Below are 144,179 nucleotides of genomic sequence, written 5' to 3' on the forward strand. Positions count from 1 at the left end.
GATATTGGTCATAAAAATAATGCACTTGTAATGAGAAATTTCAATGTAAAACAGTATAACTTATTTTTTAAATATTTTTATTCAAAATGGGATTTTAAGTCACTCAAAGAACGACAAAAACACCACCCTTTCGAAAATTTATGCTTCAGACCTAAGAAAGGGCACTTCTTTTTCCTTTACTAATATTTCATTACTATAAAATTAACTATTCAACTAGCCTGAGGGAGGTCGCTTCATTCCAATTATATGGTATCCTTAAATTTAATTCCTTCTCTTAAATTTAGTAACAAATTTGTTTCAAACTTTTTCTGGGATCTTATTCTAAAAGCATTTACATCACCCAACAACAGACTTATAAACTTGACTTAACCTTGTAGTAGGTATAACAAGTTTATTACCTGGTATACTTTGGCTTAAGTTAACATTACATAAGACAATATATATAGTAACAAATTTTATAATTTAAGTGAAATTACCTTTAAGTCTATACACTTTAATATTTGGTCTGTAAAATGACTTGAAAATGATGGTAAAATGAAAAACCGTTCTAAGCCATTCTATTCAATGAAATTTTTATATTAATAACGAAGAACCTTAAAATTGTGGTTAAAGTATAAAAAACGAATAAGTAGATTCACAGTACACTATTGTGATTAGAGATTAGTGTACTTCAGTAATTTTCACAGCATCATGTCGTACGGTATTTTACTGTGGGGTCATGCTGCTGACATTGATATAGTGTTTGCTCTGCAATAAAGAGCTTTTCGTGCTATATATCAGCTTTGTTATAGACAGTCTCTCAAACAAAAATTTAAGGAAATTAATATTATGACTGTTCATTGCCAGTACATTTATGAAATTATATTACACGTTCAAATATCACGTCACCTTTTTGCTCTTAATAGTGATTTTCATTATTATAACACTATAATTTAGGGATTGCTTGTAAGTAATTCTACTAGGCTTGATAAGATACATAATAGCTTTAAGCGTAAATGTTTACACTTTTATAATATATAATATACTAGCTGACCCGACAGACGTTGATCTGTATAATATAATCCGAAATCCTTGATGATCGATATGTGGTTTACAGAAGGGATCGCGAAACTTGTGCCTTAGCGAAACATAAAAAGTCGGGTGGAGGAGTTCTCATAGCTGTATCTAAACTGCTCCAGTCTCAACGGCAGCTTGAATGGGAAAGTAATAATGAGGATTTATGGGTCTCAGTCCATACTGACTCCTATACAGGAGGAATAAAAAAACTTAATTTATGTGGCATTTATCTTCCACCAGCAAGACAACAATTGAAGCATTTATTGAAAATGTCAATATGGTTCTAGATTCCCTTCCCGAATCGTATGAAGACTCCACCTTAATACTAGGCGATTTAAATTTGAAATCAATCACGTGGTTTTCCGAAGACGGTAGCACAAATATTGCCAACAATGGAAACTCTGCCATTAATAGGTTATTTATTGATTTTCTCCAAGTGAGTGGTTTCACTCAATGTAATGGTGTGCTAAACTTTAAGGGCAATTCTCTCGACCTCGTATTGGGCAATGAACATACAGTAACAGTAACTGAATGCGTATCTCCATTGCGGGATGTAGACCCATATCACCCTCCGCTTCATATTAATATCCGTACTAGCTTACCAAAATACAACAGTTTCATGAAATCTCGATACAGATACAATTTCTTCAAATCTAACTTTACAAATATTATAAATAACCTCAACCAAGTGAATTGGCTTGAAGAACTGAACAAATGCAAGAATGTTAATATAATGATTGAAAAATTTTATATAATTCTAGAATCTGTAATTGAAAAGCACGTGCCTAAAACCAAATCACGCAGCTGTAAATATCCTGTTTGGTTTCCACCTAATCTCATACGCCTGCTTAGGCTGAAAAATAAATCTCACAAAAGATTAAAAAAATACAATAACCCAATCGATAGAATTGAATTCCAATATTTAAGAAAAGATTGTGACCACTTAATAACTACCTCGTACAATAATTACATTTGCTCAATCGAACAAAAAATAGCTAATAATCCCAAATACTTCTGGACTCATATTAAGAACTTGCGTAGGAGCACTAATAACTATCCCTCCACAATGAATTTAGGTACAATTACAGCCTCTAACACTCAAAATATCACTGATCTTTTTGCATCTCATTTTTCTTCCGTCTACGACAATAGCTCAAATTTAAATAATAGAATAACCCTAACTAACAGTGAACCTAAGACATATGTTGGAAATATATATCTTACTGCTGGTGACGTCTCTAAAAAACTAAAAAGACTTGATTGTTCCAAAGGTAGCGGTCTGGACAATATCCCTCCACTCTTCTTTAATAGGTGTTCTGAAGTTCTCTCGGTTCCGCTAGCAATCATTTATAATTACTCCTTGAGCACCGGTACTTTTCCAGACAAATGGAAAGAAGCAAAAGTTGTGCCTATATTTAAAAAAGGGTCCAATAACTCCGTGTCTAATTATCGACCAATTTCAATTTTAAGCGTAGCGTCAAAAGTTTTCGAAAGCCTAGTAGATGAGCATATCACTACAGCTATTAAAAACAACTTTACTCCTCATCAACATGGTTTTATCAAAGGTAAATCAACGAATACTAATTTATTTAGCTTCACCAATGAAGTAATTAATGCACTAGACAACAATCAGCAGGCAGATGCAATATACACAGACTTTTCAAAGGCTTTTGATAAAGTTAACCACAACTTGCTACTAACACATTTAAAGAATTTTGGGATAACAGACACCCTGTTAAACTGGTGTGAAACTTATCTTTGTAAGCGACCCAACACTGTTGTTATTAATGGATTTAGTTCAAAACCTTACCTTGCAACATCTGGAGTTCCTCAGGGATCAGTGCTCGGACCGTTATTTTTCAATGTCTTTATTAACAGCATAAGTAACATATTTCAATTTTCAAAGGTATATTTATTTGCCGATGATCTCAAACTATTACGAGTGATTAGAAACCCTGCAGATGCTCAGCTACTACAAAGTGATATCGATCGTTTAATTCAGTGGTGCATTATCAACAACATGCAGCTCAATGCAACCAAATGCTTTCATATATCATTCACGCGCAAGATCAATCCAATAATTAGTCAATACAGTATCCTAAATGAAAGAATCACTAAAGTCCATAGCATACGCGATTTGGGAGTAACACTTGATTCCAAACTTAATTTTATTGAGCATGTTGACAACATCCTTGCATCAGCCTCTAAGTCTCTAGGATTTGTAATGAGAAACGCCAAAGATTTTAGAAAAATATCCACAATAAGAGTCCTTTTTAATAGCTTTGTGAGATCTTAGTTGGAATACTGTTCCCAAGTATGGTGCCCTGACTATAATATCCACAGTGACAGGATTGAAAGGCTTCAAAAGAAAATAATCCGCTACCTCACCTACCGTACGCCTGACGTACGAGACTTGATCTCGTATAACGATCGTTTGCGTCATTTTCAAACCCTTTCATTAAAATCCCGCCGTTTATACTTAGATATGACTTTTCTGTACAAAATAATAAACAGTAAAATTGAGTGTCCTGCTCTATTGAGTTTGTTTGACATCAATATTCCCCATCGACCTCCTCGTAAGGCAACTGCATTGTTTAAAATCCCACTCCGCAGAACGAGGCTTGGAGCCAATTCAACTTTAGTAAGGCTTTCGCGGTCATACAATTATCTATCTTCAAGGATTGAGGGTTTAGACATTAACCATAATTCTGAAAATGAATTTAGGCGTAGGCTTTGTAATTTTTTAAATACTAATTTAATATAAATTTGTTCTTTAAGTGTACTTTTCTTTTTATTTGTGTAGAAATAGTTGTAGAATATGTTTTAGATTTATATAATACGTTATTAGTATCTAGCCGACAATTAACGTCAAAAAGTATGTGTTTTTTTATTTACTAATTTAATTTAAATATGTTCTTATATATTTTTCTTCTTATATGTGTAGAAGTAAACATAAAATATTTGTTAGATTTATATAATTTGTTATTATTTTATAGCCGACAAACAATCGTCATAAAATTATGTTTCATGCATGTCCGATTGCCTGTAAGTAGAATCGCAATTATCAGTTTTTTAAGTATGCTGTAATTATAGTGGAATGTATGTTGTAGTTTCTGTAGGTAATCTTAAATAAATAAATAAATAAATAAATAAATAAATAAATAATAAATGTTTTTTATGAATTTGTGAATAATATATCATAACATCAAGAATTATTTCGTAAAATATGCACCCTCTTGTTGTAATGAAATTATTTCACAGCAGAACTGTCAAACCGTGCGTCAATAAATTCTCTCATAGAAAATATGTACATACAAAACAATTAATATTGGAAATAAGAATGCCTATTTGCTTTAGATTGTAAATTTTCTCCCACAATGACAACAGCCGCTTCATCAATGGTGGGTGAGTTCAACCTCCTTGTGTGTTCACTGGCACTGTCAGTTTGAATGACAAATTATGGCTGTTTGATGTAAACGAACTCGTTGCATTCTAAGCCTATGTACTTCATTGTCACTCAATAAAGACACAATTCTGACATAGCTATACGACTTTTTTTTACCAACTTAAAAAAGGAGGAGGTTCTCAATTCGTCGGTATTTTTTTTATGCTTGTTACCTCAAAACTTTCGACTGGGTGAACCGATTTTGATAATTCTTTTTTTATTTGAAAGTTGGTGCTTCCCATGTGATCCTATTTGGTTCCATCCAGTTCTGACAATGGCATCCATGAGAAAACCATAAAAGTCTTAAATTTGCTATACATACGTACAGCAAAGTGGATGATATATTTACGAATAACTAAATATCGCGCCAACCGATTTCGATGATTCTTTTTTTTATTGGAAACTATTCAAAGATAGTTTTGTGAGACTTTGGTTAGGTTGTGATTACGGGCATCCATGGCAAAGTAACGGAACTCTTCAATTAAGCGCTTACGTTCATTGCTGCATTGAAAAATTTAGTATATCTTCACATATTTAGACAAATTCTTAGTTAGTATATTACAAATTCACTAAAAATAAATAATAAAAAAAAATTTTACAAAAAAATACCGAATTCATAAACAATATTCCAAAACAATAGATATAATTTGCACTAAAAAGTATTTAAATAATTGCGTCTTTTTATACAATCTAATTAATAAATCTAATTCTAGTTACGATTATTGTAATTTTTGGAGTCGGTGTGATCCAAGATAGGTTTCACTCATATTTATAGGTGAGATGTGCTTGTGTCGTGAGAAGGAGAGAGCCGACAGTGGGTCGCGGCGGAAGGTAGGAAGAATTAGATTTATTAATTAGATTGTATAAAAATACGCACTTATTTAAATACTTTTTAATGCATAATATTATATATATTGTTTTGGAATAGTGTTTTTGAAGTCGGTTGTTTTTTGTTAAAAAAATATTTTCTTGATCTGTCTCTCTCTGGTCATCATTGCGCTTAGCAGGTGAGGTTGCTCTTACACGTTCGATTGACTGCGGCTACCTAAGTCAGGTCGCTTTCTGCCCGGCATCATTAATTATAATTAATCAAAGTGAGAAAAGTTCTCGTGCACTAAGCAGTAAAGTCTCACTATCACAAATAATCAGAAAAATTAAAGTTTCTCGTTGGTATTCGAAAATTGCCTAATATTAGAAAAATATTTTTTTTTTACTTTTTATGGAATAGGAGGACAAACGAGCGTACGGGTCACCTGGTGTTAAGTGATCACCGCCGCCCACATTCTCTTGCAACACCAGAGGAATCACAAGAGCGTTGCCGGCCTTTAAGGAAGGTGTACGCGCTTTTTTTGAAGGTACCCATGTCGTATCGTCCCGGAAACACCGCACAAGGAAGCTCATTCCACAGCTTTGTAGTACGAGGGAGAAAGCTCCTTGAAAACTGCACTGTTTAGGACCGCCGCACATCCAGATGGTGGGGATGATATCTTAACTTGTGGCGTGTCGTGCGAAGGTGGAATTCGGCGGCAGGTTAAAAGGCTCTTCGGAACACTCCCCGTGATAAATGCGGTAGAAGACACACAATGAAGCGACGTCTCTACGCAACGCCAAGTGATCCAGCCGTTCACAGAGCACTGAGTCCCCGACAATTCGAGCTGTTCTACGTAGCACGCGGTCAAATGGATCGAGCAGATACTGGGGTGCGCCAGACCAGAGATGGCAGCAATACACCATGTGTGGCCAGACCTGCGCTTTGTAGAGCGCTAGAATGTGGGCCGGCTTGAAGTATTGCCGTGCTCTATTGATGACGCCCAGCTTCTTCAAAGCCAATTTGGCTTTGCCCTCCAGATGGAAACGGAATTGGCAATCGCTCGAAATATCGAGACCCAGTATTCCGATACTAGGCGCGGCTTTAAGAGAAGTGTTCTCAAAGAGCGGTGATACGACAAATGGGGTTTTTTTAGTGGTAAACGCGCAAATTTGAGTCTTCTGGGGGTTAAATTGGACAATGTTCAATTTACCCCATTCCACGACCTTCTCGAGAGAGGACTCGATAGAAGACACAAGTTTCTCCCGGCACTGGTCGACGAATTCCCGAGAGAGACCTGCATGGCCCGTGTATACGGCATCACCAGTGCTGTCAACTGCATAGCAATGCATGTTGGAGGTGTCCAACATATAATTGATATGCAGAAGAAACAGCGTAGGAGATAGCCTTGGGGCACTCCAGCATTCATGGGCTTCGGGTTCGAGCAATATCCGTCGACAACGACCTGTAGGCTACTCCCAGTGAGGAAGCTGGAGGTCCACTTGCATAAGCTCTCGGGAAGCCCAAATGATGGAAGTTTGGCGAGGAGCGCCTTGTACCATACACGATCAAAGGCCTTCGCTATATCCAGGCTAACTGCGCTAACTGAGGCCTTCCCTCTTGCTTTCAATAGCCGCCGCCCATGTATGTGTTAGGTATACCAGAAGATCACCTGCCGACCGTCCAATGCGAAAGCCGTACTGTCGGTCGTTGATCAACTGGTGACCCTCTAGGTATACTAAAAGCTGGCGGCGGTAGCAATAGGCCTGTAGTTCACCGGATCCGAACTGTCTCCTTTTTTTTTGGATCGGATGGACAAGGGCTGACTTCCATGAGTCAGTGACTACGCCTTTGGAATAAGAGTGCCGGAATAAACGCGTTAGCACTGGCGTCAACTCAGGGGCACTCGTTCTAAGCACGATTGGAGAAATGCCATCCGGCCCGCTCGACTTTCTGACGTCCAACGAAAACAGAGCTCGCCTAACAGGTTTCTGTCTGAGCTGTACTTCAGGCATAGAGCTCTGACACCGCGGGATGTTCGGCGGTGTTTTTCCGTTGTCGTCAAGAGTCGAGTTGGAGGCGAAAAGCGCGCACAGGAGCTCGGCTTTCTCTTGGAAGGAATGGCCTCCGATCCTCGACACTAACCTATGCGAAACATAGCGGCACTAGGCCGCTACTTCACGCCGGTATTCTGTGCGAGTGTGGTAATTAACCCGGACGACTCTGGCCCGATTGTGCTGACGTCATAAGACGGCAGCGTGACTCTCCCACTTCTAAAAAGCCCTTAGTCGCCTCTTACGACACCCATGGGCCTGGGACTCCCCTATTCATTTTAAACTATTCTTTCAATTTGATTTCTTAACGACGGGGGACACATCAAAGGATAAACAAAATTATTGAATTCCGAGCATTTACATATTTATTCACCTTTTAAACCTTCTCTGGACTTCCACAAAAACAATTCAAGACCAAAATTAGCCAAATCGGTCCAGCCGTTCTCGAGTTTTAGCGAGACTTACGAACAGCAATTCATTTATATAGATATATAGATGTAATTTGTAAGCATTACTACTGAAGCCGCCAAGGTTGGCGGCGTAGCTAGTGAAGTTACTGAGCAAATGAGATAAGTCAGTTTATTGAGTATTGATTCCTAAGCTAAGAGCTTTAACCAATTCGACACGTGTTTCACCTTCATGGGGCACGTGGGGCATCCTCAGGAGATCTTGACTCGCTGACACTGGCACGAGACATAGTCTCTTGATCTTTGCGGAAATAACCCTTACAAAAAGTCATTGCAATTGGATTTACAAATTTTTTAAACTTAATTTATTTAACCTTTAAAATAATCTTCATGACATTAGAGGTGAGTTTAATAAATGATTTTACTTCTAATTATAATTTTACGGCGAACATCTTAAGACTAATTAAAAATGTGTCATAAGCAGATAGACGTCAATTTTCAAACTAGTTAATAATTTTAGATTTTTATAATATTACCGATCCAGTAAACGTTGTATTGCCAATTAAGGTATAAAAAAAAGTATTAAAATTTTTGGGGTATAAAGAATAGACAACGACCGATTTTCAGACCTACCAAACATATCGTACTACAATAATTATTGTATTCGATTGCCATCTTATTAATAGGGTTGTATTGCAGATCTGTGGGTGGAACAGAATAATAATAAAAAAGTGATTAAAAAACAGGAGTTAATCGCAAAAAGGTGAAAATTTGAAGATGTATGTATTTTTCTATGCTGCATAATAATAAAATAAAAATAAAAAAAATATATCAAAAATAAACATAGTATTTAGTATGAAAAATATGTGTTGGGTGATTCTCAGACCTATCCGAAAGGCACTCAAAATTTTATATGAATAAAAAAAAGTTCAGCTGTTTCGGAGGAGTTTGGTAACAAATACCATTTCTAATCATCTTTAGAAGACCTTCTTATTTGACTGACGGTGGGACTCTGTTAATGGTAGGGGATCCCATCTCCTTTACACCGTGGTTATCAGCCTGTACCATGTGATCGAATACAACATACAGCTGTTAGAGTTGTCGGGGATCCAATAGAATGAATGGCTCAATCTCCTCGAGTTGAGACGTTTTATCATGTAAACTCTTGTATAGCTCCTGTAATGTGTCCCGAATTTCTTGGACCTAATTCCCTCTGAGGACAGTTATATACATATGTGATTCTCCCATACTCCCTTGTAGCACTAGAGGATTTACAAGAAAGTTTTTGTTCTTACAATAGCGTCAGATAAAGGTAAATAACAATTCGAAAAACAAGTTGGTACGTGGCAGGCGAGCATCGAACCTATTTCACGCTTATGCCACTCATGTTTCGTCACTATTCGTCATTCCATTATTAACCAAATAATTACAAAATTATTAAAAAACAATTGCGTGAATCTTGTAACAGTCATGTCATGAACCTCTGAACTGCATATGATGTCCTGGTACACGTCGCTAGGATGACACATGATTTCAATATATGAAAGACATTATTAGTAAAAGACACACTTTTGCAGCACTGTAAGTTAGCAAATACTTTTGGATCATATAAAAAGAAATATTTAATTCAGTTTGCCATCTTTTTTTTAGCATATGAAAATTTTTTCTAATCAAGTAGCAGTATTAAAAATAATGTACACGTCGAAGATAAAAGCATATTAATAAAATTGAATTTCTAATTTAATTTTTGACAATAAGAGACGAGACTAGCAGGACATTCAGCTGATGGTAATTGGAACGCACCATTACAATGCAGTGCCGCTCAGGATTCTTGAATAACCCAAAAATTCTGAGCGCCTAAGGTAAGATGTCAAGTCTCATTTGCCCAGTAATATCACTAGCTACGGCGCCCTTCAGACCAAAACACAATAATACTTACACATTACTGCTTCACGGCAGAAATAGGCGCCGTTGGGTATCCATAATGTAGCCGGCATCCTGTGCAAAGGAGCCTCTGGTAAAAAAGTACCTTCCAGAGTATTTACCTCAAACTCACATGAATCCTGTAACTGCTCTTATAGATTATTAAATCCTTAATATCCTTAATAGATGAGTATATTATCTAAAGAATATGTTAATACAGGATTGCAAGTGTTAGCGATCCAAAACCGTCATAAGTGGTTCCCGACTCTTCTGTGATTCAAGTTGTGGGAACCGTTTGTTGGAAACTTTGTTGTCGATTTAACAATCATTTCATGTTATGTTGGTTTATTTTTTCATGTAACGATCTTGTGATAAATTGTAGCAAAGTTTAATTAACTACTTCTTTTTTACTTCTAAGCATGTTTTGAATGATGTTATGACTAGCAGTATAGCTTTTTACTTAAATCTTAGGTTTTGGCACAAAAAATCAGAAGTGCGATATGTTTGTGATATTTTATTTTATTTATTTATTAAGATAACTTACAGCTATTTATAACCTTAGAATTAAAATTAGTTTAGAACGTTAGTAGGCCCAAGCGAAATGAAGCAGTTTCAATGTGGTCTTTCATGACCACATACGTTTCCCGCCGCGTCAGTGTCATTCTGTCAACTTCCAGGACAATCAGTGCGCGAAATTTAATTGAAAAATTACTAACTGTGCGGTGAAAGGGTGTCACAAAGCGTTTTATAATAAAAATTATGATAAGAAAATCACATTTCACACCTAAATACTATTTGACAACTTTTAATTTAATCTAATACATTTCTCAAAACAGCAAAATATTTTGTAAACAAAACAGACGCCATTAAAAAAATATGTTGCCGTCTAGGAAATTACTATATACCCCGAGTTCTTCCACTGGGATAGTTTTTTGTGTTTATTGGTAGATATTGAAAGGAGGCTAAAATTTACGACGCCACATGATGCTATAAGTATTCAAAGTCAAAGTCAAATTATCTTAATTTAATTATGGTCTAACTAAGCGCTTTGAATAGTCACTATAAATATTTCTTTTAAATTACTGAATTAGAAGCCGAGGAGTTCAAAGTTTAACACCATGACACGAGAATTTTATATATTAGAGATATTCTATTACATTAAGTATACAATTAGTACCTAATTATAACAACTAAATTTTTATAGTAATTTCCGCGTGGTTCAAGATACAGCAAGAAGGTTACATTAAAAAATATAATTATAATTCATAATTTATTAAAGTTTACATTGATACCATACATTGGTACTTAGGGGAGAAAGTATGATTTGGTTATCAGTTATCAGTTATCGCCGTGTAATATATGTATAAGAGTCCAATTATTCCAAATCAAATTGAAATGGACATTATTTCAGAAGACAAATTTCCAAAAAAATATTTTCAATATTCTCGAATAGTACAAATAAATTCAATTTAAAACCTGCACACTTTGATGGAGTTTCTAATCGCCTTTTTAAAATTGCTTTCAAGACTGAAACGTGTTTAGGACAATAACTAGCCCAACAGTAATTTGATACTGAGAGTTGCGTAAGGTGAGTGTTTCAGTGAAACAGGTGAGAAACTGTTGATAACATGACGCGAGAAAAATCACCTAGTCATCTTGTTATCTTATAAAAACTATTTTGTCGGTATGCTATTTTTTATGTTTGTTACCTCAGAACTTTCGACTGGGTGAACCGATTTTGATAATTCGTTTTTTATTTGAAAGTTGGTGCTTTCCGTGTGTTTTTGAGTCAGCTTGGCTTGTAACTATATAAACATAGTTGTGGGTGAGATGTGCTTGTGTTGTACGCGCAACATGACAAGGCGAGAGGCGAAGGTGAGGCGGCGACGGGAGCACAAAAGTTTCACAAGTTCAGCTAAATACTATAATGTATAAGTTATTCTGGCTAGGTTATTAACTTTTTATTCATAGCGTAATTGTGTTGATGAAATTGTTGATTGATTGTGGAAATTTTACACGAAATTCAACGTTATCTGGTAACAAATTGTATCCAAAAATTTATTTAAAGTATCAGAAACATTAAAATCACTATTGTATTTATATTTATCGATCCCAGTGGTGTTTTATTTGTATGAGTCTATCAATTTACGAAGCAACACCTGGTTACAATACTCAACGCCTGGTTTTAGCAATAATTTGAAGTCGAAGTCAAATAAACTTTATTAAATTAGGTTTAACCGAAGCGTTTTTGAATCGTCATTATAATTATTTCTTTTAAATTACTGAATCTACCATGTGTTCAGAAAATTAGAGGCCGTGAGGAGATCATACAAGAAACTCAACGGCTACTCTTCAATTAAATAGAGTATTTTACAATGGCTGCATCCAATATATGAATCGTGTTAAAATAATATCAAATATTTCATAAAAGTAATAAAGAATAAATTGTATAAATATAAAATATCGTAAATTGGATGCATCAAACTTTAGAGCTTGAATTCTTTGTTTGTGTAAGGATGCTTCGTGAACATGATGGTCATGATAACTGTCATAATTAGTAATCGCATCCAACAAATAAAATAATTTATTAACTTTAACAGCTCGACCTGGCACCACAAGCAGGACCCGTTCATGAGTTTACGCATGGACCATGTGAACGAAGTCTTATAAATAAATTAAACAAAATGATTATTTATTTCAACGAAATAAATATTCATTTATTAATTGTTTATTGGAACACCAACAACAGAAATACATAACATTTTCTGAACAATTATTATGATTTTATATAATTTAGTATTTTATGGAAAAGGAGGACTAACGAGCATACGGGTGACCTGGTGTTAAGTGATCACCGCCACCCACGTTGCCAGACTTTAAGGAAGGTGTAGGTACGCGTACGAATTATATCCATTAATTAAAAGCGCTTATAGCATTAACTCATTATAGATATTTTCAACGGGAAGATAAATATAGATGCAAGACTAATTCATAATCTAATTAATTAACTTTTAAAATAAATGTAATTGGAATGAACAAAAAATATATACAATATTGTCTTAAGGCAATAAGTATGAACAAGTACATCTGAGATCTGCTAAATTGTAGATAACGATCTAAATTAGAATCATCTAAAATTGAGTTGAATTAGAATAACCGGTAAATAGAAAAGTTTTGTTTTATTTCGAGTATTACGTTGAGGTGCGAAGAATGTTATTCAATTTAGTATTTGATCTATTTTATTGTTAAAATTTTGTTCAGAAATGAAATTGCAAGCATTCGCTGACGAGCTGTAACATAATGATTTGGGCTCATTACGCGATTATGTAATTGGTTTTAACAATGAAATAATATTCAATTTTACACTGATTTACTATACAATTTTATAACTAAAGTTGAGTAAATTTGAATAACACGGTGCGTCATTTGGATGTATGAAACATGTGAGAACATTCAAACTTTTAATTGCAGTTGAAAACGGTGAGTTGCTTTACGCTTATTTTTATAGGTTTTAACAATTAAATTTTCACTATCCACTTGATGTTATACGAGATGTTATCTTTAAGAATTGGGCCACACAAGTCTTTACAAAAGACAAAGAAGTGAGCTTACTTATTAAAAAATTGTAGGAAAGCAATAATACGTTGTCCGAAAAGGAACTATTGACACTATGAGTACTGATTATTTCAATATTTATCATTAACAAATTAATACTAAATTAACCTAAAGAAATTGTAATAACTTTAGATTTTTTCACCGAAAACCTTAAGCCTCTAAGCGCAATTAATATGTAACGCACACACAAGTGGCGCATTTTTCTCCACTTTTCTTTTTGAGTAGCATGTACTGCTGCCTCTGCTACTTTTTACGTGCTTTCAGGTTTAATTTTATAGATCAAAGAAGTTTCATATGCAAACAGTACTATTTCATGATTATTTCCGACAATATACGGTATATTGTTATTTTAGCGAAAAAGATGCAGAAATGGCCCGAGTATTGAGCCCTGTGGCACCCCCATTATAACAAGTGAGCCAGATGATTATTTGCCATTTATATGTATTCTCTGATTTTTATCATAGACCTAGGACATAATAAAATTCAGAGCAATACCAGAGATTATGTAATTTCACTTTAAAGATATGACATTTAGAATAATTGAAGTGTGTTAAACACATTTTAGATTAATAATATTTGGTGGATTCTCAAAGCCGAGTCATGATATCATAAAAGATCTCATCACCAATGTTATATCAAAATATTATGCTATAATGACATTTCAAACTATATTCGTGTCACGTATTGACGCGCGGCGCAACAATGCGATACAAATTGGCGGTAGCGTAAACCGTGCGTGACTGCGAGGCCTGCGACACAAGGCCTGCGCTTTAATTGACAATAGGGCTGGCACACTATCCATACTGTTATTTTAGAATATTATTATATGTTACATAGTGTTTTCTATTAATATACTTTTTAAGGAATCAAAACATGTGGAATTCTACTGAATTTCATAATTTATTTTTACCATTCAACACCACTAGCAAAGTCACGGAGGAGCATTGTGGAGGAACGCCACATATCCAGATGATGGGGATTTGGGATGATATTCTAATTTGTGGCGTGTCGTGCGAAGGTTGAATTCGGCGGCAGGAATCAAGTCAAACAGCTCTTCGGAACACTGACCCATGATAAATGCGGTAGAATCTCAGTGAAGCGACGTCCCTACGAAACGCCAAGTTATCTAGCCGTTCACAGAGCACTGGGTCCCGGACAGCTCCGCGTTGCACCCGGTTAAATGGTTCGAGCTGATACTGGGGTGCACCAGACCAGGGATGACAGCAATACTCCATATGTGGCCGGACATACACTTAGTAGAGTGCTAGAATGTGAGCCGGCTTGAAGTATTGCCGTGCTCTATTAATGACACCCAGCTTCTTTGAAAGCCAGTTTGGCTTTTCCTTCCAAATGACCACGAAATTGGCAATCGCTTGAGATTTGGAGACCCAGAATTCCAATATATACCGAGGCTTATAGGGAAGTTTTCATACACTGTCAAGGTAAAAAGCTTTTAACAAAAAGGCAACAACTAGGCATATAGTTTATATGCTTTGATCATGGAAGGGAAGAAATGAACAAGTAGACTAAACACAAAAAATAAATTTTTCTACAACAGTTTGCAAAAAAGAAGTTATAATCTAATCAGATTATAATCACATTGGCCAACGTGACCATCTCAAAGATTTTTTAGACCGTACTTGATAGAAGATAATAAAAACCACACCTATTTAATAAGTATTTACATAAATAGTAGAAGAAGCGCGGCCAGTAATGAATCATTCTTATTCGTGATAATACAATTAGATACAAGAAGGGAACTTTAAGCATTCGCCATAGGAACTGCACAAACATTGAATTCCTTTCTAGAAAAGAGTCCGAAGTGTTAAACACTACTGGAGTTTCAAAACTTAATAGAAAATTAAAGTACAAATTCTAATCAGAAAATATGTGATTTTCATTAGGGCTATGTAATAACATATTGAGAATTATTTTATTTATTATTACGGCTTTACTCATGTTTTGTTGGTGTCGGTACCGACTAGTTTCGTACTATTCGGAGGTCCTTCATGAGGGTGTGGTGGGTTCGCGATAACGTCCCACCTCTTACTCAAACTCAAACTTGTCAGTACCGACACCGACAAAAAGGTGAGTAAAGCCGTAACAATAAATAATTTAATAATGACTCACGAATGTTTTAATAACATATTGAGAAGTTCAAAAGTTCAAAGTTTCAAAGATTCAAAATGGTTAAATTGATAAATTTTGAAACTGAATGTAGTGTTAAGTTATGCGCAACTTACACAAGTTCTTCATCACGCTTGCTTAGTTTCCTGCTGTTAATAATTATACCTATGCACATAAATTATTAATGTCTATAACCGTGTGGTAGCAGATGTTGAAATTGCTCACTCAGTTAATTTTCTTCTCTAAATGCATCCTATATATGCTCAAAGTAACATCATCAAAACTCGAATAGACTGTAATGTACAGGGTGTCATATGGCGTGTTCATACGGAACGAAGTTAGCGCGGCGATTGGAGCGCTCTGTCCGGCAACTAGATTATCTGAGCGTAACAACAAACTTTGTTTGTTAACCTTGTTATTATGTTGCTACAGCGTTACAGACATGTCTCGTGTAACATTTGAACATAACAATTGAGGCCTTGCAGGTTTACTAACTACCTTATATCGGATTCATGCTTCCTTTAGATTCCTTGGAAGCGTTAATTAATTTAACAAAAGTGGTGAGTAGTTGTAATATCTGAATACTTGAAGTGTCCAGTAAGGTGTGGTCCAACGGAATGGTGGTGATAGAGGAGAGTTCTTACTTACTAGAAACACAAAATTTTATTGATCTAGACTATTTTTGGATATTATAGTCATTATAAGCATTTTGTTGAAAATTTTAAATTGAAATATTTTAAGAAAATTAATTTAAAATTTACTTAATATTTGTCCCAATAATCAATATACTTAAAATTATCCATGCTGAAGTACTAAACACGTTACGTTTATAACTAAACACTACATTCAGTATCAAAATTCAATTCAAATACAATAATTCTTTATTCAATAGGATCAATGTAGCCATTTGGAATCTTTGAACTTTTAAACTTCTCAATATGTTTTTACCTAGCTCTAATGAAAATCACATATTTTCTGCTAAGAATTTGAAGTTTAATTTTCATGGCGTGCACGTAAAATTTTGAAACTCTAGTAACGTTTAACACTTCGGACGAGCTCTTTTCTTCGAAGGAATCCAATGTTTGTGAAGTTCATATGGCAAACGCTTTATAAAAATTTCCTTTCTTGTAATTGCATTGTCACGAGTAAGAATTGTTAATTACTGGTCGCGCTATTTCAACTATTTATGTACATAGCAATTATATAATAAATAATAAAAAAAAATTGGAACAATTTAACAAAGCTAATACAAACAAGTAAAAACGATGATAGCTGCAAAAGTATAAACTGTAGCGCAGCTAACAACGCCTTTCTCCAAATACAATAAGGAATGATGTTCCATCCACAAAGATCTAAATACATAGTAAACAGGACGGTAATTGATAACTAGACTTTAAAAAATAGTACAAGACATGTGATTTGAAATGTATACATTGTTATTATTATATTATGTGTTTAGTTTTGGGTGAAATGTGTGGGTGAGTGTTAGAGATATTATGTATATAGTAATTGTGTGTGCTGTGTGTGGTTGGAGTCAAGTTTCGCTTTACATTTCCTCTTGGTCAGTGGGTAGATGTTTAAGCTTTTGTTGGTATTGTTATAAATTTTAGAGCAAATATACATAAATTTGTAATGACGACTTGCAGCTAAGGAGTGGATTTGATTATCCTCGATCAATTACCGTAGTAAGTTGTCTAAAAATCTTTAAGTTGTTCAACGGACCTTGTGATTCACTAAGGTTTTTGCCCGTTGGTTGGGCACCCCTGGACATTGCAGGATTATATGAGTGACTGTTAAATCCTCGGCTAGAACGCCTCTGCAATCAGGACTGACCGTATTTCAGAGGGCATCTCAAAATATTAACCGTTACAAAGTGTATTTTCTTCTCACATTCTACAAAACAGTGCATAAAAGCGAAAAATATATGTAGAAATTTTGTTATTTTGGCGTTATTTTGCGGCCATATATATAAATATGGCGTATAAAGCCATAATAATTATTTAAATATTATGACTAAATATTTCAAGTGTTATTTTTTTTTAAGTCTACATGCAAAACGTAATGGGCTAGAGTTAGGACTAAACGTGTCCTTTGAAACTGAACTTCTCTGGGGTAGTAAAGTGGTCATTATTAAATATAATGATCATAGACTGTTACTAGCAGCGGCTGTAGAGCAAATAAAAAACTGAGAAATTCGATTCGATTCATTTTTAAGAATGGCAGTTTAAGTTAAAAGATATTTTAAGTGTATTATGTTTAAAGGTGACTATATCGAAAGATTAAAATAAATTTAATAAAAGGTACAGGTGAGATACGCATTCTCGCTTTCTATTGGACGCCCTACGCATTAATAAGTATTAAATTTAATTTGTATATTTAATCCAATCCCATAAGTGCCGGATATTACTGAAACAATTCCTAAAGACAATTATTGGAGTTCGAGCAGGTTGTCAACTGTGAGATAGACACTGTAGATGGAGCCACATCCTGAGAGTTGAACAAACATACCAAGATTTATGATTATTGCGTCAGTCCGATGGTTGGTAAGAGCGCTCGGACGGAAACCAAGACGAGGGTTCGAGCCCCGCATCGTCCATAAATTTTGGTACAAATTAAATTTGGAATTTTTTTTTTATTTTACATTCATTATTTTATTAATAACCAGCAAAATCCCGCGTTTCATAATAGCATAATATTAATAATAACCTTTAAATGTCAGAGTTGTCAGTCAGTACTGTGCCACTTAAAACATAAACAACATGGCGCGTAACTGAAAATCGTGATTTTTAATTCGTCGCATACGTCGATAAAGAAGTTTCACTTCAATAAAACACTTTCTGAAGTCTTAAATTGTTTGTAATTATTTACATTGGCGTAACATCATTATTAAGCTAATTCGAAAATCAAAAATTGGCATTATTTATTAATAATGATAAGTTTACAAAAAATATTTAACCACAACTTTGTTTGTGCAACACATGATCAATATATAAAATACTAAAACAGTATAAATTCATCATTCGTGAAAAAAACTGTAAAAATTTTCGTGAAAATCCTTGAGGAAAGCAGTCGAGTTGTGAAATACCTTCTTGGAGATATTTTATGATGCAAGCCGATCTTTGGCTTATGCTAATTTTATCGCTGCATGACACGATTCTGCCTGTAGCAGCTACTACAAAGTAAGTTTTTTTTATATCGTGATCCTAGGTGTACTTAACATGATTACAAAAAAAGTTTGTGATTCTCTGGTTAATATTAAACAACTAACAAGCTTTACCGTTACAATTCTGTTCTGTTCTATTCTTCCTTCTGTGGCTTCTGTGGTGCGAGTACGACAAGTTAGCCAAAGTCACGCTAAATTAGACCACCAAGCTTAGAGTACTTGTTTTATAATTCTAATGTTAGGGATCGGTGTTAATGATTGAAACAAATTTTATTTTCTTTTTTTTATTACGATAAGGGACGCGTCGAGCAGGACGTTCAGCTGATGCTAATTGATACGCCTTGGCCATTACAATGCAGTGCTGCTCAGGATTGAAAGACCCTAAAATTCTGAGCTGCACTACAACTGCGCTCGTCACCTTGAGACATAAGTAGTTAAGTCTCATTTGCCCGGTAATTTCACTAGCTACGGCTCTTTTAAACTGAAACACAGTAATGCTTACACATTACTGCTTCACGGCATAAAATTGGCGCCATTGTGGTACCCTTTAATCTAGCCGGCAAATGGTAAATTTTCTTCTACTTATTTTATACCTGAAACAAATATTCTTCTAAATCATACTGTATACGACATATGTACTTAAATTATTCAAACTTTCGTAAGACATTGTTAAGTTATTTATTAATACGGCTTTAACCACGATTTATCGGTGTGGGTATCGACTAGTTTCGGACCATTCGGAGGTCCTTCATCAGGGTGAGTGTAGTGGGTTCCCGATAACGTCCCGTCTCATACTGCGGACTTGTGCTCGTAGTGCGCGGCTGGACAGGGCGGGGAACGCGGGGTACGCCGGTGGTGATCACGAGCACGGTATCACTGACATTATGTCGCTATTGGCGTCCATTAGTCGGTACCCACAGCGATAAATCGTGAGTAGAGCCGTATTAACAAATAACTTAACAATGTCTCAAGAAAGTTTTAATAATTTAAGTACTTAGGGATATTTGCAGCTTAATCTTATTTTTTAAATAAACTTACAAATGTATTGACAAATGTAAATGTTTTCATTTTAAATAAAGCGTATTCAAATCTGGTGAAGCTCTAATTTCCCTGTGGCGCTGTTTTCCCAAGTAGTAACAACTTCTCTACAAAAATTTACAAGTCTCATAGTTTTTATTTTAAATGCTTATACGATATCCAAGCAGATTTCAAAAGATATAAAAATATCGCTTTAGCAATTTTAAAGAGAAATTAAATAGATTTTTTTTTTTTTGGAACCAATTAAAATGTGTGCATATCGAGCACCCGACAGAACTTATAACTAAACTAATCTAAGTTGAAATTGTTTTACTTGAGAAAAGGTTAGGTTATTACTTCAGTTTTTTTTTATATTTATATGATAATACACAAATAAAGTTTGAAAACAAAATTTTATTTAATTAATCCCAGAGTGAGGGTTATCACTTTAAAAATATAACAAATTAATATGATAATGTAAGGAAAGGTTATTTATTAACAAAATCTTTTATTGATTATGATATATATTTTATTCTTAGTTATTATTCTGGAATATGTACATTAGAATTTTGTTATTATTATTTAATCCAATCAAAATAACAATTGATTACAGTGAGAGAGGAGGAGCCTGCATACCGCTGACGTATGAGTGAGAGAAAGGGAGGCAAGACAGAGGGGCGCCGTAACGCGTTACATCACCACGCTTTACCCTCCTATAACAAGTTATCACTTCAAAAACAGTATATTTTATTTTGGCACGTTTCTTTATGTGTAGATATTGTTATACGTTCGTGATATATTATACTTCCAAAAATGTACGACAGAATGTAGACAGAAACATAATATAAAGCTTTCAAATGTGTTTAAAGCCAAACTTGTTACCGAGCATTACCTAACAAAAGCTCACATGAATCAAGCCAAAAGTTGGTTCGCAATTTTAAATAAAGGCTCTGCCGACATCGACCGTAGAGCAGTTTTCTATAGCGTACGAATAGTTCGTGTCAATAAATCTTTCCTGTGTATTCCACGATATATTTTTAATGTCACAAACTAAGTGAATAATGCTGTATCACAGTTGGTTTTATACAAATAGAAATATATATAATATCAATAAATATAATATCAAATCTAAATCACTTTATTCGTTTAGGCCAAGGAAATGAATGTCAAACGCATTGACGTACCTAAAATAAACAATTTCCCTCGCAATTACTTAATGTCCGAGCGGCGTTGCATATTCGTATATATTAACTTAAACAAAAAAAAAACAAAACAACATATAAGATTAAAACATTCATTCAAATTAACACCTTATTCCGTGTCAGTAATATTCAAAGTCTATTGAATAAGCTCATTAGAAGTAACAACACTACGTCACGCGTGAAATGGACGCGAACACGAGGCAAGAACATTTTGTTTTAGCACTTGGAATGTGATTATTTAGCAAAATGATTAAAAACATCAAGTTAGTTACACAAATTTGTTTACTTAAAGGGAAATCTATCTGAAATATAACTCTATCCTTTTTAAGTTTTGATATGCTGTTATTTGAACAGTTTTACATTGAACATTTTGTCATTGCGTGGCGTAGTATTCAAAGCGCGGTCGAAACACAATATACACGCGTTTTGCTTAATACAATGTTTGAGCGCGATTGTGAGTCTAGTTGTTTATTGTACGTCAATGGTCAAAAGTTATACTTTTTACCATTTACTTACACTTTGTAAAAGGTGAGCTTTAGTAATAAGTATTTATGTAAGTTACACACAGATCACTTGATGTTATGTGATCACGCACACTGCAGCAGGAATAACAAAACCATTACCGACTTCGTAAAGCATAAACATACCTACAAATAAATTCTCAAGCTGAAAAAACTTGGTTGGAACGAATTTCTTTTCGTTGTATGTGATATTGTTTCATTGCTTTTATATAGATCTTTATTTCAAAGTCTCTGTTCGTATTATTTCAGCAGTACCTACCTTACGCTCCACAAGTTAGCATTGCTCTAGTCCGCGTCTTAGAGTTCTTTACCCAACTGGAAACCTAATAAGACTCCATCTACTGCAATAACTAGACAGCTAACTTTATGATAGAGCTTGTATTACCTACTATTGGCGACATAACAAAAGCTGCCATGTAAATAAAATAATATAGTGTTTTACAAGTTTTATTAAAAGGTGTGTTTAATATTGGTCTCCCGCTTGATCCATTTCTTATTCTTTTGGGATAAGGAACCACATTAACATGAAACCAGAAATCTTGTTTTCAATTTGAGACTGAAAGAAAAAGGCTCTCAATCAACCGATCCAAATTACCCCTAAAATATATATCAGTTAAAGGCTACTTTGCACAGGATGCTGGCTGGTTGAGTAATAAAACGGTGCATTTTTGCCGCCAGGAACAACTTCCTTGTGCCAGCATTAATGATGTTTGAAGGCGTACCCTTAAGGGTCTGCTAGTGTGTTTATAATTGCTTTACTTTTCACTAACCAGATGGTGCTAGAAGGACATTGTAACTCGCTATCAACTATTACCGCTCGTTTCATGTACGGAATATGTATTGTAGCGCCTCTCTCTCCCCAAGAGAAGGTCTCCTTCGATGAAAACTTAGAGGGCACTTGCCCAAAGCCGACCTCAGGTTGTGTTTAGTGGGTAGGCACTTAGGTTTTACATGAGTCCCACATAATCAACGCAAATTAGGCTGCGTTGGTATGCATGAGCATTCACCACATCCCTCCCGTCTTTATCCCGGAGGGTAGCCCTTTTCCTTTGCCTGGCCGAAAAAATAGTTTTTGAACCACTGTTCAAAAACTATTTTTTCGGCCAGGCCACAACACTTTGTGCAGTGATTATTTGTTTGATGAGTGGTTGGTCCTTCGAGCCGGATTAACTGTAAGTACTCTATTATTGGACCAAAGATACTTAAGATGTTGTCTTATAGTGATGTCACCATTCTCCAGACACCATTTTTTCTCAATAAAAAAACAATTGCGTATTGAAATACAAGCGCGAACCAGATTTGTTACTCGTATCCAACCTGATTTACACACATTCAAACGAATGGGAAAGCTATCGCTTTTATGATGAAAAATAAACCCAGCATTTTATCGCAATTTCAAATATACGCGAAAACATCAAAGATTCGCAATATTTAATATTTGAAATATACGTAACAAATTACAAGGGTCATTCCCCTTGTTTGTTTGTCAATACAAATATTGAAAATCCATTAGCGTAGGAAATTATACCATAAATTACTAAAATCACAATATCTTCCAGTCTGTATCAATATTTGAACTGCTTCAAAGAGATTTTTTTATAATTACCATCGTTATCATATTTATAGACAGGCATTTATCATGTCCATATAGAGTCGAAGTTAACTGTTTTTTTTCACAGGTTTTTTTATAGCCTAAGATCCCACCGCTCGATTCTACAGGTACGTGATTTTTTTATAAAACTAATTTTTAAAAATTTGTTATGTTTTAAATTGATAACCCTCACTTCTGGGATTAAATCAAATAAAACTGAAAATAAAATTTCGCGGGTTTGTGTCTCGCATTGTTCATAAAATTAATTTTTCAGTTTTATTTGTGAAACTAATTTTAAATGAACGTTTAGCGAGTATGCAATGTATTTGCGATAGTTTGCCTGTAAGAAATTGACCGCAAGTAATTTAATTTTCTGATGTAAATTGCCTATATGCCTATATGTTTGTCAAGAATTTAATAAAATATGGTCATTCTCAGTTTCAACATAAACTTTGCCAGGTGCAAGCAGGTACATTTTTGTTGATAATTTACAGTCATCTGTTTTTTTATAATTTTAATAAAAAAAATATATTTACTATTTACGAGAAGCCATGGTTGCCAGTTAAAAATGGCCGAAAGCAGAGGTTGCCGTGATTTTAATAAATGATTCTCGCTCGAGTTAAGTATAAGCAAGTATATGTTTTTTTAATTTAACGTAATTTGAAAGGAAAATAAGTAAATAATTTAAAAAAAAGGTGATTCCCAGTGTTGTAAAGTGTAAACAGGTATTTTAGTGTTAAATATTTGTAGTAATCAGTTTAAACTTAATGTTTCTTAATCAATTTTACGTAATTTTAAAGGAAATTATGTAACGTATTGAAAAAAAAGTGACTGCCAGCTCTCAGTCAGCCGCAAGGTTAGGGTTGTTAGGTGTAAACAGGTATTTTATTGTTAATTATTTATAGTCATCTGTTTTTTTCTATTTTAAAACAAAATTGAAGTTTTATATTTACTATTTACAATAAGACATCGTTGCCAGTTAAAAAATGGCCACAAGCAGAGGTTGTCATGATTTTAATATAAATGACTCTCGCTCGACATTGAAGCAATATCGAGATAACTCTGTTAAAGACAATGCTCTCGGACTCTCTGGTCGCGACCTGGACCGGCTGTAAGATCATTACTTTGACATAAAAAATCATTATTGACAATCACTTTCTATATTCAATAATAATACTTTAAGGAATTGTATTGAATAAAGAATAAACTAAGAAAGAGAACAGTGTCAATCTGAGTTTATTGATTCAATCTATTTCCTAATTTTTATATTTCAATAACCGATCAATGGATAAGAGACCAAATATAAAAAGGATAAGAAAAAGAAGCATTTTGTGTAAAAAGATTTGAAATAAGACTCTTTAATATTAAATTATATGAGCGCGCAACAGCTATGATTCAGTCATCATTATTTAAAAGCGATTGTTATTTTTTTATACAAGAGTTAGCAAACATTAAAACTAGTTTCATTGCATAATATATTCCTCGAGAGAAAAAAAGACCAATATTTTAGTCAGCGTATGTGATACGGTTGGATTTGTTGGAAGTAATTCTACAAAGTAGATTGAAGGAATTGTAGTTAGGATCAGAGTGAAAGAGGCTCGCATCCTCAGAGAACAATTTCTCAAACTAGCTTGCCCTGTATCAGTGATCATGCTTTACCCGTGATTGTTGCAAACCTTTGAGGAAAATTCTCAACATAATTTATGTTTTTGTTTTGCAAGAAGGGCTTGTTTATCTTAGACTAACAAATGTCTGTTTACATAAATTGTATATACTGAATCAGATATTATTTGCTTACAATCAACATAAGAAAACACATATTCTTAGTAAACATTCATGTTTTTTTTTATATTCAAGAATAGATAAATGTTTAGTTCCATCCCATATTCGTGTATTAAAGGGCTTTTGACTTTCATAACGATACCACAGATTGGGAATGGAGCGACTGACATCAGGCTACTAAATAATAAATTATATCATACGATATTACATTGTAGCGATAATTTTATGACAAAAAAGAAACCCGCTGAGTTTCTTGCGCCCGTTCTTCTCAGATATCTCATACTTTTTCTAATGGGTGGTAGTTTTGACTTTCAATAAGTGATTTCATATCCTAATTTGAATAAGTATTTGAGTTTAAATTTCTGAAATCCGTTTTGTAGATTATACAATCTAATACAATAATGTCTCTTCAATCAGTTTTTCATCTCTTACGGAATATTTATAGATGGAAACTGTACAGTCTGGATAAATTTAACATTTTCCGAAGAAATCATATTAATCACTACAAATTTAGAATATATTAACCTTTAAAGTCGTTTATTGAAATCTTCTTAATCCTGTCGTAACTTAATGCATTTTCTTCCGAAAGTGTTCGCAATAAGGTCACAAATCACAAACATTTGCTGCAACGAAAATGCTACTTTCATAACGCAAAAGTAATTGAGATGAATGAATCTTCCATATTTTAAAACTTTACTTCCATTTTAATGTTTGATATACTGCACGAACCATAAGAGTGAAATAAAATTTCAAGACAAACGTGAAAAAGTATATAAAACCGTGTAAATTTAAACTTATCAAATAGATTAAACCACTGAAACGATATTCAGATTAACAGATAACATATTTAAACTAACATTAAAATTCCTGATACAGCCCTAATCCATTTTATCTTCGTTGCATATAAATAACATTTCCCCCTATGAAGAGATAGCCATCTTTTCAATTTCTTAATGCAGCTTTCGAAATATTACATAGAACCGGGATTAAGAGTTGGGAATGATAGATAGAAGCAGGATAAGTAATCTACTGGGGATGGGAGCGCTGGAATGATAAGTCTTGTGTATTTCACAAGATCGAGTACCCGCTCTATGTACGAAAATTGAATCGTATTATTCATTTTCATGTTCGATGTCTATAAGCCTGATGTTCTTTGAACTTTGCTTATATATTGGCTTATATAATTTAGGTTGAATACGGAGACATCTTCTGTAAAGGTTGCTATTGAATGAGTGATTAGCTAGGTGAAAGGATATAATATAATAAGATATATTAAGATAGATTTTGAAGTGTGTCATCAAATTATAATTTTATTGCATAATAGCATTACACAATACAAACAATGATATTATTCAAATAAAATCTGAAAAACAAAACATTATGAACGATGCGGGACTCGAACCCACGACCTCTGGCGTTCCGTGCCAGTGCTCTAACCTCTAATGGTTGGGTGTTTTAATGTTGGCAATAAGCTTACTGTTTTAGAATCTTTAATAGAGGATTTACAGCATGGGTTTAGATAAAATATATTTACATTACTATGATTTTAAAACTATCATTACAAGAAAGCGTACCAAGAAGAATTTAATTACCTACATACAATATTGTATTTGAATATGATTTATCTAATAAAAACTATTAATTATATTCTTATTTCGACCTGAGGCTGACAGTAATTATGGATCTCTACAAACATGTCCGTAGGTGATCGCCTCCATACAATAATATTCGTGAAGATTCGCAAAATACTGATAATACATATAATAACAACACAAATACAATAACATAAAATACAAATACAATAAATGGAACAAACATAAACTTGTTATGCCTACTACTCGGTTGGGTCGAGTTAGTAAGTCTTTTGTTGGGCGATGTATATGCTTCTACAATATGATCCCAGAAAATGTACAAAACAAATGTGTTACGAAATTTAAAAGAATTGTTAAAAAACGTTTGTGTGGCAAAGGTTATTATAGCATAAACGATTTTCTTAATGACACCACGGACTGGGATTAAAGCGAACACCCTCAGGCTCTTTAATTATTAATGTTTATTGTACGATATTACATTGTAATCCATATTTTATATAAAAAGAAAAGCCCGCTGAGTTTCTTGCGCCCATTCTTCTCAGGTCTGAGGCAGTCTCTTTTGAATGGGTGGTAGATTTTGACGCTCAATAAGTGATTATAAATCCTATTTTGAATAAAAATATTTGAATTTGAATTTGAATACATTATAAACATTTTAATATTATTTAGAATTTTCGTTTTACAGACTAAAAACAACATTTATATGAATTAAAGAGTTGTTATATGTAAATAGAATGTTTTTGAATTAAATAAAAATCACACACAAGGCACAAGACACAACCCCAATAAAAGATGTGATTTGATTTCTGTCAGGTATAATGGTAAAGGAAAATGCAATTTTGAATAGCAAATTATTAGCGGGCGCAAGCGTAGATACCATTATTCGAACACAAATTGCCCTCTCAAATCTATCAATACACTTCTGATATAGCCGAGCTCCAATTTAATCCGCACCGTTATCAGTTCCCCAATATTGTAATTAAGCCAAGCACAATAAAACTTCAACAATTAAACGTAAAGCAAGTCGGTTGGTTCGAGATAAGAGCCCGGTACTTTGACTATTAACAGTGTAGCTACTTCTGACAAGACTAAGCTTGGAGAAAGCTTGAGGCAACGGAGCCGCATTTGTTGCAATATTTGAGAGGCCCTGTCGGCGCGTCGCTAGCTCACTGACAGCTAAAGGATCAGGCATTAATAGGATCCTGTATTTATTTTGAAGAAAATGAATGTTGAGATCTATATATATAAAAGAAAGTCATAATAGTTACACCATTTATAACTCAAGAACGGCTAGACCATTTTTTCTGTTGATTGATTCTTTGGGTTACTCTTAGTCCGGAATAGGACAAAAAGTAATAAAAAATCGAAAAAATCACAAAAAAATATTATTATAAAAACATTTATTTTCTCATATATTTTGTATGGATTGACATTTTCATGACATCTCGAGAATAGAAAGAATTCAATGAAGTTTTTTGTTAGTTTCACGCTACATGAGTAATAAAATACAGACAGTGCACGTCATGTTATTCAAGTTGACTGGTGGGTGCAATGACGTAATATAACATTCTATACATAAGATGTATAGAATGTCATTGGGTGGGTGTGTTTGTTTCGAGTTTCTATTAGCTTATTGTACCATCTTTCCCGACATAGACGTAATGCAACTAGGATTCGAAACATTGCGAATTAGACTGACGAAGAAAAAGAAATTGCAGGTAAAAAGCACCGCGTTAGCATGGGCTCGACGTTGTGTTTCTGAATCACAAGAGCAAAGCAAGGCAGCCAGTAAAACTCAGAGATCAACAACTAGATAATTTTCGACACACAAGAAGAAATTTATGAAGTACTGATTTGAGTTGAGCAGCGTTTCGATACAATTGTAGCACTGATTACCGCTTGCATACTAGCGTTCACATTGGGTCGATGGACGTTGTTTGGAAGTATTTTCCGGAGAAACGCCAGGATTGTGCTGCCTTAGTGAGAAACTACCGAATCACGACATTTTCTAGTAAACACTCAAAAATACAGTGTTTGTTTCCAAATGTCCCCATTTGGGGCAGACATTGTCTAAGAACGACGATTTAATCCAATATTCAGGGTATTAATTTATTTATATTCTTACACACAATACAGTAGAAGAATAACATACCTTCTATACTTTTTCCTATGTATTATGTATGCTAATTCTAAAAATAAGTGTTTACAAATCATTAATACGGACTTTGCTTTTGATTTTGTAGATACAAGGACAGATTCCCCATTGAATTGGATCATTGCAAACTCTCGAAGATGCACACCGTAATTTTAACAATTATATTTCACGGGCACCATGGAGGAACAACGACATGAAGAGATCAATGAAGCAATTATAATAGCAATTCTTCATGATCTGCAGCATTTACTTCATGAACATTTTGCATGTCGAGTTAGCCCTCAAATCTTTAATTTCCGATCCGTCTTGCATTCGCCATGACCATTAACAAATCTCAAGGCCAATTCTTGATCATTTGTGGTCTGAATCTAGAAAATCCATTTCCCATGGTCAATCTGTATATATAAGAGATTTCCTCGTATATAGTCACTCATCACGATATCTCTGGAATCATAAGGAATATTCCTTTCGTCGAGTAGAGGTCAGCTAGGGATTTTAGGAAATTCCATCGGTGAGAGTTTTTTTTTAACAGAACAACGTCTGTCGGGTCCGCTAGTTTTTATATAAATTTTTTGTCTTGTTATCGAGCATTCCTTGTTAAATGTGATCGCTTGTAGCGGTGTCGTAGGGCAGGTAGTTCCTTCCTCTTAAGATATTATGTTAGAAATGATTGGATGATTCTTTTTGGTTTCATTTAATGCTTTTATTACCTTTTAACTTACTTATGTAAATTGATCCATTTTAGTATTTTTGTTTTATTACTGCGTAGATATTGTAAATATTTTGTATTTTCGTGAAACTGTATTTTTGAGAAAGAGTAAAATTCATCGGTCGTACATAATATTTGGCCTACTATGGTATCAAACACAACATCTAGTATTATTTGTTTTTTTTTTATTTCAAAATGATTTGTTGATGAATTTAGAAAATTGTAAATCTGTTCAATATATTCATTATATATATTCATTCTTAAATCTACTATCTTACATTAACATTAATACATCCTCTCTTAGAGATACGGAATCCAACCACAATATTAAGTTGACCATATTAAATTACATTTTTAGCCCTTAACACTACTCTTTAAATAAATTTAATTGGTTAGGGAAAAAAACTTAATAAACAAATTAGGTTGCAATATATAATAAAATATAAATTTATACAGTCCATACCACTATTATTACATATTGTTTGTCTACAGTACGTCCCTGTAAGTGAAGTCTGATTAGAAACGCTCTTGACATCGGGGTATTACTGAGGCCTTAAGCGGACAGACTTCCTGACCATTTGGTTTGATACGATTTCCTTTAAAGCCTCAGTTCATAGCTGTAATTCAACAATAATAAATACAATCTTGTTCCAAAGTTTCATTTATTGCAATTGAAATAATAATTTGGTAAATCTGCTCTTCGTCATTATGAATTCTTTACCAGTGGGAGACTTCTTTATACAGTAAGTCGGAGAGTTGAGTATTTAGTTTTCCTTTCCGTGAAACAGTAATGTCCAAGCATTATAAATTTGTTTCAGTTTGAAAGGTGGCAGCTATTGAATTTTTTTTTATGTAAGTGGAGGACAAACGCGGGTTCCGGTCACCTGATATTAAGTAATTTATATTTAAAAAAAATAGTCTCGAGCCAGATTTTGGCGATACGACACGTCCTGAGGATGCCTCGTGTAGAGGCGAAACACGTGTCGAATTGTTTAAAGACAAATATTGGCGGAATTAATACTAACGAAAACTCAAGTCATTTGTATGGTACATAATGTTTTTTGCCGTACCCTCTGCGGTAGGATACCCTGTAGATGACCTGGTAGATGGCGGGAATGATGTTGTGATTTCTAGTGTGTCGTACGAAGGTGGAATCCGCGGCAGGAATCCGGTCGAACAGCTCTTCGAAACACTTCCCGCGATAAATGTGGTAGAAGGCACACAATGAAGCTACTTCTGTACCTAACGCCAAGTGATCTAGTGGTTCACAGAGTTCTGGATCCCCAGAATTACAAGGCTACTGAGGTTTTATATCCCGTGTATCAAAACGACGAGCGCAATTGCGATGCCGCTCAAAATATTGGTTTTCCCAAGATCTAATCTATCGATCTAAGCGCCATTGCATTGTAATGGGTAGGGTGTATCACTAAATACGACCACGTAACCGTCTAGGTGCCATGAATATAGAAACAACGAATGACTATCGTTTTCAAAATTTAGAAGTAATGTGAAGTGAGTAGATGTTTTTTAAATTATGATTTGGGGTTCAAAAAAACCGGGGTAGATCCTCGAATTTAAGAGTTTCCGGCCCCCTGCCCTCTGCTTGCACTAGTACACCTGCCCTCAGCTCCCTATACCTAAGAATAAGATGTGGAAGTCATGGCTACTTATATGGCTACTTACATTACCCTATGGCCCCCCCTTATGGCCCTTACTATGCCGAAGATTCAGTTACATCCTCAAGACCTATTTAACGTTTAAGATGTGTAGGATCCTCAGAGGGTTAAGGCAGGTCACGTCCTCCGCTCGGCTCAGCATACGCTGACAGCATACCCAGCTTGGGCAATGCAACGCCGGGCCCTCACTGTCAAAAAAAAAGTCACGTCCTCCGCCTTAAGTAAAAATACTTAAAAACACTCCAACCTGATCTAGACAACGGCCTCGCATGTATCCTCCAGTGTATGTGATTGGGGTCTTCAGTGGATTCACAGCAGAATCCTCACAGTTTTGGATTCACTGAGACCAAGGTACCCATTCAGCTTACTATAGCCGTATGCTATAGCAAATAAATATCTGAGTACTAACTACTCCTACTTAATGAGTTCCAGTTTTAATATTTATTAAAAAATTTCAAATTCCAGTTATTTTCCTAAAGCACCCATGTATAATGCAATTTAACCATCTGAATCGGGCTAAGGATTTACCCTGTGATCTATCGAATATACTTTATGTTCCAGTCTGCGCATATATTTGAGAATTTATAACTTCAGCGCTACATGTGCATGATAGCATAAATCCCCTTAGCTCGGCAATGTGCAAACTGTGTCTAGTTTTTATGAGTTATGCCAAGTCTGAACTAAGGTCTGTTATTCTTTATTTATATAGATTGGAAATTTCTCTTGAATTATATTTATAATCTTTGCTCTTAATAGTGATTTTCAATATTATTACACTAGAAATAAGGGATTGCTTGTAACTAATTCTAGTAGGCTTCATAAGATACATAATAGCTTTAAGGGTAAATGTATACACTTTTATAAAAAAATTATTGAATTAGGCGTCACTTTGCGGAAATCCATAATTATACAAATGATTTAAGTTTTCTTTAGTGTTAATTCCGCCAATATTTGTTTTTAAAACAATTCGACACGTGTCACTCAAAGTCTCTGCAGACTCCAGTCTCGTGCCAGATTTTGGCGAGACAACACGTCCTGAGGATGCCTCGTGTAGCGGCGAAACACGTGTCGAATTGTTTTAAAAACAAATATTGGCGGAATTAACACCAAAGAAAACTTAAATCATTTGTATAAACTTTTAATATAAAGTCCCAGCCACAGTTCAGGCATTGCCTATAAAAAATTTAAATGTTTTATAAAAAATGGCCCTGTCGTAAATCCTATTACTCCACAGCTGACTATCTAAGTGATCGTACAGCCTGGGACTAGATTATGATTATTTTATAGCGATAGAAATGACTGTACAATATTGTATATTTTTATTGAAAAGAGCGCAAAAAAAGAATGCTGGGAGAGTTTCTTGCACCGCTTCTTCTCTCACAGAGTACCATTTGTTTCCGAAGCAATTGTAGTATCTAGTATATTAGAAATGACATCAAAAAGAATTCTAAAGGTATCAATTTTGAGAAAATAAATGCCTTTATGCCTTTTAAAATTTATTCAATATTTTCAAAAGTTTTACCATGCGTAAACTAAAATAAGCTATACAAGTATAATTTATAATGCTGATGGTTAAAATTTTGAAAGTTTGGAGTAGATATGAAAATGGGTATCCACGAAAATAGCGGGTACTCCGACAAGGTCGTTGTTTCAGCTCTGGTAATTCTACAAATTATGTCATAAAAAAGCATTTCCGATGGTAGTCTAATGATTCCTTGATAATGTCCTATAAAGCTATTCCATATATATATTTATTACAAACATCATCAAATCCTCGCCTTTTCCGTCCTTGCATAGTCTTGTTCATTCCAAATCTATAGAGGTAATACTAGCGGTCGCTCAGAGCTCGAAAGAATAAAAATCGAAATTTGTCAAGGACCTCTAAAATGTATGTGTGTATTGTGTGTGACATTCAAATAGTAGTGTGTGTAATATTAATTTTAATTAATTCAATGTATTTATAGGGTATTTTATATAAGTACAAAGTTTTCGTATTAATATAATGATAATATATATATGTATAACTGTACTCTGTGGGTACGTTGTGTGTTATGATGTTCATTGGATATTTTTCTTAAAATCAGTTGGACGTAATCCCAGAAAAACGTTCCAAGCCACAATCATGTCGAAATTGAGTTAAGAACACAAAACTGGTCACGTGATTCATATTAACGGACTGACAAAAAATGGCAGCCCTACTGTCACTCTTTAAATGACATCATGACTTAGTAGCCCAACCCACATGTATGGAATACAGTAATATTTATTAAACCTTAAACACGAATTCCTTAAGATGTGATGATTGTGGCTTGGAACGTTTTTCAGGAACTACGTACAATTATAGGCGATTTTTGATTTTATAAAAGTTCGTTCAGCTACGAAGAAAAAAGTTATTTTTTTTTTGCATGACTTACATTTATAAAAAGCATTCAAAAAACTGCACTCTTATTTACGTTAACGAAGTCTCTGGCACAGTTAGTTCAACAATATTTTGCGCCCACAAAAATAATCTGTAAAAGGACCCTTGAAATGTATTACTAATAAAACATGATATTAAATAAGAAGTATTAAGACAACGGCACTCCGACCAAGCAGGGGCATGTAATCTCATTAAGCTAATTAGGGGAACATAAAGCTCGGACATCTACCATTACTTATAATTGCCAAACTTCCGTGACGTCTGTGGTATCCAACTTTTACTTATGCTTCTATAATTGCCTTTATTACTTTCCTACCACTATTAAACTGTCGTTTTACAAGATATATTGCTGGAATAGCGTCGTCTGCCTTCGGTTTTATTGAGCTCAGCGCTTGAAAATTATTTTGAAATTGTTGCGAATTCCTATTTCTTAGTAATTTTTTTTTTATGAAAACGGGACGAGATATCTTTAAACAGTTAAGAAATTTAATAATAAATTTTCAGACAGCACAGTTTTATTAAAATAGCAATTACTCAATATTACTACCAGATAGTAGGATTGATTATGGATAGGTACCACAACGGCGCCTATTTCTGCCGTGATTTACTGGCCAAATAAGACTTAACATCTTACGTCTCAGAGTGACGAACACAATTGTAGTGCCGCTCAGAGCTTTTGGGTTTTTCAAGAATCCTGAAAAGCACTGCATTGTAATGGGCAGAGCGTATCAATTACCATCAGTTGAACGTCCTGCTCGTCTCGTCCCATATTGGCATAAGAAAAAACATTTATAATTCACCGGTAGATAGACAATAATTATGTCTAACTTTCTTATCAGCAAAAAAGAGCGTCACTGAAAAGAAAATAAAAATAAAACATAGTTTAGAATATTGAAATAGTAAAACTTTATATCATTAAATTTTCCAAGAGTTTCCGCTAAAACCTTCGATATTATCGTATTAATTGCTACTTGAACGAAACCAAGGCTTAATATCATTTCCAAACGTTTACGTCCTCCCGTTTGAACAAGAAAAGACAAATGATAGCGTATGTCCCCATATTTTCTCCGAGATAATCTTGTTGTCTCCGGCTTAGGGTCACGTGAGCTAGAAATACGGGAGCAATTTTCCGCCTTGTGAAAAATGGCGACCGTTTAAGAAAACGCATGAATAGTTCTATATGAAGACTTGATGAATGTAGACTGTAATTGAGTGGGTATCTCGGCAAGGAGTTTTTATTTATTTCATTTATTGAGATAAATAAAAGTAATATGGCGACATTTTGATATACAGGGTGAAATAGTTACCGAAGTCACTATGTATTCTAAATATATCTAGACAGATAAGATTTTTACCAGTTGAAGGGATATTTGCACAGAATTTTATTTGTTTGCATTTATTCTTTTCGGTAAACTTACAGCTATAGACCATTGCTGAAGCCTATGAAAATGATAAAAAGTGAAAAAAAAAATTATAGGCATTGCATGGCAAATAATTTGCAATTTAACTTATTTCCATAGGACTTGCAGTTTTGCTGGAAATCGAGATAAACCGTTTTTTACCCTAAATCACCCCCCCTTTTCCACCGACCAGATCTCCCGTAGTTTATTTTTCCTTTCATTTTTGTTATATTCTGTTCCATTTCCAATGGGTTTCAACCTACTATTATTTTTTTTGGTTTCAAAAATTATCGACACTGGTGTACTAGGTTATTAGCAAGTACATAATTAAATTCTGAAGGCTGGTTACAAATTTATACTAATACGACACGACTACTTCTCTTCTTCTTCTACGCTTCTCTGAACCTCGTTGGAAGGTGAAGTCCCCTGCCATTCCCCTTTCACTCTTTCGCGCTCGTCCTGTAGCGTCAGCACGGTTTGCACTTTCATTACTGTTAGGTACATGTCGTGATATTTTTGTTCTATCATTGCTTTGTTTTTGAAGTTTTCATTGTTACGTTTTGACTTCTGTTGTAAATAGTCCCGTAGTTTCTGTTTTTCTGTGTCGCTTTAAAAGTACTGCCAGAAAAGTAAATACCTACTTTTTTTACTTAATAATAATAATAATCAGCATCACAACACAGCACCTTTACATCAATCTATAATAATGATAATAAATCGTTGTTTATTTATTTATAATAATATCCTAGCGATGCTTGTTTTGCACACCGTAACAAAGCGACGATGTGACGTCATCGATGTCAGATCCAGAGATAATGTAACCGGGCTGTAAATAAGATTAAAAAAAAATAAGTGGCCAGGACAGTTACATTTATATAATTAAGCTGGATTTGCCAGTTAATTAATAATTTATTAATTACATATTATCACTACATATTGTACAAAGTCCTCAGCCGCGTCTGTCTGTCTGTCTGTTCGCGATAAACTCAAAAACTACTGCATAGATGTTCATATTGACTTCACCAATGGATAGCTTGCTTCTCGTAGGAGGTTAATTATAAAATCATTCAGAAATACATTTTGGTTTTATTTTCAACTCATTAACTTTCATTTCACACTTTTCTGATGACTTTAGACTATATTATTTCCGAATACTGAAAAAAAAGATATACTTTTTTTTCTATTGACAAAACAGCGTCTGTTGGGTCTGTTAGTAATAGTAATAAAATAGTGACTTTCTTACATGTATGTACTTAAATATTTTTTACAATCACAAAAGGTGGTTGAGTAGCTTGCTTATTCACACGCATCTAAAAAATGTGTCATTTAGCAGTTTCTTAAGGCGATATACTGGCTAAGTATAACAAAAAGTCGACATCCATGTATACCGGCTAGTTGGGCATCAGAGCGAAGCCTTTTTCAGCCGTAATAATAAACACACTCTTACACAATTTATCTTGCTCCAAACTAGGCATGGCCTGTACTATAGGTACAATACAACGATATATCTAATACAATATACATAAGAAAATTTATTGAATTAGGCGTTACTTTGCGGAAATCCATAATTATCCAAATGTTTTGAGCTTTCTTTAGTATTAATTCCGCCAATTTTTGTCATTTAAACAATTCGACACGTGTTTCGAATCAAACCGAGATTTGAGTCTCGTGCCAGATTTTGGCGAGTCAACATGTCCTGAGGATGCCACGATGCCTCTGGAGATCCATCCACCCAGTATAACCCCAAAAACGTTACTTATGTAAAAATATAAAGCCTTTAAATATTTACATAATATAATGTACATAGTGAAAATAGGCGCAGTAAAGTAAATCCTTTAAATAATTAAAGAGCAGAATTGAAAGGCTCGAGCATTTAAACATACAACGGCCATTATATTGACAGTAGGGGTGGCTAATTGGATATTAAAAATGCATTTTCGCCTTTCATAGATCCCGGAAATCATTAATTAATTTCGAATTAATTTACCGATTATTATTTATATTTATTATTACCGATAATTACACTGCTAGGCACCCATTAACTATTTTATTTTTTCTATAATTAAGATCACATTTTTTAGATAAAAAATTGACATTTTTTACGATGAAAATGAAAATTACTAAACCAATTAAAAAAATATAGAGACCTGATAGAATGATCTTCGAATCATTTTAATCGTTCTTAAGTCTTTCCAGTAATCGATGAACATACATAAAAGCAAACATGTTCATCCAATTAGGAACTTTCTATTTCAGTTTAGTGGTCGACATAAAAAACACGACGCTGTTCATAAGCACTCCAAATTATTTATCATTAGATATAAAGGTAAAAGCAACGTCGTTATTGGAGCGAAATAATGCTGGCTATTGGTACCACGCCAGGACGTACCTATCCTGACTTCCAACTGGCTCCCAGCCAGATCAAATGAGACTGGTGATGTGCTACGTACGCACTATCGATATCGATTCCCTCAAAACATTAAGAGAAGGGAGACTATGTACAATTAATAATACTGTATCCTATTTATGTTTTAATAAAAAAAAATTGTTATGTATCATAAAATTTATGAAGGTATCTTCTATCAAAATCTCTCTGGAGTGAGGTTCGTGAATGGTTTAAAATAAAGACTAAAGTTTGCACGTTGAAAGAAATGTCTTATGTCGCACAACCGCTCTTCGACAATACCGCAATTGTATGGAAAACGAAGTCAAAATAGCTCTTAAGGCACAGGGATCATCAACAGAGCAATAACACTGCCAGCCGGCACACAATCTAGCGCTCTATAAACGTGAGGCTCGATCGCTTTGCGATTGGAGACATGGCTTCATTGTGTTTTCTACTGCCATTATCAATTTTGAAGAACATGAGTGGCAGCGATAAATATTTTCTATCAGAAGACTTATCTTTCTTTTCATATGACCTTGATGCTATAATTTCCATTCTTAGCATTATTTAGAGAACATTAGATCTTCTTTGGCGTAATAAAACAAAAATCCATAAAAAAATATTCCACGTGCTATTTTACGTTTGTACAAATAACAATATAGTAATAAAGAAGGTATTATATACAACCAATGAATATATTATTATATCGCATTATTTAGTTAAATACTGTGTAATTAAATATCATTAACTTATTTTTATACAATAAGAGAGAAAAAACTTCTCGTCCAGTGGTTGTGGTTCAGTAGACATAAATTATTATTAATTAGCTAAATTGTCATATGATTTAAAAGATGGGCTGGGAGTTTCTTATCAGTTCTTCTCCCCATGTCAAAGCCCCTTTACGAACTGAAGTAGCTTCATGAAGCTTACCAAGTGTTGTTTCAATATTTTATGTTATTGTCACTCGCTATGGTAAATGAATATATTTCTACATCTATTTCTATGAGTCATCTACAAGAGGTTTGGTAGCTGAAGTATGATACAAATGGTCTAATTAACCAGCTAACGTCAAGGTGTCGAATTTGCGTGACGATGTGCGAACGCATCGTAAAACTTCACTCTGATATTTTTCCTAACGCGACAAAAGGAGTATAACTTCAAAAAAAACATGAGTAAAATAGTAATATGTGTTAACTTGTAAATTGAGAATAAAAATCAATAAGATAAAATATGAAAAAAGGGATTGAAATAATAACAAGAAAACATTTTATCGACATTTAATCCACATAGAGTGCGACACTACACTCCATTGTATTCCCGTACTGAGATCAATGCGAACGCGGCTAAAGCCTGTTACGGCGTCAATTAAACGGCTGTGCACGTATTATCGTTCCGAATAAAACTTTTAGACTAGGTATATTTGCTGGTCGTGTTGAGGTTTACCAATATATTGCTCTATTTATTCTTTTATTATTCGTTTGTAAGCGTTAATTTGTTAAATATTTCTCATTGAGTAGTTAAGACAGTGTTTGCAAGACTAAATTTTTAAAATAGATCCATGAACATGAAAAAAGATCGTTACGAAGCCAATCTTATCAATTGTCATTGCACTTGATTACCTAAGGCTTTACAGTCCTTAATTCGGATAAAAATGGTGAATGTAAAATCTTAAACATAAGAAACTTACTATAATTTTGAGTGTGCACTTAGCTACATAGTACATTTTATAAATTTATTTTGCCTAAAAAATGCTTTCAGTCAAGGAAAAAGAATGCTGTTTTTTAGTGTTTAGATCTAATCGCGATCAGACATGGTTTAGATCTACCTAATTGCAGTTTTACCTACTGATATTAATGATATAATCAAAGCAAAGATTTATTACTTGGTAGACATTGACTCAACTGTTAATGGTGGGGCTGAACATATTTTCAATAAAGTTCAATCTTCATCATATTTTTTAGGAGAATATTCACTGATAGCAAATCGGTACTACAAACTTTTAACAGGTACCTAATCTTCTGTATAGGTCCCATAACGGTAACGCAGAGACTGACCGGTTCCTAGGGCACATCAAAATGGCAACAGATTCCGTGTTGGAGCAGATCCCCATCGAAGAGATCGGAATAGTTGGCGATTTTAACGCCCACTTCGCCGAATAGCTAGCTCACGTACCACCGATCATGTGGGAAGATCTTTCACGACTTCGCAGCATAATAATATGGCCTGACACAAGTGGTTAGTGCGCCCAATTTATCTAATGAATTATGTAAGTATTATAATTGTGATCTATGAAACTAAATTTTATCCATAAGAACATGTTTTTTTTATGAGAGCATTTAGGTACCTACCCAAATTGCTTTCTAGTATATAATCAGCTAAAATAGATTTATTAACATTGTTGTCGACGAGAATATTATTATAAATTAAAATTTGAAGAAAAAAAGAATAAAATTACAAATGAAATGGTAATATTACTTAGAAACTATATTGATAAAAATGTTTTAAGTCTAGATAGAGTCTCTTGCTGTTATACAACCGATAAAAACAGGGAAGGAATAATACTCTAGTGTGCATGATAAGCTACGCCTTAAACTCGCGATTTGTATGACACTTAGTGCGTGAATTGCTCAAAATAGAGGTTAGTTCTAAGCTCATTTTTTTCGATATTTTCACAGCTGTAAGTAAAAAAGTAATTTTAGTTTGAAGATCTTGTCTTTTTTAACACAAAATTAACATTGTTTTTTTATATTTTTTTGCATTTCTAATTATACAAGATAACCAGGTTACGCATTTATCGTAATAATATACATACACTATTATTTCGATGATGCGAGCTGATATTTATTTTTGGAAAATTTATTAGAAAACTTTGATTTTTTATTTTTCTTGTTATTTGGCCTTTGGCAATTGTTTTTTTAGCGAATAATATATTTAGTAAACTTGTTTAAATAGGGTCAAAATTTTTATTACATATCAAATCAATGTTTAATATTACAGTGTCTCTTTAACCATTGCATTAAAAATAGTTATTTGCCTGAGGCCATGATGCACATAATTGTAGTTCCGAACGTGAAGAAAAAAACGGCTGATCTAAGTTCTGCCTCTAATTATCGACCTATCTCATTGGGTACGATACTGGGCAAAATTCTAGAACGTCTTGTCAAAATTGATGACGCGCAGTTTGGTTTCCGTCCCAGACTCTCGACAGATGCCGCTATATTTAGTTGAAAGAGAACTGTTAGTTACTACACGTCCAGAAATACTACTGTCTATGCGTGCTTCTTAGACCTAAGCCGCGCATTTGACTTGGTCAACTACAATATCCTTTGGGCCAAGCTATTAGCATCACAAGTACCCACACAAGTGGTCGAGCTGCTGAGATTCTGGTACGGAAACCAAACGAGCTGTGTAAAATGGGGCGACGCAACTTCTAGCAATTATAGGCTAGAGTGTTGAGTTCGTCAGGGGGGGGTGACCTCTCCGGATCTGTTTAATCTCTATGTCAATGGGCTGATTGAGGAGCTGAGGAGCACCAAGATCGGCTGCCATATAGGGAACGTTGCGGATGACATGGCGCTCTTCAGCCCCTAGATCAAGGGGTTGAGGATGCTGCTTTCGGTCTGTGAGCATTATGGAAATGCGCACGGACTGAAATACAACGTTTCTAAAACTGAAATGATGGTGTTTAAGGCAAGACAGCCTCCGGAGAGAGTGCCGAGTGTGTTTTTGTACGGCACGGTGGTTGGTGTAGTTAAGCAGTTCAGGTACCTAGGACATTTGTTGACGGAACGGTTTTATGACGATGATGACATTGAGCGCGAGCGGAGGGCCCTTGCAGTCAGAGGCAACATGCTCGCTCGACGATTTGCAAAATGCAGCAAGGATGTAATAACCACATTATTCAAGGCATACTGCTTAGGCATGTACACCTGACAGCTGTGGGTAACGTTTTCTCAGAAACCTATGAGCAGAATAAGAGTCCAGTACAATGATGCGTTCCGGGCTCTTATGCGGCTCCCGCGGTGCTGCAGCGCGTCGGGCATGTTCGCAGACGCTGGGGTCCCCGACTTTTTCGCCATAATTCGGTCTCGCGTTGCCTCTTTCTGGCAGAGACTGCAACGTTCCGACAACAAAATACTCGTGGCTGTCTCTGACGACATCAGGAATCCAGTGTTTAAGCGCTGGATCTCTGTTCACATGGACAATAACAAAAAATGACTGCACAAATTTGTGCAATATTTATATAGTTTTAGTTAGTCTAATTTTACTTTTAACTTGGTACCCCTTTACAGTGTCCAAAATTTTTTGTAACTATGGGTTTTATTATGCCTGAAATAAATACCTTTATTTTTTTTTAATTTTTTTATTTAATTTCAAAGTTTTGAGAAGTAATAATCGAATTAACTAGTAACATTACCATAAATATACCTACATGTTACCAATTTAAATTATTTCACAATTTTTATAATTCTATAATTATGTTTAAGATTTTTTTGTATTTATATTTTATATACAGGCCCAGATTTTCTAGTTGTAGATAACACGCAGATAGGAGGCGGTCACCGAAAGCTAGGCATAATAATGTAGTTAATGCCAAATACAATGTAATTTCTCGAGATTCATACTTTGTTAATATGACTTATTGTTATACATTGCCTTTCGGTTTTCGTCTGTTAAACGTCTGATTAGCCAGAAACTGTTTTTGGACTTATTTTGCGGCCCTTTATTTACCTACGTGATAAGTAAGTAAGTAAGTTGTTGCATACATAATATTTTGTGGTCTTTTCTCTGTGATAGCTATTTGATATAATATATTTAGTCTGTGGTTATCTTGAAATTATTCTGTTTTAAAGTTGGACGTAATTCCAGAAAACGATTTGGATCGTTTTCAACAATCATGTCGAAATTGAGTTAAGAACACAAAACTGGTCACGTTATTCATATTAACGGACTGATGAAATGTAAAATGGCAGCCCTACTGTACTCTTTAATGACATCATGACATAGTAGCCCAACCCACATGTATGGAATACGCTAATATTTATTAAACTTTAATCACGAATCCCTTAAAATGTGATATTTGTGGCTTGGAACGTTTTTCAGGAACTACGTCCAGTTATGATCGTAAAAAATTGAAATCGGGTGGAGTCTTTCGACGATAACGTCAATCATTAAGTTACATGGACAAAAACTTATCTTCTGTGGTAAGGTTTTCGCGGGCTTTTCTACGTCAAATGTTTATGACAGATTGTCAAATACAATGTTGATCGTTTCGAAGTTCCAACTAGAAATTCATTCAAAACAAAACTTTTGAAAGTGTTCAGATATAATTTTCTAGGAAATAAAGTGTTAAATATCAGTGATTTAATATCTTATTTATTATAGCTTACCTTCAGCTGTACTTGGTTGTCAGAAAAAGTGTAAATAATGAGTTCTCTGCTGTCCGCTGAACTTTCTGCAACTTGCAATGCTTTGGGTACTCTTAATAAAAAAAGTGGAAAATACATGATAGATGAATTTTCTCTCAACACAGTAAAAGATTTAATTAGATATTTACGTCGAGATGGAGAGGAACATGAAATCCGTAGACATTTAGGACAGACAAAAGTGTTACAATCTGATTTGATACCCATGCTTGTAGATCATTGGGAAAATAGTGAACTTTTTGATGTTACCCTTAGGTGAATAAAAAAATGTATTTAGTATACAGCATTAATAATTAAAGAATCATGTATCTAATCACTAAAAAAATATACCTAGTGATGTGGTGTCAATCATGAATCATTTTGTGTTAATAATTAATGTTTAATCTTGTGTCAATCACTCCTGAGTTATTATAATATGTAACATATTAAACAAAACTACTTATTCTATTTTAGGTTAATAGTGAACTTAACAACTCCAGCACTTTTGCTATATAGAGAAGAAGTGCCCACTGATAGGTCAGCTCGTCACAACTACTTGCATGTTCTGTCACATCTGCAGTCCTACAAAGAAGAGTCGTTCACAAAGGTGGATACTTGGCAAGTATTTGCCAAGAAATTAACCAAGGTTTTGGAAATTGTTAGTACATACTATTTTATTTTAATTTATTAGATGTAAGTATTTATATATTATATAAACATGTTATCAACCAACTTGAAAACTAAAAAAACTAACTAGTTAACATTTAAGTAGTTACATATTAGTACTTTTCATTTGGTTTTCTTCTACCTATAACTAAAACTTTTATAGTTATTGGTTAATGTAGTTCATAATATAGGTTTTTTATACAGGAAAAACTATTTTGAAATGATTTTTACTTACCTCCATTAACTGTTTTCAACACCATACACAACGAGTGCACACTAGAGTGTGGTAGGAAGTACTAACCAAAAGGTAGACCTATTGGTAAGTATGTTTGTATGACTATTACTAAATTAACTGGTAAATAAAAATTATAAAACTACTCACATAATATGCAATCTCCAACCAACTTATAATAAATAAGGTGAATTGTATAATAAGATTCTGTATAACGATAAAATATTCGTTCTTTTTCTATAGGATTGGTCAGAACGAGATGAAGATACAGGACTGATCATAGAAAGAATACTGATATTGATTAGAAATGTCTTGCATGTTCCTGCTGATTTGGACAAAGAAAGGAGACCAGAAAATGATGCTAGTATTCATGATCAGGTAAAATAGTGTTCGGCATACTTAAATATCTGTAGAGAACCTGACATATTTTTCAATTCTCTTAAATATGTAAATCTCAGTTTGTATGCATGAATATGTTAAAAAAAATCATCTCATAATATTTTCTAATTCTGGCTTCTTTTGATAATCTCATTAAGTTCTTTTATTTTATCCTAATCATAAGATTAATTTGGATGAACTCAAACCAGCACAGACTAGATAAGTAAAGAGATGTGTCAAGTCACTCCATTGTGAAAGAGAGAGATGGTCATTCTAATTGTGTGTGTGTAAAAAGTGAACGGGAATCAAATAAGTAGCAGAATAAAGTCTTTGTATAAGTGGTTTGAGTATCCAATTTCCCTAAATTTTGTAATTATTAGTAGTTACTGTTTTTCATTTATTAAGGTATTTCAATCATCAATGTCTAATGTGATTCGGCCCATGCATGTTCTTTGACATTGGTTGGTGGTTGATCATTTATATATTTCGCTCTCAACCAACACATACCATTACAATCAGCTCTAAACTCTTTTGGCTCTATGAATTAAACAGTTCAGTTACTCCATAGTATGTGTCTCTGAGATATATATCTTTATAGTGAAAAGATATGTATCTTTTCTTTTCAGTGAAATATTTTGCACATCCTTAGTCTCAAGACACCCAGTTTTTATTCCATAGTTTTACTCTACTTCTCCATATTGTTCTGTAGTAACAAGTTTAATTATCTGTTAAGAGTACAACCAAATATTGACAAACAATGAAAAATTGATAACAGTAATGTATGAATAAGAATTAAACAATTAATATTCTTTTATTTTTAGGTTCTGTGGGCCTTAAATCAATCAGGAATACTTGATGTAATATTATACATGTCATCAGAAAATGAAAAACAATATTTCATGCATATATTGGAGATTATAACACATTTACTCAGAGAACAGAATCCAACAAACTTAGCTGATGCAGCATTGCAGAGAAGTGTTGAAGAAAAATTGAGAGATGAACAAGAGCTGTTAACAATTAGGATGTCTGAGACAAAGGATAGAGTAAATAAGATAAGACAGTATTCATCAACTAGGTAAGAAAATTTATTTGTGCCATTTTTTTGTTGGTTCTTAACATAATGAAATAAATAAAATTAAACTTTATGATTTTTTATCTCTTTTTTTTACTGAAGTTCCAATCAAATTGAAAATATAAAATTTAATTCATATAATATCGCTGATTTTAAAGAGAGTCCAATAGCAATTCTGGCAAAGTCCTTCCAAATCTCTTCAGTAGTATAGGTCTTGAGCAACTTTAGTCCAACTCACTGTTTGCCTGCCCTAAGGTATCAAAGAGTCACCTGCTTGGACCATTTCTCCACACTACAACTTCCGTCCATCTCCATCTGTTGATTAATTTGGAATACTATGTTCTTTGCCGGGTGTATCTTATAGACATTTTGCTTATGATTGGTTTATATGGATGTATAACGTTTCGTTTAATTACATAAAAATTAAGGATATAAATTACTATCAAAATATTTAGTTTAGTTTAGTTAAGTATTTGAAATGCAGCACTATATTTTCCTACAGGCACTCAAGATTTGGGGGTACTTATGTTATACAGAATATGAAGTCAATATCTGAAAATGAGCTTATTTGCTTAAAACCTCTAAACACAATATCTAACCTAGACTTTAATGGTAGTAAAAAATCGAAATTAGTGAAACCCAAAAATAGAAGGCCGACTGAAAGTGGTGCTATGGAACGGAGATCACCATTTGCTGTAAGGTAAGGATTTAAAATTTCAATGATTCATATTATATTGTCATTATTATTTTGAGATGTTAAGTTTTATTCCATATTACAATAAAATACTGGATTTCCTGATGGGCCTGAATGAGCTATATATACTGTAAAGATGGTTATAGATGGTATCGTCATAAATTAGACCTTAGTAAGAATTGTTGTAATGAGCATTTGTATACAAAGTACTTTAAAACATCATTCAATTTATTTGTATTGAAGAATAACTTAACAAACAATTGTTTCTGAGAATCTCTTGTGTAATTTTGCAACAGCTTATCCAGTTTTAAGTTTTTGCCCCAATCAAAAATGCTAAATCCAATAACTGATTTTTGTTAAAATTGTTTGAATGAGCTGCCGCCCGCAATAACATAGACTTATTCCACTTACAAGGCAACCTATCATTGAATCGGATATGGTTGACTATTTCAATGTTATTTTTTTCTCATTTCTGCCGGAAAATATTCGAAACGGCTGGGCTAATTTTGGCGGGATTTACTGCCAAATAGCATGTTTTGCCTGTATTAACATTTATTTAAAAAAAAAAATCAGGGTTCCGCGTTAAAATAAAACCTACAAAATTGTAAACAATATCCTTCTTACCCTACCTAAGCCTAACCTAATATTAAGCTATGAAAGTCTGTCCACGGAGCGGCAACGCTATGATCGCTTCGTACATACACCGCGCCGAGTGGACACAATTTATTTTTTAATAAAAACCGTAGCGAAATTTATTTAAGATTTATCGCTTATTGGCTATGTATCTGTTTTACGAACTTTGCCATTAAATGATATTATTATTAAAAAAAATTTGAAGTGAAACTTATCGACATATGAGAGAAATATTATAGCAATATCATCACGATTTTCGGTTACGCGCCATGTTTTTTTTGAAGTAAAAGAAACTTCTAAATCGACGTATAAGAGAAATATTATAGGAATGTCGTAACGATTTTCGGTTACGCGCCATGTTGTTTTTTGAAGTGAAAGAAACTTCTTTATCGACGTATAAGAGAAATTTTATAGGAATGTCGTCACGATTTTCGGTTACGCGCCATGTTGTTTTTTTATCAAAGTTCAGTATAGTGACGTAAAGAATAATTTATATTCGTTTGAAAGTGATAAAATAAAAAAACTTATTCAAATTCAAGTGAATTTATAGTAAAAGCGAGAGTGATTATAATTTCGTTTGATAAATCGAACACGTGATTTTAATATTTTTTGTATGTGCCCAGTTTCTGTGACGTTGTAAATAGTAGAAAAATGATACTTCATATAGAGGTTTCCCTTTTTACCTGTGTACTGTTACACACATATTTTTTTAATATGAAGCTGATCAGGATCTTATGTAGTTTCCAACAGTATTTTTAGCCAGATTTGAATTTTATTTAATGCCTAATATTTTTTATGTACAGGCTATTCCTGAAAGAGTTCTGTATAGAATTTCTCAATAGTGCGTACAATCCATTGATGCATTATGTAAAGGATGTCTTAGTGAGGTCGATAGCACAACAAAACGATGAGTCATATTATTTATGGGCAGTTAAGTTCTTTATGGAATTTAATAGAGGGCATAAATTTAATGTTGCTCTGGTTAGGTAAGTAATATCTTGTTATAATATTCTATAAATTTCTCAATATGTGTGAGAAAATGCACTGTTCTAGACATTTATGTGAATAGTATTTTAACGAACCAACCAAATGAGTGTTTATAGTATGTGATTTTTAATACTCACAAGCATGATGAAGTATTTATTCACAGTTTATTGTATTTTCTTGTAGAAATTAATATATCAAAATATAAATTAATGAAATGCCTTCTTATTACAGTTAATATAATGTTTTATGTCATATACATGTAACTATCCGTTTTTCTGTAATCCCATGTCCCCAGTCCCAGCCCACGTTTGTGTGAGTGGGCGCGAGATATTGGCAATACTGCTTCCTCGTTTTTTTCGTCGATAAAATAATCGTGTAAGGTATAAACATTAATTGATTCCTGTGAAATAATAAGAAAAGTGGAGGTAGATGTGTCTTTAAGTAATCCTTCCACTAATAAATCTTAATTACGTCCACATTAACTACTCTTAAAAGAGAATATGAACTGAAATTTTGAAAAATTGTTAGTCTCATTAGATTTATGAAGTTTTATTTTATGTCCCCTTTTTTAGTGAAACAATGTCTGTACCTATGTTTCATTACGTGCAACAGCAAATGGAGAAATACTACGACATGATACGTGTTGAGAAAAAGAAATTCTCCAGCTGGGTTCGAAGGTTACATCTAGCTCTCAGATCTTATAAAGAGTTGCTGTACACTCTTTTAGCCATGGATACAGCAGAGGATGTAAGTGTTAAGGAGTCGGCTAAAGTTATCAAAAGTAATATATTCTATGTGCTGGAGTATAGAGAGTTCATATTATCAATAATTTTGAATTATGATGAAAACAAAATGCCAAGGTATGTTCGATTTTATTAAAGTTCTCATACAAATGTTTTTAATATATTATTAATCCTTATAATAATTGCTATAAAATTTCGTAAAAACTAGTGAATTTCACAAGATTATTTTTGTTTTTAGGTCATATTTAGTGGATCTTGTTGAAACCGTCCATTTGTTTTTAAAAATGTTAGAACATTATTGCAAGAAAACTGGGTTGGTTGTTCAAAAAAAAGTTCGAAAGAAGCCTAGCAAGCCAAGAAGTAAGTATATTTAGCGATTAGATATTGATCACAAATTTCAGTGTACCCCAAGGACCTACACTAGGTCTTGTACTTTTGAATTTATACAATATAGATTCTTATGTACCCTCTGATAATAAAGAGAATATATCTACTATACAATTTAGTATTTTGATAACAATTTATTTTTAACTTAATAATATCAATATTAATAAGAATTATAAGGCGTTATTAAACATTTGTTGTTATTTTTTAGTGAAAAAATATCATTCAAACCTCAAATTTTTATTTATTCGAGTTCTATAGAGTGTAACTATCTACTAGAAAAGTATCATGCTAACTATGATAGTAATAATAAAAATTAATAGTCAAATAACTTTATTTTAATATTTGTTAACATTTCTTCATGCATAATTTTCGCAATATTTAGTGTTAGTTTCAATAATTGTTGGTGAAATATAATTGCACATATACGCGCATTTGCATCATATTTAAAAATTATTGTATTTTTAATATGTGATAATTCAAAAGCTTAAGTTTTAACAAGAACTATTATGTTCAGCGTAATAAGTTCAGTTCTGTGTTAGCCGTAGACAGCTCATATAATGAACGGCTCAAGTGGATACATTTTCCAGTCGGCTTGTCAAAAGATTGCACGTTGAATGCGAAATGCTCAAAGATAATTGCTTACAAACTGTGAGTACCAGACAGAGGTACGCAGCGAGCTTTGAGATGTATGTAATATGTACCGGTTAGGAGGTATAACCCTTTTTTTTGTCAAATCCAAATGTATAGACTCCTATTAAATATTTACACATGTCAACTGTGGACACATTTCAGCACAAAGCACATAGAACCATTAGGGTGCAGTATAATGATGCATACCGCATTCTAATGGAACTGCCAAGGTACAATAGTGCTTCGAGCATGTTTGCATCGGAAGGTGTGAACGATATTTTTTCGACCATTCCATCCAGGATTTCCTTCTTTTGGTTACGCATTCGCTCGTCGGGTAACTAAATACCCTCTCCGAATAAATAACCGCAAATAATAGTATAGTATTTGTAATATACTGTTATATAGTACATAGGTTATAATACAACATGTACAAATGTACTTGTATTTATTTTACTTATAAAAATTATTTTTTCTATTCTCTTTATATTGTATTTGTTGTTGAACTATGGGATGTATGTCTGAAGTAAATTGTTATTATTATTATATCCTGAATCACAAAAACGCGTGCTTGTTTAGCCAAACGCAAAGAACAGAGTAAACATACTGTCACAATAACATAATAAGTTATTTAACTTAGATTTAAATTTGTATACAATTTTTATATTTTTTTGTTAACGAAGCTTACAATTACAAGTGTAAGTAAATACCTAAGTGCTGAATAAACTAATAAATAATGAATACCTTTAAGACACATATTGTTAAATGTCTCAATGAAGTAGATAAATTACAATGTATAGGCTGATTCAACATTAGTTATCATAATTGTGTAGGTAAGTATAAAAAATCCGTTACCGTTACCTACTATTCGCTCCAAAGTCTTGCAAAGGTACTAACAATACAACTGTAGCTAATAACCGAAGATAATATGCTAAGCAGCAGAAATTTCTAGAACAAAAGCCGCGTACAAAGGCTCAGGCACAGGCACCGAAGACTGATACACCGTGGGAGGTAGCGAGGGAGCAGATAGCGGTAGTGCTGACGTCACAGATTGAAGATTGCCTTCCGCCGTTTGACGCCGCTTCCGATGTTCCGATAGATCAACAAAAGTATGTCGAGCAAAACATTAACTATTTTTTATATTAGTATAATATTTAATACCGGCTAGGTAAAAATAAATTACCCACCATAAAGGCCGGCAGTGCATCTCTTGACAACTGTTGTAACGGATGTCCATGGGTGGTTGCCTCACCACTCCATCACTTGAGCTTCTTCCCGGTCACCCACTATTATATATAAAAAAAGGTGGATACCACAGCGGCGCCTTTTTCTGCCGTTCTTTCGGTTAGAAGCCTAAGGCGTAATGTTAACATCTTTTGTCTCAGTTACGTGGGCATTTGCGATGCCGCTCATTATTTTCCTTTTTTCTTCTCAGAATGAAGAACCCGAAGGGGATCTGTAATTGGCAGGGTGTTTAACTTACCATGTGGTCTAGTTTTGTCACTATCTCATAAAAAATGTTATTTTTTTGAGAAGTCACGGACTCTTGATGTATTTCTCTAAAAACTTGAGTTTTACAAGTTAATGATAATTTGATTTAGTTAATAAGTATTATTTTTTTTTATTAAGGGAGGACTGTATGAAGAAAATCCAGAAACGAATGCGAGAGGGTCAGTATGAAGAAGCTGTGGGAACATTTAGAGCTGCCAGGTTAGTTAAATATTTTTTTAGTAATATTAAATAAAAAAACTGCAGCTCGTGACATATTTGTTGTGATCTGATTGGGTTCACAATGCGTCACGCTACGCCTTAGATCGTATTTTGATGCGTTACTATTCAGAGTATAATGTAACTGCTATTTGCAAACGAGGCTGATTAATATCGGGTTGCTTATTTGGTTTCGCAACTTAGGTGCTCCCAACGAATAAAAAACTCACGAATTATATCATATTATGTATACAACATCATAAGTGCAAATAGAATTTAATATTTAAATATGTAACACACAATTATTTTAAGTATATACTGCGATTCAGACAGGTACTTTGTAGGAGCTAGCTTTTAGAACCTGCGTAAACATTTTATTAAATTTGACCAACATCTGCGGCACAGTTTTTTTCTTCCCATTTAATACAATAATCCTCACATGAAACTGTCGATCCGTATTTAAAAATTTTCATCAAAATTACTCATTTTTATGGACAGCTCGAGCTTGACCAAAAAAATAACTATGCCAAGATTGTTTTAATAAAAAGGAGAAAATGGTTCCTATAAGACAGTTTCTGTGACTGTCTTATGGATAGATTTCCCCATACTGTCCTAGTTAAAAAACACTATAAGTTTAGGATTGGATCTTAAGTAGTGAGGCGAAATCAAATACTCAATTTTAAACACGCTATCATTAACTTGCTATCTATCTATGTAATGGAATCTTCAAACGTAATTTTAAGATTTACGTGAAACTTTGCACACTTTCTTTGTTGATACAAATTATCACTATTTTAAGACTAATCTAAAAAAAGTTGTTAACAATGAAATCAAAAATTTCGTAATAGAAAACCAAACTAAAATGTAGAAAAAAATTTTCAATAAGTTTTAATTAGGATTAGTGTCATTAAAAACAAGTGTGTGCGTGTAAATCTTTACGCACGATTGAAGTTAAACTTAAACGTATTGGAAACGTACTCTCTGTTTTATCTTCACTTATATATATCTCCCTCTCAACTTCCGTTCGATCCTCACCTGATCACACTTTTCGTAACGCTCTCGTCACGCATTCACCAGCTCCCCAAGTCAAGCGTGCGTAAAGAAGTTTTACTTTAAAAAAATATTATATTGTAAATAAGCGCTTCTTAATAGTTGTGCCAATAATTGGATCAAAATGATGTATGAAATCGTGAATGTCCTTTGCTCTCCTTTGGAAATTTTCGTCTAGCTCAATCCCAAGTACGAACATGTTTATGCGTTCACTACTACAAAAGTTTCCATATGTCGTATCTCTCTCGAGTATGAAAACTTAAAAGATCTTATAATCCTGATAAATACTATTAATATATAGGGAGGTGTGGCCGGAAGAAGGCATATTTGGTACTGATGGTATTCAGGAACACGAAGAGCTGGAAATGTTGGAAACTATTTACAACACAGACCTTGGAGTTGAACTTACAGGTAACTAACGTTGCTGCACTTAAGGTTACAATTTATAGGGTTGCCACTATTTAAAATTAGAGAATGTTGAATATAGATAGATGCATTTAATTATTTTTATGCATTTAAGCCATTGAAATTAAAAAACACCCAAATTTCAAAAGAGAAGACGGTCTAAAATTATCTAACACCTGGGAACCAATAATCTCTAAATTAAAACCCACAGATACACATACCAAAAAAGGAAGAGGACACTGTCAGTAAAATTTTGCCAAAAACCATCTGTATACAGCAAATACCACCTCCGAGGTATTAAATGGCACTAAACTTACGCAAATAATATCTTGACTCATCTACAGTCCCCCTGAAAACGAAATCTGGAAAGGTCTTAATACGTCGGGTTTACTAAAATAATAATAAAAATATGACTTTTACGCAAAAATCTAATGTAAAAACAAAGTTACAATAACACGCGTTTTATGTAAATTTATAGGGTTTGAAATTATATTTTTAAAAACGTAGTTTTTTATTAACTTGTAACTTATAATTCAATATAGACAAACTATTGAATTGATATAAGCTTGTACTTAATTCAAATTATTTAATCAATAAAAAATAGTGAACACTTTTAAAGTTTATAAAAAATATAACATAATAGTACTAGAAATCTATAAAATATTGATAAATTGTTAACTTCACATTCCTGATATTCATATAATATTATATTCTTTTAATTTTACTTTATAAAATAAATACCCAAGTGCCTACTTTTTACTACGTATTTTATAATTTAAGATTGCAGTGATTTGATGAAAAAGTCGTAAATTCTATTTCACTTCGTTCGTAGTATACACAGAATCGTACAATATAAGGCAACTTTTTAAATAACTGATAATATTTTATTTTATCTGTAGATAATGCTGAAAAAGCAGAACCCGAAGAAAACTCGGAGGATGATGATGAAGAAGGTTTGTTATAATTATTGTTATTTTCTTGTGGTGGTGTCCTTCCCAGCAGGGGCGTTCATTGGTTTTCTAGCAAGGTGCCTACCAATCACCAAGACATTTGCTAGAAAACCAATGCACCAATGCATCGTGGATTTAACTAGTAGTAGTTGAGCTTTGGAATATTGTTACCGTGGGTATTTAGCAGCGTAAGGAAAAAATTTTTGAGTGTTTTATTTTATGGTGTTCAATACAATCTTTGTAATAAAATAACGGAACCAAATTAAACTAAATGAACTTTAACACTAGTGCTATATTTATTTAGGTTCAAAAAGAGGTAGGCACTGCCTAATTGCCTATATGATATGCACGCCCCTGCTTCTCAGAGATATGGCGAGGGGGAACTTTGGAGGTCCACTTTTCCGTAATGATTGTAAATGCTAAAATGTATCTATGAATGAATAATTTTGATGTGTTTATGGTTTTAATGGTTTTCTTATGTCTATGTATTTTTAGTGGAGTCGCTGTGATCGTTTTTTCTTCATGTAATCATTCATATAAGGTATTTTTACATGCTTTTTATTAGCTTCACTCTCACTCATTGACTCATTTGGGCTCGAATTTGCCCACCTTTAACAGCCAGATTATTTCGTAGATTTATCGAGGACCGATGACAATACAATAATTTGATAAAAATATTCCATTTTTCAATTTGCAAATTAATATTTTGTTTATTTATATAATTTTCATCTATCGTACCTATAAGGGAGAAAATGATGTTAATTTTAAATTTCAACCATTATGTTTACCCAAATAATAGTTTAAAAAAACTAAAATAACACGCTTTTATGAATAAAGTAGCAGATATTTTCTATTTTTGTCGTTCGGTTTTCTATGAAAAGCGTGTTTTATTAGGTTTTTAAACTGTTATTTTATTTATCTTGTACGTTGGTGTGGAACCGTTGTACGAATCCCGATTCGCACTTATCCTGGTTTTTCATAATATGTACACTGAAGATCATACGAGCCATTACTTACAAGCTACGCTGTCAGAACATGCTTTTCACTCAAAGGATTTTGTCTCCTGGAGTCTGAAATTGACTGTGATCACAACGATTAAAATTATTATTTATTTTTTATTTCCCTCTTGTTAGATGAAGATGAAGAAGATAAGACAACGGCTGTGGTTGAAACAGAATTTGATTTTCAAGACTTCGTTCAGAGGTTTGAGCTATTTGATTATTATATCTAATCTATTATTAGACTGATAGACTACTTGAACTAGTTCAAAAACGTGTTAATTCTTGATACATGATGATTTACCAGTGGGAGACTCCTTTGCACAGGAATCCGGCTAGCTTATGGGTACCACAACGGCGCCTATTTCTGCCGTCAAGCAGTAATGTGTAAACATTACTGTGTTTCGGTCTGAAGGGCGCCGTAGCTAGTGAAATTACTAGGCAAATGAGACTAAACATCTTATGTGTCAAGGTGACGAGCGCAATTGTAATGCCGCTCAGAAATTTTGGGTTTTTCAAGAATCCTGAGAGGCACTGCATTGTAATGTGTACCAATTACCATCAGCTGAAATTCCTGCTCGTCACGTCCCTTATTTTCATTAAAAAAAAACATTCTGATATTATTTAATTTTTCGTTGATAATAATTAAAAATTAATAAAACAAAGTCCTCCGTTGTGTCTCTCTGTCTGTCTGTACGCGATAAGCTCAAAAACTACTGCACCGATTTCATGCTGTTTTTACCAATGCCTACCATGGTTCTCGAGGAAGGTGATTGATATTTTAGTAACATAAATTTAACATTTTGTATTGTAGGTTTTTTATGTTTTTTTAATACTATGTATGTGATATGGGTCCAATTACTGCCTGCAATTAAATTATTATATTTTATTATTTAAACCCTTACAATAAAGGTGTACAAAAAAAAAGATATATGTTATTCTTTTATTTTTAACTCATTAACTTTACACATTTCTGATGGCTTTAGATTAACATTATTCCCCAATAGTAACATAGTTTTTTTTTTCTATTAACAGAACAGAGTGTGTCGGGTCAGATTTAGTATAAATTATTTATATTTAAGGAATTTGTAAGAAGAAGGATTCGTTTAAATTAAATTGCTCTCGGCGGCTCCTAGGACGGGTCATAAAGTATGGTATAGGGAAGCAATGGCTGCTCCATGCGTCATGCTCGTGAAAGGGCGCCACTTGTGGTGGCTGGATGAATCACCTATCATCGAGGAACTGCTTTTGTTTTCTTTTAATTTACTTATATTTTTAATATATTTTTTATTGTTTAAAGTGATCACTTCTGGCATTAATTATACAAATAAAATTTCGAGAACTGGAACGGTTGGCTCAGTTAGTAAGAGCGTTCGGACGGAACCCAAGGGGTGGCGGGTTCGAGTCTCGCATCGTTCATAAATTTTGGTTACAAATTTAATTTGTATATTTAAATTTTTTTCATTTACATAAATTGAAGCATTTGAGTGTTTTTTTTTTCGTCATTCTGTGTTAAAAATATATGTATGATGAAACAGTAAATAATAATTTAAATGAGTGGCGAGGAGTTTGTTCTCCCTTCTTCTCATCTCTACTTTTCCGAAGTGGTGATAAATAAGTTTAAGTTAATGTCCCACCCCCCGACGCCGCCACAAACAGATCAGATACAGTGTATAAAAATACCATGCAGCTGCTAACTTCCCACAGTAGGACTATATCGTTAGCTTCATATTTTTTGCAAATTTCCAAAAGTCAAATTCAGTTTTTTACCTTAAATGATTTCGTTGCGTGAATATTTACCAGCTAATGAGCCCACGTCCGTATCAAGAGGAACAACTCCAATAAATCAAGCCTACCTCTGAAAGGGTAGATATTTATTACGAACCTCCTTAAGCTATATTTCTGTTTGCGGCCTTACAGTTTCCTACAGCCTCATTATTCAATAAATCCACGACATGATCTTGGAGTGCACGCCTAGGCTAAGCGCGCAATACGACAAAAAATCGTTAGTTTTTTTTATGAAAATAAGGGACGAGACGAGCAGTACGTTCAGTTGATGGTAATTGATACGCCTTGCCCAATACAATGCAGTGCCTCTCAGGATTCTTGAAAAACCCAAAAATTCTGTGCAGCACTACAATTGCGATCGTCACCTTGAGACATAAGATGTTAGGTCTCATTTGCCCAGTAATTTCACTAGCTACGGCGCCCTTCAGACCGTAACACGGTAATGTTTACACATAACTGCTTCATAGCAGAAATAGGTGCCGCTGTGGTACCCATAAACTAGCCGACATCCTGTGCAAAGGAGCCTCCCACTTGTAATAAATTAGTCTGTGAACAGTAGAAATACACTTAAATCCGCGCACTGTGAAAATAAATCGTTTGCGATTTAAAATGGTAGATGCGAAATCTTGTATAAATATTTTGTACCCATGCTGTTAAAGGATGGACAAGTATCGTTTAGTGCGAATCTTTTTAAAACAATTTTTACGTAAAATTAACTAGTATATTAGAATGGCTATTTCCTTTTGTAAATCCATGTTACGATGCACACTCTCGTCTTTAGTGGTGGCACGACTGAAACTGTCTTTTGGCATCCAGTATTTCGCAGGCCACGGCATATTGTCATTTGCAATTTTATATCGCACTTAACGAATCAACGAATAAATTTCGTAGTGCGCGCTTAGCCCTAGATCGACATTTCGCATTATATGCACATTCTCTACTCAAATTCAAAATAGGATTTAAAATTACTAATGGAACGTCAAAAACTACCACACATTCGAACTGAACATAAGACTGAAAAGAGACTGAACTGAAAACTGCCTCAAACCTGAGAAAAACGGGCGCATTTAACTCAGCGTGCTTCTTTTTAAATAAAATTTCGTTTCAATATTATAGTATCATACAATAAAATTTATTATTAAATACCCTGAGAGCGATCGCTCCATTCCCAATCGATAAGACTGTGCTGATAAGATGAAGAAGAACCTTTCTCACATAAACGTTTTTTTAAACAATTCTCTTGAATTTTGGTAATACATTTTCATTATTCATATTCTTCGATCATGTTGTAAAATCATATATAACCCTACAAAAGACTTACTAACTCGACTTCACCGAGTAGAAGAAGTTTATGTTTGTTCCTCGTGTTAAAATTATGATCATCACAGTTTCTAGCAAATTTACTAATGTGCCTTTGAACATACATAACAATATCAAGAATATATTATTTTTGCGATGCAACTGTTTATATGTTTATTTATTTTTATTTTTCTGTTAATGAAAATATGGCCATCATTTCTTGAATGCTGATTATGGAACGAATTTAAAAATGTATGTATTTATATTTTTGGTCAGGTTTTGCCATCCTCGTGTTGTCAGCGGGTGCGTCTCTCTCCTAGAACGATACGAAAAGAATTCGGTCCATACCAACCACTGCATAGTGAAGATGCTACACAGAATAGCCTGGGACTGCAAACGGGCAGCCATGTTGTTCCACGGCACTCTGTTCATCACCTTCCAGAAGATTCTAGCCAGCAAGCTTGCACATTTCAAGGTAATCTATAATATGTCCTGTGCTTTCCGGTCGCATAAAACGAATAGGATAGTCCCAGGCAAAAAGGGTGTCTTAAGAGGTCACTAAGGGCATTTTCCAGTGGGAGTTCTTTGCGCAGGATGCCGGATATAATCTATGGGTACCAGAACGGCGCCTTTTCTGCCATGAAACAGAAATGTGTAAGAATTGTTTTTCGGTCTGAACGGCGCCGTAGCTTAGTGACTTTATACTTTTCAAGAATCCTGAGTGGCACTGCATTTTAATGGGCAGGACGTATCAATTACCATCATCTGAACATCCTACTGGTCTCGTCCGTTATTGTTATAAAAAACATTTCGCATATCACCGCAATAACGTGCTAGAAATAAAGCAAACTACTGCAGTATTTACCATTGATAGATATTTCTAGAAAATTATTTCAGTTAATACTGCGACCGCACATTTTTTGCCGCTTGTCTGTACACTGTTACAAAAAAACTGAACACATTTAAGCGAAAGTTACTGAAAAAACTGACTGACATATTTTATGATCTCTAACATGTACATAGTTCGACATTAATTCATAATAAAAAACTTATGTTGTATATTATATAGCACTTGTACATTGTAAGGTATTCAAAGTAAAAATAACACATTCAGTTGGGCTAAAATTATACTTTAACCTGGTTGTGATTTTATTTGTATCGGAAACAAATAGTATGGGAATGCTGTTTTGGAATAAAATTCAATTACTTTATCAATAATTGCCAAATTTCCACCTTTGACGCAATGCCCCGTCCCAAATGATGAGCGCTTAGACTCGGTGTCTAACATTACTTTCTTTTGCTTCTAAATAATAATTTATGTAAAGCAATGTTTAAATAAATCACTCTTTTAGGGGGACAACCCTATCACCCTGAAAACATGTGATTGCTAAAATAATTATAAAAATGTATTTTTTTTCGCAAAAACACTACTGTAAAAACACAGTTACAATTACACGCGTATTAATCCTTTAAAAGTGTTTTACCTTAATGTGTAACACTTGCGGTTATCAAAAAAATTCTATAAAGCAATGTTGCTTAAATAATATTTAAAATAATTATTTTACTTTACAATAAGGTGTTAAGGTATTCATCAATTTTATCTACACAAAAATGAAACAACATTAAATTTAATTACTTATATACAGCGTGGCGCTATATTGACGACTACTAGCTACTACTCTACTCTTAATAGTAAAAATAATTCTTAAATTTAAAGTAAATAGTTGAAATTTTCATATTTTCAAACAAACAAATAATATATACACGAGAAACATAATTTTAATCACCCTTAAGTGGTCGCATGAAGAACGTGTCAGTGCCTACGCTAGCGCGGCTACTAGATTTCTTACAGGTTGTTCCGAAATTATATTATGGAAAATTATCAGGTCTGAGGAATGGGTGGTAGTTTTTGATGTTCATAAGTGATATTAAGTCCTACTTTGAATAACAATGATTGAAATTAAAAACTATAATAATATATAATAGCCAACACTTAAATTTACAAATGTATACTTCTTTGGAAAGCCGGAAGGTAAGGCTGAGATTTTCCAAGAGTTGTAAGATTAAGTTTGGTATTTTTTTTTTGCGCCCAAACAAGGGAATAGCTATCCTCCGGGATAACGAAGGGAAGGAGGTGGTGAATGCTCATTCATACCAACACAGCCTAAGTCTGCGTTGGTTATGTGGGACTCACGTAAAACCTATGTGCCTACCCACTAAACACCACCTGAGGTTGACTTTGGGCAGATGCCCTCTAAGCCTTCATCGGAGGCGACCTTCTCTTGGGGAGAGAAAGGCGCAAGCGGCACTCCCTATGGAGTATCCGCTGAGATAAGTGTAGTATGTATCAATGTGCCTATTTATTATGTCTGACCTAAATGACTTGTTGCTCGCACTCTTTGCCTTAGGTGGAAATGACGTCACACAAAATTAGGTGAATTATGATTTTTTTTTATGATTACGGCTTAGTAATTTGTTTTTATTTAATGTCGCTATTGTAGCACCACGCTGTATTATACTGTTTTTTTCATCCAGAATATTTTTAAAGTTGAAGAACGAATTCAGAGTATTGCAGTAAACATTTAGCTTGAAAATTTTGCTTTAAACATTCTGAACACTTGTGGGATTAATAATTGGCTATCGTGCACTCTCGGCCTTGTTTACTAGTTTGGAAAACTATTAAAAGTTTGACTTTGTTCCAAACATACTAAATGTTTGGAACAAAGTCAAACTTTAGTAAAGTTTAAGGAGAAGGTATAACTTATATTATTTTTGCATATAAAGCAATTGGGAGTGCGCCAATAGATTTGCAGAGATTAAATTTTGTTCCACTGTCCGTTTGTCTGTCTGTCAGTGTGCAACCGCAATGTATATACTCGTATAGTTGAAATTTTGAGTGCCGCTTTAAAATTTAAATATTTTACTTTATTATTTAAATAATAAAAACTCATTATGTTTTTTTTTTCAAAAACATCCTAAAAATCTGTTTTAGCTTATACCAATGAAGCCCTTTCATATTATACCCCACATGAACACGGTTAACTCAATTCAAAATTTGGACTGGAAAATGTATAGTTTTTAGACTTTTCCCTATACTTGTAGTATAACACGGTATTACTTGCTAAATTTTAGTTCTAGGTCAACGGAAAATACCCTATAAACGTTGATTCCTTTGACAGTATCAAAATATACGTTTTTTGGCATATAGCCTGTATGTTTTTTTTTTTATGTTAACATTGTTTTTATCACAGCCTCAAGAGATAAAGGGTCTTGACAGACGGACGGACGGTCGAACAAAAAAGTGATCTCCTGTGAGGGTTCCGTCTTTTCCTTTTGAAGTACGGAACCCTAAAGATTACGAAGTATTTAAAAATCAATGAGCATAATGCCTTCCTGTCTGTCTCGCACTTGACTACTTTTTAGTATGCTGTATGATTTAGGCGATAAGGTTGTTTATTGCTTGTTTGGATTATGGCACAATAAAACGTCGTGTTGACACTTTGAGAGTTTATTGGTGACATATTTTTAATAAATGCTAATGGACTGTAACTATAATAGGGTTTACACAGATATAGATATACTATAGCGGTATTGAGTTGCTATGCGCTTAGACACTGTGTGTGACAATACTTTATTATAACTTAAATGTTATGTATTGCTAATTCTATAATATGTGTACGCAGGAAGGTTAGGTATTTGTTTCCATGAAAATAAATAATTTCTATTTCTTTAGGAACTGGAGAAATTCGCGATATACATAATTAGAAAGTTCACGGAAGCCGCTTCGAAATCGCCAAAGGTGTTCATAGAGCTTCTGTTCTGGAAGACAGCTAAGGATGCGCTGGAGATCGAACACGGATATGAGCTCTATAGTGATGCGAGGTAAGGTGCAGTTTTCCTTGGACAAGTTTCATATTTAAAAACAATGGTAAACATATTAATATCTATGATCATCAGCTGTGAAATCGTCGAAAAAGTAGAGGTTGACAGTTAACCTCTACTTTGAACAATACAAAGTGATATACAAACTGCGAGTGTAAGACTAGCTTGGCACACTTAAGTAATAAACCTGGCATGTTTTCATCGGTTGTCTATCAGCATAAGGATCTATCTAGGCGAATAAATTATCTAAGCGTTACCGCTATTGTTCGATTTTTGTTTGAACATACTTCGTATACGCAGCAGTCGTACGGAAATAATCAATTAAATTTTGTAGAGGAAAATTCAAACATTTTCTAAAAATGTACCAATTAAGCGGAAACCAGGAAACAGTAAAGTACAAAATCCCTAATGACACAGCACCATGTTAGGCCCTGATTGGTGTCCGTGTTTGGCGCCTCTCCAACAGCTGACCGCTCATTATTTTGCTTTACCACAACCGTGAGCTGAGGCCCCTTCAGACAGCGATTGTCTGATGAAACACTTCTCACGAAACATTTTCAAAACTAGCGAATAACGTTACGTCATAGAAATCCAAATAAAATGGTAATAGAAATGTACAGATAACGCGCGAGTTGAACGCGTTGAGTTCAGGAATGCGATAGTGATGTGACCATAGTCATGAGTTTGTCGATAAATTTAAACAATGCTTCAAGCTTACCATTTAACACTAGGTTTCAATGATGAAAAAAATATTTTATTAATCTTTTCATTATTATAACCTAATAATTAAATCTAAAAGTTTTGTTCTGCCTTTCTTCAACACGCATGTCTAAAACATTTATCGCCATTTATCGTCCTTCGCGATAAATACCTGAACACGGAATCTGATGGACTAGCATCAATCATTAAAAAAAACAAGGGGTTGCAATTAGTATTAACTTGATAACACGGTGAGCGACGACTACGGCACTGCAATACACAGTAGGCACACGAAGCGCTTAGCACAGCCACTTTGTGGATTCAATTACCGGCTGCTGTTTTCCCGAAACGATACGACTTGAAGATCTTCAATAAAAGAGTATACTCCCACCTTTAAGGCCGACAACGCATCTCTTGACCCCTGGTTTTGCGAAAGTTCATGGGAGTTCATACACATCAAAGCGAGGCCAATAATATAAAATACCTACTATTGTCTTTGCTATATATTCTAAACATTATAATATAGTGTATAAATGACTAGTAAATATTGCTCTTACTGATCGTGCACCGATCCACGCACCTAAGCGCAAGCGCCGACAGGTCCGCGCTCCGCGATTAACTTATAATCCGAGCATACGAACAGTGACCATGCGTTGTGTAATTAATTACTTGAGTTTCGGTTAAGCTTGCTAAGTAGTCAATTTATTTTTATATTTAATGTTGCTTTCTTCATATTATATGATCGCCAAATATCACGTCCTCGAGTATGATTAGTGTTTCCCCAGCCATGCTGTATAACCGACAGCTCAGTATCAGTCAATACCCACAAATAAAAAAATAAATGAATTAATGAGCACTTTAATTCACTGAGTACAAAACTTTTCATTTCAAAAAGTAGTCCGCAAATCTTCATCATCAACCGCCATAATATAATATATTAATATAGCCATTTCTTCATATTATGATATCCATATCTCTTGAAGATCATCATCAAGTACATCTCAGATATTGTTAGTTCTTTTTAGTATAGTGATCGGACAGCTTGTAAAAATAATCAATATCTAGTCCAGATATTGATTATTTTTAACCGACTTCAAAGAAGGAGGAGATTCTCAATTCGTCGGTATGTTCTTTTTTTATGTTTGTTACCTCAAAACTTTCGACTGGGTTTGATACCGGGTTTAAATCGATTTTGATAATTCTAAATATTTACTATATCCGACATTAACGTTTGCTTTTAAGCAAATCGAAATGTGAAAGTAATAGTGTAATAAAACTATTTTTCAAAACTGATGCCTATGTAAATATTATTGGGGCTAAGAAAATATCCTTGCAAGACTCAGCCGAGAAATGTTGACAAAGTTTCCTATTTGTATATCATCGCAAATACTTGAAAGAAATGGGTTATTGCGATCGGCTGACCTAGATGTTCCAATGAATACTCATATTCTTATATCTACATATTTTTAACCGACTTCAAAAAAGGAGGAGGTTCACAATTCGTGGGTATGTTCTTTTTTTATGTTTGTTACCTCAAAACCTTCGACTGGGTGAACCGATTTTGATTATTCTTTTTTTATATGAAAGCTGGTGCTTCCCGTTGTAATTTGGTCCAGATCTGACAGTGGCATCTATGAGAAAACCATAAAAGTATTAAATTTACGACTACATCCATATAGCAAAGTGGATGATAAATTTACGAATAACTCAATATCGCGCCAACCGATTTCGATGATTCTTTTTTTATTGGAAAGTATATACTTCAAAGATAGTTTGGTGAGAGTTTGGTTAGGTTCTGATTACGGAATCCATGACAAAGTAAAGGAACTCTTCAATTCTTAGGAGCAAATTAAGGATACTCGGAATGAATCTCTTTTATGTTATCCGGATATTTAAGTCATCTACACATGACACTATGCAACGCCAACTTACCGACATTTACACTACTTTCATCATTCATCTAACAGAATATATTATGCGTTATTAAATAAATAACCCATTAAAAAATTTCATTGTCCCAAATCCAATGTTCAAGAAGAAAAGAAGACTTTACTGGAGTAATATTTACTCGCCACTTCACCGGAGAAAAGTTTAAAAGAAACCACACTCCGTATAACTTTGAAGTACTTCTAAAACTGGACCTGCGCTCACAACTCAAATCAAAAGCCGAAGATCGTTTATTATATAAAGCCATTTTTAAACGACATTATTTTTATGGAGCTGGTTTCGGATCGAAACGTGAGATAGCAAGAAGAAACTGATATAGGTCATTTTATTATGTCACAACTTGTGTTTATTGTTCGATTATTATCCATAAAAGTTATCCTTTTGAATTTTTCACACAACATTGTATTCTTATGATGTATATATCTGTGTATAGACTGTCTGTCTATACACAGTCTACACACATATGTCTGTAATCCTGTCTAGTGCAGTACACGAGTGCTGACCCGGCAAACTTTGTATTGCCACATCAATTAAGTACCCCGCGCCAGCTCATTGTATGAAATTTCATTGACTGCATTACTTATGTTGCGAATATATAGGTATTTCTAAGTCAAAAAATATCCGGATAGTAATAATCAACATAGCACATACTAAACCTTCTCTGACACAAGCTGCATTTTATGGTATTGCTCCGATCGGTTCAGTAGATTTCGCAGTATAAGCGATGGATAGAACTGGCTCTCCTTAGTATTTCCTGACTATTTGATGTATTATTGTGCGTAAACACAAATAGTAAATAAAAAGTGGGTAAAACCACAGACTAAATGTAAACACTCAATAACTCATTCAATTTAAAACAAGGTACTGAAATTATCTTGGAAAAAACTAACTAAAAAATATTTCCCTAAGCGTATGAAGTAATTATATAATAAACGTTGTACTAATATAAAACGTAAAATCGCTGAATCGAGCTAAATTTCGCAAGCAACTAAAACGAAGGTTATCCCTAAGGACTCGCCCTGTAATGAAATTAATCTGGTTTCGAATAAGACAAAAAAAGAACATTTAAATGCTACGAGTTATAAAATCTGAATTGAGCAACTGAATAGAATATCTGATGTCTCTGTTGACCAATACTAATAAAAAGTTACTCTTATAGCGCCCGTATATTAAATTAATTATGTAAGATACAATTCTATAACAAGTAGATTCACGATTATAAACAGTATCGTTATCATCTCATCGAGCACACGGGTAGAAGAACATAACGCAAAATTAAAAATTTGAAATAAAATTTTGAAATAATCAAAATATGCAATATAATACTAGCTGACCCGGCAAATGTTGTTTTGCCATATAAATTACATATTATTAGAGTTAGACCGTTTCTTGGGCATTGCAATATTTGTATTTCTAAAATAAAAGATTTGTTCTAAAATAAACGTAGCCGAAGTTACTCCTTATTACATCAGCTACCTGCCAATAAAAGTCCCGTCAAAATCGGTCCAGATATTTCAGAGATTAGCCGGAAAAAACAGACAGACAATAATTGTAAAAACTGTTATTTTGGTGTATGTACCGTATATATATTCATATACAATATGCATGTAATAAAAAACGGTTATTTCAATATTACAAACAGACGCTCCAATTTTATTTAAATGTATAGATTAAAATAACCTTAACGTAGGTGCTACACAACTACGAGTGTGCTACGAGTTTTGATCGGCTACGACAGTCAGTGTCTACGATAGGGCGAGTCTTATAGATTATTTAGAGGTCTCTACCATTGCGTTAGTGTATTCTATCGCCATTGTATCTTCACGCTGTATGTCTTCTACAAGTGAAAGATTTTGTAAAATTTATTAAATCATTATAAATTATAGAAATACATATCCTTCTTGTTTACTATACGATTTTTTTTTGTATTTAGTTATTATAAACAGGATATCCACGTAGTTTTAGCCTAAAATATTGAAGAACAAATAACAACGTTTTTGAAAAATTTTAACAAAAAAAAACAACCGACTTCAAAACACTTTTCCAAAACAATAGATATCATTGTAGTTACGATTATTGTAATTTTTCGAGTCAGTGTCAGCCAAGGTAGGTTTGTAACTACATACATAAAAAAATGTCATAATTTGCGTCACAGCATATTTTATTACGAAAATAAAACTATTTACTTATTTATGACTTTAATTTTAATAATGAACTTTATTTAACACGTTTCACAATAAAAGTTAATACCTATAAAATAAACCAGTAACTTAATCAGTCTAAGTTGTAGCTGATAATGATATCATTTCCAATATCCAACCTTCGATATAGCGATAATGTCTTTCTTGTCTGAAGTTAAAAGATCTTAAAGCGTTTGAACTGTCTCAAATTAAATCTACTCATTTAAAGAGATTTTGCAAGTCTAGACGAATCAAATAAAAAAGGTTTAACTGTTAAAAACTTATTGCTTAAGCTCGAAGTCAAAGTTTAAACTCGAGAATAAGCTTAAGAATGAATTTTGGGAACCATTAAAATATAACAATTTTTTGAGTGAAACAATTTATTTGGTCGCGCTGAGCATTTTATTATGTGGGTATTGAATGAGACTGACATGTAATTCTGGGCTATGTAACGCTCGTTCTTTTAAAGTCGGCCCGAGATGTCTAATTCAAATTCAAATATTTTTATTCAAAATAGGATATGATATCTCTTATTGTTAAGTCAAAAACTACCGCTTATCGAATAAGTATACTTCTACGTTATGTTTGTCACTTTAGATGTAGTTTCGGTTGGGTCGTAAATAAGTAAAAACCTAACTTTTGCCCTTTGCTTCCCCGGGGCATAAAAAGAATAGGGAAGACACAGGCCCAAGAGTTTCGTAAGAGGGGACTAAGGGGATTTACCAGTGGGAGGCTATTTTGCACAGGATGGCGGCTAAATTATGGTATGGTATGGAATATACTAGTGTGTAAACATTATTGTGTTTTGGTCTGAAGGGCGCCATTGCTAGTGAAATTACTAGGAAAATGAGACATAACATCTTACGTGTCAATTAAAGTGCCACTCAGAATTTTAAAGCGCTCTACTGATGGACAATAATGACCAATTTCAATCATCTCACCGACATTGACGTCGCACGAGCGCCACGAACTGTTATGACAGTGACAGCTTCAAACTGACATTGACAGATGACGTTCGCCATTAATTCAGCCACAAATAATAGAATACAGGCCATAATATTGCTATAATCTTCTAATTCTCCGACATATATATATAACTGAAAAAAAGTAGTTAATAAATTTCAAATAGGGACCGTGTGTCGTCAAACAGAAATCGACGGACATGAATGTCGACCTGAATTACGACCAACATATTTGGGGTCGATCCTCGCAGGGCGCAGGGGTCTAAAGCAAATAGCCCATGGATGTTTGTAATGTTATTTCATACGGGGTTGTGTGAACAAATATATTAAAGGAAAAGACACCGTCAGTAAACATAAAAGTCGTATAGAGCGGGTTGCAAGAATCTGATTTACTGTATGGATGTCTTAACCGAGGTTGTCAAATTGGATATAGGAACAAGACGCAAAATGAAATAAACGTAACAACGCTTTGGTTAAAATAGATTTTTTATGACAATAAGGGACGAGACGAGCAGGACGTTCAGCTGATGGTCATTGATATACCCTGCCCATTACAATGCAGTGCCGCTAAGAATTCGTGACCTTGAGACATAAGATGTTAAGTCTCATTTGCAAACATAATTATTCGTACACATTACTCCTCACGGCAGAAATAGGCGCCGTTGTCTTCTCTTGCGCAAAAGAGCCCACTGGTAAATAGGTACACTGGTAAATACTAGTAACTGTATGTGTATGTGCGTGCGTTAGAATGAAAAGAATATTTTTTTGGGATGTTTTATTGTTATATCGTAAAAATTGCTATTTTGTTCGTATAATCTACTTATCCACGTAAGGCCCTAGTGATCACTGTTCTCCATGCCCTGTTGTACCAGAGGATCATCAAAACCGGCTTTTGATTCTAGTGAATAAATGTCTCACAAAGGTCACCCTTAAAGAGATCTCTTGTTTTAGGGACAAAGTGGGAAAGAATCAGTGGAGTGAGGAGCAAGAAGAAGAACTGCGCAAACTGTATATGGAGAACCAGAGCAATCCTCAGACTAATCAAGGTGAGGCAGCCACTATATATAGGTGATTCAAATAAGGTGTCTTTATTTGAAAAGCGACGCCAATCATGGCTCGACCATCGAACGGTCTGGCGGGCCCCTCGCACCATTTGGCCGTCATACTCGGTACGGTCCAGACGGTTATTATACAAAGAGATATTCCTATTTATCTATTGCGTTTATATGTGTTTTTTTTGGAATAACTCTAAAACTGCTTTACTGGTCAATTCTAAAAACTTATCAGCTCTTAACATCAAAAAAGCACGTCGATCGCCATGCAAAAGCAGTTGATTCGTTCGTGAGTTATCGTTGACGAAAGAATACTGAAAAAAGTATTTTTCGGCTTCGGACGAAAGTATATTCGGAATTACTTCGAAACTGCAACTTAGAAACAGCTGTCTTTGAACAACACAAATTATATTTAAAATTGTCAAAAGTACAATTTGAAGCGTTATTAGGTTAAGTATGGAATAAGCGGGAAGTTGTTGGAAGGAACTATAAATTATATTTCCTGGCGACTTTTTATACCTATAGCAATTTTACTATCGTACTAAGAAGTAATTAGAAATGACATCAAAAAGAATTCTAAAGGAATCAATTTAGAGAAATTAAATGCCTTTTACTATATGCGAAAGAACTTTTCCCCGACCTTATAATATTAGTAACTACCTATGGTTGATCATTAGTAACTACGATATGTATGGCGAACGTTCTCGAAGCTCATAATATATCGTAGCAAGCCACAGTTTGCGGTCGGCAGCGGGCATTTCAACAAATGAGCCGCATTGTGCCCGACGTTCAATGCTTTGTATAGCTCGGTCAACCTCAAGACGTTGCCGTTTTGACATTAACAACCCATGCTTACGCCGAGATGGTTACGACCAATATTACTCAAGTTTATTTGCTATGTTATGGATTTAATACTTTAAGTCCAACAGACGCCATACACTAAGAATGAAAACGATCTGACAGGTCTAATTTCAAATCAAATGCAAAAATAGAAGAGATATTGTTAATCTCTCTATAGAACAACTAATTGAGATGGCTTGTATAGAATAAGAGCAATTTATTATTGTAAGTGTATACCCCCCTCCCCCCCACTGCATCAGTTCCAACATAGAATTGAGGAGGTACTATCAAAATTTAGCAAAACCAGCAAGTCAATTTTAGTGTGTGGAGATTTTAATATAAACTTGCTTGAAGCTTCGGCCAATTGTAGTAGCCTTAAAAATTTATTTCAAAGTTTTAATTTGTTCAATGTATTTTGGGAACCTACTAGAATCACTTCTACAACAGCAACCTGTTTAGATCTCTCTACTCCAAGCTCTTTAAAGTAGTTAGTCATGAAGCGAAAACACGTTTCACTGCAGATAAAATTAAAAACAGTAATAATAAATTAAAAGCGACTTGGAGTGTAATTAACAATGAAACTGGTAGATCGAATTGCCGTAACACCTCTATCTGTTTAAATATTAATAATAGCGTTATAAATTCGGAAATAGAAATTGCAAATGAATTTGATAAATACTTCTCCGAAATCCCGATTATCACGACCAAATACTTTAACTCTTCACCAAAAGCAGCATATGATATGCTTAAATTACACGTAACAGTATCTTCCACTGATTTGAAATTTAAGTATGTTACAGGTAGCGATGTAGTAAAGATCTTCAAATTAATTAACCTAAAAAATTCAAAACACCTATGGGGCCATTCGACTAATATTGTAAAATACATACTTGACATTATAGCACCTGAATTAGCAATAATATTTAATGAATGCATAGATGAGGGTGTGTTCCCTGACCTCATGAAATACAGCAAAGTTTTGGTAAAATTTTTGAAAAACTTTTGCTTCAACAGCTACAAATACATTGTTGTAAATTAATGAATAAAAATCAATTTGGTTTCACTAGGGGCTTATCAACAATTAATGCGGGTACTAGACTCATTGAGCACATCTTTGACGCCTGGGAAGAGTCACAAGATGCTTTGGGAATTTTTTGTGATTTGTCCAAAGCATTTGACTGCGTCCACCATGAAACTCTACTCCTAATACTAAAGCATTATGAAGTGAAAAAGAAAGCCCTAAATCTGTTAAAGTCATATTTAAGCGAAAGAGTTCAGATAGTCGATGTAAATGGCAAACGGTCTTCGGGTAAACCTGTGGGAATGGGTGTTCCACAGGGTTCTATTCTCGGTCCTTTCTTGTTTTTTATATATATTAACGATCTACAGTTTGTGGTAGATGATAGCCATGAGATTGTATTGTTTGCTGATGATGTTTCACTTATTTTTAAAGAGAAGCGACGTGCAGATATTGATGACGAGATAAACAATGCACTCTCAAAGATAGTGCGTTGGTTTGAGACGAATAATCTGCACTTAAACAGTAAAAAAACAGAGTGTTTACGGTTAATTACACCGAACACAGCGGAGGTACAAACCAACGTACTTATAAATGACCAGAGATTGGAACTTGTGGACACTACGGTCTTCTTGGGGATCACGTAAGATAAAAAGCTTCAGTGGGGTCCACATATTGCCCATCTAGCAGATAGACTCAGCTCTGCAGCATATGCAGTTAGAAATATTAGAGAGTACACGAATGTTGCGACCCTAGCGGTCGTGTTTATTAGTGTACTTCAGTTATTTTCACAGCATGACGTACGGTATTTTACTATGGGGTCATGCTGCTGACATTGATATAGTGTTTGCTCTGCAAAAGAGAGCTGTTCGTGCTATATATCAGCTTAGTTATAGTCTCTCAAAGAAAAATTTAAAGAAATAAATATTATGACTGTTCATTGTCAGTACATTTATGAAAATTTAATATACGTTCACAAAAATCGTCACCTTTTTGCTCTTAATTTTCATTATTATAACACTAGAAATAAGGGATTGCTTGTAAATAATTCTAGTAGGCTTCATAAGATACATAATAGCTTTAAGGGTAAATGTATACACTTCTATAATAAAGTCCCAGCCAGTGTTCAGGCATTATCTATAAATAAATTTAAATGTTTTATAAAAAAATGGCTCTGTCATAAATCCTATTACTCCACTGCCGAATATCTAAATGATCGGTCAGCCAGGGACTAGATTGTGATTATTTTATAGCGATAGAAATGACTGTTCAATATTGTTTATTTTTATTGAAAAGAGCGCAAAAAAAGAATGCTGGGAGAGTTTCTTTCGCCGCTTCTTCTCTCTCAGAGCGCCATTTGTTTCCGAAGCGGTAGTAGTATCTAGTAGTTATTAGAAATGACATCAAAAAGAATTCTAAAGGAATCAATTTTGAGAAAATAAATGCCTTTTATGCCTTTTAAATTCAAAATATTTTTGTTCACCATAGGATTAAAAAGCTTTTAAATCCTATGGTGCCTACTACTTGGCTAAGTCGAGTTAGTAAATCTTTTGTGTGGCGATGTATATGCTTTTACAACAAGATCCCAGAAAATGTTCTAAACAAAAGTATTACATTATTCAAAAGAATTGTTAAAAAATAATTGTTTCAAAAATAAAATGTTTTATTTTAAAAAAAGTGTGGAGTGTAGAAGAAATATTATTTTAATAATATCTTAAAAAGCACCCCACGCTTTTTTTACAATAAAATATTTTTTTTACACTATTTTCAATTTAAATTTATTTTCTATTTTTAGTTGAATTTTATAAAAAGCGTGCTTTTTAGTTTTTTTTAACTATTTTTTATTTTTCATTTTTTAGTCAAATTAGTGTAATGTCATCGGTTCTCGATAAATCTATAAAGTTTGAACGAAATCTAGCCGTTTAAAGTGGGTCAAAATCGCGCCCAAAGAAGTCGGTTACAAACATACAAATATACATACAAACATACAGGTGAAGCTAATATAAAGCGTATAAAAACGTTTGTGTGGCAAAGGTTACTATAACATAAATGACTTTCTTAATGATACCATAGATTGGGAATGGAGTGACCGCCCTCAGGCTATTAAATAATAAGTTTAATTGTACGATTTTACTTTGTAAACATATTTTTTCGATGAAAAAAAAGCCCGCTGAGTTTGTTGCGCCCATTCTTCTGAAGTATGAGGCATTCATTTTGGAATGGGTGGTAGGTTTTGACTTTCAATAAGTGATGTCATATTCTTATATTTTTTGTATAAAAATATTTGAATATAAATAATGTAGACAGGGTGGTATTACTATTAAACCAACCTTGACCGTATTAGCCATGTCATATTGATAAATATTACTGGCTAACCAAAAATATAATTGATATGAACTCTATAAAATTATGAGTAACTAGATCCCACAGACGTTGTTCTGTTCATAATTTCTCTTGCGGGTGGAATTTCGTAAAATCCGATCTCAGCTGACCTCTACTCAGCTAATGGTATATTCCTACCAATATTTCAAGTCGTTATATAGGTACAGAATGTAATCGCTAATTGTGACCAGAAGGCCTACCATCAACTTTTAAGTAGCGATGCGATTCCGATGCAGTTCAGTTTAGGTACCTAAACTGAATCGCTAAAATCGTACCATGAAGTGCCTTTTACTGAATTGCGATTGGATCGCTTATGAAGAATAAACGAAATAAATTTACCTAAGCCTTCCATTAGTTTGTCTCTCTTACTCGATCATATGCGTTGCGTTTCGAAACCCAAAACGATATGATTTTAGCGATTTTTTTCCGTAGAAAATACTAAAAATACATTATAAAATTGCGCTTTGTAGCGTCAAGTCAATAATAGTAATATGAAATAGTTCTTTAAATTACAAATTAAATGTTTGCTTAGTCGGTTTCGTCATAATAACGAGTTATGAAGCCACCTCCATTGATGTTTGATTTGACAGGAGCACATAGTACTTTTTTTAATTCGTTCTTGCGAACAGGCTATAGCCCGGGCCTTTACTGCCTCGTCTTTAGTATTTTCATTTTCGGAATTTACTTTCAGTATTTTTTTTTTTTCAAAAAAATTTTAATAAAGTATTCTCATCTCATCTTTCATCAATAAAATTTTCCTTTTCTGTATGTTTTCACTATTTTTTAAAAGTTATTAACAACACGATTCACTTTCCTCTAAGAAAGTAGCAACTTTTTTCGAATCGCTCACTTTGACACAAGGTATCCCAGCTTAGCTTGAAATATTATCTCATGGTAAAATAATAAAATAAATCAGTTTGCGATTCAATTTCTTGATTTGACGTCAGCCTAAAATGGATTGCTCTAATAACGTCGTGGTACGAAATAGCAAAGCAGTTCATTTTAGGTTGTCAATTGAATCGCAATAAGAGTTCATGGTAGGCCCGGCCCGCAGGTAATTATTAGTTACTATTACAGATGAAAAAAACTTTAAACTGATATCGAAAGTACGTTACCTAATCTATTTATATAAAAGAAAATGTATGTTTGAATGTTCCCTAATAACTCCCTAAACTATTCGACCGATCTCAATGAAATCTTGTAATAGATTCGTTGAAGCTCAAGGAAGGTTAACATGTATAGTTTGTCGTGTTACGATCCCACCCACGCACTCACCCACGTATTTACCATATCTCTCGAACCGTTTATTGACAGAACAACGTCTGTCGGATCAGCTAGTGAGTAATATGACGTTGTCAGCCACGACAACAACTTTTTAAAAATGAAACGAGAACGTTTGACGTAGTCAGCTACGTCAATAACTTTTTAAAAATCAAACGAGAACTATCCAAAATTTTGATATTAAACACTCAAATACAATTGACTAACGATTACCTCCTGTATTGATAAGTACCTACATTAAACAGAACACAATTTAGCATGGAAATTTTAATTAAAAAAATGACAATTTTTATAATAATAAAAAAAGGACTAAGCTATTTTCGATGTTGTCATTTATCAGAAAGGCCTACAGGATGTCAACAGTGTTCATGCATATCATAAATTACAATAAATTTCAACTCGATTGTTTGAGGATATCAGATCCTAATTTTAAATTCGATGACCCAGCCCAATGGTTAGTGACGCTGCCTACTGTTTCCGAGTCATAGATGTTTATAAGATTTTCTGTATGTTTTGAACATGTTTATAAAAATATCGGCAAGATAGAGAAGAGTGTGAAGTATTTCCATATTGTCATATTAAAAAAAAGAGCTAACTGATACGGAAAGTAAATTAATCGAGGCGACTTTACCTGTAAAATGGTTGCGTATCCGAGCATGACAGCTGAGTCTCAGTCACCTACAAAATGAAGTGCTCAATACGCCAAAAAGGTTTTCACTTTATAAATATGGTATAATTTCAATCAATTACCAATCTTTTGATAAAATTCGTTCGAGACCATTGTCGGATTGTTTTCAATTTAGGATAAACCGTGAACTAATTTCGTCTGATGATGCCCAATCATATTATACAGTGCGTTCTTTTTAATTGAAACATTATGTGGAAATCGTAATCCAGAAGACATACAGAAAAACTGTCTGGTTCCTAGAGTATTTGCTCCCTTTTTTGTAAATAACAAAGTTGATATGGTTATTATTTAGGTTATGCGCGAGTTGTCAGTAAATTTATTTATGCGGCTGACTCAGGGGGCCTACTCCTAAAATCGATATTCGATATATCGTGGCATTAGTCGTGTCGAATCCTACTCTTAGTTACATCCTATTCAATGTCGAAACGATGATTGAACGAACAAAACTTTTCTCGATATTATCGGTCCTAACTCTACTCTTAGTTGAAAATGTCAGAGACGAATATTCGAATTTGACAGATAATCAAACGTCAATTTACGATAATCTCAACGACACCTTCTAGGATGTCGTTGCTATTATCGTTTCAAGTTGTATAGATATATTTGCCATACAATATACATACTTAATAAATATTATTAAAGTAATTATGTGATTTACTATTCAACAGATTTTTTTACAACCAAGTAATTTAAGTCATTTTGTTGATCGTTTATGCATAGAAAGTAATGCAAATGGCCGCCTGAGAAATAGGAAGTGGACGAGAAGGGTTGTGTTACCTTTTTTTACATTTTATTATCCGCAAGTTTTGTATTATTTATAAAATTTTAAATGGTCATATTATATTCATTACATAATTTTTGAATATTTACATTTTGTATAAATAACGGAAATTGGTGGTGCAGTCTGGCATGGTCCTTAGCGCCTTAACTACGAGTATGTTTTGACTTTTGACACTTAACAGCGACATAGCACAGATAATATTTAGTTTTTCAAGGTTTGCGCATAATTCATTCACTCTAACATCGTAAAAAAATCAAAATATTAGTCTATGGTTACGATGTTGTTACGATAAACGATATTAAATACGAACATTTGTTAGAGTAGGGTAGGTGCGATATATTCGGGGTATTATCGTATCGTTCCGAATATATCGTTGTCGATTATGAGAGTAGACCTCCAGTGTCATGTGAGGATAATTACATTGTATCGAAAGATCAAATTGTCATTTAGATTTAATAAAATGTATTCTCATACTAAAAGGCAGTTCAAATATTTTTATTTATAAAAGGATATGATATCACTTCTTGAAAAATAAAAAAAAAATATTTGCTGTCAAACATATGGAACAGCCTGTCCAGTGGTATTTATACAGGTGAGAGCATAGAATATACCTGTCAGCTCGATCATGCGTGACCAATATTGATTTAGCTAGTTTAATTTTAAAATCGTAAGGGGCTAATATCAAGCGGGACCTGTCAATAAAAATTGGTTACAGTAACAATAGATTCACTTACCTTTCTTGCTGTATCTATCTGTATCCGTTAGAGAGGTTCTTCTCTCTCACACGCTTTGTTTGGTTATACGCTAGTATATATTTAATATGATAATTAAGCTGCAGCTTTCCGCGTGTAGTTTATTCCCTCAAATAGTATGACGCCTACATTGGTACCATTGCTTCGCCCTGATCTATTAGGAAACCGGTCTTATGGAGCGTCCATTAATTACGTAAGGTGTTCTACGGTGGGGAGGGACATTCCAAATCTCACTTGGAAGATGGGGGGTTTGGCAAATGGCTGTAATTGTAGGTAGTTGCAAAACTACAAATTTTTGGGTATTGATATCATCTAACATTTATATAACTTTTTTATTTCTTGCCTCACATGCAATGCATCTCGCTCCAAAATCACAACAAAATACGAAATAGCTGCCATTAAACTTTCAGTATTTCTTACGGAAACATTACATCGCCGTCTAGGTAAATAAGCGGAGGAAATTCCTTTTAAACTCTTGCTGAAATGATATTAATTTCTCAACTACGGGAATAACTGTTGCTCGAAACTCGAGCGAGACGGGAATTACTTTAATTGAGAATATTACATCTTATTCTTGATATCGTAATGGCGGTTGTGCAATAATATTTAGATGGAACGGCTCACCTTTTGTGACGTTTCTAATTTTATTACTTCAAATTTATAATTTCACAAAGATATAATTATAATACCATTTATCCACAGTCACGACATTGGCTGACAAGACTTAAAATATCAAATTAGTAGGTATAATAACTGATGTTCTATACACACGTAAGAACATATCATTCGCAGTCTGATAGCGGAACGGTAAAAGTGTGCTTAAAGATAATGTAAGCACACTTTGCTCCTTAGTCTTGTGTCAACTGTCACTATCCGAATCGGGTCCTTAAACCTCCTGAACTGAACAAACTTTTACATTGATGCTTATAGACGAAGAATATTTTAAACTACTGGAGTAAATGCGTCTATGTATCGATATAGCAATCGAAGCTTATTATGATAAGGTAAATTGTGGCATGTTCCATAATATCTGCTTTGTTTTTATACGACTTAATTTGTCTATATATTAAGAATGTCATTGGGTATTATAATAGACAAAAATTGTAATCAGAAGGTTAAGTTCAAATCATTATGTAAATATCATAATAAATTTGTTTTTGCAATAAATAGAGTTTTAAACATTAACGACTTACCCCGTCATGTAAAAACTAAACTAACAATACTCGAAGATATATCCCTAATTAAAAATAATGTAGTCTTTATAACACAAATAAATATTTAAGATTGTAGCAGGAACATTGCCCTTGATAGCTTCGTATTAATGGCTGTATTTAAAAAATATGAATTACGATTGTCGTAAATTGTATATTTATTTGAGTGCTGTGTTCTGCCGAAAAAAATTTTGCGAATTTAGAAAATATGACAATACTTCTCTTTTCTATTTAGTAATCCTACGATACTGCAAGCACCTTACATATTGATCCTCAGTTCCAAAGTGTAACAAGTGTGAAATTCAGTAAATTTTAGATAAGCATGAGATGTTGGTAATAAACGATAACTCACCATAGGAACAAATCGATAAGTAAATGTAGTTTAGTTGTTACTTCCAAAATATCTTCATCATCATCAGCCGGACGACGTCCACTGCTGGACAAAGGCCTCCCCCAAAGATTTCCACGAAGATCGGTTCTGCGCTGCTGAGACTGTCGGTCCATCTTGTGGGGGCCTACCAACACTGCGTCTTCCGGCACGTGGTCGCCATTCGAGGACTTTATTGCCCCAACGGCCATCTGTCCGTCGAACTATGTGCCCTGCCTACTGCCACTTCAGTTTCGCAATCATATACTATGTCGGTAACTTTGGTTCTACTACGGATCTCCTCATTTCCGATTTGATCTCGCAAGGAGACTCCGTGCATAGCCCTCTCCAGTGCCCTCTGACCGACCATGAGCTTTTTCATAACACCTATAGTTAGCAACCACGTCTGCGTAACGTGTCATCTGGGCAACACACACTGGTTGATAACCTTCGTCTTCAGACACTGTCGTTTTTACGGAGCTTCCCGGACGCTGCCCATCTGAGTTGGATTCGACGAGTGACCTCTTTCGCGAAATTGGACCTGCCTAACTGGATTGTTTGTCCGAGGTAGACGTACTCGTCGACAATTTTGAGAGTACAGTAAATATCTTCATAAGTCTAGGATATTTTCGTTTCATACAGTAAATCGAATTCCTGTTTTTAATTTTCTTTGAGAACCTTTTTCTGAATTGTTATTATTATTACTGTGGTATCGAAATTTGTATCTACAATCTAGTCTCAAAAGCATAAGTGAGGCGTTGTCTAATAATAACTTCTCACTTTACCTGTAATGTACATTAACTAAAAATGTGTATGCAAATAAAATCTCTAATTTTGACGAAGTAACTCCTGCAATAGTCTGCTAGAGTAATTCACTTCACTCTATAATGTATTGATAACACGAACACTCTGTCTAGACATGTTAGTCACTATGAATAGTAGTAACCCGTAATGTCTATGAGCGGAATTTGCTTTCATTTGTAAAATGTTTGAGAACTTCGCAGAATCTTGACATCAAAATATTCTCGAAATAGTATAATTAATTACACAAATTGAGCTCTTAGCGTCTCTGCTTTGGTTAAATTTGTCTGTTTCTCCTCATTTGTAACAGAAAAAAATATTTACCAAAGCCGGGTTGTAAGACGACCTGTATAGCCGAGTGGTTAGCGATCCTACCTACAAAGCTAGAGGTCCCGGGTTCGAATCCCGGTAGGTGCAAGCATTTATATGATGAATATGGATGTTTAAAATGTTTTATGTATGTTTATATGAATTTATGTATGTTTAAGTAAGTATATTGTATTAAATATATCATTGTCTTGTAACCCATAACACAGGCAACATTTGCTTAACTTGGGGCAAGATAATTTGTGTTAAAAGTGTGTCAATATTATATTATATTATTTAGTTGAATGGGAATAAAGGTGGGTAAACGTCATGACCAATTACCTATTACTAAGAGCTCTGTCAAGGTAGCAGTGGCAAAGTAGCAAAATTCAATTTGAAAAACAGCACAATTTGTAGCTTTTTTACACGCTTTTTATTGCTTCACCTGTTTGTATATTTGTTTGTAACCGTCTCATTTGGGCGCGATTTTGACTCACTTTAAAGGGCCAGATTTAGTTCACACTTCGTAGATCTATCGAGGACCGATGATAATACATTAATTTGATAAAATTATTCCAGTTTTCAATTTGTAAAATAAGATTTTTGTTAATTTACATAATATTCATCAATCGTCTATAAGGCAGGAATTCAAGTTAATTTAATAATAACATAACACAACATAATAAATTTGATTATTTTAGTTCGGTTCTCTATAAAAAGCGTGTTTTTTTAACTACTATTTACTTATTGGTGCTAATTAGTACCTAAAACGGTGATTTTGTTACTTGTGCCGTTTGCGACCACTGCCTATTTGTCATGAAGCTACGCCAATAAGATAAAATATAAGCATATTTAATAAAATTACAAAATGTATTTATACTATCTTAACTTCATTTATCACACCTCAGTCGATATGCTGAACAAGAAAAACTCTGAATATTTTGTTGCTATGGGATCGGTTTCTCTTTAAGAAGCAAGGAACAAATTGAAAACTAGAAACTTTTCTGTTTGTGTGATGAGCATCGATTTCTCTAGAACATGAACTAGAAAACGGTTTCTCGGGCTGTATAAGGTCTGGTGGTATCATAGAGTAACACCAACACTTTTAAGACTTCTTTTTAGTTTTATGCAAATATGGACAAATATTATGTGAATGCTAACATCGAACCATGTCGCTCGTTCCTTGGGAGTTTGATGAGATTTGACTTCTACCAACACTTTCAATTCGTCGGATTTTCCTGTACTAAGAAAGCGATTGAACTAAAAACGCACATTACGATTAGTATCATCTCCAAACACGGCATGGATATCGTGAATTGTTTCTTCTGCGTTAAGTCCACGCCTGAACTTGTATTCAAAAAAGTCTAAAGTTCTAGCAATTATTTTTAACATGACCCAAATTTCCTCTGTGCTAAAAAGTTTTTTTTTAAATCCTATAGCCATAAAAACTACTCGGTGATTTTGCTTGGCGCTTCTGATACCATTAATAATCCTGAATAGATGATAAATTGTCAACAGATGTCATTGATTGGATATTGGACAACTTGATCGACCAGACCAGAACTCGGCGTAGCGTGATCAAGAAGCTCAAAGAACTGGGTTTGATATTTAGAGCTCCGACAAAACGGAGTAATAAAGAACGGAAGGACAAGCTTCCAAAGACGTTTAGTGAAGAAGAAGACGATATGCTGAGGGAGCTGTGGACGCAGTATGGAGATAGCGACGGTGAGTTTAATATTAATATATATAAAAATTTCATACCTACATATACCCAAAAATTTTTATAATGCAATTTCTAATAATTTATATGGCAAAACAACGTTTGCTTTTACGATAGCCTAGTTCTAATTATTTAAAAACTTTGAGCTTTGAGCTATGACTGAGACATCGGATTTTTGATCTAAAAGCCTCCTAGTGTGTGAAAAACTAGCGATACGTCATGACCGTCACCTAAACAAGAGCGTAGCCGATATTTAAGTATAGGTACGCGCTTTTTTTACTTACATACCATTTTTCTATCTTCCTAAAAAAAACAGTGAAAAAATTAATTTATTCAAAATAGCTCCATGGAAAACGCCACACATCCAGGTAGTGATATTTGAGATTGTGTTGTGCAGTTTGGAAATTCAGGCATCAGTTCTGCGGAACACTCCCTGTGGTAAAAGCGGTAAAGCACATAACAATGCGAAGTATGCATCTCCACCATGTTGATAATTCAGATTCAAATATTTTTATTCAGAATACGATGTGAAATCACTCATTGAAAATTTATGCCTCAGACCTGAATAGAACGGGCAAGAATATCAGGCTTCTTCTTCCACTCCCAGTCTGTAGTATCATTAAGAAAGTAATGTTATAGTAACCATTGCCACACAAACGTTTTATAACAATTCTTTTGAATTTCGTTTTGTATATTTTCTGGGATCATGTCTTAAAAGCATATAGGTCGCTCCACATAAGACCTACTTATTCGAGTTAACCGAGTAGGCATATCAAGCTTTTGTTTGTTACTGCTGTCAACAATATCGTTATCACAGTTTCTAGAAAATTTGTTTATGTGCATGCATAACATTGTCTAGATTCTGGAACATATTGAGGGAACTCTCATTCACTTTGAAGTTGTTTGACGGAAGAGATACTGGAAAAAAAATACGCGAATATGATTAAAATGAAATGGTTTTGCAGAACCAAAACAATATTAATTCGTGAGTTCACGTTGTCATGATCTATAAGCCATCACTCACCTCACCGTATCTTGAGCAAAAATTAAAACCGCATATTATCCCGAATAATTATATCGCTTTGTGTAAAGCTTTTCAGATGACTGGTGTCACTTGAATTTTTTATCCTTGCAATGAATGGGTTAAATTTCAGCTACTAATCAAGTAACAACAAATTTTTGATATTCCTATAATTTAACAATAGATTGCATATCTAATAGAAATCTTTGCTAGTACTGTTCAGCAATTCAATGGAACGCGATAGGATAGATAAAAAGTCGGGTCGAGTTCCAGGTACGGTGACATAAAGGGTATCGATCCGACGTCCCGCGGCGACTATAACCTTTTATGCCACCTCCACCTTGTCCGAGGAGAGAACGTGTGCCACACATCCGAACTATAATGCTTGTTTTATAAACCCATTGAACGTACCTTCGCTTCGTAGATCGGAATATTGTGGAATGGGAGCCGATATTCAAGTCCAGACTCCTGTCATGAACGGTATGGTATATAAGTATCTCATGAATGAAATAAGTATGTATGTAGAAATCTGAATTATTACAACATTATTTTTTAATTGGCAATTGTAGAGACTACCGACAGAAGAGAAAAGTTTGAACTTTTAGTATAAAAATTTGATATTTCATAATGTATAAAAACAATTAAATTATTTTCAATTTCAAACAAATAAAATATTTTCAATTTATTTTTAAAACTTATATTCAATAATATATTAATTAAACAAAAACGCTATCTCAACACTCACTAAATCCATTAAATTTCATTTATTATATATACACAATTTGTCAGATTGCACAATACGTCAGCTATATACTGCTCTAAGCATTTCGGTTACGCGAACTCACGAGATTTTACCCATCCAAAAAGTGTGTAACTGTATATAGTTACATTTATTTTTAATATTATCGGTGACGCGAACCCATAAGATTTACCCCTACCAATAAGTGGCCATCACGGCTAAATAAGTTTTCACTTCAAAAATATTATTGACTATAAGACTTGATGACATGGTTACTTGTATCGATAATGTTAGGAAGTATGAACTATTTTTCTAAATTATTCGCAAACATAGCGACCGCTGTTGTCTGTATTTATTTTGGCTATTAATATTCTTACAAATATGAAATACTTTGTCGTAGGACTGCATGTCAGAAGTTGTTAGGAATTATATTCTTTTTGGGTTTTAAAGAAATGTCGTAGGAAGTAGTTTTATTAGAAGTTATTTTATCAATGTAACGTAATAATTTATTTATTCATTGCGCTGTTTTACGTGAAAAGACTGTCGTCTATAAACAAACAAATAAAAACTTTTATCAGTTGTATTTTTCAACATTACTTTCATCAATGTTTTTTCCCTAAACACAAAACTTTTCACATCATTTACGGCCGTTCCCAATATTCAGTCTATCTCTTACTTGAGATAAAAATCTTAACTATCGTTGACTTTTCTATCCCAATAAACTTATCAACGGTAACTCACCTTATCCGTACGCGCTGTCTGTCAATGGGACGACGTATAGCTTACCAGCGATAGAAGTTTGAATGGAAATTGCAATTCACGCGTCCCAATATAAGGCGATTAGAATGACTTATCGGGTATATTGGGACAGCATCAGATTATTGACAGCTTATTACTGACATTAGATGGTAGTAATTTATCTCTATCTATAGATAGTGTATTGGGAACGGCCGTTAGTCTATCCATGAACGTCTAAACTGCAAATTATTTCGTAAACCCCTATTTAATTAAATTACTTAGTTCATGTAAGCATATTATGCTACTGGTTACTAAAATAAGAAACGAATTGTTAATTTTATGTCAAACGTTAAGGAAATAATTCGTAGCAATCCTGTCGTGTATTTTGAAAGATGATGGACTTGCGAGCTTATGTAAAACCGTATGGTCTTACTTAAGTTGAGTAAATTGTTTAACTAGAGCCAACGTGCGGATGCACTGAGATGCCTGAGTGTGAAAAGAACTGCGATAGTAACCTCCGCAACATTAAGGTTTCAGAATAAGTGTATATCTTTCATTAAGTAAATCTTATATATAAAATTCTCGTGTCCCGGTGTTTGTTACCAAACTTCTCCGAAACGATATCAAGTAAGGTCTGAGAATCGGCCAACATCTATTTTTCATACCCCTAAAGGATATCTGGCATAGGGTATATAGGGTAATCCCTAAATATATTATTTTTTATTTTTATTTTACTATGATTCAGCATAAATCCGCTATAGGGTTGCAAAATGGCAATCGAATATATTAATTGTACTACGATAAATTTGGTAAGTCTGAGAATCGGTTGCAACTATTTTTATACCCCAAAAATTTTTATTATTGATTTTTTTTTTAATTACTTTATATGACAATACAACGTTTGCTGGGTCAGCTAGTGTCATCATATAATTCTCAAGATTCAGAATCAACTATTTCGCCAAACTTACGTCCGGCCACATATACAGTATTGCTGTCATCTCTGGTTTGGCGAACTCCAGTATCAGCTCCAACCATTTGAACCTGTGCAACGCACATCCGCTCAAACTATCCGGCATCCAGTGGTCTGTGAACGGCTACTTCACTTAGAGTTGCGTAGAGACATCGCTTCAGTGTGTGCTCTACCTTATTTATCATGGGGACTGTACCCATGAGCTTTTTCACCTGCTTCTTGCCGCCGAATTCCACCGTCGCGTGACACGCCACAAGTTAGGATGTCATCCCCATAATCTGGATATCTGGCATTTCGCGACAGTGCGGTGACTCTACTCCCGTTTGTCCATAAAAAATCAGGACTGTACTCTACGGACACCTAAAATACAAATATTGTAAACGTAACGAAAATGTGTGAGGTGACAGGAGCGATTAACACATAGTATCAAGAAAAATGTATAGAATGAATATGATAGTAAGAAGCTATAACGGGTAGAGCGGAGACTTGATCGATACGCGACTTAAATACGTTCCGTCCGCATCACTGACTTTGCTGAATTGTCGCAAGCATACGCTCGCTCCTGGTCTATGCCAAGCCATAGTAAATAGAAATTTTAGTACATTTTGTCAAGATTTATTTTCGCGTCAAGCTTTTGAATTTCGTATATAATTGTATATTGTAGGTACAAAATCATGAATATATAATTGTAGTTCCACACTATATTCTTATTATAACGCATAAGATGAAAGCTTTTAAATTTGACATCTTTTTCTCTTCTTTTGGCAGAATTTTTTTGCTCCTACAGATTTGGTAGTTATAAACGTTTTGTGCAGTTTTAAATTGAGTGTTCCAACACCGTTGGGAATATTGAAGTTTTTATACGTCTTAGTGAATTCATTGGTATTCGAGTAGATTCGGGGAGATGTTCTCGCGGAGAACAGAAGTTTATAAGAGGAGATTTTTTTTTAAATAAACTCCTTGGAATTGGAGCGTTCCCCAGACTATGACGGGTCCCGCTGAGTTTCTTGTGTCTGTTATTCTTACGTTTGAGGTATAATTTTCGAACAGTGGCAGTTTTTGGCGTTCAATAGGTGATTTGTTAATTCTATTTATAAAAAAAATATTTATAGCTATTATATTAGCTGAATATATTAGCTTGATTTTGCCCCTTTTTTGTGAATCTCCCTAATACCCGAAGTCGTGTTAGCTAGACAGTCATTATAGCTATACTATTTAGCTTTTAAATATGTATTCCTAGGAAATCTATTAGGATAGTTGTTAACATATTAGCCGAAATACGAACAGACAACGATGTAATAGACACTACATGAGCATATCCATTTAAAGAAGAATTCGTTATAACTCAACATTTGTTCTTTCTTTTTCTTTTAAATTTTTACGAATCGGTGGTAGAGAAAAATAAATGATTACAGATGTAACATTCAAAAGATTTTGGTGAAAGAAAAGGAATTAACTTTACGTTTACTTTGACTAGCACTTGGATAGTCGGTGCATTTTTGTTAATGTAATTCACATGAATTATTCAGTTGAAACCCATGATTGCACGTTTGATAACTAGCGAAAAATATGTCAATAGTTTTGTTTTTTGGTTATTAGGCTTGATACACAATACTGTTAATACACAACGATAGTTATATGAAATTATGAATAAAATGACTGACTGTTCCCAAAAATTACCATTAACGAAGGCTGCAAGCTTTGTGCGCGCATTTTACAATTCAACACTTTTTAAAATATTATGCAGACAATACGACATTGTATTGCTTCACGACATTCTATCGAATAAAGTAGACTGCAGCGAACCACTCTATAGAACACGACATATATATTATTTCAAATACCAATCTTTATGACGAATTATGCTCCAAACTCAGCTTTATGCCGTATTCCATAAACATATTATAATAATTATTCTAACTTAGACCCATTTCATTTGTCGAAATATAAACTAAAATCTTAAGAAAAATTCACAGAATAAAATAAACACACACAGTGTGTGCGTGTCGCACACGTGTGCGTGACACGCACAACTCAAACATTACTGGAACAGTTAGGCTTTCTATTTTCATTTTTAATGCTATAATGACGTTGAATGCGGGTAGTAATAATACCAAATACAAAATATTTTCACGTCCAGTAAAATATTATAATCCGAGATTGATGTGGCAGTAACTAGATAGTGTCCGGATCAGTGACTCATCGATTATACCGACCCCACCCTTGTAATAGAGGGCAGAATGAAGATATTTCGCTCCGAATGATTTTGTAGTTCAGCATAGTGTGAAATGAGGCTTTACATGAGCTTGTGGCTGTCTCAATATTATTAATGTTAAACGAATTACGAAATGAGATAATGAACTCTCTGGGTTAGTTTTTAACCTGCAAGAGATTCTCATTTTTTTTATAAAGGGGGCAAATGGCAAGAGGCTAACGTGATGTGGTGAGGTAACCACCTATGGACACCCGCAATACCAGAGGCTATGAGATAGGTATGTTGCCGGCCTTTAGTTAGGAGTATGTTTGACGGTATGTTATGACTTACGGTACGCAGATGTGGTCGCTAACTATGGGCCTGATGAGAAAGCTCATGGTCGCTCAGAGGGCAATGAAGAGGACTATGCTCGGAGTTTCCCTGCGAGATCGAATCAGAAATGAGGAGATTCGTAGGAGAATCAAAGCTACCAACATAGCCCAAATGATTGCGAAACTAAAGTGGCAGTGGGCAGGGCACATAGTTCGACAAGTCCTCGAATGGCGACCATCATATCGTAAGACGCAGTTTTGTTAGGCCCCCCACAAGGTGGGAATATGTGAGGCAAAATTTTCGCCTTATATACTTGCAGTATTCGGAAGTACAGTTTGAAAAGCGAAAAACAATTTATTAGTGCATAATTCAGTAATACCTCGAACTTACCCTAAGGAAGGGACTATGCGATAACCTTGGACTAGAAGAAATAATTAGTAAGTATAAAAAAGGATGTGTCCTTAATTAAGTTACCACGACACAAGTGAAATTTTCATCAAAGTGAGGTTAATAATATAAATATTTTTTTTGTTCTTTCTTCATAGAGTAACATTTTCAGCGTACCTAAATAATATATCAAACAACACTTTTGTTCTGGACTCTTCACCCGAACAAGCGTTACATATAGTCCATCGTTACAGCTCAGTCTTATTCAATACCCACAAAATAAATTGCTCAACGCCTAAACGTTTCCACTTCAATAATTGTTTAATATAACAGATCTGTGGTAAAATAAAATACATTTGTTTATTTTGATGCAAAAGACTTCATTAGAAAATTTACAATACGGCTTACCTAATACGTTTTTCACTACCAAATTTGTTTAAATATGCATCGACGAGATTAAAAAAAAGACGCGTTGCTATTGTAGCTTTAATTCGTGGTATTCTTTTATTTAGTTTTATTAATCAGAATGTATGCATTAGTTATCTATGTATTTATAATCAGGGAGGTGAGATAACCATATGGCTCTATTAATGTGCCCGACGCTAGTAACCAACTTCAAAAAAGCACATGGTTGTGGTCATCTGTAAAAAATTTATCTCTATTTTTATTATAAACTTTAATTAAATTTATTGAAGTATGCGCTACTTTGCGGAAATCTACTTTAAACTCTGGCACGAGACTAAGTCGAATAAGAGTCTCGTGCCAGAGTTTGGCGAGTCAACATCTCCTGAGGATGCCTCGTGTAGAGGCCAAACACGTGTCGAATTGTTTAAAGATAAATATTGGCGGAATTAACACTAAAGAAAACTCAAAACATTTGGATTTTAATTAAATGTTAATTTTTACACACTCAAATCAATCATTTATTCAATTAGTTCAGTGAGGACTGAATTTGATATAATTTCGGCGTTGTTTGCACCTTTTGTTTGACATGTGTAATCAATACATTATTTGTTGGGTACAATGATAATATTGGGTACGCTGACCACGAATTCTCTACTCATCGATATAGCCGTCCGGTAATTGGAGCTGACAATGACATTATTCGGAAATGTTTTTCTACAACAAAAGTATAACGTAATATATTGAAGAAGAAGAAGCTGACTGGAGTTATTCGATAATATTAACCATTGTTACAATTTACACAACCACTCTCTTAAAACCCAAAGCATTTTGTAGGCAAAATCGTTTCTTTCTGATAAATAAGTGGAGATCTATAATATCCATAAAGCAATATATTATGTACTCGTCGTATGGAAGACTAAATTACTCTTACCAAGATTTTCAAATGTTTAAGGTAAGAACAGGCTCAAGTACTTAGTTCCTTACCTCATAAATGAACTGCCCAAATTTGTAAAACAGGCTCTGACAGTAAAAAATCTGCAATTTAAATTGAAAAAATTAAAACAATATTTTCTGTCAAAACTCAATTTATGTTTTAATTCATACAGATATAAAATATTTATTTTTCCCCCTCCTCGTCTTTCTTGTAGTGTTATATTATAATAAATTGTAATATTGTTAGTTAATAAAATATTCACTCTGTATAAAAAGCAACAATACTTTTATTTTTAATATTGAGGGTATTCGTAAATTCTTTACTTTGTAATATTGTTCATATGTTTATAGCATCTAAATGCTTATGCTTTTGTTTTTTTTTACATAATTAATATTTATGTGTTATTTTAAGTTGTTTCCTTTTTATTTTACATGTATTATATATAATATTCCGACGACATTTTGAAGACGGTAAACTGGAATGAGTCTATGTATGTACAAGAATTTTGATATTTATATGTAATTTATTCATAGCAAATAAATTCGTTCTTTTAAATTTTCTCTATATAGGCACGGACGAGTAAAAAAAGAAGGACTTCGTGTCACCTTACATAACAGTGAAGCACCAACACAAGCCGGTAAACATGTAAATACATAGCCCCACGCACACACTTACACTAATACAGGCCGATAGGCGGCCATTATGAGAATTGTCACCGTCTGTGACAGATCAGTTTGCGTCTCAATAAAATATTTTAAAAACGCCGTCGTGCGTTGTGAAAAAGTGTAAAAATGATACTTTATAACTATTTGCCATATATGATTATTTAAGGGAGAAAAAATTGTGTAACTAGTATCCCCCGTAACCGCACACACACTAGCATAACGGTGCTTCACTTGCTAATATCACGGCGCGGAGTCCTTCTTTTTTTACTCGTCCGTGATAATAAATAGATAACATCCACCTAGAAACTCTAGAGGACTTACAACATTTTCGCTCTTTTCAATTTTCTCTATATGTATATAGGTATACTGTTTATGAAATTATGTTGCTTTTTTTATATAAGAGGGGGCAAACGAGCAAAAGAGTCACATGATAGGAAGTGACACTACGCAAAACCAAGGGGCTTAGAGATGCATTGCGGGCCCTTAAGGTGGGAGTAGGCTCTTAGATTGAAGGTCCCTAAGTCGTATTGGTTCGGGAAAACTGCAGAGGGTAATTGATTCCACAAAGCAGTTTTACGAGCAACTGCTTTAAGCGCTTCACATTTATATGAGGTTTTGCTGAAATAGTGCTTTCGCACTGATTCCTTAGACTGACCGAGACTGACTGAGTCAATTTGAGACCCTTTTCTCCATTTGTAGTGAAAATAATGATAATCCCAAAAAATATCAGAAAAAAAGATAAATTTCCACGCAACACGCTATTTTAGCAGTAAAGTTGTTAATAAAATAGTTTGTAAATTATTAAATCGCGTATAATTTCCTGAATTTAATTTACCAGTGGGAGGCTCCTTTGCACAGGATGCCGGCTAGATTATGGGTTCCACAACAGTACCTATTTCTGCCGTGAAGCAGTAATGTGTAAACATTACTGTGTTTTGGTCTGAAGGGCGCCTTAGCTAGTGAAATTACTGGGCAAATGAGACTTAGCATCTTATGTCTCAAGGTGACGAGCACAATTGTAGTGCCGGTCAGAGTTTTTGTGTTTTTCTAGAATCCGTATCAATTACCATCAGCTGAACGTCCTGGTCGTCTCGTCCCTTATTTTCATAATATTTATTTTCATAAAAAACAATTATTGAATATTTATCTTTAGACGTCGCGTTGGGTAAAAAATAATTAGGTAATTTAACCCAAAGCAAAGTTTTACTAATTAACTAAAGGTCTCCACGATGGTCAGCTGACGATTTTTCTTCGTGTGACTTTTTGAGTATGTTCGATTTCAATTTCGAAGATTTTCTTATGTATCTTCTTGTGTTGAGGCAAACTGTGCCCGCAAACATGTCCATTTGGTGAACTCTATAAGTACTACATATAATATTTAGCTTTTACGAAAATTTCTCACAACTTTCCTAACATGATAAATGATCTCAAATCAATTAATAGCAGGCGCTATTTAATCTGTATTCGTGGAATAAAACAGTTTTCTCGGCGATTTTTCCTTCACTTGTATCATTAATTAAACAGCGCTTAGTGTAATATTTTAAACTTAATTGGACAGTACTGCAACTTAGCGAACACCAAGGCTCCGTTTGTAAAATGTTACTTTACCTAAATAGACAATAACGCAAATTTAAATTTAATTACTACATTTTGGTTAGTGCATTTAGGCAAGCTTAATTAACTAAAAAGATCAAGTATTTGGGTATTAATTTACGTACGTACTTGTAACTTACAAGTGAGGTTTAAACTTTTATATAGATACGTTACTTCAATCAAATGCATTGCAAGAACATAGTATAAAGGAACTTGTTTTTTTTATTGAATGGGAGGATAAACGAGAGAGTCCCCTGAAGCGAAGTGATCACCGCCTCTATAATCTCTAGAAGCACCAGAGAAATTACAGGCCGGTAACCTTTTACGCAAGTGTTAGCGCTTTTTTTGGAGTATTTTTTTATCTTTTTCTGTCACAAACAGAGGAGGTCTCATTGTACCTATTAGCTAGTAGCTAATAGCCCGGTACACAAACATTTCACTAACACCAAGCGTATGGAGAGTTTTAAAAATTGCATTTGGCTTCATACCTACTTTGTGTAATGCAATTACAGCGATTCGATTCTCTTTATCACCCCACTCCATTTTAATATCGCAAAATTGTACAATGTATTGGCGCCAAAATGAGAAAACTCGATTAACAATCATATAAAAATGAGAGATTTCATTTCAATTCAAATGTAATATTTTGTTTATTCTTAATTGTAACAGTATTTATGGCCAGACTAAGTATAGATACTTACGTATACATTAACTTATACAGATAACATTAAAATATTCATTCAAATTAACACCTTATTTGGAAGCAACAATGTTCAAAGTCTATTGTGTACCTACGCACATAAGAAGCTTGATTATGGTGCTTCGCTTTGCTTTATAGCGTCCACGTGGGCGATGTCAATATAATGTATATATGAACTCAATCTTAATCATAATTTAAACAGATCCCATGGAAATGATAATGACACGGATGCCCCGCAAGCGGCAGAAACGGAGCTTCGTCGACAGACTGTTAGAGTTGGGGTTGATAGAAGACCGGAAGCAGTGTAAAAAGAAGAGGAAAAATAAAAGTGGAACTGCTGGTAAGCTTTTAAAAAAATTTACTTTGTTTATGTATAATAATATCCTAGCAGCTTTTGGGGTACTGTCTGTTGATGCATGTTGGGGATGGTTTCAATGCCATCATGTTACAAAGTCATCTTCCAATTGCAGCGTCTACCTGGTAGCTGTAACAGCATCCTTAAGATAATTGTTGCTACTTCTCGTCCAGAAATACCAGAGTTTTTTTCTGATGAGTTTTATTGAGACATTGCGTAAAAAATCCCTAAATATACTAAACTTTTATAGTTGGAGCCTAATCATTCAAAACGAAAATTTACTGTTTACGAATACTACTTAACATGACATAGTTTTGTTAGTTTTGCAGAGAAAATTGTATTATGTTTATAATAAATTAGAAATGTTTCTTATTCTGAACTGAAACCATGGCGATCTTGTGCGGGCAGCGGTAACCTAGTTCTGCTCGTTTCCGGCCTTATAAATGTTGATTCTATGCCTCAAGGAAACATAGCCCAGACGGTTGCGTAACTGAAGTGGCAGTGGACAGGCACATAGCTGGACGGATAGATGCCCGTTAGCGCAGTAAAGTCCTCGAATGGCGACCACGTAGCGGATGGCGCTGTGTTGGTGGGCCCTCCAGAAGATTGACCGATAATCTGGTCAAGATTGCCGGAATAGGTTGGATGCGGGGCATGGGGGAGGCCTTTGTCCAGCAGTGGACATCTTCCGACTGAAATGATGATTGATCTTCTATAGTGAATACTATATAATATGACGATAATGGAGACATCGCTCAGGTATTCATTTTTGTAATAACATTACAAAAAAATATTTAAAGATGGCTCATACACGTGTATTGTTAGACAGTGACCTAACGATAACGACGTCTAAAATGGAGTTTATCTTTTTCTATTACAAAACAGTGTTTAAGCACAACATAAACTGAGGTGTACAGGAATAATTAAAGGAAAGGAACGTAATTTTTGACAGCTGTCATTTCTAGAGAGATATCTCTCATAATATAATCTAAATCTTCCTTAAGAATATGATCTATCCGTTAGAGACACCATAGACAAAATTGGACTCGTGTTTAAATATAAGGAATATATAATAATATATATCTGTAGACTATAGTTACTGCTGTTAGTTTTCCATCTTAAGGTTCAATATCTATTAGCACTATTAATAGGATTATAAATTTTATGATCTGATATGAATTTATCTATTTTATACATCGCTTTTTTATATTCCATAAATAAGATAATAATAACCTAAATCTCATTTCGAAATTATGTTTAAATATCGATGACAAAAATATGTAGACTGTCCGAACTTCAAACCCAATAAAGTACACGCCCGAACGCACGAATAAAATCTCGTAGAAATCACAAAACAGTGTAACACTGGATAAACCCTCACTGAATTTCTGAACAATTGCACTTATATAGTCTTGGAGTTCAGAAAAGTGTATGTTTGTTAGTGATAATGTCGCTTCTAGTATTCGCTTCAATAACTTTCTAACATAGACTAACATAACATGATAGATGGAGTTTATTTATTTATTTTCGTTATTATATCGTTATTATTCGAATTTGTGAGAGTTAGAGTTAAAGCTATTTTTATATTTGATACAAATAAACGAGAATCAGAATTATCTGCTACGAATTTAGAATACATCAATCGCGGACGAGTAAAAAAAGGACTCCGCGCCGTGATATTAGCAAGTGAAGCACCGTTATGCTAGTGTGTGTGCGGTTACGGGGTATTTTCTCCTTTAAATAATCATATATTCCCACAAATACTTATATAGTATCGTTTTTACACTTTATCACAACGCACGACGACATTTTTAAAATATTTTATTGAGACGCAAACTGATCCGTCACAGATGATGACAATTCTCATAATGGCCGCCTATCGGCCTGTAGTAGAATAAGTGTGTGCGTGGGGCTGTGTATTCACACGTTAATCGGCTTGTTTTGGTGCTACACTGCTATGTAAGGTGACACAGAGTCCTAAATTTTTTACTAGTCCGAGACATTAATAGACAAATTTAACATTGCAACTCTTTAACAACTAACTAAAGTTTATAAGTCTGTTGTATTTGTGGCTTTTGTGTCTGTAAATATTAGAATAGCTCTTTCGGTCTATTTCTTTTGAGAATAGTCCACGTATAAGTTAAAATCCATATTCCAAGAAGACATTGGAAACCTGAGTTTAATATTGATAGTCTTTACATCTATCTATATTTTTTCAATTGTAATTCATTGTAATATTACGGTGTAAGGCGTGGCCTGGCATACTCTTATTTGAATACATACCGCCACGATCGTAACCCTGAGTATACCCGTTACCATATACCTAGGTGACACTGAAAATGTTTAGAAAATGAAAAACGACATAATGTAGAAAACTGCCAATACTTTTATTATTTTTCGAAGTAATCTCCGTTCCTCTCTACACATCGTCTCATTCGATGGAACCACTGAGATATGCAGGGGGGCCATTCTTCCTTAGGGGTCTCTTATATGGAATTTTCGTACGCTTTCACCGCATCTTCAGGGCTCGTAAAGCGAATACCTCGAATTTTATCTTTAGTTCTTGGGAATAAATAAAAGTCGCAGGGCGCCAGGTCAGGACTGTATGACGGATGACTCATTATCTCGACACCTGCCACAGTCAAAAATTCAACAGTCCGTTTTGCGGAGTGCGCTGAAGCATTGTCGTGGTGAAGGAGGATCCTTCGAGGGCGCTGCTGTCGAATTTTTTCCAAAACAACAGGCAAATAGCGTATAGTACAACTGTCGCGAAATGACCTTTCCGACCAAGGAATGAGGCAATCATCTTTTTTCCTTGACTTCTTTCTTTTTTACCTTAGTTGGCCAATCCTCGAAAGGAAACACCCACTGAGCTGATTGTCTTTTGGTTTCGGGTTCGTAGCAATATATCCAGCTTGCATTACCTGTGACGATGTCAAATACAGCATTTGCGTCACAGCCGTTGAACTTATCTAACATTTGGCGACACCAGTCCATGCGAAGGTGTTTCTGGTCATCGGTTAAAGTATGGGGAATCCATCTGGTACAAAGCTTCCTGACCCCTAAATGTTCGTGTAACATTTATTGAACTTGACTCATACCAATGCCTAGGCTTGCCTGTATCTGCTGATAGGTCACTCTCTTATCTTCCTCTATCATGCGTCGCACAGCACTGATGTCATCTTCAGTAGTCGCTGTTAAAGGACGGTCCCCGCAGATCACCATTGAGATTGCTACGTCCACGCTTAAACTCGTTAAACCAATTGTAAATAGTGGCACGAGATGAGGCTTCATTAAGAAATGCTAGTCGCAGCCTATCATAGCTTTGTTGTTGAGTAAGCCCACTACGAAAGTCATAATAAATCATTGACCGAAAAGTTCTCGCGTTAGGTTCATTTTCACGTGTAACAAGGGTTTTAGATTTGCCGCCAATTCACAAAAACAAATGACAAATGAATGCAACATACCACATTAGGTTACCAAAGAGTTCTTAAATTGAAATTCAAAAAAAGTTTTCATTAGCAATGTTTCTAACTGGCCAGTTTTAAACATTTTCAGTGTTACCCACGTACGGTTTCATGTTAATTTCATTAGAATGATACATTACGACTTTGACGGAAACACAAGTCAAGCTACTAGAATGTTTATACTTGTATTGCTCTTTCTATGTCGTTAAATAAGTCTACAGCGACAAGTGTTGCGACTAAAGTTTCCTATAAACTGTGCTGTATATTAATAGCGCTTCAGAGTTACGAGTTTCTTTGTACCGGTTTTAATAGTTTGAATTAAATTCGATTGGGATTTATAGTAGTCTATAGAAAACTAGCAACTAAAAGTTGTCGACAATCTTCAACTTATCGTCGTCCACTCGTCATTCATTCGTAAGTTGATTTTTCGACTGATTTCGAAATTTATCGATATTAAACTCGACGTTATAGAGGTTAGCACAGGATCGTTACAATATGTAGTATACTGGTCTTCTATTTTAAGTCGAGAATTATGTATACTAGGAAAAATATGCATAAATATGTTAAAAAGTGTGAACTGCATAACTTCAACACTAGACATAAACATAAAATTGCCATTCCCAGTGTTAGAACTAGGAACGCAAATAAGTCATTTTTGGGAAATTGTGTTAGATTGTATAATAAAATCCCCACGACTAATAATAAAATTGCCTGACAAAACATTCGAGATATAATTTATGTAAAAACTGCTTTGATGGCAAGCGGTTATGATAATATTATAGAGTATATTGAGGATTAAGAAGTTTGACGTACGTTGCATATCGCAGGTCTCTGCGAACACGTAGCATCCACTACGAACTATTTGTAATTACTTACATAATTTACTTTGGGCGCACTTGTTTTTTAAACATTTTATGACTATTTACAAATGCTTTGCGTACAAAGTACACATGTCAGAAGTGAAACCTGCATTGTACATGAACCTCCAAAATGCATATGAAGTCCTGGTACGTGTTGCTAGGATGACACATGATTTCAACCGCTATGAAAGACATTACAACCACCGCTATCATATACGTCGTGCGCATGTAGGTATGTAGGTGCAATATACTAAGGTCACCCATAACACAAACTCTTCTTCAACTATGATGCCCTGGTACCAGAACACTGTATAATGCTTCCCATCTCATTTTCTCCACATAAAATCTGAATTCATGTGTCTGTCTCTTTTTACTGTCGCTTTTTCGTTTCATCGAATTCTTTTAAATCACAACGGTGCTAGAGAAGTTTTATCTTCAAAAAATTGTCATCTTCATTTTCATATGTGTGAATTAATATTATTCCTAGTAGTAGTAAATTAATATTATTTCTATTGTTAATTTAGAAAACAATGCATCATCAAACTCCGAATCAGAATCGAACGATTCGGATCGTTCCACCAGAAGCCTATCGCCTGCTCCGAAGCCTAAGAAGAAAAAAGAGGCTCAGAAGATGAGAAAGAAAGCGACAGAGAGAAATGTGGAGATGAGTGCGAACGAGATAGCATCATTGTTAGTGCGAGCTGTTAACGAAGGTAACTAATATTAACTATTTTTATCGATTATTTTTTTTATTGCACTAAAATGGAATTAAACAGTTTGTTATTTTTAGGTAATATTCCTCAACTCTGTGTTTTAATACATAAATTTAATTAACACTTAACATTTAAATTACAAACTTAAAAAATACCTACTCATTATATGTAATCCCAGTGTCTTTCTTATTTCTTGTAGTAGTCACAAAGTTTTACCACGCAACCCGGCATTTTAGTTTCAATTATTTGCAAAGTTTAACAGAACATGTGGCACGTCAATCTCACACATTGTTCGAGTCTGGCTCGAGTACGCCCACATGGACGTAGTATTAGTTGCCGTACCAATCCATAATCTAAGACGTACCATTAGAACAGTTCAGACACACGTATTTATAATAAAGGTAGTCAAATGGTCACCTTTATTTGTACGTGTCATAGAGAACAGCGGCAGATAAGCTAGATAGATGGTGCATTATGTCATGTGGCGTCCCTGACAGTTTATATTTAGATGAATTGTGCAATGCAAGAAGCACAACTCGAGTCACATCCTCCCTGCCAACTTCCTCCTTTTTCCTTTTCATATACGGAACTCTAAAAATGAATTAAAATTTCGCTTTTGCGCAACAGGAGAGTTTCTGAAGGTTATAAAGTAACAATATGTGTACGTGCATAATTAATATGTATTTACTTTTGTTCTGATATTTTTTCTCTGCGTTTTTTGTCCGAATATGGTACTACTTGATAGATTTTAAGTCTATGATTTTTACTAGTGCAATAGTAGAGATGGCAAAGTGACAATTAACACAGTCCCAATAAGATGACATCTGATTAGGGAGCGATAAAGATTGCTTGCTCCATATCGCCAATTTCCAAATCAATAAAATCTATACAAAAGTATATCACTACAAAAGAATATATACTTAGTATTAAACGTACACGTAGTTGAGTCACAAGTCAACATCTAAAATAGTCCCGCGATCTCTTCAAATAGAACCGTTCTCATGATTTTCACGTCAAAAACTTATCGTGAATACACAGACACATTAAAAGTTTCCGATAGAAAACTTGGGCTATTAACTTGGCGCGTTCGACGCTGCTACATACTACATAGACCTAGTTATCTTCAAACGGAGCCTCTAAATTAAATCAGTGTATTATAACTAGAGTAACCGACATACCCCGATGATAGCGGGCAGGGCACAAAGCTCGAAGTTCAGATAGCCGTCGGGATAGAAAAGTGCTTGAATAGCCACCACGAACTGTCGTTTGTTGGTAGACCATAAGATGGACCGATAATCTGGTCAAGATCGCCGGAAGAGGTTAGGTTAGGTTGGGTGAGGGCAGCGCAGGACCGATGTTTGTGGAGATCATTGGGCGGATTTGTCAAGCAGTAGACGTCTTTCGGCTGAATTGATTATGATAATGAAACGTTATAAAAAAATAATTTATTTGTTTTTGTATAAAAAAAAGTCCCTGACCAGTGGGAGCCTCCCCTTTGCACATGATGCCGGCTAGATTATGGCTACCACTACGGTGCCCTTTTCTGCCGTGAAGCAGTAATGTGTAAACATTATTGTGTTTCGGTCTGAAGGGTGCCGTAGCTAGTGAAATGAGTGGCCAAATGAGACTGAATATCTTATGTCTCAAGATGACGAGCGGAATTGTAGTGCCGCTCAGAAATTTCAAGAATCCTGAGCGGCACTGCTTTGTAATGGGCAGAGCATATCAACAACCAGCAGCTGAAGATCCTGCTCGTCTCGTCCCTTATTCTCATAAAAAAATACAATACAATATCGTAATTTTCATGGAATGCGATAAAATATTTGTGATTCAAAGATATGGTCAAAATTTCGTTAAAATACCCTACTATTGAACATGTTTGTATAATATTAATCGATGCTCTATCTAGAGACTAAACTGACATAAATCTCTACATGAGTGCAGTAATGGAATAGCTTTAAGTACATCGCTTATTTTAAGATTACTTAGAATAACTTTTTGCTTTATAATTTTCTTGGCTTGGCTTTAGAAGATATTTTTTACGTAAAATTGTGTGCCTTTAGATATCTTTATATATATAATTCTTCTGTACGTGTGTTGACAGTAAACTCCTAAAAGGTTGGGTCCGATTTGAATGAATTTTTCTGTGTGTGGTAAAGCGGATTCGAGTCGATTCGCCGAATTTCACCTTCTCACGACACGCCACAAGTTAGGATATCACCCCACCAGCTGGATGTGTGGCGGTCCTCAAGGAGCAGTGCGGTTTTCAAGGAGCTTTGTTCCACGTACTACAAAACTGTGGAATGAGCTTCCTTGTGCGGTATTTCGGGACGATACGACATGAGTACCTTCCAAAAAAAGCGCGTACTCCTTCCTTAAAGGCCGGCAAAGCTCCTGTGATTCCTCTGGTGTTGCAAGAGACTGTGGGCGGCGGTGATCATTTAACACCAGGTGACCCGTACGCTCGTTTCTCCTCCTATTCCATAAAAAAAACGAGTATGGTTTCGATTCACAATTGAACTACCTCCTTAATGGCTGCACCGATTTTGATGACTTCTTAGATTCTCAATACAGTCCATATATAATTCTTCTGCGTATGTTAGTGATCTCCTAACGTCTAGAGAACTTCTGTCGGGTCCGCTAGTATTTGTATATATTGTCATCGTTAACGCTTTACAAGCTGAAATCTGTATTGACGAGTGGTAAAAAGTTCAACCCTATACAATCTTCGTGTTCGTGTTTTAATAAATAAATTCCGACGGTTAATGAACCAGCTTTCACAATGAGCAAATGCCGCGAAGTACTTGCGCATTCTTGTCTCAATTTGTCAGACTCCGACCCTCGAAATTAAATTAAGCTACCTTTATTTTGGTTGTACGCGTCTTTTTAAGGTGCTCATCGGGTAGTGGCTTGGAAATCGTAGAAGGATGTTCATTCCAAATCGTTATTAATCTTAACATAAAGTACAACAATATTTTCTATTACATTATTTTGATAAAGGAAATACTTATATTTACGCGTGTAATGAATTAACTCCAAATATATCTGCCTTGTTTCTTATGGAAGTAAGGCGTGAGACGAGTAGAACGTTTAGCTGATGGTAATTGATACGCCCTGCCAATCACAATGCAGTACCGCTCAGGATTCTTTTTTTCTATAATTGCGCTCGTCAGCTTGAGACATAAGCTAAGCTGTTAAGGCGCGGACTGGATTGTAAACGCTACAACCAATCCTACAATATTTGTGTTGATCATGTTGCAAAGCTGCATGCAAATGGGCATTTATTTTACTGATTTATTTTTGTTAATTCAAAATTTACATATTATATTGAAAAATAATTCGGTTTAAGTTTTGGAATAGTACTAATTCTATTAGATTCTTTAAAAAAATGTTGTTATAGCTGAAAATTCGGAGATTTTTCACTTCAAAGTTTATTTTTGAGGAGCAACTTGCAATTTTTTTATTGGATATTTCAAATTATGTATAAATATTCTATTCGGTTCAAAAGTTTCTTTAAGTCCTTCATTGTGCATTGTATTTTTTGCGTCGGAATATTTTTAATTGCGTTATGCTGTAATCGACTCTCTAAGAAAACAATTTTTATGGAAATTGAGGTATGCCCGCGCCTTAAGTCTTATTTGCCCAGTAATCACATTAGCTACGGCGCCTCCTTCAGACCGGAAGACAATAATGCTTACCCATACTCTAGCCGGCATCCTGTGCAAAGGAGTCTCCCACTGGCGATTCAGAACATACTTTTTATACATACAAACACTTTTTAAATGATAAATCGTGTAATGTAACTGTGTTTTTACATTCTATTCTTTTTATTTATTTATTTACATTTTTATTATTATTCCATTTAGCCCGACGTTTCGTGACCTTAACAGGGGGATTGCGGTTGACAGCAGTAGATATTGTAGTTGTCATAGTTGTTATTGTGAAGTTTAGCGCCATTTGTTGCCTCGGAGGTGGTATTTGCTGTAGACAGATGGTTTTTGGCAAAATTTACTGACTTTCTTCTTTTTTTAGTAGGCTTTAAAAAGTTCTTTTACCTGTAGAATTGTATATTATCACTCAATAACATGACACTTAATTTAAAAAAAATAGAGATCTTTTATTTAAACTTAAATAAGGTATTTAAACATAAGTAAACATTGTTAAGAATTAAGGGTTTGTAACACGTTCCTTTTAAAAGAACCAGTCGTTTCATTTTTATTAAGATTAATAGTGGCTTCCTACTTCTTCATTTCTAAATTTTCTCTCTCTCTGTCATAGGTCAGACTGAAGCACTGAAGTGGCTCGCCGATAGCTTAGAAGAAGTGGCGTTGGATCAAGAAGCAGACGGTTACGACCCCACATCTGAGGGGATCCCATTAGTTCCTATTTCTTCGGATTGCGTGGATGCTATGGACAACAAACTGTTCCAGCTTATACTTAAAGCTATTGGTGTTGTTCCACCTAGTGATGAACAGGTAATTAGTAATTTATAATTCAAAATTTAAACTATTCAGTCTTTTATGATTTATAATATGTCTATATAGAGCTTCTTTCTGTTAGACAACCGATGAAAACGGGCCAGGTTTATTACTTTCGTGTGCGTGACCAGCTACGTCTTACACTCGCGATTTTTATGTCACTTTGTGTTAGTGTGCGTGCATTGCTCAAAATAGAGGATAACTGTCAACCTCCATTTTGTTTAACGTTTCCACATCTGCCACAGTCTATTTAAACGTAAAAATGGTCTAAGGGTTTCATCAAACAGAATACTTAAGGAATCAATATTGAGAAAAAAAAGGCCTTTCATGCCTTTTCATAATTTCAGCTATGAAATGACTATAACAACGAAAGCAAATATTATAATAAGCTTATAATGCTCAGCTAAGTTTTACGTATGTAAAGTCTGAGTAACACTGACTGATAAATAGCACTGGATAGGCTGTTCCATATGTTCCGCCAGTCCAGTGGTAAATAGTGGAGGTCAGTGCTGAGTAAAGTCTAAGTACCCTCTATAAATCTCAGCCTATAAGTCTTCAGCACTGGTTGTCAATTTAAATGTGTATTTTTTGTTTATCGTGAGTTTGTTACGCAGTCCTTCGCAAAATTATAAACCTTTACAATGAGTAGGGTATATCTCAAGGGTGGAAAAATGAGGGATAAATTCTATAAAATATACATGTATGTCTCTAGCTGTCTTTTGATCGGATTTTAGTATATACTTATATATGTAGTTCTCAACAAGATTATTGTGTTAAAATTAATAGTAGGTGATCACTTTACTCGTAGCTATTTTCGTGGTGGGTGTCATAATATGGTGTCTACTATTCTGTTGTAAACTGCATGATAACATAGTTTTGTCTCGTTCATCAATATTGAATAAATAAACTTTAAATATATGCTTGCTAACTACTCTAATAGTCTATACACATGGTCGGATTTGGTGCGACCGGACCATCTGACGGTCCGGTGACTCGCACCAATTGGTCCGGCGTCGTACTCTGTACGGTCCGAAGGGTAATAATAATAATTGTGTGCGATGGACAATGCGACATATCCGAATATGGTCCGGTACCAGACCGCGTCCGATTGTTCAGCCGGACCAAATCCAACCATGTGTGAGTTAATTCGTCCTAACAAGATATTATTAGAGCAATTTTGCTTACATCACTTGTTTACATTCTTCCAAAGCTCAAAAATTACTGGATCTCTCAAATATATCGCGACTTCCATAAGCCTTCTACTAACGGGATATTTACAACGATTGGAGGAATTTTATAGTTTCTTCCGAATCGTGATTGATATCCGAATCAGGGCTGACTGTTCAAAACAACAGATATATATTTTATTTATCTGGGTTTATATTGAGAGTTAGTACAAAGTATCCATATCATTAAAGATAGTAAAAATAATTGATTTGTTGATTATAATTTGGTTGAAAGCTGATAATGCGTAATGATTTATTGTTTAGCTAAAAACATCCCAAACTACACTAATATTGAAGAAAGTCATACATTACAACACGAGTCATATTCATATATTTATCATCTATATTCAAAGAAACTTTCGCAATGTGACAAACTTCGCAAAAAACAATTCACATTACGAACTTCGATCATATAATATTTTCTCAGGAAATACACGACCTTTCGACGAAAATGACACCATTATTGTTTGCTCTAAGCTATAAATTTATATGAATGGCATATTTATAGTAAAACCGCACAAATTTGAGTCTCGCACGCCAAGGGTTCCATTTCTAAAGATATTATGCGATCGCTTTTAATTTTAAAAGATTATTTGCTTTATTGCATTCCACCTTAGCACAAGTCCTATCAATATTTCAACCTACTAAACCTATATATAACCATTTATAAAGTAGCTTGTGACATACAGGCAAACATTTCTAGGTCTATGAGTAATCTATTTACCTAATGTTAAACCCCAAACTCTTCGATGCATGTTTAAATTAACTATAGTAGCTAACCTATATGTTATCATCACGTCTACCGCTCTTTGTAAATTACTAAGGTAATCGTGTTATTTATTACATTCATCTTGCCTTTTATCATATCATTATTGTATAATTTTGATAATAAGGGAGGTTTTTCGTATATTAACAATTTATTTTATACTTAATTTAATTGTTTTATTCGTGAACTTTTGAAATCTGATCCTGAAATTTATTCAACATTACTATTTCAGGAAACGTATTGGCGTATACCTAGTATACTTCATCACGAAACGATCAGGAAAAGACGGGAAATTATTAACAAAGCCATTAATAATGAACTTATTGTTAACTTACAAGATTCAAACAAGAACGATTCTAGTGATGACGATGACTTGTTCGATAACCTAAGAAAAATAACGAATCTTGGTGGAACCGAACTTAATAATAGTGACAAACAAAAAGAAACTAATCAAATTAATTGCAAGACTGCAACCGTTGTTGGAAATGACATTGCTGAAAACGATAGTGATGATGAGGATTCAATAAGTAAAGTTAATATTAGAAGCACGAAACGCAAAAGAACTATAAGCTTAGATTCTGAGAGTTCTTCTAGAGATAAACTACCAAGGATCCATGAAGATGTCGACGAAGAAGACAAAAATGATGACGACGATGATGACATACTCGAGTTCGCTAAGAAGACACTGCAACAGGATTTACCTGATACTGAAGATATATTAAGTGTCCTGCCGAAACATGACTCAGGTAAGACATCTGTTTGATTTATTTTACAAATGCTCAGACCCACCAGCTTTAGAAATAATTTTCCATTCATTTTCTTCTTAATAGTTGATAATGAAAGCAAAATAAAACTATGAAGAAGTAACTTACTCTTTGAAAGCGATCTATCGTTACCCGTTGTTCTTTATATGAGAACATTTATAGCTCAGCTCCTTCCGGAAGTTCAAAACCTTCGGTGCGATCTCGTACTTCTGAGGAATTTAATCGATATATCTTAATGATTTACACTGTGTTTATTGACTTACCCCCTTATTCATAATAGTCTGCTAACTTAAAGCATTGCTAATTCTCACTCTGTCTTCTTCTATTGACCTAAGTTAGCGGACCATTATGAATAAGGGGGTTACATTTTAACAAAATAAATAAGATTAACAAAAACTTTTAACAACACATTACGTTTTTATAATTTTATTGTCTAGTGGTATATTTATTCTACTACATAATACACAAATATGTCTATAATGAAATCGACATCAATATCGAAATGGACTCTATTTACATTGATTCTCATTTTAGCAATCGTAAGCTGAATGTTGTTTGTAATTATACTAGTTAAACCACCGACGCAAAAGGGGTGTTATCACTCTGACATATTGTGTTACTATAGCATCGTAGCGACTAAACGAATTGAACATTTTAATGCGGTTCTTTCTGTTTAATTTGGTTCCGATACAGATGTATCCAATTTATATTATTCTGAGATTAATTATTTACAATTATTAACCGACTTCAAAAAAGGAGGAGGTTGTCAATTCGTCGGTATTTTTTTTATGTTTGTTATCTCAAAACTTTCGACTGGGTGAACCGATTTTGATAATTCTTTTTTTATTTGAAAGCTGGTGCTTCCCAGGTGGTCCCATTGTAATTTGGTCCAGATGTGACAGTGGAATCCATGGGAAAACCATAAAAGTCTTAAATTTTGCTATACAAACGTGTGGCAAAGTGGATGATAAATTTACGAATAACTCAATATCGCGCCAACCGATTTCGATGATTCTTTTATTGGAAAGCATATACTTCAAAGATAGTTTGGTGAGAGTTTGGTTAGGTTCTGATCACGGAATCCATGACAAAGTAACGGAAAACTGTCTCTAATTACAAATTGCTAAGTACTAACGTTCATTGCTGCATTGAAAAATTTAGTATATTTACACATATTTAGACAAATTGTTAGCACATCTCACCTATAACTATGTATGTAGTTACAAATCTATCTTGGATGACACCGACTCCAAAAATAACAATAATCGTAACTAGAATAACATTAATTAATTAGATTGTATAAAAATACGCAATTATTTTTATACTTTTTAGTGCACATTATATCTGTTGTTTTGGAATAGTGTTTTTGAAGGCGGTTGTTTTTTTGTTAAATTTTTTTTTAACTCTATTAATATATTATTTTATTTTAATAGATATACAGCTTAGAAGTTTTAAAATTAGTTATCATAATGTAATGATTTAAATTTTCTCCAGACGACAGTGAAGAAGAGGCAGTAGAAATGGTCGCGACTTCAAAACGCAAGAAGCTTCGAGTTATAAGTGATAATGAATCCGAATAAAGTATAATTAGTAATATATGAGTGTTAATATACCATATTTTGTTTTTATTTAATATCAGAATTTATCCTATACTTTTTGATGTAATCTACATTTCAACAGAATTCGTTATTATCTGTTCAATTAGTTAAAAATATAATATCAAAAGTTTATACATTTTAACCATTTATCACCGTTTGGGCACAGGTTAAACTTTAATGAGAAGTGACAAGAAACTCATTGCTATTCTTTTAAATCAATATTCGACAGCTTCATCTTCTTACAAATTATTCTAAAAATACTCTTAAGTCATGACTTACACTAATGACTAAACTAATAAAAATAAAAAATGTACATTAATTAAAAAAAACTATTCATTATAGGAGATGTATCAATCTATACAAATTTTACATAAATAAAGGTAATAAGGGTGCTTTATATCAACGTCATAAAAATATAAATGAATGAATTGTAATGGCCGGCCCATTAACAGACTGCTTCAACTCCCATAATAATTTCATGTTATGAAATTGACAGATTCAAGAGTCAAATAATGTTTTGGTACAAATTAAATTTCTATATTTTATAAGAGAGGGAAATCTCTTTAAAATAACAAATTTTTTAGATATGTTTTAGTTTTGTTCTGTAGGAATGGTTGAATAGAAACCCAATTAAATTCAAATTAGTCCATGGGTTGGTAACATGTCTTAAATATAACTGGCTGGTACTATAATAACACATGGACCCTGCGAAAGCTTTTAGGCAAATTACGTGCACGCTCTCACAGTAGACGGAGATTGTAGATATGCGAATAACTGATATGGGATGCACATCAATAAATGAAATATGGCTATGTTGAAACCATAGAGTAAGCCATAGAGAGCGAGACTAATTTGTCAATGTGGGCATTAGCTAGTGACAAGTGTGCAAAAAATGCATGAGAAATGTCTAAGATACAGATGACAGGTGTTAAGGCCGTTGCGGAACTGAAGTTTTCAAAGTCGAATATTTTACTAGGGGAAGATTTCTTTGAACAGAATGCTGGCTTTAGTAAGGCCAACAAAACGAGATAAGGTATGTATGTAGGTAAACAGAGGTAAATCGATATCTTTGAATATTTAAGGTAGTGCAGTGTTGTGCAAACATTTATGTGTTTCGGTTTGAATAATGCCGTAGCTAGTGAAATTACTGGGCTAATGAGACTTAACAGCTTATATCTCTAAGCTACGAACGCAATAATTGTGATGCTTCTCAGAATGTAAAAGAATAATCAGGCGCTCTTGGAAATCAAGAAAAAAAAACATACGGTTGAATAAAAGAACAACAAATATCAATTTTTAAGAATTGAGAGCAACGTATGTAAACAAGTGTATCTATTCAATTTGCAAAGTAAGTCGGGATATGAAGGTAGACTGGAATTTCCAATAACACGCGCCGATATACGAGCTATTTTCTTACCATTGCGCCGTGTGCACTCAATATCGATACCCCAGACTAGAAATAGATAGACAGAGACTGACGCTACCGGGAAAAACTGCTTTGTGGTCGTTGAAGATGAGTTTGAATATATGTAACTTTGTGCCAAATTTTTGAATATTTTATGGTAAATACACTTTTTTACACAAAACTTAAATAGGCGATAGATATTACTTTAAATAATAATCAATAAAATAGGGCTTCAAGTCGCGTCGACTTGAATATCAATCGCCTATGTCTTGAGTAGGTACCTACGTTCAATAAGCGAATTATCTGGGGCTCAATTCTCACCCAGTAGAACTTTTCCTGTGTGGTAATTCGTATTCGAATATAAACATTCTACTGAAAAGTTTAAATGGTGCGTCTATCTCATTATTTTTGGGCACCCATAGATCGATTTACCAATCAAACCAAAGAGAATGTAAATCAAACGGACAAGGCCCCTACACAGGTTACAAAAACTCACTCTACGGTAGTGAAAATCACTGATACTATGAGGGAGAGAGAGCCTTCGCGGTATACCTTATAGAGAAAGTTGTATTGTAATGGAGATGGAGAAAGGAAAAATTGCGAGTGCGAAACAAAAGCTTCGTTTAGTTTATTTATTGGAGGCTGATCTACAATTTAAAAGTAGAAAATTTTATTCGACCTTCACAAAAAATAAAGCGAGAAAGAGATGGATCATCGGCTCTAATAATGAAATGTATGAATGAAAGTCGCTCTGTTATATGATGGAATCACATAATATGTAAATTTGTTGTTAAGTAAGACATTTTCTTAATCTAAGTTAATTTGTGAATTCGCATCTCTCAGTTCAAAAGAATGAATTAGTACAGAAAGCGTACGTAAATCGGGGCTGATAACTCTTTAGCTGAATTGGCGAAGAAGTTAACAATAAACTCTCACACACTTTCATTTGCAAGCCCAGTCACTATAATCTTCAACCTCAAACTTCCTGAGTTTCACTTTATACAATTCTAATTTTGATTGCTAAAATCGTATACGAACTGCAACTTCTATTGAACTTTCGAATTCTAAATCGAACTTTTTCCAATGTGAAATTCTGAGAATACACAAACTGAATGTGAACTCTTTTTGCTGTTATTTAATTATTTATCTTTTTATTTATTTTAGTTGATATATTTTCTGCTGCATGACAATCATGCCCCTGAGCAACATCGTCTTCGTATATAGTCACTCCCTATGGTAAATAAATTATATTTTATCGTATAGTATACGTGAAGATAAAATACTCATCATAATATAAAGTTTAAACTATACTAGACTCCACTGAAAACTAAAAATCTTATTGGTTTAATGTGGGTACATCACTCCTTTGATGACGGCTGACATGACAAAACGACTCACTTAAAGCAAGGATTTTGTACCAAATTAATAATAGCCTGACGTACAAACTATGTGATCTGTCTACATTATATTTTAGTCTACGATAGAGGACGTTATGAAATTTCTATCGACAACAACTCCGGTATATTGCTACTGTTCGATTTCTTTTTTAAATGTCCAGTGTCGATAATGTAGCTCTACCCAATTACACATACAAATCTGAACTATATGGTTTTTTCCATATATTTGTCCTTACATTCGGTCCGTTCCATTTCCATTTCTACAATTTTATTCTACACACGCACTTGACTATAAAATATCATGGTATATGTTAATTCAGATTTAATTTTAAACAATTTGTTATGTTTTTAAAGTGATCCCCCTCACTTCTAGGATACATGAACAAATAAAATGTGAAAAACACAATTTTTATGATCTTAGCGGGACGCGAACCCACGACTCTCAAAACATAATAAATTGTTTAGATTTACAAGGGCGACATCTCAAGTCAATCAATCATATGTTCAAATATTGGTGTTGAGCAAAGCTTATCAACTGTAAAGTAGATCCTGTAGATGAAGTCACAACCTGAGAGTTGAGTTCATACAAGATTTTATGACGATACGTCTTTCGAACGGTTAGCTTAGTTGGTTAGAGCACTGGCACGGAACGTCAGAGGCGGTGGGTTCGAGTCACGCATCGTTCTTAAAATTTTGTTTTTCAGATTTAATTTTGTTATTTGCTAACTTTACTTTTTTTATGACATTAGGGGACGAGACGAGCAGGACGTTCAGCTGATCGTAATTGATATGCCCTACCCATTCCAATTCCAGACCGAAACACAATACTACTTCACGCCAGATATAGGCCCCGTTGTGGTACCCATATTCTAGCCGGCATCCTGTGAAATGGAGCCTCCCACTGGTACACATGAGCACACTTTTATGTGAATGTGTAGTTTCTGTGTGTAATTACAGCTTAATAGTTCCTCATAAGAAATACAACGGAACCCTTATAGGATCCCTTTGATGTCCGTCCGTATGTCTGTCTGTCCCTTTATCTCGAGAATGCGTGAAGGTATGGAGTTCAAAATTAAAATGATATACGCAATACCGTCTTATACTAAACTATACATTTGTAACTGAATCATAAAAACAGGGTCTTTATGCAACGGCCGGCGGTCTAAATTTTGAATTAAGATAACCGTCTCATGTGGGGTATCGTTTGAAAGGGCTTCATTGGCACAAACTTAAACAGATTTTTAATTAGTTTTATAATGTTATAGCTTTCGATTTATGACAAAGAATAGAACAAAACCTTTCCTTTTTTAAGTATAAGTAGGATCCCAATAATATGTATGGAGTCGCACTTTTCCGTTTTTTTTTTATAATAAATGTACATTCTATAATAAACAAATATGATTTCAAACATTAATAATCATAATATTAATATTTGCACCTACCGAGATTGAAACTCATAGCCGTAGGGTATGATACAAATATCATATTACTAGATACAAACTTAATTGGACCGGATCAGAAACAGACTGATGAAAATCTTGTTAAAAATATAATGTTGACTCGACTTGATTGAAAATCTCTAAAAACATTTACCCACCCCAAACTTCCTACTTTCCCTATCCGCGAGTACAAACTTGTCTCACACAGTAATTGAATATGTTGTCATAACAAAGAACTCCCTCCGAAGCGGTAAACTCCTCACCATTACACTTACCCTCCTCCCTTATGTATTGTTTTTCTAAAATTACATTGTAAACAGCCAACTCATTTGCATACTTTGTCATCAAACATCCTAATTATTGCGAGTTGGGAGTATAACGTTGTTAAGGTTTGTTTTAAAATTTTCTTTCACGAATAAGACTTTTTCTTCACCTTCGAGTTGTGAATAATCCCTGAATAAATTGAAAACTTCTTTAGCGGGGTGAGTACTTTTATTGGGATGGGTATAAACTCGCGCCATGACACGTGGCCTGATCGAAAATTCATAAGACGTCGTTGAAATTATGGATTTCTATCTAATTATATTTCGGCTATTTCTACGTAAAGATCATATGGTCGTTGGACCAGTGGTTGAATCATTGTGATTGTGAAGCCGAAGCACCGCGAGGTCGAGGAATCGAATCTCAGCTGTGATATATTTTTTATAATTTATTATACTTAAAAGATTTTCTAAGAGATATACTTTTAAATGTAAAATAATTGTAATAGTTGTGAAGTGTTAAATTTTTTATGTAATATAAATTGTTTCGTGTACGATAGCGCAATAAATGAATATTGTATTTTACCACATAAATGCTAGTACTTTTATACTGATAAATACCAATTCGTGCAAAATTATTCCCTAACCATTCCAAAATATTCAAAAATTCACAACGTTCATGTTCAAGTATTCACTTCTGCCGACACTCCCGGGGTGTATGTAACCCGTAATTTCTTATTCATTGATATCGTAATTTTTCTATGTATTCGTTTTATATATTATGTATTGTCACATATAGTACAAACTAATTTTTTTTCTGGCTACATAATTATTTTCAAATTGCATCAATTATTGTAAATTCAATGTTTTAGTAGAAAAATGCAATGTCATAGAAAACTATTGGAAAAACTGAGGATTTATCGATTACTTCCACGGAGAGAGGATCAGATTTCAAATATTACTTCTTGTTCAGTCTCTAAATATCAATTTATAATATTACATCAATATGTTGCAGTTTGTGAAGCAAATATAGACCAAAAGATTACTATACTTTAAGTTAAGAGTTGGTTTTGTTCTAAGAAGCTGTCATGCAATACAAAAAATCACTTAGCAATCGTCGCGGGAAACTTCAAGTTTTTTTCTCATATTAAGTCAGCCATTAAAATGTATCCGAGCCAAACGTTCCATCAATCTTGGCACAGCTAACGCTGCTTGCATAGACACATAAACGACTAGACGTTGCGCTGATCTTTTTTGTTTCAAATATAGTTTTATTTTAAATCTATTTCTGAGCTGTAAGTACAAATTAGCCATAGTTTGAATATTATCTGAGTTAATGATCGGGATGCTTTTTACTCTTCTAACCAAAACACAATTAATGCTTTCAAGTTACGTTTTGGTAAAAGAAAAATAATTTAACGACCTTACAAATAAACTTGGTATGAAGTTAAAACTGAGAATCAGCCAAGAATATGCAAAATGTTGACTATATCGCTGACAACACTGTCAATACAATGATAATTCTGAAGTTTTCCGAATGTCAAGCAGCCTTGCAAATAAACGTGGGAAACGTTATACGTCCGAATAAACCAATCTTATGCAAAATGTCTATTTGTAAACAATTTTCATAATGGTTTATTCTCAGCTATAACATTATATTTTTTTTTAATATATTGATAACACTAAGGCATAAGGCAACTTTTTTGTATATTTTATTAGAAAGAGCGCAAAAAAACTATGCTTGGAAAGTTTCTTGCGCCGCTTCTTCTCTCTCAGAGTGCCATTTGTTTCCGAAGCGGTAGTAGTCTAGTATAATTAGAAATGATATCAAAAAGAATTCTTAAGAATTAAATTTTGAGAAATAAATGCCTTTTATGCCTTTTTATATCAAGTTTATGTGTAAGTCAGTAACTGTTTTTTTTTTATTTAAATCGGCTTTACTCGTGATTCATCGGTGTTGGTACGAAACTTTGTCTCTCACAAGACTTTAGAAGTAATTACTGGTAAAATCAACCAACGACCTAATTTTTATAGAGACGAGATGTTCTCTGTCATCTACTTGGAAACACAAGTTGTTAAGTGCAGCTCGGAATAAGATCCATAGTGCCGATAATTACATAGTGGATATTGTACACCCGTGATTGCCAATAGTGACACAAAAGTATCTGCGTTTCCGTGCGTGTCATCGACACCGGCGCAAATGTCATCCGTAGTGTGTGTTGGAACGTTGGAACTCACTACACTAACGGCCTTTCCCAATATACTATCTACAGTTAGAGACAAATTACTATCATCTTCTGTCAGTAATTAGTTGTCAATAATCTGAAGCAGCAACCCAATATACCCGATAAGTCATTCTTATCGCCTGATATTGGGACGCGTGAATTGCAATTTCCATACAAACTTCTATCGCGGCTGGTAAGCTATACGTCGTCCCATTGACAGACAGCGTGTACGGATAAGGTGGGTTACCGCCGATAAGTTTATTGGGTCAGAAAAGTCAATGGTAGTTACGATTTTTATCTCAAGTAAGAGATAGACTGAATATTGGGAACGGCCGCAACCCAGTAGGTCTACCTTTATCCAACCAATTACTACAGTTCCATTCGTTCCGAAGTTTTGTCCCGAAGGAACATTGTTTGACATTTCTATTTTCCGAACCTACTCTAATTCATTTAGGTTGCGAACAAAAGTTGCAACATGACACCTGTTTTTTCGGAATTTTAACATACAATTCACGAAACCAAAGATGTTGCTGCCTTTTGTTTTTCGTTAGTGTGGATTTTGATGCAAATTTGCTTTAAATGGTTCTAGAATGCTTCTAATCAAGGCTGCTACGTAAAGAACGTTTAGAATGTAGAAGGAACTGACGCCGTCTGCACGTTTTACATAAGTTATATACATATAAAGTGTGGTATTGATATTAACAAATTAAAAAAAAAAACATTGATTTTGTGTAATTTCGCTGTACTGTACTGATGCTATAAAGAAAAATCTGACTCGCTGTGACCAGAGAAACAAAATCAAATCAATTTGGCCAGTTTTACAGACCTTTAACAGATAAGTTTAGTTTTCTTTACGTACCATTAATTCTGATCTTTCTGATTTTAGGTCAAAAAAGGTTTAAAAGGTCGCTCCATTCATGACCTTTTCGATGCTAAAATTAATTGATGTACATTTATAATAATTGCATGTTATAATATTAACTTAATCTTTTACACTAAGTTATTTGGACGAGTAGTTTGACGATAATATGGACTTGAGTGGAACGCCAACTGTGTACCGTTTTGATACCGATAGCCTGAAGCCTGGGGAAGGACATAGGCTTTTTTATCACTAATTAATGAAGTGGGCAAGGCCACGGGCGAAAGCTAGTAGTTCTATAAATACTTTTAAACTCTTACAACTTTACAAATAAACTTGGTATAAAGTTATACCTGTGTATAAACCAAGAATAGGCAAAATGTTTACAAATAGACATTTTGTTTTTAATTGGTTTATTTGGACGTAACGTTTCCCGCGTTTATTTGCCGTTAAATTAAAATTTAATAATTTTTAGTAGAGCTCTGTCTGTAAATTTGTTTAGCTTCCAGCTAGAACCATTATGGACACCCCATTGCAATTATCCACCCGAATAAGAACGATTTAAGTGTTAAATTAACGATATCTCTCTTGGAAACTGCAATTCTTGGCGAATGTCTTTGTTCGGGATCTTTTACTGTTATTGTTATATTGTACCGATTTATTATTTATGGTTTCAAGTTGAATTTGAAACGGAGGATCATCAGAGTTGATGTTTCATTTGCTATAAATAGCTATGAAATTTAAAAAGTCAAATAAACTTTATCCCATTAACAGCTTAAACTAAGCTTTTCTACCTACTACTATAATAATGCCAATTGCACATAACCCTTAATTAAACTAAAGTAAAATTATTCTTTATAGATTAAGGACAGATTTCATAGAAGGAATATTATACATTTCACCATTTACCACCACTTCAGTGACAAGAAACTCTTTGCCACTGTTTAAAATCAACATTTAGAGATTCATACTTAGCAACAATTATACTCAAATGTTTCATAAAAAGTAAATAAAACATAAAATAGTCCTGTGTATTGCATCAACCTATACAATACACATAAATGAACAGTGACACAAACAAGATTGATCTTTGAGTGACAAATCGACCAAGCAGCACCTGTTCACCAGCATTATATATTGTGAAACATACATACATACAATATTATATACATTGTGATGAAATTTAAAAAAAGCCCGAAGCTTCAGTGTGTTTTCCTAACCCACACCCCTTTTCATGGTCCTTCGAGCCGGAATATTTTGTTTTATTAATAAATATTTTTGAAAATACGTTTTAAAAATAAATTGATATTAAGAATCTTATTGTTTCTTAACATTATGAAATTTCAAATGTTAATACTTAAAGTTCTAAGTTTTCACTTCTATTGTCAGTTTCAACAGCTGACATGTTTTTTTATTATCAGTGAAGTTTTAATAACATAGGTTTTAATTTAATCTACCATCCAATGAAAAAATATTTTTTTTATGAAAATAAGTGGTGAGACGAGCAGGACGTTCAGCTGATGGTATTTGATACACCTAGCCCATTACAATCCAGTGCCGCTCAGGATTATTGAAAAACCCAAAAATTCTGAGCGCCACTGCAACTGCGCTCGTCACCTTGAGAAATAAGTTATCAAATCTCATCGCCCATCTGCCCAGTAATTTCACTAGCTATGGCGCCCTTCAGACCGAAACACAGTAATGTTTACACATAACTACATTATGGCAGAAATAGGCGCCGTTGTGGTACCCATAACCTAGCCGGATTCCTGTGCAAAGGAGCCTCCCACTGGTAAATAGTAATGAATCATAAATCCTACTATCATGTGGGTGTGTGTCATTTCACATGTTAATAATTAATGGCCGGCAACGCATTTCTTGACACACCTGTTGTTGCGGATGTCCATGGGCGGTTGCCTCACCTCACCCCATCCCGTGAGCCTCGTGCCCGTTTTCCCCCTCTTATATAAAAAAAAACTGATTGTTTTAAGTTTTGACTTTTATTGTCAGTCTCAACAACTGACATTTTTTTTTATTATCACTGAAGTTTTAATAACATAGGTTTTAATTTAATGTACCATCCACTCAATAAAGAAATGGCTCAGGAAATAATTAGTATTCGAAAAATATGTTCTCAGCCCACCCTATCTTGAAACGCGACCTTCCTTTATAATAAGTTCATCAATCTACTTCGCAAGCTATTCAAACCACTTCCCTGTAAGAACGAGCAATTATACTTTGATAACAATCTTAAATATTAATGAGAGCTTTCACGTGTGTCCATAGCCTTACCCTCTTCGTGGTGAATGTGCACGTGTCACTTACACGAGACTGTTTCTAATAGATATTAATGAGCGACTCGCCTTGAATCTCGATATCAGTTCTACATCTCTCGACTCTAATGTTCTATAACCAAGGAGATATTTAAAATTGCTGATATATATATACAGATACGTGACTGAGAATTAGATACAATTTTCACTATCTGAGATTATTTTGAAATAAATTTCGATGTCCCACGCCCAAGAGTGTTGTAAGGGGCGACTAACGAAAGTTTCCAGTGAGAGGCTCCTTTTGCACATAGGATGCCAGCTAGTTTATCGGTACCACAACGGCGCCTTTTTCTGCCGTGAAGCAGTAATGTGTGATCATTATTGTGTTTCGGTGGGAAGGGCGCCGTAGGTAGTGAAGTTACTGGGCAAATGAGACTTAACATCCTATGTCTCAAGGTGACGAGCGCAATTATTGTAGTGCTACTCAGATTTCCATCAGCTGAACGTCCTGCTCATCTCGTCCCTAATTGTGATAAAAAATAGCAGCAATAGTATTATGACATTGCCGTTTCGGCGTTTTGGCTACTTCGAAAAGTAGCCAAAACCTTTTAACCTATTAAAAAAAACTCTTCTATGCGAGATTGCAAAGTAGCATAAGCAGATTCAGGGACGTTCTAGATCATAAAAACATTGAAATTGGTACCAGTTTAAAATTAAACATTAGGGGTCTGAATATTTTGCGATTTCACGGGGAGGTTATTTATGCCTTTACAGGACATATGAATCCCAGAACCCTGGGATACAGACTCGACAAGCTTTGGTAAGGAATTGTTGCCATCCTTCTAGAAATGTGTAAACGCTTTTTTATAGGTATCCACGCCGCATTGTCTATTTTTGCAAGTTTTTATTCAAAATAGGATAATCACTTATTGAAAGTCAAATACCCATTCGGGAGTGCCTCAGACCTGAGAAAAACTCATCAGGATACTTTTTCTTAATAAATATTCGATACAATCTAATTTACAATTTAAATAGCCTGATAGCGGTCGCTCCATTCCCAATCTGTAGTATCAAGGAAAACAAACAAGGAAACTCATTGTATAGTTTGGTGGTGGAAGGTTACTTTAAGTTATGAAGTCTTACTTTCAATTTTAATCGATACTTTAATACCCAGGTATAATTAGATGATTCTACTATATGATACAATATAACTATAATCAGCAAATAATAATACATAATTGTCTTTATCACGCGGTACTTATAAGGGATAACTCGTTTTCATATTACGCGATTTTATTCATCCGTATAACGCGGGGACTACCCACATATGTACTTATTTCAGTACTGTGAAATTTATAGTGAATTGTACAGTCCATAATTTGCACGTGTATCAATTATTTTATTACAAAATTTAATTATTTTATTACATTTGTGTATTATAAACATTAATAAAATACTTGTTACCAATTGTGATTAATAGTTATTATTATTAGGAATTACGAGGTCAAAAACGCGTTGTATAGGTATAGCTTTATAATGCAGCGGAACTCTACTGCCTTATACAAGGGATTACCTCGTATTTACTTGTATACAATAAAGAAATCCCGGTAACAATCTGGTAATAGTAGCTAGAAGTCTCGTAGAACAATATAAACAGCAGCCAACTTTAATATAGAACATTGCACGACAAAGTTTGGTATAAAATGAGTTCGCCGTACATTTTCCAATATCGAATAGCTGTGTTCTCGTATATGAATGCTAAAGCTTAACCACACGACACTCTATTAAGGATAATGCTTGTCGGACACTTAACACCGCTGTTTTAATTAAATTCTGTAGTTTTCTCGAGTGCCACGCTCTGCTGTGTTCACTGGGTAAATAAGATTATTATTACGTTATGTTATAAGTTACCATATCAAGTAAATAAGAGATAAGTTTTTAGTGAAATGCTTTTAAACATAATTATTTAAATATGGTATTTTACTCTTTATTAGAAAGAAAATAAAATTTATTATTTGGGGTAGCTCAGCTTGCTCAGATCTAGCGTCTAGATAGACTATGATAACTGTGGAAATGTCGAAAAAACTTGAATTTAGAACTACCCTCTATTTTGAGCAATTCACACACACTAACACAAAGTGTCACACAAATCGCGAGTGCAAGACGTAGCTTGTCACGCACACTAGACTAGACTAATATTCCTGGCCGTTTTTGTTGGTTTTCTAACAGCAAGAGACTATCCAGACGTATAAATTATCTAAGTAAAATTGTAATTCATTTCCATAGGGAACACAAACAATCTAGCGTATAAACAATCGGACAACCCGATAATATGTAACTAGTTATATTTTAATAAGTGCGTTAGCTGGTGGTATAATATGTAAAATACTATAGCTAACGGCTCACTTTTTACGACTTGTCAATTAAAATCGGTTACAGTAACTATAGTTTAGTTTACATTTTCTATCTTGCTGTATGTCCGTTAGAGACCTTCTTCTCTCTCGCAAGCTTTGGTTGTCTATACGCTAGTATTTCGAAAGGCTATATTCTTTCAACAACAACCGAAAGTTTCACGATGACAGATAAATTATTTGCTATAGGTAGATATCAATATGTGATACCGAGTTACGAAATATTAAAACATTGCTGTATTTCCTGACATATATACGAAAATACATATAACATACAATAGATTTTTTTAGGAAACACATTACTGCTTGACGGGAGATATTGGCGCCGTTGTGGTACTCATAATCAAGTCGGCATCCTGTGCAAGGAAGCCTCCCATTGGTAAGTTTACCTGTTCTGTCGCCAAAACAACTTGTTGGGTTTTTCTGATCAGAGGTACAAATATCTATAGCAATTGAATCATATCTTGACTTATATTTTGAACAAAATGGCACAAATATATTGTAATTGAACGCTGTAAAAGAAATTATGATTTTGAAATGAAATGCGATGAATTTTTCCCCCAACCTAACATTTACGACAGTTATATTATAAATACTTATTAATATTCCAAGAGCAATTTTAGTTAACATGTGCGTCTCGATACAGTGAACACGATGAAAAACTTTTTCCAAAAATATACCGAATATTTTGAATTTGGTTAAATTAATTTATTCGAATTACATAATATATGTATATATCTGTTCTCTTATTATATTCAAATTCAAATATTTTTATTCAAAATAGGATTTAAAATCACTTATTGAACGTCAAAAACTACCACCTATTCAAAAGAGACTGCCTCAGACCTGAGAAGAATGGGCGCAAGAAACTCAGCGGGCTTTTTTTTAAAATATAAAATATGGATTACAATGTAATATCGTACAATAAACATTTACAATTAAAAAGCCTGAGGGTGTTCGCTTTATTCCCAGTCCGTGGTGCCATTAAGAAAATCGTTTATGCTATAATGACCTTGCCCACACTAACGTTTTTTAACAATTCTTTTAAATTTCGTAACACATTTGTTTTGTACATTTTCTGGGATCATATTGTAGAAGCATATACATCGCCCAACAAAAGACTGACTAACTCGACCCAACCGAGTAGTAGGCATAACAAGTTTATGTTTGTTCCTCGTGTTAACATTATGATGTCACCGTTTCTAGAAAATTCTTCAATGTACTTATGAACATACAGAACATTATCAATAATGTATTGAGAAGCAACAGTCAAAATGTTTATTTTTTTTAATTTTTCTCTTAATGATTCTTTAGGACCTAGGTTATAAATCGCGCGAATAGCCCTCTTCTGCAGCACAAAGATAGTATTAATATCGGCCGCACTGCATATAACAATATACCATAGGACATAATACTATGAAAATAACTAAAGTATACTAAGCTCACCGTATCTATGTCAGTTAACCGTCTAATTTTCTTAACCGCATATGCTGCAGAACTAAGCCTATTCGCCAATCCTTCAATATGAGGGTCCCACTGCAATTTGGAATCAAGAGTAATGCCAAGAAATACAGCAGATTCCACTGGTTTTACCACCTCTCCATTTAATAAAATATTCGCATCTACATTTTTGACATTTGGCGCGGTGAATTTAATATATGTATTTGGTTTTATGACTATTTAACAATAAATTATTGGCTCTAGACCAGTACACGATGTCAGATAGAGTATTGTTTACTTCGTCATATAAAACTTGGCTTCGTTTCACTTTGAATATAAGTGAAATGTCATCCGCAAACAATGCCACCTTGTGTTTTTTTTCTACAAGGTTAAGTAGATCACTTATATAAATTAGGAAGAGGAAGCGTCCAAGAATAGACCCTTGTGGTACCCCCATACCGAGAGGAGTCCCAGGAGATTTCCTGCCATTCACCTCGACCCTCTGAATCCTATTATTTAAATATGAGATCAGAAGATCGAATGCAGATCCTCTTATACCATAGTGACATAGCTCCCTGACCAGCGTTGAATGTTGAACACAATCAAAAGCCTTAGATAAATCACAGAAGATACCAAGTGCATTCTGTGATACCTCCCAGGCCTCAAAAATATTCCTGATAAGTTCAACACCTGCATCCGGCATCGAGCGTCCCCTAGTAAAGCCAAATTGTTTTATATAAAGTAACTTATAAGTGTTAAAGTGAGTAAGCATTTGGCTTAAAATATTTTTTTCAAAAGTTTTACTAAGGGTCGGCAACACTGAAACAGGGCGATAGTTATTCGGGTCAGAAGTGAGTCCCGATTTAAGTATTGGTGTAATTTTACTATACTTCAGAAGGTCAGGAAACACGCCATGTTCAATACAGCTATTAAATAGCTAGATATGGTGCTATGACGTAAATAATAGAACTTATTATTTTTACAGATATGCCCCATATATCAGCAGTTTTTTCATTTCTAAGGATCTGAAAGTTTTAATTATTTCTGCTGGGCTAACAATGCTGAATTTGAAATTTTGTTTACATTCCTTAACATTTTCCAAAAGAAGTGACTCGGCAACACTGGTGGAGGAGACAAGGGTGCTTGAGATGGAAACTGGAATGTCAGAAAAAAAGTTCTCAAAAGCAGAGGCTACTTCCTTCTCAGAGTGGATTTTTGTATTGTTTATTATTAGATTATATTCAAACTTGCAGTCTTTCGCTCTTTCAGATTCCCGCCGGCGCTTGATGACAATGAGAAGGCTGAATGCCTCGCCGATAGTCTCGAGAGTCAGTGCTCTCCAAATGCAGCAGCCGACCCGACATACGTTGACGAAGTTGATCGTGAAGTTGAACGTCGCTCCGCTCTGAGCCCTTCAGGCGATGTAATAAAACCCACCTCTTACGAAGAGGTGAAGCTAATCATTAAGGAGCTTCACTCCAAGAAGGCCCCGGGGCCCGACACTATAAACAATAGGGTTCTTAAAATCCTACCCTCGATTCTTATTACTTTATTGGTTACCATTTTTAATATTCTATTGTCTAATAGCGCGTTCCCCGAACAATGGAAGGATTCCATTGTTATCGGTATCCCAAAACCCAATAAACCTAAAGCTAATAATAATTAAATAATTCTCGCGCGTCTTAATCATTACATCGCGGAGCTCAACCTGATACCCGACATACAATTCGGATTCAGAACCGCTCACTCGTGTCCCAAGCAGGCTCACCGACTCACCGAGTACATTCTCGTACGGCGTCAACTTCACGCTACCACGGCAGCCGTGTTTTTCGATGTCGCGAAGGCATTCGACAAGGTATGGCACAACGGCTTAGTATTCAACTGGGAGTGCCAGACAGGCTCGTGCGCATCATACGAGCCTACCTTACTGATCGCTCCTTCCGATATCGAGTAGAGGGCACCCTATCCTCACCCAGACCCATCAGGTCTGGCGTGCCACAGGGTTCAGTCCTCTCTCCCACTCTTTTCTCGCTCTTCACGAGCGATATTCCCAAGTTTCCGAGTGTCCAGCTCGCTCAGTACGCTGACGATACGGCACTCTACTTTGGCTCCGCTCTATTGAACCGCTCAACCTTGAGCAGGAATATTAAAGTACTTCAAGCCGCCGTCGATGAACTAGGCAACTGGTTCAGAAAATGACGGATTGAAGTGAACCCCACCAAGAGTGCAGCGGTACTCTTCGGTAACGCGAATAGCATCCGAACTAAAAAACGACCGACCGACGTCATTAAATTGTATGAAACACCCATACCGTGGGTGAAGGATTACAAATACTTAGGAGTCACGTTCAACAGCAATATGAACTTCAAGAAACATATTGATACGGTATGCAATAGAGCCCGATTTGTCCTCAGTCGCCTTTATCCACTTGTGTGTGGGCGAAGCAAACTTCCGCTCAAACACAAAGTGACGCTGTACAAAACCATCGTATGGCCCATACTGTCATACGCAAGCGTCGTTTTCGCGCACACCCGACCGAGCTACTTACGTCGTTTGCAAGTAGTTCAAAATAAATTCACGCGCATGGCAACCGGAGCCCCGTGGTTCATCCGAAACGTTGACCTTCACCGCGACCTAGAGCTTCCGACGATAGCTCAACACTTTAAAGAGATCTCGCGACGCTTCTTTGACAAGGCGCCTAACCATCCCAACATCTTGGTTAGGAAGGCATGCGGGTACACCCCCCTTCACTATAGTCTCAACCCAATAAGACGTCCCAGACACGTAACGGTAGACCCGGATGACGACATCACCTTCGCGAACGCGACACCCACACAAACACCGAGACAGACACGCACACACCGCCTTCGCAGCCGTAAGCGCGGTCAACCACCGCAAACCACTGGCACTCGTCACTCTGACGATGGCCAGCGGCCCGCACCCTAGATACACCACACATTGTTTTGATACCCGACGAGACGTTAGTCCTCGTCCTGTAATCGTTTCACTACACTCACTCACACACGGACTGACATACACCACTTACACAACCACAAACACACTCCACAAACAGACACAAACACAAACATACATGGACACTAACATTTACACTACTTACACACATACAAACATACATACATACATACATACAATCATAAACACATACACACACACTTACATACATTACACTAAACATCACCACACTCGCCGGCGAGTGTGTTCTTCTCATCTTTTCATCTTCATTTCATCTTCATTTTCATTTTCATTCTCTCTCCTTCCCACAAGCACACAGCCGGTCTGAGGTTCGAGTCTCCTTAGGAGATGCCCCGCGACTGTTGTTGCGTAGTCTTTGCGGCCTCCACGGCCCACGTCCTACTTCGCTGTGAAAGCCAGGGCTGCTAACAGCACAGAGGAGGTTTCAATCGGTATGGGGCGTCCGCTTAGGAGGACACTCGAGTCCGACATATTACGCCCCGTTCCGGGGCGTAAATACGTAACAGTATTTCCTCCTCTCAAAAACAAAAAAACAAAAAAAAAATTCAGATTCCCAGTTAATAACTTTCCAAGTAATTTTTATTTTATTTGAAGCATTTTTAATTATTTCTCTAATATGCATTGACTTACCAATAGTACATACTTTCTTAAATAATTTTGAATATTCTTTCACATATACAAGGAAAGATCATCATGATTACAGGATGATCTCTCACTATATAGTTCATATAACCGTTGTCTGCTCCTATGAATACCAGCTGTTGCCCAGTTGTTAAATGACAAGAGACCACCCGAATTGACTGTCTTTGAAGTAAATATAGAAGCAAACTCTGTTTTAATTTATTTTAAATAACTTACAAGTTACCATACATCTCATTTGGAGTACTGTTATAATTCAAATAGTTTGAGAGTTTTTCCGAAACATTGCCTGTATATTTCTCCATTCGCCTATTGTTTACCGGAACAAACATAAACTTTTTAGTTGAAGTACATTTGTTTACTTCAATATTAAAAGAGGCTAATTGACCAAAGTGGTCTGAGCTCAGTTTACTAATTATTGATTGAGAAATAGCTTCATAATTAGTAAAAATATTATCAATACAACTTTTAGAGGTGCTGGTTACTCTAGTAGGTTCTAAGAAAATATTTGATAAATTATATGATTTAAACAAAGAATTGAATCGAATACTTGTTGTGGATTTTTCTAATAAGTTAATATTAAAGTGACCACAAATCATAATATATTTCTTAGATTCTGATAATTTTGATAGACCCTCCTCTAATACACTCTCAAATAACTCATATAATGCATTGGGGGGGTCTGTATATACTTACAACAATGGCACACTCAAGCTCTGCACAGGCTATTTCAATGGTACGTTCAACAGAGAGGCCCACAATATCTTTACGGTCTTTGAATTTAAATTTACTTATAAGTATAAGAGAGCCGCCACGTGTTGCCTTTTCTCTGCTAAACACACTTGCCACACGATGATCACTGGAGTTAAAAATTAGCTCATATTTTCTAAGCCAGTGTTCAGTAAGACATAAGATATCAATATTTTCATTGTTCATTAGTAACTCCAGTTCCAGTTCTTTACCTAACAATCCTTGCATATTTTGGTGCATCGGGTTTATGACCTTACAATTATTATGTTTACTATTACTTGTACATTGTGTATTTATTCAAAACAAAACTTACTATATTATACTACATTTTTAATACTTAATATATCTGTTAATATTAAATTCTACTACGAAGAAGTGTACCAACTTAGATTAAGGAGTGGTCTCCGTTGCGCTCCGACTAGATAACGCACTTCCTAAGAACAATAACTTTTTATTACAACAACTATTAGATGCTTGTGTGCGTGGCATCTTGACACTCAAAGGCATCTCTCAAATTTTGTAACGTACGCTTCGTGTTATTTTACATTGAAATTAATTAAATACAAAAGACTTACAGATGATATGTGATCCCAGTGTCTTTCTTATTTCTTGTAGTATTATTTTTATTACGTTACCTAACGCATTTTAGTTTCAATTATTAGCAAAGTTTAACAGAACATGTGGCACGTCAACGTCAGACATTGTTCGAGACTGGCTCGAGTCCACCCACTTGTAGTAGGTATTAGTTGCCGCACTTTGCGACTACGCCTGCGTCATCTAGTTGGAGCGCTGCGGAGACTAATCCTTAATCTAAGAGTATCAAGAATACTGGCAGCATTTCCGTTTGGATAGCTGCCATTGGCCGAATTAATATTAAAAATAAATTCGGGTTTTGTATATATTTTTTTTTCAGATAGTAATTACGACCATCTTCAAAATATTGAGGCATTTCAATATTTTTTTAACTTTTAGTTACCTAGTTTGTTTACCTTTAGATGTGTTTGAAGGCGGTGTTTTTTAAGCTTCATTCTATGGGTAGCCATTAATATAACACAAGATCATTACAATTTGTTTTATTTTTAATTTGAGAAACCAATAAGGCTACTGGAAACCCAAGCGCTGGCAGCTATTTCGGTCAACGGATCAGCCTTGCTATCCAACGCGGTAATGCTGCCAGTATTCTTGGTACGCTTCCACGTAATGATAGTTTTAATTTTATGTAGTCATAGTATTGTAACTATAGCTATGACATTTGTTTTACTACCTTTGTAATAAACAATACAATTAGAAAACAATTCTTAGATATTGTTAATTAATGTTTTACTAACGAGAAACTAGATACCATCTTTTTTCATCATAATTTGTTAATTAAAATTGAATTTTTTTCAAATGTGACACTTTTTAAAGGATTAAAACGCGTGTAATACTCTCTTAATTTACCATCAGCTGAACATCCAGCTCGTCTCGCCCCTTATTTTCATAAAAAAAGTTTTATGTTATAATCAAAGATAGAATGTCATTGTATATACATTTAGCCTTCATATAGCAGATACATTTTTTAGAAGTCGTTCTGAATCGAATGAGTTGTCACTCATTTTAAGGACCTTTACCAAGATTTAACTAGTTATTACACCTATTTTATGTGTGTGAATAAAAACTGAGCAGTTTTCTCATATGCATATTATATTTCATTATCAAATCTTTTTATAATTGGACAAACAACGGAGTTTAGAGCTAGCAATCCAATAAATAAATATAATTAAATGACTATAATATAACGTCTTCTTTTATTTGAAGAAAATTAATTGTATTAAATTAAAAATTTTGAGTTTACGTTTATTAAAATTTATTTAAGTAGGCGTTACTATGCAAATTTGCAAATGTTTTAAGTTTTCTGAAGTGTTAATTCCGCCAATATTTATCTTTAAGCAATTCGACACGTGTTTCGCCCCTGCACGAGGTATCTTCAGGACATGTTGACTCTTGGCGGGTTTACATTTAATTAGAAAAATATCTGGGTACTAGAAAATACTACCAATCCTAAGCTTATTTCGTTGAGGTCGGATAAAGTTTAAATGTATTTATTTGTTTTATTCCAAATTGATCCAAATAATTTACATGTCCAATAAAATAGCCTTATTTGTTTTTGTATTATGTAGAACCAATATAATATCTGAAATATTAAAACGAGGGGGCGTTGCCACTGAAATTGAATTCACCCTCAGACTGAACGGTATCGCACGGATAAATCTTAGCTCAACGAATCCAGGGACAAAGTTTAATAGAAAAGTAAATAGAAATGGAAAAAATTCTTTCAACTTTAACTCCGATAAACGATATCTGTATCTTAATCAGGAAAGTTGCTATTTTGATACGATGTTTCTAGTTTTATATCTTAAGACTTTTAATATAAGAAGTACTAAGTTATTATATTACGAACAGCAACTTCAGGTTATTTAGCGCTTTTACAGCTTCAGGTACAAAGCAATTTTATTTTCGCTTCTGTAGCTCAAAAATGGTGCCTTTGCTGCATTTAACCAGTGAGCTAAATCGTTTTTGCTTGCTTAATGAGAAAAAAAAGCCTCCCTTTGTTTTTGGCCTGTCCTAGTGCTAAGCTTAGTTCATGCACTTCGTCAATGTCGAGTTGTTTTAAGCAGGCTTGAAGGAGGATTATATTTTCTTTTTCCAGTCAATGGTAAAAGAGAATTTATAAAATATGAAGTTTTCAAATATTTTTATTTATAGAGCTTTTTGTTTTTTTTAATCCCTCACTAGGCTTCAGATTCAGAATCACTCGCATCTCTTGTGATTCAATTAGAGAATCCTTCCCTTGATCAGGAACAAACTCGGCATTCGCATCAAAAACGGAATTTACTCTCTTGTTGAAAAATTAACTATTATTCTAATAAATTATTTTTTATCGGTGTCTTAAGTTTCTGATTCGGTTGCCTTCATTACAGATTCAGTTTCAGCCGAAAATGAATCTGATACCGAAGATTTGATGTTGAATTAGTTTTCAGTAGGTCATGTTTGGGTCCGACAGAAAACTAACTTTTATCGTTCTTAAATGTTTTGGCTCCAAAATTAGCACGGTTTCTACGATTCGGCTTCAGATTCCAAGAATCAAAAACCAGCTACTTCTCGATTGCGAGTGTCGAAATATTATATTATATATATGCGCAAAGGCCGAGTTTTTATTTGATTACGCTTTCATGCCTTTTCTTCCCATCATAATTGTTGTCGTTATATTGATCTCACGTTGTCAAGGGCACAAAATACAATAAACTTTATATCAAATTGCTAGATTAATTTAAAAGAATGCCACAGATGAGATTGCAAGCGAAACCTACGCAAAATATTATTAGAAAATCTGCATTAGACAGAATGAGATTATCAGCGCCGTACACAAAATAAAAAAGCATTTGTTTGCATTCATTTAGCTCGGAGTTATCCAGCCAATATTAAATCCGGTTTTGGGGAATATGCAGGCAAATGGAAAAAAGCAAGTTAATATGCAACGCAAACTCCGATTGGCAGATTAAATTTTAAGCTACTGAATGATGCGGGCTTTTTGCGTCTCTCTTCGTATAACAAAATGGCTGAATAACTTATTTGTTCTAATTGAAATTGTTTCCATATAATATTATGATTAAAGGCTGTGAGTAAAGGCTGGTGACGTCATAAACAACATATCATTTGACAATCGCAAAGCGCGTGAAATAAAAACTGGTTTTAGCTATTACTTGGGTGAGTGTTGTACTCATGTGAGCTTGACAGGAGTCGAGTAGTGTTTTTTTTTTATGACAATAAGGGACGAGATGAGAAGGACGTTCAGGTGAGGGTTAATTCATATGCCCTGCCCATCACAACGCACTGCCGTAATGCTTCTTGAAAAATCCAAAAATTCTGACCGGCACTACAATAATTGCGCTCCCTCACCTTGAGACATAGAATGTTAAGTATCATTTGCCCAGTAATTTCACTAGCTACGGCACCCTTCAGACCCAAGCACAATAATCCTTACACATTACTGCTTCACGGTTAAATAGGCGCCATTGTGGTACCCATAATCTAGCCCGCATCTTGTGCAAAGGAGCCCTTAGTCGCCTCTTGCGCCTGGGACCTCCGTATTCTTTATATGCCCCGGGGAAGCACAGGGCAAATTCTCTTGACTAACTGACAGTGTCTTCTTCTGACTTCTTTTATAATACTTATGCTTATTCATCGATTATTATTTAAATCATTAGTTCACTGGACATATCATTGGCAGTCTGATAACGGAACAGCAAAAGTGTGCTTAAAGACAATGTAAGCACACGTTTTTCCTTAGTCGTGTGTCAACTGTGTGTCAATCAACAAGGCTAAGTGTGCTTAAATAATACATTACCGACTCAAAAAAAAGATGGTGTGACTTATCACCGGTAAGGTTATTTTATTTATATATGATTAATATACAGAGAACGTAAGTCATTTAATAAAAACGAATATTTTTTCATTAAATATGGTACAAATATTGACAAGTCCCCAGACAAGACCCGCTTGTCAGAATAGGACAGATGAAAGGAGTAGGAGGAGGAAAGAAATGAAAACAATAGAGTCGCTCTTTTTAACCGACTTCAAAGATAGAAGGAGGAATTCATCGGTATGTTTTTTTGAAGTTTGTTACCTCAATACTTTCAACGGAGTGAACCGATTTTGATAATTCTTTTTTGGCAACCATGAGAAAACCATAACAGTATTAAGTTAAAATTATGTGCGCAACAAAATTTATGAATAACTCAATATCGCGCCAACCGATTTTGATAATTGTTTTTTTATCGGAAAGGATATATACTTCAAAGGTAGTTTGGTGCTAATTTGTTTAGTTTCTGCTTATGGGATCCATGACAAAGTAACGGAACTCTTTAATTCTTAGGATCAACGATACAAGGCCGAATCTTTTTTATGCTATCCGGATATTTGAGTCACCCACCGTAACGTCGTTATGGTCAAGTAATTGTCGTAGTAAAATATGATGATCAATGGAACTCCTTAACGACTTACAGTAAGGGTCGGATCTGTGGCAGAATTTCTAACAGTCTGTTATTGCAAACTTTTGTAGATCTATACAAATTTAGACAAATTATTAGTTAGTGTAGATAAAATTCACTAAAAATCTAAAAATAAAAAAAAATGAACAAAAGACCAAAAGACCAACCGACTTCTAAAACACTATTCCAAAACAAAAGATTTAATATGCGCAATATGTAACTACATACATAGTTATAGGTGAGATGTGCTTGAGTCACGCACGCGACGTGAGGAGGGGAGACGCGAGAGCGGCGGGAGGACACCGATTCAAATATAAATAGATAAAAATACGCAATTATTTTTATACTTTTTAGTGCATATTATATCTGTTGTTTTGGTTTCGTGGTTTTGAAGTCAGTTGTTTTATTGCAAAAAATTTTTAGAAAGGGCCTAGTGAACATTATTACCAATATTCTATTTTGTGTAATGTGAACGGCCTACAAGAACGTGAACATACTAGTGCTATTTACAAGTTATCACGGAAGTATACCTAGTTATAATCAATAAGTATTTATATCGCAAATATGTAAATTCTAATATTTTTTCAGCTTTCCCGTACACGAGATAATGAAAGAGAATTGGCGCCTGTTGGTAGCAAGAGTGAGATGTGAAGAAATTTACAATATAAGCATATTCATATTTAACCAATAAAGTATTTAAGTTTTTTGGATTTAACCACATTTAAAATTTGACAAAACCTGTCATACAAATATATGTTGATGTCCGCTTACACAACATATACCCTGGAAAAGATATCTAATTCTGAAAGGCAAATTTTATTTAATTCAAGGAACCTAACATTTAAATAACCAGTTTAATTAATTATTTTATATGAATAAAAATATTATATTTGAGTATTAGTTTCTCTCATTAAAGGTTACCTTACCTTATTAAATCCAAATCCTTTTAGAAGGTAAAGAAGTAACAAATATAAACACAAGCCAATAAATAAACATACAAACTCTCCCTTTTATAATATGAAAGTGACTTTTGATTCAAACCGTAAAAAACCTGCGACTGAAGAGATCTTGATCGGATAATACGGACAGATTAACGACCGTAAAACAAGCCTCTTTTTCGTCTGTGTTTAAAAAATACCTAACAGCTACTCCACTGATGTCACTGTCCAAATCGGGTTTTAAATTCAAATTGAAAATCACTGAATTGCTTTACATTGCTGATTATTAACCAAAATGATTTAAAAAACAGGCGAAAACGCAGAAATGTATAGACATAGCAGTCGAAGGTTTTTATGGTGTCATTTGTGGCATGTGCCATATTTCGGCTTTGATTTTGTATGTGGAGCATTGTCTATATGTATAGAACGTCATTGCATTGGTTGTATGAAGGCAAGCTTCCGACCCTCACGTTCCTGTACGGAACAAATCAACACACTGGATACTCGAACAAGTATGGCAAATTGAATGGTCATTGACCTATGTGACCTTTGAAAATGCAGCATTCATACTTTAAGATGTCAGATATAGGTCATTCAGAATTAGAATAAATATCTTCTATATTATATAATTAATTAAAAAAGGGATTCTTATTTCTTAAAAATACCACAATTTCTTTTATATTTAGACAGAACATAATCAATTGAGTGATGCAGAGTAAAATGGAAATAGGGGGCTACCTGCATCATTACAGTGGTAATTTTTTTATGAATGGTCAAAAAGATAATTCTCACAAAATATTTCAATACATGCAAAAAACTATATTTAGCCGGGAGCGGAAGTTTTAACGAATGCGAGATTCCAACTCATTCGCGAACATAAATTATGTCGGCACCGACTGCTGACAGCCGCTGAAAGCAACTCCTTGAGACTTCAACTTGAAAATTACACTTTAATGTAAAAATATTTGCAAGAACTCATTATTTATTGTTATTTTATTATGATCTTGACTTAATATCCTTTTAGTTCTAAATGGGGCAAAGTAGCTGCCACGGTAGTGGCGGACATTACGTTTCACTCACTTCAAGTGATGCCCTGTGCTTCTCTGGGGCATGCAAATAATTGGGAAGTCCCAGGTCCAAGGATGTCGTAAGAGGCGACTTAGGACATTTACTAGTGGGAGACTTCTTTGCACATGATGCCGGCTAGATTATGAGTATCAAAACAGGGGCTTTTTCTGCCGTGACGCAGTAATGTGTAAATATTATTGTGTTTCGGTCTGGAGACAATTGTGGTGCCACTTAGAATTTTTGGGTTTTTCATGAATCCTGAGCTGCCTGCATTGTAATGGGCTGGGCGTATCAATTACCATCAGCTGAACGTCCTGCTCGTCCCTTATTGTCATATAAAATCGTTCCATAAGACTTTTCTTCGACAATTACTCTAGTCGCCAGATCTGCTTAGGACGGCCAGGCTTATAATTTGCTGAAAGACATAAATCTATGGCGCGCCCAGGTAAATGATCACAATCCCTTCGGAGTATCCATCCAGTTTCTGACATCGGCTGATGGTGTCAATTAATATTTTATTTTGCTAATTGAAGGTGGGTGTTGCGTGAAAGTCGACATCCATATTATAAATATATGTGTCGCAGGGAAATGATAAAAACAGTGATTTGATCAAATCTCGGAGGATATAAAAATAACAACACTATTTTATCATTTTTCGAAACAAATCTAGTGATTTGATCAACTGCCAGGATTGGTTCCGTGAAATGACCATGAGTGACGCGACTAGAAGAACTTAGAATCTAAAAGCGAGCGAAGCAAGCATCAGACTTGAGTCATACCCCGACCCGGACAGGTTAGGTGGAATCAAACATACCTCAAATCAAACAAGCAAACCATTCGTTGTTTTTCTTTTTTAATTATTTGGGCCCCGCGAAGCGCGGCTTCAACTTGACCTTTAGAGAAACTTTTATTTGTTTTGAGATTATGTTACATTAATTTGATTTTCAAGAGACTGGTGCGTTACCTTTTCATGGGAGTGGGGGAGTGAGCCAGGGGACAGAGGACATCTCCCTCCCTACGCCTTTCTCTCTCACCCCCCTCCATCTGTGACACGATACTAAATTCTTACCAAAGTACATCTAAGTCTTACCAAATAAACCTTATAAATACCACAGAAAATACTTTTTGTCACTTCAATGTACCATCTCTGGCATTTGGTCAAATCACTTGATTTGTTTCGAGAAATGATAAAACAGTGTTGTTATCTTAACATCCTCCGAGATTTGATCAAACCACTGTTCTTATCATATCCCTGCGATATATGCATAGGATGAACGCTAGGTGACTTTGTACTTGATAATATTTCATTAAAACTTTGTTTTTTTAATGGTAAGTGATTACCGCATACTCTAATGCAACACCAGAGGAATCACAGGAGTATTGCCGACCTTTTACCTACATATATGCGCTAATTTTGAATGAACACAAGTATATTGTTTGAATGAATATTTAAAATAAAACTTCCATACATATAAATAAGAATAGAAGAGAAGTACAAGCGTGTTTATGGCTCTGTCACCTTTCTTATAAGTACCCATGCCGCTTTGACCATGAGGCACTGCGAAAGAACGTTCATCCAACAGATTACGAAGAAGTTTCTATAGATCTTATCTCTGTACAAAATACTGTAGATTTGAAATGGTGAAAAATAATATTATAGTCGGTATAAAAATTTTTTTGTCTGCATTTTAATATCCGTCTCCTTCGCTGGGATATTCAACGATATGTGTTTTCTACTGGTATACATTCGCTTGCTTGAAGAATGGCCTATGCCAGACCCAATTTCCATAATTAAGCATCTGGTTGGCTATTTAGGAGATCTCGAGGTATCCCAAATGTCAAAAAGTCTAAAAAAATAAAAAAAAAACACTTGAATTTTTTTTTTGTAAAGGAGTAAGAATTGTTTCAGCTAACCAAAGTATATTCGATAAAATCGCAGTCGCGAGTAACAAGCCGTTTCTAATCAAAACCATTAATTGAATACAAAACAGTTCGTACAAAATGAACGCCAATCTAATATTTCAACTTCATTAAACTTTCATAAATTAATTTACATTTGATCATTTCGCAATGAGTTATAATTGAAGAGGCACCGACAGGACCGCAGACTGAATAGCGAATCAATCATACAGATGAAGAGCTAAAGAAGTTTGCGTCCAGATTTATTTCTAAAGACGTGTACACATTAAATTATCCGTTGGTGTTAATTATTAGTGTTAATTATTAGTGTTAGTTAACAGTGTTAATTAACAGTGTTAATAAGCTGAATTTCCTATTTTGTAGAGCCGATTAATACCAAAAGCTTTACAATGCAAATTTCATTGGTACCAATTGTATGACCGATGCGGGACTCGAACTCGCGCCTCTCGTGATACGCCCCAGTGCTCTTACTAACTAAGCCAACTGTTTGTAAATTTTTGTATATTTGTTCAAGTTTTGTTGTGGTGAGAGTATTTTCCCGTTTGTGTATTTAATCAATTAAAAAATACGTTTGTAAATAAATAAATATTGGGACGCGTGAAAAAAATCCCAGAACTCAGAGAGATTACTTATTAATAACTAAGTTATTATTAAATGATCACTTAATATATACTAATATTATCTGTGTGCTGCAGAAGACGGCTACACGCGCTATTTATAACCTAGGTCCTAGAGAATCATTAATAGAAAAATTTAAACAAATTAACATTTTGTGTATCTCAATATATTTTTGATAATATTGTTCTATATGTTCATAAGCACATTAAAGAATTTGCTAGAAACTGCGACAGTTATAATGTTAACAAGAAGAAGAAACATAAACGTGTTATTCCCGCTATTCAGTTAGGGCGAGTTAGTAAGTCTTTTATTGGGCGATGTACATGATTTTACAACATGATCCCAGAAAATTTACAAGACAAATAGTTACGAAATTAGTTTGTTAATTTAAATAATCTCCGTGTATCTACAGATACAACACGTCAAGCCACATAAAAGCTAACATACAACATTACTTAATATTTCCAGATCGATATAAGTTATAACAGAAAATACGTTACCCTTTTCAAGATTTTAAATATCCTTATAGAATTGGCTACTGCAGCATTCATTTTATTCAATTCATTTTATAAAGGTGCGGAGGAAGACAAATGAGCGTACGGGTCAACTGATGTTAAGTGATCACCGCCGCTCTGAGCTCCGCCATACAGCCGGGCCATTTGAAAAGGTCTACGTGCTTTTTTTGAAGGTACTGATGTCATATCATCTGGAAATACCGCAGAAGGAAGCAGCTCATTCTACAGCCTGCTTGTACTTTAAAGAAATTTCCCTGAAAACCGTAGTGTGAAGAAAGTTCCCTGAAATCCTCACCGTAGAGCAACTTGGATGTCTCCAGGTAGGGAAGGCCGGCAACGCTCATGTGATTCCTCTGTTGTTGCAAGAGAATCTAGGCGGCGGTGATCACTTTATGCCAGGTGACCCGTACCATAATAGACACATATGTTACTGTGCCCGTACGCTCGTATGTCTTCTTTTTCCATAAAAAAAAATTAATATATCTATGTAGTATATGACAATTTGATTTGTTTATGATTTTTCTACATGATAACATAAATATTGCGTTAGTTGCAAAAATAAATATATTTCTTTCCTTATTTTTCTTCTTTCTCTACCTCTGGAGCCTTGATAAAATCGAAATTTTGATTGATACCGCGAATACGCCAGACCATCACTTTCACATATAAGAAGTAGTCTTAGTAAATTAGCGATAACATTAACTACGGCGCCCTTCAAATCAAGTCACAAATCGTTTTGCACACTTCTTCTTTTTGACGGCAAAGTGCTGTTAAGAAGGCTCAAATTGGTGATGGAGGGAAAAGATGAGAGTGGATGTAAACACGAAAAAAAGCTCCCCTCGCTTAGACCGCAGGCTTCGTTGTAACTTGGTGAAACTCAAACATACAAGGTTATGTAAAATAACTTGATAACAGACGAAACTCTTTTAACACATTTTATTTTTATATACGTGTCGATAATTACAAAAAACAATTCAGTTTAGAAGAAAGAACGAAAAACATTTATTTCGACACACACACACATTTAACAAGAGTACACCAAGTTAAAAATATAAAAAAACATTAGGTTTTTTATGAGAATAATGGACGAGACGAGCAGGACGTTCAGCTGATGGTAATTGATACGCCCTGCCAATCACAATGCAGTCCCGCTCAGGATTCTTGAAAAACCCCAAAAATTCTGATCGGCACCACAACTGCGCTCGTTACCTTGAGACATAAGATGTTATGTCTAATTTGCCTAGTAATTTCAGTAGCTACGGTGGCCTTCCGACCGAAACACAGTAATGCTTACACATAACTGCTTCACGGCAGAAATAGGCGCCGTTGTGGTATCATGAAAAAAAAGGGGGGGGGGGGCATTCAGCATGTGTTCCAACACAAATGCGTTGCAACGCCTCAAGGGCGTCACCTTGCCTGAATTAAATTATTACTATACTAACTACTACAAAACAAAACTTAAAAACTAGAACAAACATACAGATAAAATAAGTAATTATTATTTAATAACAAATTTACTTTACAAATAATAATAATGAGTTAACTAAGTAATTAATAGAATTAAATCAAGCAAATGACAAAAAGTTTTTAATTATGATAAATATTGAATAAGCCTCACGCGCTATGAAATGTTGAAACGGAATTTTTTGGCGGCTGTATAGTGCGCCAACCTATGTCAAACATAATTTATACGTGTTCATATTTTTATACAAGTCGTTTGAGGAGTATTCATTCTCACAATCAGGTTACCCACAAACTTATTTATTTTCTATTCCATATTTTAAAATTCAACTGTATAAAATTCAAACTTAACCATTTATTAACTATGAATTATTTATTTATTACAATCCAACATAATGGTTTTATTAAATACATAAATATTTTCGGTGATGCAATAATTGGACCTAATTTCGGGACAAACGACTGTATAGCAACTCTGCTACCCCAAGAAACTACTGCACTTACTTTAAGTCACGGAGTGACGGGCGCAGTGTGGTGTGATTGGAGTAAACCTATGCAAAGCACTTCTTAGAGCGTACGAGTCAATGTTAATTACTGGCAAATATTGTCGCTTAACGTAAAGCTTAAAATTTGAGTTTTTCAGTAATACTTCCAACATCCATATACGAAATGCTTTTAAAGAAAGAAAAAAAAAAATTGAACCCACTTCTCTAACCTAAACAACTCAAAAGCAAAAAATAATTCGTGTGTACAAACCCTTATAGTCTGTAGGAGCGTTCGAAGCTTAGTTATCTGTGCGAGCCAGCCCTAAACCCGCAGTGTCGAGTTTGCACAACGCAAATTTACTAATACTTGCTCTACTACTACAGATGCATATACCAATTTAGGGTTCCGTATTCAAAGCGACACGATTGTTACAGAGACGAGGGTAATTAATGATAATCACCCTAACATTAATGGTGCACTACAGTCGTTTTTATTTCGTCCCAGACCTAAAAAGAGGGATGAAAGTTTTCCTTTGTTCGTATTTCTTTGTCTGTGTCTCTTTGTCCTTTTCCCTTTACCTGTGCGTGTGCTGTCAATGTATAACTTTTAAGTATATAAGCGACTTAAGCAAAGAACAATGAAAAAATTACAATGTTATAAATATATATCTGTTGTGTTATTTCCTCTAAGTTTTCTAAGTCTTTTCTTTCATGCAGTGGCCTAGAGTTAATTAGGAGTTAATCGCGTCCTTCACCAAAACCTGCCGTCGACTAGAAATGGAAGTTTCCGTTGAAACCTCCCAGACGGCTTTATTTTTCGATACCTCGAACAAATATCATTAATGTATACAAAAATATATGCAAAAACTTAGCAAATTATATACTAAAACTTTCCTTGAGAATCACGCCATCCATTGGTGAAAACTGCATGGAAATCGGTGCAGTCGTTTTTGAGTTTATTGCGAGCAGACAGACGCGGGGGACGACTTTATTTTACAATATGTAGTGTAATAGTGATAAAACAACGCTAGTTAAATAAACTCCATAATATCTTCTAATATATAAAATTCTAGTGTCACGGTGTACGTAATTGAACTCCTCCGAAACGGCTCGACTGATTTTCGTGAATCTTAGCGTGCATATCGGCTAGGGTGGAGAATCGGACAACACCTATTTCTCATCAACCTAAGTGTTAAGGGTGGGTCCACTCCAAATTTTTTTTTTGACGTAATTCTTTGTTTTTATTTTTTTATGATTCAGCATTGAGAAATAGATGCAACTTCAAATTTTCGCCCGTCTACGATCAACAACTACTTTTTATCGCGATTTTTATATTGTTCTGTTCCATCCACAAAACCGCTATAGGGTTGCAAGATGGCAACCGAATACAATAATAATTGTTGTACGATATATTTGGTAGGTCTGAGAATTGATTGCATCTACTTTTTATACCCCAAAAATGTTTTAATCACTTTATATAGCAGTACAACGTTTGATGGGTCAGCTAGTAATCTTATATTATAGTACGATAACACAGTAACTAAGCCAGCATCAATCTCAAAGATCGATAGGCAAGCTCGACCTGCCTCTTGCAAACCGAATGGTCATTGAAATATATACGTAACCCACAAATATGTCAATACTGTCCATATTTACCTTAGAACATTTATTACTAACAACCAACTTACTTAACAACTTGTTTGTTTTCCACAAGTCATTGTTATTGAGATACAAAGTTACACATTTTGGTAGTAGGTAATATTTAAGGAACTAATTCTACTACATAAGTATTCTCCTCTTTTCTGTCACAATACAGGCGCCTATTTCTGCCGTGAAGCAGTAATGTGTAAGCGTTATTGTATTTCAGTCTGAAAGGCGCCGTAGCTAGTGAAATAACTGGGCAAATTAGACTTAACATCTTATGTCTCAAAGTGACGAGCGGAATTTTAGTGCCACTTAGAATTTTTTGTGCTTTTCAAGAAACCTGAGCGGCACTGCATTGTAATGGGCAGGGCGTATTATTTACCATCAACTGTATGTCCTGCTTGTCTCGTCCCTTATTTTCATTAAATAAAAAACAGTTAAAAAAGTGTGTACTTTACGTACGCTAGAAACTATTCTTTTTTGGCGTAATAAAATAAAAATCCTTAAAAAAAATATTCCTCGTGCTATTTTTCGTTTATAGAAAAAAACAATATTGTAATAAAGAAGGTATTAACAACCAATGAAAATATTATTATACCGCATTATTCAGTTAAATAACGTGTAATTAAATATCATAAATTAAAAAAATTTAAATATTTTATACAATTAGAGAGGGAAAATGTTTTTATTTTAAGACTTGTATATAAATTGAAATTTATTTAATTCTCTCGCTTGGTATCTGAAGTATGATATAAATCTATTTGACGAGCTGACGTCGAGATGTCGAATTTGCGTGACGGTGTGCTCTCGCATCGTAAATATTCACTCTGATAATATTTCCTTATTATTAGGATAGAGATCATTAGAAGCTCCAATTTTGTAAGCCGTAAAATTATAGAGCCGAGTTACGTTCCTTGCTCTCATAACTTTTTAGTATGAAATTAAAATAGAAATTAAAAAAAGAAATGATAAAAGCTAGGAAGCACTTCTTAAAAAGGCATTTAAAATGCAAAATAAGAATGTAGAAAAGAATAACATAAATAATTTACGATAAGATCGCGACAGCGCGGCGTTTGTCATTTCAATTCTCTTTAAAATTTCTAGATAAAAAGCTCGTAACTCGGAAAATTTTATGTTCGAGTTAAGCAGACATAAACATGAACCCAAGTAGGAATGAAATTTTCAAGTTGAGTGCGCGAAGTCAAGATATACGGAGCGTCAATTTATGACAAGCTTCAACATCTTGTGGATTGTGGAGTTGTTTTATGACTTAATGGTGAAATTTTATGTGAGATAGAGGCTCGAAATGAATTAAAACGTTTTTAGAAACTTTTATTCTGCACTTAAGATGGATTTTCTCGTCTATATGGCATTCAGGTACGACATGAATTTTCACAATGTCCGTCGCAATCCTAACGCGAAATCTAATCCTTCAGACGAGTGCCGGCGACTTTTATTGCTAACAACCAAACCACAGAAAGCAAAGTTACTGTAGTAGTTCATGAATTAAAAGCAATTGTTTTTCTTTATGAAATCACGATGCAGGTGAAACTTTTTTCACAAAAAAACATATTAATGTCAGCTTAATAATTGAAAGAAAAAAAAAACAAATTGTATATATGTCAGCTCAGGCTGGATTACTGCCGACTTTAATTACAAACAATTAATTAGTAGGTATGAATAGTTTACAAATCAGATTATAATTAAATTAAATTCAAATCAATTTGGTGGATCGGACGGATTGTCCGCTTGCTTGCAGACTGCTCGCCCGTGGCCCGCCCGCTCCTACTAAGTACAACCGTCAACCATATCCGAGCTCCACTCGTGAGACGTCGGCTCGCGTTCGGTAGTTTCCGAGCGGGTTAAATAAAATAAAAATATATATAATGTAATAAAACGACTTTTGTCAGGTTTGGGGTTCGAACTCACACACCAGGTGACGTCTACCAGTTTGAAACTTGTTAGCACCGCTCGCTCAAATCACAATAACAATAAAATTGCCAGTCGTTACTCTTGTGAAAATATATTCAATATATCGTCAGAATGGCCGCGAGCGATTTATTCAAACGACCAATAAATATTCAACAGTAATTAACCGCACTCGATACAGAGACTGAATATTTTTACCGCCGCCATTTTGTGAAGCTGCCGTAGAGGTGGATTACTGCGGCGCAATATCCGAACGTTCGATAAAACTAGGAATGAATTTAATTCGGTAGATGGCATTTAAGTCGCAATAGCGGATTTTATGAGGTTGATGATTGACACTGTAGGTAAAATATTTCGATGGAAGTAAATGGAAACGAGATGTTGGAAGAGGAACTTCATGGAATTTATTTATTTATTAAAATAATCAAAAGCGTACGTACACAACAATTATTCTTACAATCTTAATCTAGGTTTACATAAAGCCACACAAGATTACATACATTTTAAATTATCAAAAGAAATCATAAATATTAACAGAATAGACTTAAAAATAATATTATATACTAACAAATAAAAGATTACAAGAGCACGCGTGTGTGTGTGCGTGTGTGTGTGTGTGTGTGACAGAGAAAGAGAGAGTGACAAAGTTGGAGTGTGTGAGTACTGCGTTTTTACTTATTATTTTTATTATTTATATAATTTTGGCAGAGCAACAGCTGGTCTTTACTTGACATTTCACATTATAAGTTCGCGATATATAATTGCATTTTACTTCTTTGATATGGTAGGTGGTTATCGCAATTCTGCATCCATACTGAATTCAAAGCCCTTATCGGCAGACACAGTTACATTTAATATAGATGAAGGTTTATAAGTTTGAGAACTTAGATAATTTATAAGTCTAGATAGAGCCTCTTGCTGCTGGAAAATCCATAGAAACAGGCCAGGTTTATTACTTTAGTGTGCGTGACAAGCTACGTCTTATACTTCCGATATGTATGTCACTTTGTGTTAATGTGCATGCATTGCTCTTGATATAAGTTAATTTTATTTTTTCATGAAAATAAGGGACCCGACAAGCCAGACGTTCAGCTGATGGTACGCTATTGATACGCCCTGCCCATTCCAAGCAGTGCCGCTCAGGATTCTTGAGAGACGCAAATATTCTGAGCGTTACTATAACTGCGCTCGTCACCTTTAGACATAAGTTGTTAAGTCTCATTTGCCCAGTAATTTCAGAAACACAGTAATGCCTACACATTACTGCTTCACGGCAGAAATAGGCGCCGTTGTGGTACCCATAATCTAGCCGGCATCCTGTGCAAAGGAGCCTCCCACTGATGTCAATCAAAATGTTTTTCGACGTTTTCACAGCTGTCACCGTCTATCTATACGTACAAATGATCTAAGTATGAGGATGTTAATGATCTATACGTAACCTCGATTCCTTCAACTCAAAGTCTGCCAATAAATCGCAGGACGTGCCTTAATCACGCATAAGATGCATATTATTGAGTGCATCAAACAATTTAAGTTCCTGCGGTAAGGCTTGTCATGGTCGCTTAAATGGCAATGCTTGTTGGGGCGTCGAGGGGCGGGTCGTTACCTTCCCTAAGATTTGTGCGAGGGAAGTGATGGCTGGTGTATGGTCCATGCGTCATGCTCGACTGTGGTGCCTGGTCGGTCCTCTATTCGGGGATTATTATTTTTTTATTTGTAATTTACCGCTTTTCAATTTAAATATTTCGTTTACTTACTAACAGTGTATCCAAATTGATACATTTACTGCCCTCGCTACTCCGCTCTTGAGTTTTTTTATTAATCACTTATTTTTTTTTTGAACTTACACAAGTAGGTCAAAATGTTTGAGTAATTTTGGTGAATAATTTCAAATAAATTGTATAAAATATAATTGCTCAATGGCTGTCATACCCCATTACGGTCCACATCATTAATAATCATTGTAATAATCATTACAATTTTACATCCATTATAGTATAGAGAGAAGACTGAAATGAACAAAGCTATTTGAGTAAGCGTAATGCTAGGTAATTAGTGTGAAACAGTATAAAAATAGAGATTTAATAGAAAAGACACATGAATAAAGTGCCTTCCGCTTAATAGAAACATTAAAAAAAGTGTTAATGGACACATTCTTAGTTTAATCTATCTAGCAGTTTAAGTCAAAGTATAGATAAATAATTGCCTAAATTGGGGCTAGATTGTAGATGAAGTTAGTGGGGCAACATTAAAATAATTATATTATTATATTCCCAAGAGGAGAAAAAAAAATATGTTAAAAAATACTAATTATCTTATTCATAAAACTTTTCGGAGGCAGCGGAGGTTAGAAACGTCGTTAATCTTCTTGCTTGTTAAAAATGGTATGGTATTCAAAATCCCATATTTGGACTAAAACACTCATTCATCTTTCCGATAAATTTGATGTGACTTATAGACACCAATATAAACAAGCTAACCCGTCTATAAATCAATTTTAAGCTCAGGATAGCAAAACCATGGACGAACTTTGGTCAACTGTTACGTATTTGACGTTGGTTTTTGATGTCAGTCAGTTTATAATAACTTTAGCTAGGGTCACATTAGGATTTAGATGCCACTAAACGAAATTTATTCGTGTATTTATTTATTTAAATCGAAGCGAAACAAATTGATTCTTGATGGAAATTCGATAACTTTCAAATTATTTGTTTTGAGCTTTAACTAAAAGCGAACCAAGTAAACCGAACGAATAGATCTATTAGACTATAATTATTAAAACATATAGTGAGAGAGAAATGTATATTTAACTAAATGTATAAACTATTCTTAGTAAATAAATTAATAATTCCTGCGTTAATGGCATCGGTGGAACTGCCCCCATGTGGCCCCAGCATTACGTAATTGAAGTTTCCCGCATAAATTTGAAATACTTTGTTTTATTTACATTTTTGACAATTGATCTGTTTGGTGACTTTTTTGTTTAACAAACTATGATAACTCAAGAATTTTATCGAACGTTCCACAGGTTTAATATACGTTTTAGCTAATGTAAACCTTCGTTTATTATGAACGAGACGATAATAGTCTAAAAATTAAGTCGCTAATACACAGAAGTACGGACAATGGAAAATTATAAGGTTTAATTATTCAACACGAAGCCTTAAAATAGAATAATAATAAAGTCATCTCATCCTTTTTCCAGTCGTACACATTTCTCAGGGAAATATATCTTGGTAAATCTGCCAAATGAAGCTCATTTTATAGGTTTAAGTAGATGTTAATGGATTAGTTTGACTGGACTACTACTTCTCTCGACATTGTCTCTTTTTGTTTTAATATTTTTAAGCTCCTGCACTTTATTAGCACGTGATTTCACGTGTATTCTGCATCCATGCATCCCCTGCAAAAAGGGCTGTATCACACCTGTATATTGTTAACAGATGCTTGTTTACATGGCTGGTTATGATTCCAACTTTCTGGGTATTTTTTCCCTGTGTATCTGTCATCTGTGATCAAGTTTTGGGCAATCATCTTTGATACCACCGGAACTGCATTATTTCTTCGTCTGCATCCTTCACCGTTTGGTATTTTCTTCATAACCCAGAGGGTAGTTTTTATGTTTTGTTTCCATGGTCCGTCTGGTAAGAATTCTAAAGCGACTCTTGCCTCTTCCTGAATGATTTAAATGTCTTAGTTTCAAAAGCTCAGTAGTTGGGGTGGTTCTCATACATATAGTATGACAGTGCTGTCGACCCTGGACTATCACTTTTGGTGGTTGTAGTTCGCGAAATTCCCTCTTTTGCTTTTACCAGTTGGAGGCTCCTTCGCACAGGATGCCGGCTAGATTATGGGTACCACAACGGCCTATTTCTGCCGTGAAGCAGTAATGTGTAGACATTACTGTGTTACGGTCTGAAGGGCGCTGTAGCTAGTGAAATTACTGGGCAAATGAGACTTAACATCTTACGTCTCAAGGTGACGAGCGCAGTTATAGTGCCGCTCAAATTTTATGGGGTTTTTTAAGAACCCTGAGCGGCACTGCATTGTAATGGGCAGGGCGCATCAATTACCATCAGTCGTGAACGTCCTGCTCGTCTCGTCCCTTATTTTCATTAAAAAAAAACTATACAATGTGAGAAAACACTTGTCCACCCAAACAAGATCATTACATTGATCCCAATTAAGTCTAGTTACACAAAGATGTCGCCCGCTCCAATGAATATTCATTGCCTGCTCTATGGATGTACAAATGTAAACGAATTCACAGCACATTCTATACGAGGCTCTAAGGACCAATTCATTAGTTCCATACATTAGTTGGAGGACCAACAATAGGAAATGAATAGTACTGATAAGTAGAGTTGTTACTTGATTGCTTATTCTATATGATATTTTTATAAATACCTAGTCTTGCCATTAATACTGAAACAAAGAAAATAAAATTCTATTGCAAATAACATTTATTACTTTTACAGTGTGTTCTTTTAATACATACATATAAAACAATTTAATATAAAAAGCTTCTTCGAAGTGGTCTCCATTGACTGCAATACAGTCCTTCAAACGTTGAGGCCAGTCTTCAACTCCCGAGATAAAATCACGATTACTTCGAATTTTTTCCCTTACTGCTTTGACCAACTTTTTCGTATGAACACTACGTGGACGGCCAGATCTTTTTCTGTCACAAACAGAGGAGGTCTCATTGCACAATTGTAATAGTAACAGTATTAATGGACAGACTAGTAAAGACTTAAGTATACATGATATTTGTTAAATTAATAATTTGTAACCAATACTTATAAACGATGCGGGATTCGAGCCCGCGACCTCTCGGATTCCGTCCGAGCTCTCTTCCACTGAGCCATACGTTCGAACGTTATTTAGGATATGAATAGTTCTGGTAACTAGACTTGTTTTAGACTAGACTAGACTTTATTGCCTAAATTATACTTTTGTAAATATCTAAAATGTTTTGTTTTAAGCAAATATAAATATAATGTATTTTAAGCGTAATAAGACAATTTTCAGAACAGTTGACAGTGCGATATAAGGCAGTAGGAGCCTTAGTAAAAGTTATTACGGTTAGGAAAATATCGTCGTTCAATGCAGACGATAAATGTTGACAAAGTTGCTTATTTACTGTATCATGGCAAATAGTTCAATGAAATGTGTTACTGACCTACATTTTGTATTTAACTAATCTGGTCATAAATTCTGTAACAAATTAAAAATGCATTTACTTTTCAATGACGCTATGTTATGTTAATAATACTTGTATGTTTTTATTAATTTAAGCCTTAGAAATTAATAAAAACATTTATATTTAAATGACAATCTTTGGTTTTAATGCCTCTATACTCTCGGCAACGAATCTATGGATTTGCGTACTTGGGTAGTTTTTTTAAGACAGTAAGGGACGAGGCGAGCAGGACCTTCAGCTGATGGTAATTCATACGCCCTGTCCATAATAATGAAGTGCCGTTCAGGATTCTGAAGAAACCCATAATTTTTTAGCGGCACTATAATTGCGCTCGTCACCTTGAGACACACGATGTTAGGATGCAGAGTCGTGCTGGATAGTCCAGGGTGCATTGCTTATAGGTTTCCAGGATCTAGGATAGGCTCTTGA

The 144,179-nt window shown here is 34.5% G+C and overlaps 1 protein-coding gene across 1 annotated transcript; it reads left to right on the forward strand.

The window, feature by feature from the left end:
* Positions 1-42,325: 42,325 nt before the first annotated feature.
* Positions 42,326-104,862, forward strand: LOC126976742 (protein timeless homolog). Its single transcript, XM_050825300.1, has 22 exons — positions 42,326-42,729; positions 42,928-43,111; positions 43,595-43,729; positions 44,551-44,807; positions 45,307-45,504; positions 46,935-47,117; positions 47,691-47,978; positions 48,100-48,221; positions 49,828-49,984; positions 50,505-50,585; positions 51,934-52,043; positions 52,937-52,990; positions 54,121-54,190; positions 57,349-57,547; positions 60,806-60,954; positions 67,694-67,788; positions 79,740-79,946; positions 90,823-90,960; positions 95,827-96,015; positions 100,294-100,490; positions 102,718-103,231; positions 104,744-104,862. The coding sequence occupies exons 1-22, from the start codon at positions 42,476-42,478 to the stop codon at positions 104,827-104,829; spliced, it is 3,867 nt and encodes a 1,288-aa protein (XP_050681257.1). The 5' UTR covers positions 42,326-42,475; the 3' UTR covers positions 104,830-104,862.
* Positions 104,863-144,179: the final 39,317 nt, after the last annotated feature.

This window comes from Leptidea sinapis, chromosome 42, assembly GCF_905404315.1.
Source record: "Leptidea sinapis chromosome 42, ilLepSina1.1, whole genome shotgun sequence".
Lineage (NCBI taxonomy): Eukaryota > Metazoa > Arthropoda > Insecta > Lepidoptera > Pieridae > Leptidea > Leptidea sinapis.

Coding starts and splice junctions, on each gene's coding strand:
- LOC126976742 (XM_050825300.1), top strand. CDS start 42,476: ATGAGTTCTCTGCTGTCCGCTGAACTTTCTGCAACTTGCAATGCTTTG. Junction 57,548..60,805: donor GCAAGCTTGCACATTTCAAG/GTAATCTATAAT, acceptor CTATTTCTTTAG/GAACTGGAGAAATTCGCGAT. Junction 90,961..95,826: donor AAATAAAAGTGGAACTGCTG/GTAAGCTTTTAA, acceptor TTGTTAATTTAG/AAAACAATGCATCATCAAAC.